The sequence below is a fragment of the Odontesthes bonariensis genome, chromosome 9 (assembly GCF_027942865.1).
Source record: "Odontesthes bonariensis isolate fOdoBon6 chromosome 9, fOdoBon6.hap1, whole genome shotgun sequence".
Lineage (NCBI taxonomy): Eukaryota > Metazoa > Chordata > Actinopteri > Atheriniformes > Atherinopsidae > Odontesthes > Odontesthes bonariensis.
This window is the reverse complement of record NC_134514.1, coordinates 27,483,992-27,614,464: the sequence shown is the minus strand read 5'-3', so window position 1 is coordinate 27,614,464 and position 130,473 is coordinate 27,483,992. Positions and strand designations below refer to the sequence as shown.

General features: G+C 42.3%; 1 protein-coding gene across 1 annotated transcript; it reads right to left on the bottom strand.

The window, feature by feature from the left end:
• Positions 1-27,402: 27,402 nt before the first annotated feature.
• igsf11 (immunoglobulin superfamily member 11) lies at positions 27,403-130,222 on the bottom strand. The gene is made up of 8 exons (XM_075474479.1): positions 129,666-130,222; positions 97,332-97,361; positions 46,142-46,305; positions 35,811-36,018; positions 35,449-35,604; positions 33,337-33,459; positions 31,903-32,050; positions 27,403-29,114 (listed from the first exon to the last, which is right to left on the bottom strand). Exons 1-8 carry the CDS (start codon positions 129,724-129,726, stop codon positions 28,529-28,531), a joined length of 1,476 nt encoding a protein of 491 aa, XP_075330594.1. The 5' UTR covers positions 129,727-130,222; the 3' UTR covers positions 27,403-28,528.
• Positions 130,223-130,473: the final 251 nt, after the last annotated feature.

Genomic DNA, 130,473 nt, shown 5'->3' with positions numbered 1-130,473 from the left:
ATCTTTGAACTAAATTTAAGTTGGTTGTTAAATTTTCTACAACACAGAACTCAACTCATCCTGGTGGGGTTTTGAGATAAATCTTGATCAATATTGTTTCTCTGATACTTTGTAAAGTCTCACTGTTAATGTGACGCGTAAAGCAGCAACTAATTAAAATCACACTGTGTCACTTGTCTTAAATAATTTAATCAAACCATACAGAAATGCACTCCAGTACCCCCATGAAGAGACAAATTTGAAAATCAAAGCATTTTATCTTGGATTCAGCTGCTGGGCAGAGGCATATTTTAAAGAGGATAAGAAAGTCATGATCATCAGTAAAGATAAAAGTTAACTGCACAAATGATACAGAATAAAAATGTAGCACCATCTGAAGTTGACCATATAAGGACAAAATAAGCTTCACCAATCTCACACAAGTTGATGATTCCGATATAAGCCATTCCTCTGAGGGAAGGAAATGAGAATACCTTCTATGATGTGAAAAATATATAATCTATCATTAAATATCACTCAACTCCATATTACATCACTGCACAGGACTTTATTGTTTTTTTTTACTCTTCAGTAGTCGTGCAAAGATGCTTAAATCGAAACCAAAACATGTTGCATTGTGGTCTTCCCCTACTCTCCCCAGTCCCTCCATTACTCCATTCTAATGGCAATAGCTGTAAGGGATGCATTGAACTTTTTAACTGACTAAAAGTCAAAAGAGATGTAGCTATTATGAACTGAACCACAAAGAGAAGCATGTTACCCCCAAGACTGTTTAATAAAAAAAAAAAGAAGGGAAAAAAAACAAGATCTTGATAGAGATATGTTAATTAGCTAAGTGTAGGTTTGGCTCGTTGCATGCTGGTGTAGGGAAAGTGACACAACCTCTTTTCTACAATTAGCTTGCTGTAAATATCAAAGTACTCCATACAACCAGCTCTTCCCAAAAAAAGCTGGACGCAAATCTGTATTTGACTGACACGAGTGAAGGTCTAAATGTCTTTAACAAAAGCTGAGAAGAGAGCAATTTAAAATGTGAAAATGATTAGGGGAAAACAAACATAAAGCTATATATTCTTGGATAGGGACTAAATTAGTAATTGATTTAAGAACTGAAATAGCCTAGTGACAATGTCACAGAAAGAACTGCAATTGCTATTAATATAATGTAATAATATATCAATATAATGTTAAATCACTCCAAAGAACTTACACCAGTAAAGATAATGTAGCAGCTGTCGCCAAGCGATTACGTTTGATTCAGGACTGCGTTTCCATTCTGCTTTCAAGTCACTGCAGCAGTTTCAGAAGTGTGAGCCAAGTCTGTGAAATGTAAGCTTAATTGAGTGAAATGTGTAAAAGTTTGTTGCTTGATAGTAACCCACACAAAATGTTCCACGTTCCACAGATGCTATTTCATTTCTCACTGGGAGTATTTCAGAGGCGCACCGTCACATGACATCAAACAAAATGAGGCGTTTAATAATTTGGTGAGGTAATAGAGATGATTGTTCCCAAAGAAAAGCAGATGTTTAATCCCAAAGTGACGACTGTAATGATATTGATCATCTTCTCATCATTCTGGATTGCTCCACTAGCACTGAGGCAGTCCTCAGACTCGATTAGACGACTGAAGTCACCTGCGAAGCTGTGGTGATTTGAAGGAACTGGGTTGGTGAACTATAGGTCACCAGTATCAAGATAGTGAGAGACTCTTTCAAGAGGAAAAGCCTGTTTTTATTTGCCGATCCTGAGCAAATCAACACTATTCACAGTATCACCGAGTTAATAAGCAAACTTGTGGTATATCTGCTCTGAGAGGAAACATCCCCCGTAGTGTTTTAAAATTCAGGACAGGCAGCAAAGCTCTACATGAGCTGAATAGGAAGGCACCGCGTGGGCAAGGAAAGGAGAGAATGGAATAGAGAGCTACAAATCAATAGTGAGTTGAAGGTGGACAATTTATCATCATCAAAAAGCAAGTAGTCTTTTTCTTAATTTCATCTTGCAACATTAATTCATGATTTTTAGTCTCTTTGTGATGTTCGCAGTGAAATGCTGCGTGTGGTAACTGGAAAAGCCTGAAGAGTATCTACTGCTTTTACCTTGTGTGAACCAATGAAACAGAAGCAAATGAGTATTCCTGCATGCACTTCATTTCAACTGCCTAATCTCATCCATTCATCGGTTTTCTCCCTTCCTTCCTCTTCCTCTGCCCCAATCCAGGACATCACGCCTCCCAGGCTGCTTGCCAGCATCTGAGCAGTGTTAAAGTGAATCCAATATGCTTGGTCAGGCCGTTCGCTTTTCTAGGTAGTGTGTTCCAGTGGGAGACAAAAAGAAGCTAATTGATTCAACTCCCGGCTCCCTGAGAGGTGCTAAATCAGCTCCATTAGTACAGTCGAGGTTGACAAGAGAGGAATCTGCGAGGTCAGATGATGTAAATGAACAGAGAAATCCAGTCTAGACTAGCCAGACTGACAGACTGAAATAGTGGGTGCGTAACTCTTTTCCAACTTCTCCACTGGTCTGTTTGGTCTTCATGAACATCTCTCTGATAAATAAAGAATAAGTTAGTAAGAAGGTTTTAATGCTTTTATGCTGTTGAACCAGACATGATTGCCCCAAACCACTAAGACCTTGCAACTGACATAATCTAACAGAGGCCACCACTACCAGTGCTGATGCAATGACCAGTTGATGGCTAATGCCTGACTAACTTATAAGGTTTTCATCATTCGCTCAAACATATGTTCATAAACCTATTTCCATAAAACTAGACACTGCAGTCTTTACAAACAGCCTCACCTGCAAGGTGTGAGCGAGGAACCTACTATACCAGCCAAGGCCATTTCATTTCCAACCGATCAAACTCACTTTAAACAGAAGAAACTGACACAAAACACTTTATCTGTGTTTGCTCTCAACTCTCACATCAGTTTATTATTTATCCACTCTAAGCGTTTGAGTGGAAGCGGCAGCCATGCACAGTCTTACTTTGCAGAGAACAGGCAGCAGCCCGGGACACTTTATAACATCAGCGTTATAAGGTGCGTCACAGGGTAATTAACACCTATCCAATCACAATGACCCGAAGCTGCGCCGTTTCTGTTTTCTTTTCTTTTCTTTTTTTTTTGTGGCAACGCATAAAGTCTAATAAGCCCTGATCATTTCTCCTTTACACTTAGTGGAAATAAATGACTGAAACCATCATCCTGCCTTGAAAGCCGAACAGCAACGCGACGCAGGGGATCCAGACGCTGTACATCCAGAAGTAACGCATGGCGTTCCGTCCTCAGGTCCAGCGGCTCAGCGACTCTCCAGAAGAAACTTGGTGTTTCTGAGTCCACAGACAAAATCTCGTCCGTGAGGGTAATGAGCTATCCTCAGGAAACAAAGCTCAAAGTGATCCAGCTCAGCAGCAGCAGCCGGGTCGAACCGCACAAGTGCTGGAGGAGCAAACACCGGACTCACGCTCAGGCTTGTCAAGCGCGCATTGCTTGGCCTGTCCTGCCATCTAGTGTTTTTAGAGAGAAGGAGATTTTTTTTTATTTTTTTTTTGCTGAGAGAGAACTGAAGTTGCTCCTTGTAAGCTGAGCTCAGTGGGCCACCACGCACAGTATCCGTCGTCCAAGTGTGGTTTGGAGGAGCATGTCCTCCAAACATGCAAGTAAATCAGGGTTACCAGAATATATTAGCTGTAGTTATCAGAGCACAAGCAGCATGTGACATAACACCTCATATAGATGACATAATTCATTCCATGTAATAATTTACATTTGTCATTTATATTTGCCTCAGATCTCTTGGCAAATTAGTGTATTTGGCATGTTTTCAGTGTAAATGTGTTGGTAATCTTTCTATTTTTGGAAAAAGCACCCAAATGTAAACTGCTAAATTATCTGTCAGCCATACATCATTAAAGTGGAAGACTTCTTTTGAGCTGTTTGCCATTATTACCATTCTGCCCCCGTCTTGGTCTCCACTTTTTCCCCAGAAAGGCACCTCTGCCACTGTCAGCAGCATCCCAAGCATGGAATGTCTAATAACCCTCAGGTGGGCAGATTTTGGTTTGATTCTGTGCGTTCAGGTCAGTTGCCCAGCAATTCCCCTGCCTTTAAGGAATGCATTAAGTTCAAAGCTTTATAAGCTATTCCTGGTGGTTTAGATATTGGTTGGAAAGTTGACTGTTCAGCTCTGCATTCACCTCCACTGTGAGACGCTCGTTAATGGAAAACTAAAAAGTCTGCCAGTGCGATTGCTTGAAAAATCATTATCTGGTTGCCATCATTTCTCTCCATTTGACATTCTTTTAACAGCGTCACCACAAAGTTTGGAGGATGTGAAGGAAAAAGCTAAAGAAGTCGTTCAATCTCCACACCTTTTTTCAGAAACTCATTGATCATCACTTGCCAAGACACATATTTCCTCATTCTGGTACAGTGTCTGACATACTATACTTCCAGCCTTAACAATATTTCAGAAAAAGGCTTTCATATGTTTTATTTTTGTTTTTTTTAAAGGCATCTCATGCTGAAAACAAAAGAAACGTTTTCTAGATCGTGTGGGGAAGGGGCAGTGGCCACTTTCAGACCGCAGGAAGTTTTTTTTATGTTCTATAACTTTTATTTTATTTAATTTTGTTGTAGTTCAGACTGCGTGAACTGAGGGTGATCCTTGTTTGAAGAACATGTAGAGAGAGACCTAGTACAGTAGCTGGTTTAAAATATGTCACCAGAACCTATCCCCACCGTCACAAAACGCCAGTATGCGTAAAATGTTTCAATGAAACGTAGGCAACACGAACAACTGCTCCAACAAAAAACACAGACCCAAACAGTGAAATCCAGGCTTTATTGTCACTTATCTACAAAGTGCTTTTACTCTCCTGATCGACTGCTCTGCCTTTATGAACCCTCTTAGGTTTCATGTTCAAAGCATTTGAATGTGATGTGAGAGTATTCTGCGGTAGCGTACGTTGTAGCTGTCTTACAATGACAGCATGAGGGCATGAGGCAGAAGCATTTCCTGTCATGTTTTAGAGGTATAGCAAACATCTTTGTACAATAGCATGAGCCCCTAAAGCATAACACACTTTGGATCAGAGATGGGAGAACCTAATGAGGAACATGTAATGCTTCCTAAGCTTAAGAGGATGGTACGTTATTTTTGTCCAAGTGTTGAACTGTGCCAGACATTTCCGATCCATTCGTTTTTAGGTCTCTGAAATCTGTATACATGCATTATTCAGAACAGACAACAGTGGGACTCTGCTCAGAGGAAGTGCATCAGACTTTTAAAAACAGCAGAGGGTGGTCCAATTAGCTGCTCTACAGTGAGGCGAAATGTTTATCAATGGGTTTTTTTCTCAAACGTCGCCCTGCGAAAGCGCAAAGAAACTTTTCATCTGACCTTTTCGCAGTCCCAGTATGCAAAAGGTCCAAAAGAGGCTACCATTTAAGGCCAAATCAGACCGTGGGATTACACCCTGGGGCAATCTGGAAAAGAGAAAGCACCCGTGTTCACACTAAAATGCAAAAACAGTGCAAAAAAACTTAAAGTGGATGAAAAGAAATGGGGGGGAACAAACAAAGTCTGGGTTGAATTAAATCACTAAATGCTTGACAACGTCACAAGCCAGTTATGTGAAAGTCAAACTGCACTTTTTCATATATTATTCATGACGCTGACCATTTTTTTTCTTTGTGTATATGTTTGTATGCGAGTGTTCATGTAATATTTATAAAGGCAGCCTCGCCAAAGCCATGGCAGTGCGCTGTAAGTGTCAGACTTGTCACATATATAATCCCACCTCTTACTCTGAACATGCTCTTACTGTTATCAATACATTTATGACTGCATAGTCAGCTCAAGTACCTATATGTATGAATATCTAGCCAACAGTGTATTTTATAAGCATCTTAATAATTAAGACGGGGGTTCACGCTGCATTTTACTCGTTTAGTTTAGCAGGCGATTCACTTTCCCTCTTGAACACACATCCAAACATTTCTACAACATCAAAGTTAGTGACGGTGAAACTACCTAATTTCATTCTCTGATTAGATTACAGATCTGAGCCTTTTCTCTGTCATTTTGTTCCATCCAAAATGAGGAAAATAGCCCCTTTTCAGTGACGTTCATTTTGCTGTATTTTGAAGTATTTTGCTGTTACATTCAGAGTCATGACACAGCAAATAAGAATCATTTCTGAGAACAACATCAGAGTCCAGAGGTACTGAGCTGAGCTGAACTGCTAATGGACCAATGATGCCCCTCATTATACACCACAGTCCTTTCTTGAACAGAGAGCAACAACTGCACACCTTTCTCCACAGGCACCATAAGCAGACACTGAGAGCCCCCCTCACAGCTGTTAAGGCATGGCTTTTGCACTCGCACTAATATCTTTTGAAATCATTATTAATGTTTCATCCATGCCGTTTTTCCTCACTCATTCTCATGCACCGCATCCTTTATCAAGCCCCCAGGATGTCTTTTTATTTGAAATGAAATGTGGCTTCCAAGAGAGAAAGGATCTGAGGCCAGACAAATTACAGTCATTTGGATTCTCTTTTTCTGGTCTCGCTTCATTTTTCTCCTTCCAGTCTATGAAAAAAAGTCTCCCCTGTTCCATGGATTGAAAAAAAAGAAAGAAACAAAAGGCGTGAGGGGGGGTGGGGGACGAATGCTGGAGACTTTGAAGTGGAATCAGAAAAGTTAAAGAGGCCTCCTCTCATTCTCACAATTTTCAATTGAGTTCTTGTGAAGATCACAAGGGATACCATATGTTAATCATTGATGGGATTGCTGTAAAGCTCAATTACGCTACTTGTTCTATATTCTTCTTACTCTTTTCTTTTTTTTTCGGGAGGGAGGGGGGTCCACTAACTAGTCATGTACTGTTCAAAGTAGAGATTCAAATGAAAAAACGACCGCCCTGTTGGTGTGACTACATCCATGACTTCTCTCAAGCAAAAATTGCTAAAATCCTAAACAATCCACAATCCATCAGCAAAAAAAGTCCCGCTTAAAAAAAAATAAACAGTCTTAGCAGTCACTGTAGAGCGTAACAATAAGAGTGGAGGAAGGAAAAAAAAGGAACTTTTAAAAAAAGGAAAATGAAAAGCAAATTTGTATTGTCTCTCTAAGCCAACGGGCATACATAAAAAAAAGTCTCAAAATGAATGTGGTTTAGAAAAAAAAGAAAAAGGGGATTAGGAGTTTGGGTTTTTCTCTAAAAAGCAGCAGTTTCAGACAAAGTCTTTATGAACTTTCACTGTAGTCGGGTAGAAAATTGCCCTTTCAACTGCAATTTTGATTCGCATCTGATGAACATTTGGATAATCAATAGCTTTTATTATCCGTGCTCCTGTTGAAACACACTTTGGATGCATTTTGATTTACTACACAGGATATTCAGCCATGTAAGATTCAGGGAGCACGAAATCTCAGTTCAAAACTGTGAACTGTTTAGGGAAGAATTGAACAAGTTCAACACTTTACAGTAAGCTGAATTGCAATACTGCCCATGAGTCACTGGAATTTATTGCTCGTATCCATTGTTATAGTGATTCAAATCGCCACTATATGTGATATGCTCTGAAACTAAATGCTCAAATAATAATTTTATATTTTTAAGAGGAAAAGCTGTTGGTGACATTAATTGCAGCTTTTTAGAATGCTAAACTAACGTTTCTTGGCTAGCGTAGCCGTGTAACTTTAACGTGAGCTGTTGGTGTTCAAACTAAATCAGCAGCAGTAACAGATGTGAACAGATCTCATGTGATTAGGTCACACGGGCAATGTATGGTGGAAGCGTTGTCTGTTGGTGAGGATGCAGGGTCTTCTGAGACATTTTTCTACTGTAAAAGCAAGTTAATTTAGCAGACATTTCATGAGCGGGGAGTTGGGGGTGCTGTTCAACTCCACACTGAAATGGAACGTAGCTTGATAGATTCAGCTTCAATTCTTTATCAGCTAACAGAAAACCAAGGGCAGGCAGTTTCAGCAGTCTCTCACACATAATCATAATGATATAAGTGAATAATTCCTCTCCTTGCTTTGAGATGACAGTTCTGTATTATTATGGTAGCAGTCCGACAGTACAGGTGGGACAGGTGACCTGCATCATATCAAACTCTGGACAAATTCTAATGGTTAATAACTCCAGCTATTCGTGCATATCATTGTTATCTGGCTCTCAGCCACCTCCTTATTTTTCCAAGCACCTCTGCCAATCTAGTGTTTTGTCAGGTCTGCTGAGCAGGTGACTGGCTGCCAGATATACCCTTCAAAAAATGGTCTCACAGTCTCGAAAGAAAGGAAGGGCTTGGCAGAGCTGACCTTACTCATTCAGGCACACACTACATTCACAAACCTCCAGGGATAGAGGAGCGCTGCATTAATGTCAGTGCTGTCTGCAACGTCTGCCTCCCACTTCCACCTTCTGCCTCTGGCTCTCACTTATAATTGTCTTGTTGTGTTTATTCACCAGGATTGTTGGTTCCAAAAAGCTCCTCACTTCTCCTCATTAGCAGATTGACTGTGTCACATGCCACGTGCCAGGACTGCTACTCTGCTTTGGTTTACAAGTGCTCTTAAATCACTGAGAGCCGTTTTGTGACACACTGGTTATTTGATTTGTCTGTGCTGTCCATTTTGCGTACAGATTTTTTTTATTAAATCTTTTTTGCTCATCTGATTTTTGCTGCCTGGGCTCGTGTAAAGCAAAATCCATATAGATTCATTTTTAGCAATCATGCTGAAAGACTGACTAATATTACATTGAATGAATATGAATTGTTGGTATCTTCTTTTAGGTGATAAGGGGGGTCGATTCACATCAAGCATATAAGGATAATAAACAGAAGATTAAAGAGAAAGGGAACAAAAGTCTCAGAGCTCCCTGCAGGTAGATGAAAGACAGAATTGGGGCTGCTTTGCTGCTAGATGAGAGCAACTGAAAGGAAATCAAGGCAAGGGAAGCTGATGGAGCCATCTTACTTAGTAGCTACTCAGCTGAAGGAAATTCAGAAAAAATGTCAGGAGCTGGGGAGTGAACACGAAGCAGTAGCCAGGAAGAGCTGATCATCGGCTTAAAAATGAACTGACGGCCATGAAAATGCATTTTGTTTGTGAATGACAGCAAAGTTAGTGAGACTAAGCAAAAGTGACAGAGAGGAAGAGAACACAAACGCTGCCTGCAAGGTAGCGGCATATGCTTAGAAGGAGTCGAGTTAAAATGTGTGGCTGGGAAAGGCCAGGACAGCAAATGATTTAAATGATCTACCTTCAGTTCACAGCAGGGCCGTTTCTTGCTGTAGGCGAACTAGGCAAATGCTTAGGGCCCCCTACCCACCAGGGGGCCCCAAAGCTGCATGTTCAGCCTCATCTGAGGAGAATTCAAATGTCCTTTATTTATCTGTAGCTATCTCATGTATTTATTACATCCCTTATGTTCTTAAAAAATAAAAGTAGGATATAAATAAGATAAACTGCAAAGATGAACTGTGGCTGGTGCTTTTTATGGCATTATTAGGTCATATAGCACGGTCGCCTCACAGCGAGAGGGTTCCGAAACCCCCTTTCGGCCTTTCTGTGTGGAGTTTGCATGTTCTCCCCGTGTATGCGTGGGTTCTCTCCGGGTACTCCGGCTTCCTCCCACTGTCCAAAAACATGCATGTTAGGTTGATTGGTGACTAAAATTGTCCTTAGGAGTGAGTGTGAGCGTGTGTGTGGTTGTTTGTCTCGTTTGTCTCTGTGTGGCCCTGTGATGGACTGGCGACTCAGGATAAAGGTAAGGCATGTGGGTGATGTGGGCTGGATAGCTGGAGGTGTAACGTTTTGTGTGTTTATTTTTCCTTCTAGCTTTAGCCTTGGATAAATGTTATGTAGCTGGCTAGGATTTGTTCGTTATAAACTCGGCTTTAGTGTTCACTTTATAAAAGTTTGCTTATATAAAAAGAATATGTCACATGTGAATGAACGGTCTGTCCTGCCATGGGAATGACTGACTGACTCCAGACCCGTTTATTCAGATTCTGGCAGGGAGGGAGGGCATGTTGTTGTCCCGCTCCGTCATTGTTCAGAGGAAGTTGTCTCTCAGATATTTGACATTACTTTAGCATTACTTAGGATTCAATTACTAAGTTTGGTGTGTTATTTATAGGCTTCTAATTAGAAGTGTTCCACTGTTTGTTTTTAAGTGATATACAAATATTAGGCATCATATTGATTATTTTAGAATATTGTGCCAGTGGATAATTTTTCTTAGTTTTATTACTTTAACTAGTACAATGTGTAAATGAATGCAGAAGCTTCTTAAAAGTGACAACTTTGTAATTAGGTACAAGCTTTATATTACAATTTTTAATATTTTTGAAAAACACTCAAAATCTGTTTATTGATTTTATTGATTGTTGTTTTTTTTGTATTACAGTTTTTTATTAGTTTAACTTGCATGAGTGGTTCAACTTATGATGTATAATTTTAACTGTAGCCTGTTTTGCTCATACGGTGCAATAGATCTTAGTGTACCATCTAAAGGGTAAGGCATCTCTTCATTGTAGTTTGACAACCTCAGGGCCCCAAACGGCATCTTGCTTAGGGCCCCCACAAAGCTAGAAACGGCTCTGGTTCACAGCCTCGGATGATGATTTTGCTTTTCAACAAATGCTCATCGACAGTAACGCCTTCATCCTGGGGCACTTTGGTCAAACTATGAAAACACAAATCATGGATAACAGCTTGATCTCATGACAGATGGTGAATACAGTCATTTGGATTCTCTTTTTCTTCATTTTTCTCCTTCCACCAGTCTATGAAAAAAAGTCTCCCCTATTCCATGGATTGAAAAAAAAGAAAGAAAGAAAAGGCGTGAGGGGGTGGGGGACGAATGCTGGAGACTTTGAAGTGGAATCAGAGAAGTTAAAGAGGCCTCCTCTCATTCTCACAATTTTCAATTGAGTTCTTGTGAAGATCACAAGGAATACTATATGTTAATCATTGATGGGATTGCTGTAAAGCTCAATTATGCTACTTGTTCTATATTCTTCTTACTCTTTTCTTTTTTTTCGGGAGGGGGGGGTCCACTAACTAGTCACGCACTGTTCAAAGTAGAGATTCAAATGATTCACAGCCTCGAATGATGATTTTGCTTTTCGACAAATGCTCATCGACAGTAACGCCTTCATCCTGGGGGACATTAGTCAAACGCCATGAAAACACAAATCATGGATAACAGCTTGATCTCATGACAGACGTTGAATATTTACATTTGTCCACAGTGAAAAATGGGTGCAATTTCACATCAGAATACATACAGAATGATACAGATTAAGTTTCTAATCGAACAGTCGTCTCTATTCGTGTTCCTTTGTGGTGACTTCCACTTTCTACATCCACTTTGTTATCGACGTTTACTTGGCCACAAACCTTCATGTGATCCCTTCGTGAGAGAAGCTGCTGGTTTGATACTCAACCTGCACAATGCTTTTTACTCTTGTTGGACACACGTTTTCAGCTTACACATTTTTCTGTTCGTGGCTCATAATTCCCCGCATGTCCCACGAGCGCTGCCCTACAGAAGACAACAGAGTAGGAATACTTCGCTGTCTCGAAATTTTACAGCCATTGATTGTGACACTACTACAGTTTGGTGAAGAAGTCGACAGATGTATGAATGACACGATTTCTGGTGAATTTAAAGTTTCTCAGGCTGATTTACATTCCGTCTCTCCGTCTTCTTGATCCATATTATCTATTGGAAAACAAAAAGAACATCAGTTGTTTGGTCTCGTTTCAAATACTGTATGCTGCTCACCACATCTCTTCCTTTGGCTCTTTTTGGACAAACATAATATATCTGGTGTCAAATAACTAAAAAAATAAATAAATAAATAAATAAACACAGACAGGAAAAGATGGAAATAAATTGAGCGCAGTCCCTCCCTGCAGCAGGGAAAGTGATTATGTTGCAGGTGGCAGGGCCTTGACACAAAGCCTAAATTTGATTCTACCATGTCGTGCAATAATTTCTCCTTCCTGTGATGCAGTACTATTTTTCTCTCTCTCTCTCAGTGTAACAGAAAGGTAACATAGAGAGGATTTGAAGTTCCAAAGATAAAAGGAAACAAGACGATTGCAAGAACTGTCCTCCATTTTCACTCAAACAGTTCTTTTAAATCCATGGGATTAGCAGGGTCTGGCTGTACCAAGGGGTGATTTTCTTTAACTCTCCTCAGCGAGGTGCATACGGTGGTAGTGGGAACAAAGATTACTGTATAAACTGGGCAATTTCCAGTTTTGATAGAGTGGGAGTACAAAAGAGGGAACAAAAAGATCAGGAGAACTTGTATGTGTCAAAAAAAGAAGGAATGGGTGAACAAAATGTTGACAGTGTTAACCTGAAGAGAGTCAATTCATTAGGGATAGATCAATTAGAAGGGTGGAACAAAATTAAATGATGTACAAGAGATTAAATTGGAGCAAATATTTTTGGTGATTAGACTTCGGTGTATTATTTTTGGTGGAGCGTTTGTATGAACAAAAGAAGGGGATAGGACCCCCTGCTGATGGTTGATGAGCCAAGTTCTGCGTGAAAGTCTGCCGGGAGGGAGAATCGCAGAGCAGAAGAGAGTTTTAAAGAACGTGGATAAGACTGCAAGGCTGGAAAAGTAGCAGGCAAGAAGGCCTCTGAACTAAAGCAATGACGACAGAGTTATGACTCAGAGGAGTTTGACAGTGTGGGAAAACAGAAGTGACAAAGCGTAGCTGAATGAAAAACCCAAACAACAGGTAATGACGGCAGACTTGGGGGAGCAAATCTTCATACTCGGGCTTTCTTGGCATGTTGGCACTCAAATCAGCAAAGTCACCACAGCTTTTAGGCCATATCACTGGACACAGAGTTTGGTGAGGTAAATAATCTATGGCTCAACACTGTAGATGACACTGTGTAACACACGATGACGTCATAATTTAACCTCATTTTCTATTATGTAAATGAACAAAATTCAATAGAACCAAAAACTCTGCAGATACTATTAGCCAGCCTTTTTTTTTAACAAAGACTTTACTTTCTCCTTTCCTACCCAGGAGGACTGTGTCATTAAAGATGACACAACACACACACAGACACACACAAACTCCCGTTAAATGCTTTCCTCCCTTCCCAGTGTGAAGTTTTGTTTGATGCCTCAAGCTAAATGAGGTAGAGCTCATCTTTAAAATGAATTTATGCATCTGTGTGAGAATATTCAGACCTGCACTCATGCAGGTCCCAGTTTACACATTTTCTTCTTTTTTTAATATATGCAAAGTCAATTCTGATGTTTCAGGGGGAAAATAACATGGACTCTTTTGGGTATTCTCTATAATATGCTAAATTATCCTGGAAGCTGTATTCAAGTGTTGACCTTAAGATGAAAATGAGTTGACTGAGCTTTGGAAAAGGCTGTGTAAAATCAATTGTGGCTTATGTTTATGTTTGAAATCAAATTTTTTGACAGTCTTATAAAAACACATTACTGGTTATTATGAGGTTAAAAAACAAAATAGGCAAGGGTCGTATGGAAACTAGGAGGGTACAGACTAGGCCACTTCAGACATGTTGATATGCTTTAGTGTATTACTCAGCCATAGGATACGAGAAATATATATTTAGATATTCCATATTATTCATATGAAACATTACATCTTTTATTGGAAAAAAAACAACAACACATGGTTTGATGCGTATGCTGCTGTGGCACCATGTCTCTTTCTGACCTTTTGTACATTTCAGGTTCTGTCTCTTTAAGACTTCCATCTCAAAAGGCCCAGTCTTCTCTGACTGGTCAGCTGCTGAGTCATGAAATCGCATAGTACAATGCAGATACTCACTGTTTGTTTGTGGTGTGACAAACAAGTCAGTAAGCAAGTATGCAGAGTTGTACATGGTAATTTTCACTAAAAGAAGAAAGCCTCATCTACTAATGAGCAATTCAGGTTGTTCCATCCCATAGTCTTTAACGGGAGACATTAACTCACATTTTTGTGTGGACTTTGTTACTTGCCAACCTTTCCCATGCAAAAAAAAAACCCCGCCTAAAAACATGAAGGAAAAGTAACATGATAACATGTAGTGAAATTTAACGAACACTCTTCTGCTATGCATAAACTCATGACATTTAAAGTCTTATTGTGTTCTCAGTTTGTTACATCACAAATAAATGTGGTGTGTGTCTCCAATATGGGTTTGTGAAACTACTGAAAAATGAGGCAGGTGTAGGTGGTGATCTTCATCTCTTTATTATCGTGGCTCTGCACACAATCAATTCACTGACCATAGTTGCTCCATAAATGTAAGTTTTCCGAGTACACACACATTACTCTGACCCCCACAGTGCAGTGTTGGCTCTTTGCAAAATTGATCTATAATGTGTAACATTACAGAATGTTATATGGCTGCAAGGTATATACTATCTGTGTGCGGAGTGGGCCAAATTTAGCGTCACGATACCTGGTGCGCTACGCTCTTTTCTGTCATTTTGGTCGGCCTCATGATGTTTTATTTTAACCTGATGAACGCTGCATAAGTGACGCATTTAGATAACAGGAGCAGCTGCAGGGAAGATTGTGCAAACAGGTCCATCTCCCCCAGCATCTGTCCAACCCATTAAAAACCCCCAACTGTCAGTGTTTTGAAAAAGAAATAAAAAAAAAATAATGGAGAAGTTAAAACTGTGTGGTAAGTTACCACACAGTTTTAACTGAAAAGGAACTTGACGCAATGTGCCCGGAGGACCTCTGCCACACTCTCACCAAACATATGTGTTCTTCCTGCTCTTCCTGTACGACTCCATCTGCGGTTAATCCTAGAAAAGCGGTGTCATGTCAACGACACCTACTAATTTAAAGACTAAAGCAAGTGCAGATCACCTCAAATGAACAGTATGAACGGTGATGGTGCTGTGCTGATATCAACTGACTCCCTCAATGACCAATGCAACAAGGATAATCCTGGTTTAATGGCGTTAAAATGAAATTAACAGATGGTAGAATTGTAACATCTCTGCAAGGATTTTAGTGTTGTGGTCAAACTAAGATTTTAGTGTTGTCAGATTGCTGGATTGTTCACACAACACAGGATCTCTCTCTTGTCATCAGGGTTTTTTAAGGTGGAGTTTGTTCACATAACACAAGTGATCTACAGTTTGCCAGACTAACCAAGGGGTTGTTTGACTGACCTCCATCAAGTAGTTTTAGCTGCCGCACAGACAAGTCTTTCTCTTATCATTATTGTTACAGTATGATCCAAGTTCCTCGTGGGGATTTTTGGCAGTTTTTTTTCCATTGCTTTTATCTCACTTGAGTCAGTTTTATTGTACATAACAAAACTCAAAGAGGTCTGGGTACTCTACTCTCCACCATGTTTGTTGTATATGTCTGTTACTTTCTTTTCCTGGGTATCCTCCTGTTGTGTCCCCTGTCTCCTCTGGTCTCATTGACTGCAGCTTCTCACTCACCAACCCTTCCCCCACCAACTGCTCCAGAATATCAAACTTGCAACGTGTTTGGTTGGAAATTTGGAGCGGTCTCTGAGCCTCTCAACTTAAGCGTCTTCGAATCATTCGCATATTGGGATTGATGACTCGCTGATTTGCCTCAGATCTGAGCCATTTCTCTGCCACACCCAAACCCAATTTTCAAGTTTTAAACACGTCTAAGATCTTGTAGTGTGAAGATTTAAAGAAGAAAAAAAACATATTTCACTGCACGCTAGTCTCTTTACCCTGACCAAAAATGCTCTTGAGAAGTTATAGCGATCCCCGGATAACTCTAGCAGAAAATTAAATGTCAAGACGTTGAAATTTATTACTTTAAGATCCATCCTTTGGGTCTTTTTCTCTGAGAATATTGCAAGGTATGTATAAGTACATGCTAATATCATTTACAGCATACCCTGATGTTGAATATGAATGTATGATGTATGCTCCTTCAACTTTGAAAAAGTTTTTTTTAATCAATTTTCACTACACAAAGTTCAAAAGTTCCACCGACTTTTGATCAAAGTCTAAATTGTTTTTGAAGGATTTCTTCTCCTCTAAACTTGTCCATCACTGTGCTGAAAGTGCCTCTGTCACCTCTCTCCAATTCTGCACCGATTCTCTCCCAGATGGAGTACTCTGACCTCAAACTCAGAGGGTTAACAACGTCTTCTGAACTGCGGTGAGACGAGGGGCCGCCAAACTGTGGTCAAACAAACTCCTGCGTTGTTTTCTCATTTTTTGTTTCTTTTTCTTCCCACCTGTGCCACTGGGTGTTACGTGTTTATTACTGTGTTTGTTGGAAAGAAAAATTCTCCTGCTTTGTGTCTGGCACAGATCATCTGTGTTTTTTCTTTAAATTGTGAAAAACTCCATGGTAATTTTAGTTTCAGTGTATCTTAATCCAAGTCTTGTTTAACACGTTTAGGTCGTGGGTGATTGGACGTAGACTATATTCAAACTAATTTTAAACTCGATGTGTGAAGCAAGTTCTCTAAGAGGTGGAATTGTGGCGTTAAAATACTGACTTTTGTTTTAATGACAATGCCAAAACATTGTGCAGAGAACAGAACATCAGACATTCAGTCAGACATTCAGTCAGACATTCAGTCAGGAGTGCTCAGAAAGCAGGAAAAGCCACTGAGGTTAACAAAGGTGCATGCTAAAACTCACTGGAAATACCAACCACAGTTAACTGTTGCTGAGGTGCGGCAAGAGTCACAAGTTCAATTGGATTTGATTCAGTTTAATGTGATCCAATTCAGTTACATCCAATTCAGTAGATACGGTCCAATTGAATCTGATTATAATTAGGGCTGGGCGAGTTAACTCGTTAATTATTTAACGCCAATAAATATTTTAGCGCGCATTAACACAGGTTTTATTTATTTATTTAATTAAAGTGATACTCCGGAGTAGATTCAACCTGGGGTCATTTGAACCGTGATATCCAGCCAAGTAGCCCACCCGCAGTTTTTTCGATATTGGCTGAACATCAGCTGAGTTACAGAGTTATCCCGAATAGCTTCGTACAAGGGTTAATGGATCCTGGTCCGTATCTCCAAAATTACCACACTAAAATCACATGCCATGACACCAAACTTCTACAGGAGTACAAATATGGTCTGTACTCACCAAACGATGCATTTGGAAGTTTGAAAATAGTCCAGGAGTTTATTATTATCAACACAAGCCTGATAGCTTCTCTGCAGCTAAAGCTGCGTCGACGTCACTTCAGAGAGCTGGGAGCTTCAAAATAAGATGAAGGTTGATCTACTACTGTAGACAACAAAGCAAGGCTGCTCAGTTTCTCCATTGATAAAATAACTTCACAACTCTACAACATAAAAATTCATAAAAAAACATGTAGAATATAGCATATACTTTGTTGTCTACAGTAGTAGATCAACCCTCATCTTACTTTGAAGCTCCCAGCTCTCTGAAGTGACGTCGACGCAGCTTTAGCTGCAGAGACGCTATCAGGCTTGTGTTGATAATAATAAACTCCTGGACTATTTTCAAACTTCCAAATGCATCGTTTTGTGAGTACAGACCATATTTGTACTACTGTAGAAGTTTGGTGTCATGGCATGTGATTTTAGTGTGGTAATTTTGGAGATACGGACCAGGATCCATTAACCCTTGTACGAAGCTATTCGGGATAACTCTGTAACTCGGCTGATGTTCAGCCAATATCGAAAAAACTGCGGGTGGGCTACTTGGCTGGATATCACGGTTCAAATGACCCCAGGTTGAATCTACTCCGGAGGATCACTTTAATTGTTTTATTATTGATTTTATTTTTATACAAGTCTGTTGCTCACAGGCTTTTATTTTGTCTGCTTGCTGTCTGCTTGCTGTCTGCTTGCTGTCTGCTTGCGGAACCGGAAAAGAAAGTAATCAGCAGATCCACCAAACATAGAGAAGGGTACAGAACTTTTACTTGGCCATTTTCATCTTAAAGTTCTTCCAGGCGGCGGAGTCGACAGAACCAAAGTCATCTGTAAACACTGCCAAGTTGAATTGTCTAATCACCGTAGTAGTTTCAGTCTAAAATATCACTTAAAGGCAAAACACACAATTGATACCAGTAAGTCATTCAACAAAACAGACAGTGGAGCGAGGCTTCCACATAAAAATGCTGATGTTAAAAGTGTGTTTGCACAGCAAATGTTATGGCACTTTCATTCATATGGCAGTACATTTAAAATAAACTAAATGCTAAAAGCCCCCCCATGAGCTGTCACCTTACCGTGGTGGGGGGGTTTGCGTGGGAGCTATGTTGCCCGGGGCTTTAAGCCCCTGGTAGGGTCACCCATGGCAAACAGATCCTAGATGAGGGACCAGACAAAGAACAGCTCACAAGACTCTCTATGATGGATGAAACTATTGGACACCGTGTTCCTTCGCCTGGGCGTGGGTTACCGGGGCCTCCCCCTGGAGCCAGGCCAAGGGGTGGAGCCCGCCGGCGAGCGCCTGGTGGCCGGGTCTGTGCCCGTGGGGCTCGGTTGGGCACAGCCCGAAGAAATTACACGGGTCCCCCTTCTGACGGGCTCACCACCCGTGGGAGGGGGCATGGGGGTCGGGCTTGTGTGAAATGGGTGGCAGCCGAAGGCGGAGACCTTGGCGGTCTGATCCTCGGCTACTGAAGCTGGCTCTTGGGACGTGGAACGTCACCTCTCTGCTGGGGAAGGAGCCTGAGCTGGTGCGCGAGGCTGAGCGGTTCCGGCTAGATATAGTCGGACTCACCTCGACGCACGGCTTGGGCTCCGGAACCAGCCTCCTCGAGAGGGGTTGGACTCTCTTCCACTCTGGAGTTGCCCGCGGTGAGAGGCGTAGAGCAGGTGTGGGCATACTTATTGCCCCCCGGCTGTGCGCCTGTACATTGGGGTTTACCCCGGTGAGCGAGAGGGTAGCCTCCCTCCGCCTTAGGGTGGGGGGACGGGTTCTGACTGTTGTTTGTGCTTATACGGGTACGCTGAACGGCAGTTCAGAGTACCCACCCTTTTTGGAGTCCCTGGAGGAGGCACTAGAGAGTGCTCCTCCGGGAGACTCCCTCGTCCTGCTGGGGGACTTCAATGCTCACGTGGGCAATGACAGTGAGACCTGGAGGGGGGTGATTGGGAGGAACGGCCCCCCCGATCTGAATCAGAGTGGTGTTTTGTTGTTGGACTTCTGTGCTCGTCACGGACTGTCCATAACGAACACCATGTTCAGGCATAAGGGTGTCCATATGTGCACTTGGCACCAGGACACCCTAGGCCGCAGCTCGATGATCGACCTTGTGGTTGTATCGTCGGACTTGCGGCCGTATGTCCTGGACACTCGGGTGAAGAGAGGGGCGGAGCTGTCAACTCCTCCGCATCGAGAGGAGTCAGATGAGGTGGCTCGGGCATCTGGTGAGAATGCCTCCTGGACGCCTCCCCGGTGAGGTGTTCCGGGCCCGTCCCACTGGGAAAAGGCCCCGGGGAAGACCCAGGACACGTTAGAGAGACTATGTCTCTCAGCTGGCCTGGGAACGCCTCGGGGTCCCCCCAGAAGAGCTGGAGGAAGTGGCCGGGGACAGGGACGTCTGGGTCTCTTTGCTCAAGCTGCTCCCCCCGCGACCCGATCCCCGGACCAGCGGAAGATAATGGATGGATGGATGGATATATGCAAAAAGCTATACACTACTTTTGAATTTATTTTTGGATTTTGCGTACAAATGCGATTAATCGTGATTAATCAGGGAAATCCTGTGATTAATTAGATTCCAAATTTTAATCGTTGCCCAGCCCTAATTATAATCCAATTCAAGTCCGTTCAGTATAACTTTATCTATTTAGTGCCGATGAAAAATTAGAAAAAGGTGCCTGCCAAAAGAAATGAGCGGATCACATCAAGTCCTCACTGACAGGACGTAGCTCCCGGGTGATGACGGATCACCAGCACCTTGAGGAGCCCTTCTCCCTGACAACATCTGCTCTCGCTGCTTTCTTTGGGCCATAGAGAATTGTTGCGTACGTTGCACATTTGAATGTGATCATAAAACCATTTTAATTAATAATTTTAATTGCTGTTTTAATTTGACACTGACACTGAATGGCATTTTGGTTCATCGACTATTACTTTCATCACTGAAATAAACGTGTTGCAATGTTATCTTGTAGGATTGACACAGCAAGTATGACCATGACTGGCTTTTAACTCAGTGAGCAGTGCTCCAAAGAGTTTGGTGTTGTTTTTTTGGAGTTACATCTGGGTAGAAAGAGTATTCAGTTCTTTCATGCAAATAGTCATGCAGAGGCTAAAAAGGAGGCAGTTGGCCTGTGCCACTGCTCGGGCATAATTATGAGATGGCTGCCTTTTAGACAACACTAGAGGAGACATTCATTTGGATGGGGCCACGTAATGAATGTCCAAAGCGATTTCTCAGAAACGGCATTGAGCATTCACCTCCAGCTCGCAGCGACTGTTCAGCTGCACAGTTGCCAACTGTCAGCCCCTCTGGCAAATGAATGTCTGCCATTTTCTCACTTTCCCTTGTTCCCACCAGGCTGTGTATTTACATTAGCCTCGGTGAATGAATTAAGGAATAATGAACAAACGGGCCATCACAATAATAAATATCTACTTGCAAATGCTGCTTTTTATATTTGAGTATCGTGTTTTTCCATCCCCCAGTGCACAATCCTGCCACAATCAATGGATGTGAATCACTCTCTCACGTTTGTTTGTCATTAAATCGTGATGATGAGTTAATCTAATTTATGGGATGTTGTTGTTCAGTATCATTAGCGCCACCCAGCATTAAATATGGGGGGAAAACATGCATCTCTTGGCAACACGAGGTTTGTAGAAAACCTGGCGATTCCATTTGCCACTCTGGTAATTTTGTTTGTTTATGCTCGAATTATAATTGTAAAATTTTCCACAGCGCCTCGAGGGTGCAATCTGTTCTTGTTAAATTGGCTTGCCTACAAAAAACGTGCAAAGCTTTCTCATGATTTGATGGATAGAATTTTCAAATCTAATTATCTCAACAAGACAAAAAGAGAGAGTGTTTGACACATGGCCCGCAAAGGTTTGGCATGATCAATATTTCTGTAAATGAATATACCTTACTTAAAGGGAATTTTATTTATAGAGTGGGAGGAAAGGGAAAGAGTAGCATGTAAACATTTGTGAAACTGAAGAGATCTGAACTCTTTCCAACTGTTTACCAACATCAGGTTTTACTTAATATCACTCCTTTACAGTACAAAACTTTATCAAAACTTTGACTCCTTAAAACCACGTTACAACAATCAGCAGCTCTTTCACGTAGTCTGAAAAGTCAAACAGTTAGTGCCCGCAAAGCTAAGGCCATAACAGTTTCTAGCATTACCTCATTAGTTTTGGAATTAAGAATTAACAGGAATCATAAAGATCAAGCTGACATCTTGAAAACCAGGAAAGTTTTTGTGAGAGAACTAGTTATAGCCAGAGCTGTAAATCAAAAACCCACATTTTACCGCAAAAGACCCTCAAGAGGCTTGAACGGACTCTGGAGTGGTGGTTCTCAATTACAACATAATGGAGGAGTTAGAAGAAAACCTCCCCTGTGTCCTCAAATGATTCAGCAGCCGGATGTGTTATAGGAGCAAGTTCTATGGGCCGATGAAGCTTAAGCAGAGCAAATTGGAACAAGAGCAGGGTAGAACTGAATGAAAACAACATCTCTGCCTCTGATAAGCTTGAAGGCGAAAGGGTGAAGGTGAATATTTCAGTGTTTGAGACACAAAATGATTCAACAAATGAGACGGTATGAGAAGAGGATTGCTTCAACAACAGAACGATGAACCAAAACAAACCAAAACAAAAAGTACAACTGACGCCTCTGGAGGTGTAAGCTGAAGGATTTAAAAAAAAATTGCCATCACTCAACCATCTTCAAAAACCTGGATTGAGTCGTGCTTCTTGCCATAGAAAGTGACTAATCTCTGACCCTGTGAAGCGCCCACTCCTTTGCTTCCAAAAGAGAGAGAAATAAAAAAGTAACCTTGCATGATAAACCGATGAAATTTGTATGTCTTTTGAAAGTAAATTTATCTTTTACTTTTACTTGGCTATTCACAGTGGCAGAAATGTTGGCCAAACTTTAGCACGACGCCCGACCCTGGTGCAGTCTGAAGCTTTTTGTTGGGTGAATGTTATTTACTCTTGGTTCAACCGTGGCAGTCTTCAAACAGCTCAATAAAGCTTAAGCTTCTCTGCCGGAGTCAGATTTGGCAGGAGTCCTACCGCCTTCACAGCAGGGTCTCTGAGTAGGTTAAATTCAAACAGAAATTAAGCACAGACTGAAACAAACTATCGCTAAAACGATTTTGTGTGCCGTTGATCAGAGCGTGTTTTCTCACACCACCTGTAGCACAGCGTAGTACATGCAGTATGAATAAAAGCAAGGGGATGAGGAGTGAAATGGTATTAAATGATTAATGAAACACAGCTCCGGGTCAAAGGAAGAAGAAATAAGGGAATAAAGCAGCGGAAGATTCCTTTGATTCATCATAATTCAGGTCTCACTAGTTGACCTCGAGGCTCCCCATGGTGTGGGCACGCTGGTGTGGTACACAAGCACAAACGCACAACCAGGGGGGATGATGCAACAGCATCCGAATAATTCTTCATCCTTTGCCCTCATTTGATGGTGTCTTTTCAGGGGTCACCATTCTTCAATCTTAAAACTGAAATGGGCTAGAGGAAGAACAAAGCAATCTTATCCGACGGGAGTTCAGAAAAGAGTAGAAACACTGAGGATTAATGGGATTCAAAAGCAGTGAATTAGACTGCATTAAGACGAGGGCTCTGCCAGCTTCTCCTTTGTTTAACTCAATTTGAATAACGCCATTAATGCCCAATCTATTACAGATCAACACCATTTGACTTCTATAATGAATGATTCTGAATTGACTAATGCGGTGACATGTTTCTGCCCACAGTGTTAGTGTATCAACACTGCCCCCTAGTGGTTTCTTGGAGACCTTCGGCTCAGCGGTGTTCCACCCCAGATGCTTCAAATGACTTTTCTGTATTCCACACAGTGCTGAGCTGGTTAAGATATCCATGGCCATGTATAAGTCAGCCCAATACGCAATGGACCCAGAAAGAGAAACAGCATCCATACAGCATCTGGTAGCATCACTGTTTGAGTGAGATTTTGTTTGTTTTTATAACTTGGAGGGTGCACCTTCTCAGTATGATGTCATTTGTCTTGAGAACAAAAAACACAAGCACCTGAAGAACCTATAATACAAAAAAAAAAGAGTTTTTATCCAGTAATTCTGCACAGCTCGTCTTCTGGGTGGATGTCTCGACAGCCTGCAGCAGCCCCAGGAGGCTCCACCTGAACACGATGTATTTTAGATTTCATGTGCAATCTGTCAAGCATCTTTCAAATTTGACACAAAATCTGCTTCTTTTGCCACATCTAAAAGGGCAAAGCAGATAGATTAACTTCACACAAACATATAAACAATAAACGTGATGCCAGCTAGAATGTATTAACAATATTTATTCACTACAAGTCCAGTGTTATTTTTCCTATTTCATTTGAATCCAACAGTAAGAACAAGATGTACGTTTTTTTTTTTGCTTTCGATTTCTTTACATATTTACAGATTGGTTTGTACTATTGGCAATATATCACATTTCTCTATATACACAACCCATACGCCACCTTATAATACCATGGGCCAACTTTATGGCCAGGGCAGAAGATGAGATGTTCGTTTAATCAGGGTTAAAGCCTCAGTAGATTTCTACTGATTGTACTCTCTTTCCTCCATTTTCTCCTGCAAACAGAGGGCAGAGTGAGAGTAAAATAATCTCAGTTTAGCTTTTCCAACCTGCCATCCTCTCTGGGAATAATAAAGCCAGAGGCCTTTCAAGGAGGGTTCTTTTTAAGCGTTGTGAGCCAGTGCTCAGGGCAGGCACACTGGGAGAGATGGTGAATGAAATCTACACACTCATAAGACTTTAATCTGAAAACACTGTCAGAGCGAAAAGGAGGGGGATGTAATTACTGATCTTTAGACCTCTTTCAGCCTCGCTGTATTTATAAATCGATGTGTGCAAGCACTGCGGCTCTCCCTCATATTACACAGTGCTGACGGTGGGGGGGGGAGAGGAGGACAGAAAGAAGAAACGTGGCATTTACGACATCAAACGGGCGTTGCTGTGGTCGGAGCTGGCTTTAAATGAGAAAACATGCCCGTGTTTTCATCTGGACAGACACGTGTTGTAAGTGCCGTATTACTGTCAGTGAAAAATATATGAATAAAACTTGAAGAAATGAGGTTTCGAGCCATTTTCATCACAACTTCAAGGCAAAAATTTGTATCTCTTAGGTTTTATAATTGGCTCTCAGTCCCAAAAAATGTCTGATTACTCGTCCTCCTCAGTCAGTGACTTAGTTTACATTCATCTCTGCGATAATTCAAATATTTGCTTGAAATAAGGAGCACTCTGTTTATTCCTTCCAGTTTCAAAAATGAAGTTAGGACCCACTCTGGACGAGATGCCAAATTCATGAAAGTAACATTCTGAAATGAAGCGCGTACTGAATCAGATAAAACAACTTTAAAAAAAAAAAAGTGCATACCATAAAGGTATTAGGCTGTATTTGTTTATGTCAGAACACTTTAAGTTTAGTTTCACTTCCATTTAAATGCTAAACAGGATATTTTATTAAAACATTTAACAAAGAGAAGATTCATATTCACACACACACACACACACACACACATTTTCCAAGAATGCATGTAACACACAAGATTGCTGTGTGAAATATTGCGTCATAGCTAAGAAAATTAATTAGAAACGATTGTGCTTTTAGGCACAGAAAGAAACGAGAATTGCTAAATTTGGGGAAAATAACAGTTCAGGCTGTTATTCCACTCGTGGCTTTTGGTTAAAGTATAAATACAGTAGGTCAGAAACACAGTCGCATCACACACAGCATAGGTGTCAGTTATTCAGAGTTAAACATATGGCTATTAACGTGAAGCAACATTGTAATGAAATGAAAAATACTGTGTAAAAATGGGAATATTACGCCATCAAACCCAGCTTGTTGTCGAATGTGACAAACTGTTTTAAAATTAAGACACGGTAGTTGTAAAATGTTTATCCAACACGAAAACCTCTTTGATTCACAATCTAGCCCACTGTTGCAGTATTTACAGTAGAAAACAGTAGGTGTTAGCCTTTGTTGAGGGAAAAATATAGAATTCTCTGGTCTCTTTATAAAGCATATGTTCAACATGACAGCCTCTCTTTGTCAAAGCAGCACTGGTGTTACATGAGCCAGACTGAACTGACAGGAAGGATGGAGACCAACTAAGACAATATCCATCAGTAGGTTCAGGTTTAGATTAGGGAGGAGGGGTGGGGTTAGCTTTCAGTTGGGAACTTTATTCTCTGAAAAATTAAACACGCGATACCAGTGTTTGTTTTTTTTTATATGCGTACAACTCCAATTCCCCAACAGTCTGGTACACAGTGTAAAAACTGTGAATGTGCAAATCTCACTAATATGTCACTGATGTGTGGTATGTTCAGCATGTGGTTTAGCATCGTCTTGCTGAAACATGCAAGGCTTTCCCTGAAAAACATGTTGTCTGGATGGGAGCACATGTTGCTTTACAACCTGTGTACCCTTCTGTGTTGATGGGGCCTTTCCAGATGTGCAAGATGCCAGTTCCACAGGCACTAATGCACACCCATACCATGAGAGATGCAGGCTTTTGAAGTGAGCGCTGACAATATGTCCCTCCTCTTTATCCTTTGGATGTGGAGATCACGATTTCTAAAAATAATTTCAATTTGTCTGACCATGCGTCAGCTTTCAATTTAGCCTCAGGCCATTTTAAATGAGCTTTGTCCAAGACAAGATGGCGGCGTTTCTTGACGAAGTTCGCATACGACTTCTTCTTTGCCTGATACAGCTTTAACCTCCATTTGTGGACGGCACGGTAAACTGTCTTTGTCTGTGACGCTGTGAGACGGCAGCATTGCAAACTTGGCTGTATTAAAAGACACACTTACACTTTACTAGTTTTGCAAAATGATGGAAATTTGGAGCATTCGAACACCTAATACTAACTGAGACGAGTTAATGTGTTGAAATGCACAGCGATTCAGTCCCCAGCTGCATGAAGCTCGATTTTCTTCGACTTCAGTCAGCATTGAAAAAAATCTGGTTTTGGTCAGACTAACACATCAACAAATTTTCTTGGCCATTTCTGGAAGTGTTCCTGAGCCCGTGCAGTAATTTCGCCCTGATTCTTTTCATCTTATGTACCATAGATGGAATATTCAAAGCCTTTTCAATTTTATGTTGAAGAACCATCCATCCATCCATTTTCTATAGCCACTGAATCCGTTGGTCGGGTTGCGGGGGGGCTGGAGCCTATCCCAGCAGTCACTGGGTGAGAGGCGGGGTACACCCTGGACAGGTTGCCAGTCCATCACAGGGCCACACAGGGACAAACAAGACGAACAACAACACACACACTGCTAGGGACAATTTTAGAGACACCAATTAACCTAACATGCATGTTTTTTACGGTGGGAGGAAGCCAGAGTACCCGGAGGCCCCAGCCGGGAGTTGAACCTGGAACCCTCTCACTGTGAGGCGACCACCACACCACCGTGCAGATGTTGAAGAACATTTTTCTGAAATTGGATTTTTTTTTTAGATTGCTGAACCTCAGCCTATCTTTACTTCTAAGAGACTCTGCCTCTCTTAGGTGCTCATTTTTAATATCAAATCATGTCACCGGTCTGCTGTCAATGAACCTAATTAGTGCAAGACCTTCTTCCAGCTAATTCCTTTGGGTATCACTTACTTTTCCAGCCTGTTGTTGCTCCGTACTCGTTGCTGCCATCGAATTCGAGATGAGCGAATATTGTTTTTTAGGAACGAGTAAAATTACTCACTTAAAGGGATAGTTCGCCTCTTTTGACATGAAGCTGTATGACATCCCATATTAGCAACATCATTCATGAACATTGACTTACCCCCTGCTGCGTCCTGTGAGCGGAGTTCCAGCCGAGTTTTGGAGTTGACGAAGGTAGTCCGGCTAGTTGGCTGGGGCCACAAAAATAAAGTGTTTTGCTTCTCAAAACAATATGCATTCAACAGAGTAATACATTTGAATCACAAAATCGTTGTCCAGGAAAAAGTCAGACCTCACATCGCTTGGCGCTATTTTTGCCTCCCTTGATATCAATGCGTCCAGCCATTGGATGCATTGATATCAAGGGAGGCAAAAATAGCGCCAAGCGATGTGAGGTCTGACTTTTTCCTGGACAACGATTTTGTGATGCAAATGTATTACTCTTTTGAACGCATATTGTTTTGTTACCTTCGTCAACTCCAAAACTCAGCTGGGACTCCGCTCACAGGACGCAGCAGGGGGTAAGTCAATGCTCATGAATGATGTTGCCAATATGGGATGTCATACAGCTTCATGTCAAAAGAGGCGAACTATCCCTTTAATACATTTCGCGTGTTTTCAGAGTTGAATGTTGAAACTGTGGATAAAATGTTGGTTTCCTGAGATTTGTAAATCACCGCAGTCAAATTTACAATGTTACAGTGACGCAGACTGTTTGGAGTTGGGGTTGTAGAGTAGTTTTAATCTATGTTTTAGGTGTAAAGCATATCATTAGTAAGACTCTTGTTCATAAGACAGCAGTTTTTTCATCAATTTGCTCTGAAAAGTGCAAAAACATAATAAAAACGTTTGTATTCAGTGAAAACAATGACTCATTGTGTTACACCCACCCACTTTAACCATCTAAGGCCATTTCAACCACCATCCTTTCACTCTTACACTTTCGTGCTTTTGGTTCCTCCGAGCATACATTTCGACATTCTCTTTTCTAAGCCTTGACATGTTTTAACATCACTGTCAATCAAAAACATGGAGCAAAAATAAACCATTCAAAAATAAAACCGACTTCATTTGTTCTCCTAAATCAAAGGACACATGCATTAAAGTGAGAATCCAAGCTTGTCTTGTGTGACCATGCCGAGATGACGATGCCTGCTGTGAGTCCAAAAAAGTAACCACAATCATCCAGCCCTGAATAGCGTCTGGGATTCCAGGTTTTTTCGCAGAGTATTTTGCTCCAGCTTTGTGAAATCATCAAAGTGGTTTGGAAAAAAAAGAAATCATTCCCACTGCACCCACCAGAGGGAAAATCCATCAAATAAAGGGATTCCGTGTAGCGCTTGTCTTTAAAAATGCAGCATCCTGTCCTTGAAGGAATTGGCATTAAATGAACTCTGCTCTGTAAAATCCCAGTTTATATAGAGATAGAAAGGTAGAGACAAACAGAAAGACACAACCGTAAAGGGGAAGCAGGCTGCTTCAGCCCATATTCTGTCTATTTTTCATTACTGGGGCTCAAACATCACAACCAAACTCTCATTTAGTCTTGTTTTCAAAGCTAACAGTCCGTTAAATCAGATTTCAAACAAGTGAGCCTGCTCTGCTCTGGGCAGGCACCATGACCGGCACCGCCCCCATCCGCTCCAGCGTCGCCTGGCTCACGGCGTAGGAGTGCGTGTGCTGCCCGTGTGTGGACGTCACCACCGGTTTGAGGCTCACAGAGCCGTTGCTGCGCACCATTACGGGAGGGGACGGGGCGGAGTTCGTGGTGACCACCAGAGTTTTGGGGGGTGGGAGAGTGTGGCTGCCGTTGGCGAACGATGTTGTTGTTGCCGTTGTGGGCGGCGCGTGGCGGGGCAGTGGGGTGGAGCCTGGCGCCGTGACTGCTGTGGTGTGGCCATGTGCAGCGTTCTGGGATTGTCCGTGTCCGTGCCCTCCATGCGGTCCGTGTCCTCCATGCGCCCCGTGAGCAGCGGCAGCAGAGAAGGTCTGGCGAGTGTCTCCATTGTAGCGTGTGTAGGAGTTGGTGTCGTAGTTGGTTTTGGGGTTGTGCCAGTAGCGACTGTTGTATGTGTTGGTAGATGTCAGCGTGTCGTTCTCTGAGGATGAGGCGTCTGCGTGGAAAGCCTTCACTGATGACGACCGCTTGGGAGGCAGATCATCTTCTCTGTTGAGGAGACATGGCAGAGAGAGCTCAGTCACTTCACTCAAGGCAAGGCAAGGCCAGTTTATTTGTACAGCACAATTCAACAACAAGGCGATTCAAAGTGCTTTACAGATACATTAAAACAGTAGAAATAAAAAGCATGATTTACATTTTAAACAAAAAAGAAAGAAATAAGAACAATAGATAAAATCAGATAAAATCAGTAGTTAAAATGTGATTAGGTTTTGAAACTCAAGCTTCAGATTTGGAGTTTTCTTCAAATGCAGCTGAAAATAGGTGTGTCTTCAACCTGGACTTAAACACACTGAGTGTTTTAGCTGATCTGAGGCTTTCTGGGAGTTTGTTCCAGACATGTGGAGCATAGAAGCTGAATGCAGCTTCTCCATGTCTGGTTCTGACAACAATCCACCGCTTTACGCCTACATCCTAAAGTAATTTACTATCAGATAAATCTGCCGTGTCCCTCGTCTCCGTAGGGAGTATTGGCATCTTTCAGACACTGTTTTGCTTTAAATGATGCCCCCTGAATTCATTCCCACGTCAATAATCAAATTATAAACAAAGCTGCAGCAGTTTAAACAGAAGGCAGAACAAATATTTTTTTTTTTAACCTGTTGAAAACAGCACTCTGCTAAACTTTGCTGCTGTGAAAAAGTAACACGAGAAATGATTGTTCATCTTCAAATATTCACTACAATTCTGCGCTGAGAATTAACTGAGCTCTTCTGTGAAGACAGCTTCTTTTGAGGATGGAAATTAAGCTTATTTATTCATTCCTATCAGAATCGACTACATTAAATTTGCATCTGAGTGCCCCCCAACCCTCTCACGACAACTAATGTTATAGCAACAAGGTGCTAATGAATATCAATAAATATTTTTTCTTTTTTTTTTTTCAAAGAAGGGGGGAGGGGTTATTTTACTGTTTACAATATTATGATCACCCCTTGTAGAGAAAATCAGTTTTACAATCCCCATTTGCAGAAAAGTTGGGATTTTGGGGGGAAAAAAGAAAGAAAAACTTAAATCTATATTTTGTTCATTTGTTCCAACCTCAAATTCAAACAAGTACTGAGCTCAACATGAATCAACATGAGCTCTGGACTGCCTTGGAAAACCGTTTTCACTCAACATGGTGTACTGCAGCCTGAAACTGAATTAGGCAAGGAGGGCGACAGTTGGCGCGCGTATCGTGGTCAGACGAGTCCATGTTTCAGGGATTATGAAAATCTGACGTCTGGTTCTACAAAGATTTGAAAGAGCATTAAAGTGGTTATCAGTGAAAGCCAGTGTCTGAGGCATGAGGGTGCGTTAGTGCCCGTGACCTGCATATGTGTGAGGGTATCATTTTCTGTAGATTGGGATTTTAGAAAGACATACTGTGTCTTCCTGAAATTGTGTGGTTCATCATGAAGAGAAGAATCACATAACAGCAACCACAGACTGTTCAGCTGCTGAAGTCTTATACTCAGTAGGGATGGGACACAGATTTCTCTCGCAGAACTGCACTAATTAGCATTCTCTGTTTCCAACAGATTAAACACAGGCCTGACGTAACACAATGGTAAACATACCTCCATCCCAATATTTTTGAGTGTGTAATTTTACTAAATGCAACAGAGTTGGTCGGTGAAAACTCTGGAAAACATTTCATTTCACAATCTGAAAAAGGTTTTTCAAAAAAGAATGATTCATTCTTTCATTATGATTATTATTAATTAATTGAATTCCAATTGGCTTGAATTGGACTTACTATCTAAGTGCCTTGAGATGACATTTGTTGTATTTGGCGCTATATAAATAAAAATTAATTGAATTGAATTGAATTCAGCTCAATCAGATCTATCTTCAGTACATTTTCTATTTTCCCAAGGATTCTGGATTTGAAGTGTATTCATTGGGACTCTTTGTGGAGGACAAACAGAGCTCCAGGGGCAGAAACTGTGAACGGAGAATTACAGTTGAACCCCGAAATGAGGCAGATGTGATCCCTGTCTGCCAAAGAATTAGATATCTGAAGTGGGATTTATCATCCAAATGAATCCGGGAATATTCACAAGGCCAAATTGCAGCCCATGTAAACAACTGACTGATGTTTACAGACTGTTCGTAATGACAAATTGGCCTGTGATGGTGAGATAAGTCGCTGCCAGGAGATGCAATTAAGCCGAGTCCTCCAAACTCTAAATCCAATTTACTGGCAAAGGTGTTCCGAGTGGAGGCTTATATAGGGAGAATATCAAGTGCATTAGCTCTTTATATTCTCCGACAGGAACCACAAAGCCAAAGCTTTTAGTTCAGTCACCCCCGTAGTGTCTGAAATAACAAGAACATAATTGTCTCAGTGAACAGTCCCTGTTTGACAACTTCAGATATGCTAAATCAAATGTGTTCAGTGGCGAGGAAGAAAAAAAACATCACTTTGCCGAAAACACAGGCTGTTTGTAAAAATGCATACATTGACGAAAGTGGAGGCAATTAGGAAATCCTCAAGCTATTTCCATCAAAGAGGATAGAAGCTCTCTTCACTTGGTGAGATGCAGTTGTGTAGTTTAAATATATTTGTGTTCACAGACATATAGCATTACTACAGCGGCTGAACATAACTGCACACAGCTTCCCAAAATATGTGAATAAATGAGCAGATAACTGAACAGATTATCAACCTTTGAATAAATGACCAATCATACGCACGTTTTTACTTTTCAGAGAACTGTTCGTTCTCAATATGCTTAGAAGTGCAACAATATTGGGTTCTAACTAAAACGATAGTCATTCCAAACCTAACCTGATCTCATTGGGGATCTCCTCCTCGTCATATTTGTTCTTGTTCCTCCAGTAGAAGAGCGTGACCACCACTAACAGCGAACAGATAATGACAGCCAGGACTCCTGTAGCAATGGTCCCTGCGATCAGACCGACACTCTGAGGCTGGGCTGCAGGGCGGAGAAACAGAAGGGGAAAGTTTGACATGTCAAGCCAATCGTTTGAAGACAGTCCAAGTTACCCAGGATCACCTGACACTGACGAGAGAGCTGAATGCAAACAAGTACAAAAAGAAAAAGGGAAAAATGAGGAATAGAGCTCCAGATGCACAGAACTGAAGACCAGTTCTCATAAGACGACAGCTCAAAACAACAAAACAGCTTTACATACAAGAAGTGCTTGCCAAAGAAATGTGTTCATGTGTAAGTGGTACATTTGTGCCTTTTTAACACCAAAAGTAGTGTGTTTAAAGAGGTTATCTTAAACACGGGGGAACCCGCTACAACAAGCCAATCAAATCCTTTCTGATAGCCATTAGTAGTGTGTTTACCCTCTCAAGGCTACAACTGTCAAAGCCTGTTACTACCACTACAGGGGGACAAGCCTGTACTGTAACTGCGACAACATGAGGGGATGGCATTCCGCCTTATCATGCAGGCTGAGTTGGACCAAAATTCCTAATAATCATGATTATCTGAGATAATTACACTACTTCATTACTTCTGACTGGGAGCCATGACAGAAGAAATGGTAAAAATCGAGCAAATCTCTTGTTGCCGTCGGTGTCGTTATGGTCTGAATGTGTGCTTCTAACAACCGACACTGACCGCAGATTCCTCAGCGAAAATTAGTGCATGCGCCTCAGTTGAATGGCATTCAAACAGTTTCACATTGCACTCAAAAGCCAACGCTTAGGAGGCCAGTGTGTGGGGTGAATGTTTTGTCTTTTTCTTCTTCTTCTTCTAAAATACTTAAATAAGAAACATTAACAGCAGAGGGCAAACTTTCCATTTCCATTCAAAAACTGAGGCCCACTAGTGGGTTTGACGGACAGACTCTGCGCTCCTGTTCCTGACACTGAGTGGTGGCCTGTCACATGCTGTCAAAAGCCAAAACAAAATCCATGTTACGCTCCTCCCTGTCAAGCTGTCCAAAGCGTCCGACCCGGCATGACCTAAACCAACCCTCTGTCTTTTGCTCTGTTGGTGTCAGATGCGAGCACTGCTGCTATGTGCAAGATGCTCAGGTCTTGTCGTCTGTTTGGTAGAATTGTTTTTCTGCTTACGTTTCTTTCTGACAAGTGTCACTCAAAGAGACATCTAACAGTATTCCCACCTGTCAGCGTGACGCTGCTGCCCCATCTTCACACGGCCTCCTTAAAACAAACACAGCCGTGCGTCGCCCCGTGCGCACATGGCAAAACTTTCTGTTTGATGGAGTGTTCGAGTTTACTTACGTGCCACAACCTGCACATTGAGTACGCATGTGCTCTTGCCGATGGCATTGCTGGAGGTGCACTGGTAGAGTCCTGAGGTGCTGGTGCTGATATTTTTCAAGGTGACAGTGCCCTGCATTTGGTCTGGAGGGACACACACACGCAGCCACAAACCAAAATAAGTGACAACACCAATAAAGTTTCACATCGACAATACAGAGAGATAATACAAGAGAAAAAAAAAACTCTTCCGACTACCAGTAGAGGGTGCTATATACATGCTAATACAAGTTATACAAGAGAGTGTGCTGTGCAGTTTAACTGATGCTGCAGATTCTTTATGACAAATGATGAATGGGTTGAGTTGTGAGATAAGAATCACAGAGCTGTACACTACTGGAATTATTTAAATGTGCTCAACATAGCCTCATATGCCAGCTGTGTAAGAAGTCAGCCAGGTCTTTGTCACTTCTCTCGACAGTGACGTGACAGATGTCATAACTATCTCTGTCACGCTCAAGCAGTGTTGGGGGTGACATCAGCAAATGCAGAATCCAATTTCAATTTGAATAAAATGCAAACGGCAGAAGAGAAACTCTTCTTGTGAAATATGAGAGTATACGCTGTTTCAATTTAATAGTTTTATATATCAGGACATGTTAAAAAAATCATCTGTTCCGTATTAGGGGTTGAAATGAGGAGTCCACAGGCCTAAGTTAGCATGCTTAACGTTCAAGTTTGTGGCAGTGAAACTGGGATGAAAAGACTGAAAAAGTATGGCTCTTTTGGAAGTGTTGCCAGAAGAAAGCTTCTTCTCTCTAAAAAGAACATGGCAGCACAGCTTAGGTTTGCAGAGCTGCATCTGAACAAACCAAAAGACTTCTGGAACAATGTCCTTTGGACAGACCAGACCAAAATGGAGATGTTTAGCCGTAATGCACAGCAGCACGAAAACCAAACACAGCAAATTAGCACAAACACCTCATACCAACTGTCAAGCACGGTGGTGGCGGGCTGATGATTTGGGCTTGTTTAGTGTCCACAGGACCTGGAGTCATTGAGTTGACCATGAGCTCCTCTGCATACCAAAGTGTTCTGGAGTCAAATGAGAGGCAAGCTTGCAACGAACCAGTTAGTACAGATCTGAACCTGATCTAAATGATGTGTTGTTGCTTGTCTCAGACTGTTTTTATCAAGATAAGACTGCATTTGACTAAGATTAATATTTTTCAATTCCAGGAAGTTAATATAGTAGAAAATAAATGTATGACTTGCATGCAAATATTTTGTGGTGGGGATTTTTTGTGTATTTTATGTCAACGACACTTCAGTTTTAGAGAGATACAGTTTGGCCTATTTGAAGTTCTTTAACCGTTATCGCTTCAAAGGGCTGGTTGCCAAGCATGCAAATTAGCATCTAACAAATGCAAATAATTGACATGTATTTATCAAACTATGCTTCACCTTTGTAGCTGAATTTGCAATTATAATTCTTACTGTACTACGCATTTACATTTGATCTACGTCTTTGTAAAGAACGAAGAGGAAGATTGGCTTTATCGTCATGGCTGCCTGCAGCTGATGAGAGCCCAGCACAGAGGGCTTCGGCACACCAGTAGTGTACAGACTGGGGATGAAGATTATTGTACTGTGCAGTTGGCACAGCTGGAAAAGAAAGGAGAGTCAACTACAACGGCGCTCTCTGATGCTGAAAGCCAAATGCAACTCCACTTACGCCTGCGTTTGCATTGTTTGGTGGCTGGAAGGATGAGGGGGAGTCCACACAGTGTGACCAAACTCATTACACCATTCCAGTTTGCACAGTTGTAAATGTTAGCAGAGTTTGGTATTCAGCATGAGGAAAGAAGGAAACTTCACATGAGCTATTTATTTATTAGCTTTCATTGACTGCAACACACACACACATAGACTCATTCACTTTGTCACTTCATATATCTATCACCCCTCAGCAGGATCAGAGGAAAGGAACCATCGGGTTGGTGGTAGTTCGTGTCTGGCACATGGTTAATGGCAGTGATGGAAGAACTGGGGTCTGAGTTCTACCATATGTGTGAGATTTACCAGCAAAGGTGGGGCAAAAAGGAACTCCGATGGCCAACTTGTTTGTTATACCTTGCATGGCGTTGTGTGGCAGCCTGGGCAGCGCGTCGAGCTTCTCCCAGGAGTAGGACGGCGTGGGAATACCTTCCTCAGAGCTGCAGAACAGCATGATGTCGCTGCCCACATCCAGCGTGCCCTGGATTCGACATGCTGGCACCGAGGGGGGCACTGGCAGATGGGAAGAGTGGGTGGTGTCGCGTTAACCACTTCACAAAGCTAAAGCAATGTTTGGCTCGTTTCATATCGAATAACGCCGAAGAATCTGCTGTTCTGGAAATATTTTGGAACAACTGCTACAGCTTTAACCCACTGTGTTCTAATACAAGACATATGAGTATTTAAAAAATGTGCTGTGGTGATGTGCGGTTAGTTACCCAACACTGTTAGCCCAATGACGCCGATGTTGCGCCCCCCTCTGTCCGGGAGGTTGTTTACCAGGCACTGGTATGTCCCAGTGTCGGACAGCTGGGTGTTGTTGATGTAGATGGAGGCACTTGTGCTTGGCATGGTGGCCACGAAGCCCATACGACCGTGGAGGTGGTTGGCGAGGCTGAACACCTGGCCGCCCTGGTAAATTATCACCTGGGTTGGGAAGTCACAGAGAGGGAATGGTGGAAAGAACAGGCAAGGGATAAAAAAAAAATAAAATTGTTAAAAGAGAAAAGTAAATAGGAAAAATAATACAAATGTCAACACATTGATGGAAAAAATGTATTACTTCTATTCAAAGAATTGTAACAGTAACAGCAATTCAATCCCAATTGGCATTTCCTTTGCTGGTCTGTTACGCAACTCTTTCACTAGAGGGAGACCTATTTCTACTGCGAGGCTTAAAATAGACAGTGAACAGAGTAACTGATGGAGTGAACTGACTTTTATTTCTCTGGTAGAAACAAACAGACAAACAAACAAACTAAAAAAAAAAAAACTTTTATTTGAGAGTGGTTCTTTTCTTACTCGGTGGGTTGATTTCAGGGTAAAGGGTACACTTTAAAAGTATGCTTTCATGGTACTGTAAGGCTCTTCGGATAAAAGCATCCCCTAAACGGAATGCATAATTGAAAGCATTTTTCACTTGGAAACATGTAAACTCCCAATCTGATGAATGCAAGAGTGGGAACGTCGGGAGAGACTCACGGGAGCAAGTCCAGAGGGAAATCATCCTTTACAATTCCGCCAGTGACCTTTGCGAATAATCACAGCGACGACACACTTGAGCAGATAAGACAACGCCTTCAGGTTGAGGTAATCTTGTCTGTGGTCCAAATTAAAGAGCAATGAAGGATCAGCTTGTTTAAGAAAAAAAAAGAAAAGAAAAAAGAAAGCTTCCCTCTGGGCTTCAAACTGTGGCTGAACAGCTCGTTTGTGAGGCCGAGCCACATGCAAAACAGCTCTCACCCCTCAGCTGGGCCCACACAAAAGATGAAGGGCCCACACAAACACATAGCCTGCGCACGCAACTGTGGCAGTCACGCACGGCGAGGCATACATACGCACACGCAGAGCACGGATGGGAATCAGAGGGGCTATTCACTTCGCTGAAAGGAGTCCTCATTGAACTGTTCAAAGACCCGAGAAGGGAAACAACCAGCACCAGTGTGTTTTAGTGTGCTTTTTTACGTGGGTGTGTGTTAACACTGGACTGATAGTTCTGATGAAAGTGTAGGGGTGCGTGTGTGTGGCTGTGTCCTCCACCGCTGCCTAACGATTGTAAATTGCGTGGCTGCAATTTCCTGAGTGCAGTACGCTCGCTTTGTCCTCTTATGTGCAGATGAATAGGCAGCTCCTCAGCTGTGATGAGAGTCTGCAACTGCATCTCTTCTGTGTGTGTGTGTGTGTGTGTGTGTGTGTGTGTGTGTGTGTGTGTGTGTGTGTGTTCAAGTCTAAATCCATTTACTAACAAGGAGCGTATCAATTTTTGAGTTGCGCGTGTGTGTGTGAGCAGTCTGCCACAGTAACTGCCGCTTCGTCTAATAATTGCGTGACGCCACTTTGATTTTCTGTCCTCTCTTTTCCTTTCAGATCTTAGCCGAGGTTTCTGTCAGCCGGCGTCTTTGTTTCCCCTCTCGAACAGACGGCACCTGTTGTTACCTGGCTCTACACTCTCGTTGACCTGACGATACAATCTACATGCACCCTGAAAGTGATCCAATGCAATCGGCCTTACACGCACCATTATGCGGCTGCATGTGTGCACGAATGAGGTGAGGATCGATGTGTAGATGTATTGTATTTCCCTTTTTGTCTCTCTTTTTGATCCATCCTTATCAAAGTGTACAGTATCAACCGCCACATCTGCCTGCATGACCTGGTTGGCTTTGTGGACGTGCACAAACAGAAAAGAGGCCATGGCTGGGACTCAGATGGCAGAGGGCCTTAAGAACTCTAGCTGGACTAGCTGGGCACTCCGCTGTTGGCCCAGCGGTAAACCTGTGCTGCATCGTTTCTCTCCTAAAATCCTACACACAGATACAGAATAAGCATCTGCGCACGTTGCCCTACATCCTAAATCTGGATACTCATGCGAAAACCTTCAGATGCTCTCCATCACTGAAACAGTTGCATGATCATATCCTACTTCTAGCTGACCCCGTAAAGGCCCCTTTGGCAGCAGACATGAGGGATACTGCCATCGCCTCAGTAAAGCCTGAATAAATCTCTAAACCCCCCACAGCTCTCTTCAATTTACTGACTGGAAGCTGCCACTGTTATCTCTTTCTATCCTTTGAGACATGTCCTGAACAATATGGACCCCTTTCACCAATATCTATCCTCATATGACTGGTTGTAACTGGCTTATTCCACAAACCACAGTGCATACATACACGTCTAAACAGATTTTGGTCATGTCAATACTTTCGGCTAACTCTGGCACATTTACAGAGGCTATCTGGCCATGAACAGCAGTATTACGGCCGCGAACCTAAAGACTGTATCGAAGATTGTGATGCAAAACACAAACCACTGATCTACCTACTCGGGTTTCTTCAACGCCTGTAAGGTGTCTTTATTTTTACTTTATTCTTCCCGTTCTGCACCGAACTTCAGAGAAGTTGGTGCTGCCAGATTTTGGGACAGAAACAAGCAGCCTCATCCATAAAAAACTGGGTTCTTTAAAAGAAAAAGGGAAAAAAAAATAACTTAAAGTTGCTTCCAGTAAGCCGTCATGGCAACTCCGGGGCCTTGAACATGTGTTGCAAAAGACGAGTCGGCATACTCCAAATATTTCAACAATTTCTTACTCTTACTATTTCTTCTTTCTTACTGAATGTGACCTCATTCAAGTGAGTTATTAACTGCCTTGATGTTGGAATGTTGCTGTGCACGTGAATGCAGCCAATGATGTTCAGGGACACTGCTTTGTGTAGCGCTTTCATTTGAATATTCACAAAATGCTCTTTAATATAAAAGCACCCGGAAAATGGAGCGAAACCTTGCCCCGTAGCTGATGGTGTAAAAGCAGGAATAAAACTGGAAAAATATGGAGAAAGTTGGGAGCATTTTGTAAAATTAAGACTTCAACGGTTCACATCTGAGGTCTTTAAGGACCCTCCACCCTTAAAAACATGCAGCAAAGAAGTATGGCCCTACCTATGTCAACACCAAACTAGATAATCAAAGTGCACTTTTGGGCAATGGTGGAGGTGATCAAGCTACGTCCTCTACATCCTCTGTAATATAGGCCAGTTAAAGTTAATATAATAGGTTCCATTGCTAAAGCATCAAACGAGTGGGGGACTGTGGGGTCCCTCATCAGATGTAACGTGAGACCTTTGAGTAGCTCGCGGAGGTAGCACAGAGATTTCCAGTCTGAATTAGAAGGCATTGAAGTGGAACTGGTCAGCCTGATTGTTTTGAGTGGAGGTGAGGGGGTCACTCTTTACACTCAACCATGTTTGCTCCCAGAGCAATGATGAAGTCATTACTTCTTCGTAAATTCAAAGGATGCAATCTCACCGAGAGGGCAAGCAATCTGGATTTACAGTGATCAGTTTAGGAAAGTCATCTATACACTCTGTAACTGGGGGTTGTGGAGTCCAGTCCTCATAAGTAGGATTTTCCCAGTTGAACTCTTTGCTTGAAACACACTTAATATCCTACGAGCCAAAATCCTGACAAGCTAGCGCTGACCCTGCACACCGATATCCCCGCTATAGCCAAGCAAATGAAAAAGAGAATACATCTGTGCTGATTACTAAAAGGTATCCAGTAATTAGCTGTAAAGAAGTATGTTAAGTATATGAGTCATGGATATGGAACGCTTCGTCCCTTTACTTCTTAAAAAGGAGGGAAGTCACAGGCTTAGACAAACAGCTTCCCATTTTTCGCTAAAAATGGTCCGACTATCAAAAATTGTTTACTAATAATTTGAGGGCAAGTGAACACTATATCTATCTGAGACATCCTGGGATCAATGTGATCATCTGAAATATCGTGGCAGACGCTCTCAATTACAGATTAACATCATTTCTGCCCCACAGATTATCTGTGACCTCAATTTAAAAAAAATAAATAAATAAAATAAAATAAATCAGAAAATCACAGCCAGATCCCCTTTTTCCAGGAACTGACGAAAAACGCTTTCTTTTCTTTTTTCCAGACAGAAAATAGCCTGAAAAATGACATGACTGCATCAGTTCTGTGGTGATAAAAAGATGCTAAAATAAACAACTAAAAACCCACCGGTTTAAATGTCGGGAAAGTAAGCTACTTTGATGACTGGAACTACAAAATGAGCTACAGAATTAGTTTCACAGGTGGTGGGAGTGGAAAGATGTTATTAGAGCATAAATAACACCAATATCCAACAAACAGTTTAAAGAGCTATAAAACATAAAGCCCTTGTCTGGGCGTGTGTGTGCTTATCTGGATTATCCCACACCTAACGGCCCAGAGGAAAGCAGCAGGACATTTGATCACAACTACAGCATGATGGACAGATTCTAAACGCATAAAACAGCACGTGAACATCCGCACTCGCGCAAACACGCGCGTAAGATTCGCTGAGCTCCGGGCCAACATGTAGTCTGAAGCTCGGCATGTCACTTAAACGGTGAAAACGAACCGGGCTCCCACCAAACCAGGTCTGAATTTAAAGGGAAAGTTCAACTCTTTTGACATGAAGCTGTATGACATCCCATACTGGCAATATCATGCATGAACATTGACTTACCCCCTACTGCAGGGATGTCCAAAGTCGGTCCTCGAGGGCCACTGTCCTGCAGGTTTTAGATGTTTCCCTGCTTCAAGACACCTGCTTCAGATTAAATGGATCTCTTCAAAAGATTGTTAAGTTCTGCACAAGCCTGCTAATGATGCATTGATCTGAATCAGGTGTGTGGAAGCAGGGAAGCATATAAAACCTGCAGGACAGCGGCCCTCGAGGACCGGATGTGGACATCCCTGTCCTACTGCGTCCTGTGAGCCGAGATCCAGCCTCGTTTTGTTGTTGACGAAGGTAGTCCGGCTAGTTGGCTGGGGCCACAAAAATAAAGCGTTTTGCTTCTCAAAACAATATGCGTTCAAAAGAGTAATACATTTGCATCATAAAATCATTCTCCAGGAAAAAGTCAGACTCACAATTGCTTGCCGCTATTTTCTCTCCCTTCGTATCACTGCGTGCTGCTGCCTGCCGCGCCTGTTTCACGGTGTAGCCCGAAGTGCAGACCGAGCAATAAACACCGTACGGGGGTAAGTCAATGTTCATGCACGATTTTGCTAGTTTGGGATGTCTTACAGCTTCATGTCAAAAGAGGCGAACTATCCCTTTAAAACAGGTTCAAGGTTTACTGTCATTTCCTTGAACATTTCAACTCAGTTCGGTTCAGTTGATACTGCCAAGTCAATTCAAGAAGACTGCGTAAGTCGAATAAATAGGTTTTGTATGAAGGTGGAGGCTTTATAAAGCTTGTCCTTAGTTTTTCTTGCTAATGCACAATTTAGTAAATGCTGTCGAGGGGAGCTGTGACCACGGGAAGATTAGCGAATGGGAAACCAGATCCGGGCTGAGGACCATCAAGGACAGGCAGTTGGTCTAATCTCAGAAATATAAAATTTCTCCCAGAAGGAGACAAGTTGGAGCCAAAATGAGATCTAAGAGTCAGAAATGAAGAGGGTGAAAACAATAATTGCAACACGCAGGACATGGCATAAAATACGTTAATCTACTCACAGATAACAGTTTGGTGAAAGTCGGCGTCCTTCGGAAGTTATTTAGATCAGTGTGTATCATATAACGGGAGTGAATGGGGCATCGGCCGATGGATATCCACGGATATACGCTCCCGTTATATGGATATAAGCGGATCTAAATATCTTCCGAAGGACGCCGACTTTCACAAAACTGTTATTGGTGACTAGATGAATGTATTTTATGCCAGAAATGCGGTCCAGGTTTAGAAAAACCGAACTTCTCCTTTAAAGACCCCCCAACTCATCATGTGACTAAAGTTTGACTCCAGTCTCTCATTTGAGTTTACTAGATTCTTTTGGTTGATATCGATCTTAAAATGGCAGCACTGTACTCTGGCATCTACACCGGAGAAAAAGCTTTATAATGCTGTAGAATATTTTTCAAAAATTCCTTAGTGTGAGAGAGAGACGTGGGGATTTGTATCATTAAGAGCACTAATTACTTCAGGAATCAAGTATCTGAGCATAGGGCCAAAGCACCAAGGCGTCCCATTTAAACTCGACTCATTAAGTGCCATACTCTGGAAAGTGGGGTCAACCGTGCAGGCTCAAGGCTGTAAAACATAAGGTGAGGCCTTATACAACATGCAGAAGAAGCTATGAAGGAAACATAACGGAGAAGAAAAAAACAAACATGTTTGCGCCACAGAGAAGCTGACAATCACATGCTTTCACCTCTACGCTGTAACGATGTATAATTTACGACAAACCCGTCGGAAAGTGGCACTCAAATTCGAGGACGGAGGGATCCGAGGGGCCAGAGTGCGCTCGCTAAAGAGCTAACGCGGGTAGTGCAAATGTTCTATTCAGTAATTGTTAATGGCTTTTAGCATCAACTGTAATCAATTATGACACTCTCCCTTTTAAATGACCTTGTACTTGTTCCGTGACACCGCGCGGCACTTTATCGCACACTTGCCAGACGGCAGAGCTGCACAGTTCGTACGGTATTTGTTTCTCCTCGTGTCTGAGAGCACAGATTGCCACCGCATGTGTAGGATTGCGCGTGTAGCAAGTGCTGCGGGTTACAGTGTTTACCTAAATGCTTGTGTGGGTGTAGTGGTCATGCCCTTGAGTATATATATATATGCATCTGTCATACAGAGCATAGTGATTGTGATGCAGCCTACTGCTTATTCCCATCATCACTTGACATCTTTCAGTTCATTTGTATTTACGTATGTGTTTTTAGTATTTGTGTGTATATGAATAAGACTTTATCGACGAGAATGGCTTAATAATGTCTGTGTATGTAGATATATGCATGCTCATATTCCTGCTCTCACCGTGCACTCAGCATGTACATTTGAAGTCAGCAAACGCACAATAAACGAGCCCCCGCGTGCATGTGTGTGAATCCGTGCTGCTTTTGGACCAGCAGTCTGTCCAAGGCCAGTCCGTGAGTGTGCGCGTGTATTTGCGTATGCCAGTGTTTCTGAGTGTGTGTGTGTGGTGAGAACAGCTGCGATGCAGAGCCTGTAGTGGGCGTGAGTTAATTAGTGCAGAAGATGATTGCGTTATTTGGACGGCCGACCAGCACTGGGGTTCAAAGTGAAGGGAGGCAGGTGAGCTTGTACGGCCTGCAGCTGCATGTTAAACAACTCAAACGGAATCACAGAAGGCCCGCAAGGGGGAGGAAAGCGGAGGGAGAGAGGGAGAGAGGGAAGGCGAGACGAATAAGAAAATAAGAGAGGGCTATCAAGAAGGAGGCCAAAGAGGCAAAATAAGCAGCAGAACATACAGTAGGCTGACTTATGTAATGTTTTTGTTCTATTTGTACAAATGTGACTACTGCCCTTGTTATCACATCAGTAAGAATAGCTTTAAGATGTTCTGGACTTTACAGTTGATGTATTGTTTGAAATCAGAACGGTGCCACCTGACAAAGCTGTCCTGCACTGGAAAAAATGCCCCTCCAAAAATAAGTAAGAAAAACAACAAATACAAGACTTTTTGCTTGAAATAAGCAAAGAAATCTGCCAGTGGAACTAGTGAAAATCGCTTGTCAAGATTTCTTGAAATAAGATGTGATATTTAGGACTTTTAAGGTTAAAGTGATCTTGAAATTAGCTTAAAAACCTCTTCAAATGTCAAAAAAAGCTTGTTTCATATGATATGTGACTCAAAACTAATTGTTTTCAAGACTTTTTCATTGAACAAGATATTCAAGATGTATTGTCTTCAAACAAGTCCCTATATCTGGCCGAAATAGTACTTGTTAGGCAGTGTCTTATATTAAGTGTAATGAGATATTTTGACGAGAAATGAGACAAATATACTTGGTGAGACTTTGATTTTTTCCAGTGTGCAGGCCTCACAATTTGTAAAGTGACAACTTTGTTTGGACTATGAGCACAGATTTAATCTTCTGATGCACAAAGATGTTTCTGTAACTCTGTAAATCTGTGTTTTCTGAAGCCTTTTGAGTTTTTAATGTTTCGGCATAAACATGGCCAAAAACATCTCAGTTATGCTCTTTAAAGCAGTTAAAGAGAACCACCCCATCGAGTCTCCTCCTCCCAAGCATTCACCCATGCCGTCCAATTCTCTTTAGTACTACCAGGTGCTTCAACTTCTCATTCAGCTGGCCATCTTACACTGTTGAGGCAAGTAAACAGCAACTTGACATTTCATTAATTGTAAAAGTCCTGCACACCGGCCTGGAGGAATCTTTACCCACTTTCTTCTTTCAGAGCAGCGTTCACACTGAGATATTCGTGGGTTTCCTCTGATGAGCTGCAGACTCTTTGGTGACTCGATCATTCCAAAGCATGAACTTTTTTTTGCTTTTTCCAACCACTTTTTGTGAGAATGACTAATTATATTAATTAGACTTCACAGCATTTATTTTTCCAGCCACTATGGATCAAAAGTTGCAAAGCAAGCTCTAATAATGATACTACCACCACCATGTTTTACAGCTGGGGTGAAGGTTATTGGTTGTACTTTGGTCCATTCTGTCCAGAAAACATTTAGAAACAGCTCCGTGGCTTGTTTTTAGCAAACTGCAGACAGTCAGCAAAGTTCATTTTGAAGAGAAGTAGCTTCCGCCCCCGCCATTGTTCAATGTTCTCTTGATGCTGAACTTACACTTATTACCATCAGACAACATAACAAAAAGGTCGTAAGTTGTTTAAAAAGTCATCCTGGATTCCTCCACTCCTCGGGAGGGTATTCATAGTTTTGAGTTTATTTCTATGTTTTAAGTCATTCATGCAAATACAGAGACAATTCTAAAAGCTTCGCCAACTTTTAAGCATCACAGTAAATCTATATTACTCTACGATAAACTCTATAATTCACATAACTGGTATTCTAAAGGTGCTGTCAGATGCACCGAAAAGAGAAATTTCTGCTCAGGTTTTCACTGTTTTACCGTAGTTGCTGTGCATGTACACTTTTGCAGAAATGCTTAATGCGCTTTCATCTTTTGTATTGTAACTTAACACATGGACTGTATTCAAAACTGCCGACCACATACTACCAACAAATGCAGCTCTACTTTCCAAAGCAGTAAGCAGGACTGAACACTGTGATAGTATGATTGGGCGGGCTCAGAAAGTCAACTAAGGGTTTTCCCCCTTCGTCGGTGCTCCATCGAGACAACACAGACACGCAAATCTGAATGTTTGGTCATTCTTCACAGTGGGATTTGTCGGCGAAACAAATCACTTTTTCCATCTAATGCAAACATTGGTTCACAAATAATAAATGGGAGCAAAGGGTTTTCTAAAGGAAATTCACGTTTCCGAGCCTGGACTTTGAGTTTTCTCAACAGTAATCCATTTGGCTCTCTGCTCTTTACTTTTTGTAAAAATTATTGAAATAAAACTTTGACTTCTCTCTGAATCTGTTGGTCCAGTCAATTGCACAACAGCTCTTCCCCATTTCAGATAAGCTTTCGAGCCAGTCAAACAGCTGGCAGCCTTTTTACCACTCAGTGGGGCGTAACGGAGCACAGTCACGTCTCTCACATGTCTGATGACATCACGTGCATACCCTTTACAATAAGCTAATGGAAGAAGTTGATATTAAGACTGAAAGGAGCCATGCTTTGAATACAGCCACGATTGTTATCGTAATCATGAGTTGTGCCTTGGATTGTGTCTCGCAAATGTCTCAATTTGAAACACTTTTACGTCAGGAAAACACGGAAGCATCTAAATTTGAACCGTTGTGGTTGTGCCTCTGTATCAATCTCTGACTTTCTATGCATCTATGAAACCTCTAGCATTCTCTTTGCGCTGTATCTGACACTTTATCTCACACACTTAAACAGCTCTAGTCTTGTGTACCTGCTTTGACTGTAACATTGGAGAAGATGCAGTATGGCCATCCACGTGATGCGTATGTAATGATATTGCATTGGAAAAGCAGTTAGGTGCATTTCAGAAGTATAGTATAAATACGCCATCTAAATATCCAGAGTACCTAGTCTATGTCTCCTAAACTTTTTTTTAATTCCGATCATTGCTGTGAGAGCAGTCAGTAAGTGGGTGTGAGTGATACATACCTGCTCTGGCAGGTTGGCATTGGAGAGCGGTATCACCATCCAGATGATGTTGAGGTTGTTGAGGGCAGCGCTGGTGGTGAAGGAGCAGGGCAGGACGGCTGCTTGGCCCCGGGCCACCTGGACGCTGCTCTGGGACACCGTTACATCCAGCGCCCGCACACTCACTGCAGGTGAAGAGAAGCAGTGATCAGCATCTCGACAAAGAAATTTGCAGAAACTCTGCAGAGCTGCATGTTGAGTCAGCTCGCCTATAATTGTGCATCCCATTTGAACTCAGATGTCAGAATCTCAGAGTTCCCCTCATGAAAAATAAACTAGAACACTCCTTTAGTTTGGATTTCCGAATAGAGAAGTTGGAGGAACCTCACGAGCCCTGAGCTTAAAATCCAGTATGGCAGCCCTGCACAAAATGTGGTGTTAGCTGCAGTGATTTTTGGTTTATTAGCATGTCTGTGAGTTTGTTTCTTGTTAGATCAGTCTCATACACAGTAATGTCAAACCTCTATCAGTGAGCACAGCACTGCAGTGTTTGAATGCACAGAATAGATAGTGTATAGCATTGTTGTATTTCTACTAATGGCTAGCACCGTCAGTTAGCACAACAAAGAGCTAATCCAAGTGGTTTTCTGACTTCTTCTTTGACTTTGTACAAAAAAGCAGCATTTTCATTCATTTCATTTTTTTTATCAACCTCCAGTTCGGGTCAGGGAACAATCTGGTCCCGCTATGCACATGTAAAGTTATTTACAAGCACATTTCAAAAAGCAACAAAGTCTTGTTTAATCTCTCAGCACATTGTTCTTGTTTTCTTTTGCTCTCTTTTAATCTTTTCAGCAAACCAAACCTCCTTTTTTTTTTTTGCTCTCAGCAATAAACAGACATCTAAACCACGCCGAGGAGGATCCCATGAAATATGCAACAGTTAAATGGAGAAACATGATAAGCTGTCTCCTGAGTTATTCATTTCATTCATCTCCTGAAACAACTTGCTTTTTATATGGGATCACAGTGAATATCAATACAGACTGAATGAACATGACAAGTGGGGGCAGTATTGGTTTTTTGACGCCATTTGCTGCTTCCTGTGGACAAACAGCTCGCATGATGATGACAAAAGCAGGTCTGTCCTCCCGCACTAAGAAACTCAGAGGCAGCTTTGCTCATCTGGACTCGGCTGTCAGCCATAACAGACCCGGGGAGACAAATATGTACATGCTGCATCTATTTCTAGACCAGCTAAAGGCATTAGTACCTAAATTAAGTTAGATCACCCCCGCAAACATGTATCCATGTCCAAAAACCCCAATGGGAAGTAATCTTATCTAAACACCGCGAGGAGGAGGATGCACTGATATGATTACGGATAATTGATCACGTCCTGTGAATCGTCCCTGTTGCTGATAATGTAAGATGATGATCCTGCCATAAGTCAATAGTAGAAACAACCAGAATGTAATGGTTTGTGGTCAGGGTTCATGCTGGATATTTACTTGGTTGTTTCTATTGCAATATTTCCAAGTCCATTTACCGGGGAATTTTGGGGTTTACGATACATTTTATGGCAAATTTGGGCTTCGAATATTATTGTGCTATCCTGAAGAAGCTGACAGACTGCCTGTTGCTCCCTGCCTGTCTGTCTGTCCGGTATCTGCTGGGCTTCCTACGCTTTCCTTCTGCTGGCAGACACCACAGGCCCTGCAGGCTCACTGCTGTGGAGATAGGCAGCACTCATCCTGCTCTGCTCAGCTATGGTTCAAAAGAGACATACACAAAAAAAAAAAAAAAAAAACTTCCCATAAATTATGGAGGCATTTTTACTTAAAGGGATTATATTCCCCTGTAACGTCAATACGTATCTTTTACAAAGGCATAATTCTCTCTCTGTAACTTAATAGCTTAAATGATAACACAGTTGTAAGCAGCGCAATCCTGTCTGTGTGTGGGTCACTGTGCAGCTAAAGAGCCCCCATTACCTCTTATAACATCTCCAATGTGAGACCATTATGATGAATGCAATAACATTAAAGTCTTAGATCACGACACTAATCTGATCTTCTTCTATTCTTTCTGTGCACAGTGTTCATTTTCCTGCACAGAATAATCTACGATCTTATTGGAAGATTAAAGATTAATGAGTTTGTACAAGGTGTTATGATCATCTAAGGATGTGTGACTGTTGGCAACATCAGCGCGAGTGTTTATTCTCAACGGGGGCACACACACTATAGGTATTAAACACGGCGGATTTATGGGTGAAAAAAAAGGAGAGGAAGACTGAAAGTAAAAGAGGAGGAAAGGAGAATCAAAAAAAGAAACAGAAATACAGAACAATCCTAGAGGAATGAAGATAGAAGGAGCATCTTATCATCTGTAAGCCTCCTCCAAGGCTGCAGTCTCTCAAGCCCACAACAGCTGGAGGGCTCATTTCAAAACACTGGATTAGAGAACCTCTGTGCTCAGAGCCTGTAAGCTCCTACGACCAAAGAACAACACACACTCAACATCACAAACAAGAACATACACAAACACACACACGCCAGCCATATGCACACATAAAGTATATACCCATCTTGACCCATTGCCATGCACACATACTCAGACTCATCAGTGCATGTCATTGTGACATGTATGGTGGCCCTTTGGGGACACATCTAAGAGATGGAGCAGCGGCATTGCCTGGCATTGCTTCATTATTGCGCAAACTGCTGCCAAAACTTCACGCCAGCTCTTCAGCTCCACTCGTGAAGCATGTCTGGTAGACAGCTGCTCCTCCAGAATACATCCTGTAAAGGGTTTGATAGGCGAGGGACGTACGGTGAGCCATTCGCTGTCAAACATGCCGTCCTTTCTAAAAAGCACATAAAAATACATTCAATAAAATATGAACAAGCTAAAAGAGGATGCTGTATTTGCCACGAGTGCCACAATGTCAAATAGCTGCATCGGTCAAGGGCGCAAAGCGTAGCAACGGCTTCACACTGAGGGCTCAAAATCTGTTAAATTACTGCCATTTCTGAGCTACAAAAACCTGCCTGTGTTTCCCTTCACAAACTGGAAACATGCTCATCATGTTTCACTCATGTGAAATGCAATATATGACAACTATTACATGTTCAAAAATGCTTATAAGGGGATGGAAGGTGTGGATGGAGCCAGTTTACCGCAAGACGACCACAATGTTTAAATTTTCTACTTCGCTGTCAGTCCCGGGTCGTTTGGTGTTAGCTTAAATGTTTCAGGTTTGCATCAAGCTGCCTGAACACTTCCCCATACAAAATAACCAGACTGGACCGGAATGGCTTTTCATCCCCACGTCATGACACTAATGCACACAGAAGCGGTGTAAATAAGCTGTCCAATTCACAGCTCGTCCCAACCGAGCCTATTCGTTATTTTATCGACAAACATCTTTTTCCCTCGTCCTCTCACATCCAGCCTTGAGCTGGCCCGAGGCCTCGCTCAGCAGGGCCCGGACCAGCCTGACTAACACAACATAGTAAACACTACTCCTTCATGCTGACCACCCACCGTTTGCAGTTATGTACGGTATTGTGATAGAGGAGAGCTGTATTGTCTGCCTTATTAGGCTCCCGTGAGTGATAAATCCTACATTAGGCCACGACTTTCACCATGTACTGCCGCCCAACAATTTGTGCAAAAACACTCATTCTCGTGATTATCGCCCAAAGGAAATGAAAAAGAAGCAACAGAGAAACATTTCCTATTAGCTTTTGTCTCAGAGAAGACATTAAAGGGATAATCTAAGTCAACTAAAAGTGTCGACTGCAGATGCTCTTTAAATATAGATCAGCAAAACTGACACTTTGCTGTTGACTCAAGTTGATCTGTAAGCGGAACACATTCGCATACGGAACGCTTCTCAGCGGCATGAAAGGGAGGGAGGAAGTAAAAAAAAGGGCAGAGTGAAATGGAGAGGTGCAGAGAACAAATCAGGAGGAAGGAAGGAAGGAAAGAAAAGGGCAGGAGTGGAACAGGGGAGGGCGAGATAAAGCAGGGAGGATCCTGCTGTTTCCAGAGAGGCCTAATTGATAAAGTCACCCGAGGCAGCGCTCACAGTGCTCGTGGAGTGAAGTAGAGAACCAACAGCGCGGCTCCGTTAAAACAGCTCTTTCTCCACTTTCCAAGTGTCAAAACTGCTGTTGATTAATGTATGAGGAAAAGCATTCACCTCGGAGAGCGGGATGTGTGTGTTTGTGTGTGTGTGTATGTGCGCGCGCTCACTCACTGACTCAAGCGAAGGTGGAGCCATGATGGGATGGAGAACAAATGCAGGGAGAGTTCAACACTTCTGCTCACACACACACATATTCCCTGCTTTGCAAGTCATTTGCATTCTGTGTTTTTATTCATGTGGCTCTTTTATTCATAGGCTTTGCTTTTATTTCTGTTTCAAACAGATGCCCCTGATGCTGTGATGTGATGTGATGAGCCTCTGGCACAGCTTCACTGGGTGGGCTTCTCTGGGGCACACAGAGGAATACACGCGCACAGAGATGCGCACGCACGAGTGAGATGATTGATGATGTTGCAAAGACAAGGACTAAAGAAAGACATCGCCTCAATACATATGTAAAAGTGAAATAAATCAAGTTCCCTCTTCTTTGAAAGCAGCAGAGAGTTGCTCTAAATTCTTGGTCTTGCGCCTCAAATTTCCACCCAGTCGACACAACTCTGAGCCGGTTTTGACCTAAAATGGAGGACCTCTTCAGAAGTGAGAGTATCGGGAAGCAGGGAGAGATCAAGCATAAAATCGTGCCGGTCTATCTTCTGTTTCAGGCGTGAAAGTTGGCAGCTCTAACTGCTTTTCCTGTTTAATCTGCATCTTTGGACAGAAGCGGCTATTTTGATTGGCCTATTTCTATAATCTCCACACTGGGAAACGCATCCCCTGCAAATATAATAACCAAAAGAGCAAAAACTATATAATTTAACATCGTCGTGAACACATCTACACGTGGATCCATGTGCAACGACACCTGTGCCCTCACACAAAACGAACCGTCCTGTTCTCTTGCAACAGGCCCAGGGGGCTTTGTGGCAACTTTTGTTGAATGTAGAAGTGAACCATGCGCTGTTGCCCCTGCCTGTGAGGCACCGGGGTGAACCAACGAGCGACCAAAGACAATCCTGTAAAACTCAGGTGGTGTAATTGTGTACCCAGCTGCACAATGGCAAAACATCAAGCACTAGGCTCAAAGCACTGCTGGGGTAAAAAATGCTGCCACAAAACCAACTGACTTCTTTCTGTACGCAGTTACGGTTCTATCTTGTTGGCTGTAATAATGTTTGAAACGATCCTTTGATGTATGGTATGGTGATTGAATTCGATGGCTTTAATGGTACCAACATTACGAGAACATTTTAAAAAACAATAGGTGTGAAGCTACTAACCTGAGTAGATAATAAGGACTGGAAACAGAGGCAAACATCTACTCTGGTTCTGTGAGGATGGAAAATTAAAAGGAAAATACAGTCCTTTGGGCATTTTCACGCTAGCAATTTCCCAATCTTTCTGAGCCAAATCATTCAAACTAAACTAACTTGCAACAAAACAATGAATATGTGTTTGTATATCGTACCCAAAGACTTCCAGCTATTGAATATTGGTTTAAATTTTAACAGCATACATACAGATTAAGATGCAAGCACACTTTTTAGGTCGTGGAGAAATACAAAATAAAAGTCCCTGCTCCATTTTCGCCCATAACATATTTGATATGTACTGAGCTAAGGCTGTAAAACAATGTTCCACCCAAAAGTAAGCAAACTGAACTTTTAGGTTGAGGTTGTTTATAACTGCGGTCCACAGAGGCCGTGTTACAAAGGGTCCTCATTCATATTTCACAAAGCAGCAAATGTTTGGCCCTGTCTAATGTGTACGGAGCACACAAAGCTCTGCTCCAAGCAAAACGGCTTCCCTTGAAACTTAAACAGCTCCGCGCTCGTCTTGCAAGACTGTTCTCGCTCAAAGGTCGATTCTTCATTTTCTATTCAGAAATACAAATAACAGCAAGTGTGATAAATAAATGCAATATTTTCCATCCCAGTCTCATTCCCTAATTTTACTCTCTTCAGCCTATCCAACAAACGCCCAATGTTAGAGCCCTTAAAACCTCTTGCTCATCCCCTGCCCCGCCCAACTCAGCTGACCTATTAGCCACAAAAGCCGACCCCTGAACACGGCCCACTGACTAGCCTACATACTGTGGCAATACTCTTCTCTGAACTGTACCGTGTCTCACTAGCACAGCTTATTGCACTTGCCTGATGCACTGCTCCTATAAACACACAGCACAAGCTTTAGCATGTAGCATTGGTCACAGGATCGGCTTATCCACGTTCACACGTCTCACAATCAGTTGAATGGAGTCAGGAGTAATCAACCTACAAATCAATGCTAAAACATGCAGGATAAATCAAAGCCTGCAGTGTCATAAATAACAAACATGACTTAGATTTTGGTTTTCACAAAAGGGGAATGTTTATTTTTACAGACTAGCAACCAAAAGAATCCCTGCGAAAGCAAATGAACCCCAGCCCTAATGAGACGGAAGTCATTGCGAACAAGACAACGGGAGATCGTCCAATTTAGAGCGCTCGCATGTGTGCGCCGAGCGAGCAGAAGGTTAAAGTAGGCCACGGCCCTCGTGCACAGATAAGCCCGGGCACTGGAAGACTACTGCTAAAGCAGCAAACAGATGGCTCTGCACATGCAGCCGCGGACACAGCCTCACTCACAGATACACACACCATGTCCGAAAAACATCAAGTACCAACTTCAGCGGAGGACACGAATCACAAATATACAGCTTTAATCTGGAATATCCTTCGCACACTCATCAACAGCGCGATGCGTATAGAAAATAAAACACTATTCTGCAAACTGCCGGCCCATGCCGCTCTCTGTGTTGTTTCAAATGACAGCTGAAGAACCAGGCATTGATTTTCCCGAACACACGGATTCCCTCCCTGGTCAACAGCCACCTCATAGGCCTTTGTACCGACTCTGTGCAGAGTAACTCCATACCCTGGCGGGCTTGTATGTTTGGCAAACCTGTCACTGGGTCTGCATGTAAATCTAACATCCTGGCAAGCATACTGATCTGCCACTAAGATGACATGATTGGCACGGGGTCTGTTTTGCTATTTCGCAGCTGTCATCCTCAAGTCCCTTTCAACTAGTTTTCAACAGTTCTGCCAAAGACATCATAAAGTGACGCAGTAAGTCACGACTTGTGTCAGGTTTCCAGGTATAGATCGTATGGAGGTGACAGCAGCATTCAGAGTGTGTCAACTCCACAGCTTCATGGGTGTTTTTTTTTTATTAACTTGGATAAGGGCATTAAGAACATAAATAACATAGAGTCTACTGCAGAAATGTTACCAGGTCTCTCACCCTTAAATAAATTCACCAGGCTTAAAAACTATTGGAAAAGCACTCCTTTAGAGAACTTTCTCCTAAAAATGCCTTAAGCGATGTTCTCGGGCCTTGGACTGTTGTGTTTTAAGCAGGTAGCACGTCATGTTTCCCTTCCCGTCCAGACTCCTGGCACCAACTGCACAACACAGGTTAACACAACCGTCTAAGCTTCTCAGTCATCAAGCCAGAGCCAACAGATAATACTAGAGGTCTATTCCTGGAACTAGCGTTTAACCTAATGTAACCTTGTCTGATGCTGTTCTGTTATTAATTGCCTTGCAGGTAGAGATTTCTCTGTCTCTAAATTCTCCAACTCTCCTTCGCTACCCCGTCTTTGTTGCCTTTGTCGCCAATTCGGCCCGAACTCTGCTTAACGCTGTGTCTGACTCTTTCTTCCTCTCAGTCAGTAGCCCTCCAAATGAGGACAGTGATTCTAAGGCCGCCTATGCCGGTGAGGCCACCTGGGAGCAGCACTTCTGCAGGTGATTTGGTCAGTGCGGTTCTCTAGCTATAAGGGCTTATAATGATTTATCGTCTGTTGGAGTCCCTGTGAGGCTCACCTTCACCGTGAACCCTAGCTCAACTCAACGCCAGTCAGGTGCATTACCAGTGGAGTGCATAGAGCAGGAGGCTGTGATGGAGCAAAATTCTGTGCTATATTTGATATACTGTACTGGGGGTAAATTTGAGGTTTTTTAGGGACATGTAGTGGAGAGAAAGTAAGGCTACTCTCCAAAACAAGGGTACTACTAAAGTCATCCTTTTTAATCTTTGTTTGACAATGGAGAGTGATGCTCTGGGTTAAAAAAAAACAAAAAAAAACCACCCTGCTTCATTTGTATCTTAGTTGCCTGGATTCAAGAGGTAACCCGCATAGTGACAGTGAATTACCTGCATTCCAAATGCAAAAAACCCACCAGGTTGTTTCTTTGGTCAAGGACACGCTGTTTATCAGATGTATGGAGCACGTTTTCATGAAATAGCACACGAACAACGTGCCAAGTCATGCTGTTTGTTATAAGTGTGAATAACTGTGAGTTGTTGACATTTTTGTATCACACTGTGTCACACTATGTACAGCCAGAGGACGACACCTTGCTCAGCACTTTACCCCAACCATTTGGCGAGTCGTTTCAACGGCGTAAAATGACCTGCTAAAAGCTTGAAATGCATCCAAATGACACGCAAAAGTGAAAAAAATAAGCAAAAAGCAAATAAATACATAAATAAATAAAAGACCCCTTTGATTGGGTGCCACATTGCTCTACTGGTTGAGCAGGCATCCTAGTTAGAGAGGCTGTAGTTCAATGATGCTGCTGGTTCAAGTCCTGACCTCAGGCCCTCTCCTGCACGTGTTCCCTGACTCTCTCTATCCCCTTTCCTGTCTACCCAATGTCAAATAAAGGCCACTCGTGCCCAAGAAGCTTTAAAAAAAAAGACCCCCGTGATGCAGCGTTAAAGGATTGTCACTTTTTTGTCCTTCCTCGTCGCATTCGACCTAAACAGTTGTCAACAACCTTCCAGGATGCAACGGAGACTGTGGTTAGGAGCCAGTTTCTTGAAAGATCTGGAGACACAGGAGACAAAGCCACACAGCAGAGAAAGCCACACAGGAGAGAAAGCCACACAGGAGACAAAGCCACACAGCAGAGAAAGCCACACAGGAGAGAAAGCCACACAGGAGAGAAAGCCACACAGGAGAGAAAGCCACACAGGGCAACGCTGCAGCACCGCATCGAGGTTAAGGTTCCGAAGGGTAAGCTGAGACAGGAAACTATAAAACACTGACATTAAGTCCTCTATTCCGAGGAAGCAGGTCACTGGGAGAATTGTTGTTGCACAGTCACAGGTCACAGGCTGTGGCCTCCAGTAATGGGAAACTACAACAGGCCCAGGTTGCAGACACCTATGGGCCTTGGGATACAGCACAATAAAGCCTCAGGGGCAGAGCTACATGTCGTGATTAGACGTGATATATTCAGGGATCAGTAATCAGTAAACTTGAATTACCTTGTCAAAGCTTAATGCTAATGTTTTATAGAGCATTTATTCAACATTCAGTACATGTACGACGTACATTGTACGTTAAATCCTGAAAAAAATCAAAAGTGAGTTGTTTGGTGCTAGTGGTTGCTTGGCATCACCTGCAGAAGTGATTTTGAAACACCGAGTTTAGACATGAAGTACTTCAAGTATCTGGTTATACCGAGGAAAACAACCAAACTTCTGTTCCTTAAGAGAGACGCACCCACAATATCAGAGTACAGCGTTTTCTCACTTCTTGCCCCGACTATAAATGACACAAAATGTTATAGAGGCACAAAAGAAACGTTCCACTGAAATACAGCACCTTTAAAAGTGTGTTAAGTGTATTTCTGTTCTCTCTCTATCTTACGATTCACTGTGAAACCAGGCCCAAAAAAAAAACAAAAAACAAAGAAGAACATATAGGAAAACTCATTAAATGCGCTTAAATGGCTGTGACAGACACACATGCTTGCACATATTTGCCCTGAACCTTTTTGCCCTCACAGAGGATGGTGATCTCCCTGTGGACAGGTGGTCTCAGTCGATTCATGCATGCTGCATGACTCGAAACCAGCTGAGTGACGTGAGAACAAGAACGACCTGTGGCACGTGTTGCGTCTAGCGGCTGTAAAGCTGCACTAAAGGGTCAGCTCGTCTGAGAATTCAGATATTCCATGAAGACGCTCTGCAACTGGCCATCGGTCAGCATTTTTCTAATAATAGCAAAGCTTAGCTTCATCCATTTTATACCATCAAAACACTGGTTTACATGCAATCATTTCACTCATCATCTCAAACGTTTTATTATAGAAGAGATAATGCAATCTTCTCAAATAAGAATACATTATACATGCTGATTCTTTTTTTTTTCTTTTTTTTTATTCATCTATTTCAAACCAGCACAGATATACTTATGGGAGGTAAATGATGAACTAAGGTACATTTAAAATGAACTGAAAAAATGAATCAATAAACCCCAAACAGTCGCGCTGGGTGGAGAGTTTGGATCCTTTTCGCCTGATCTCTCTGATGTGTGCTCGTGCCTAGGTGTTGACCAGCATGGTAATGCTTTCTAACTTATTCCACTTTTGGATGTTTGATGTCGGTCAAACGCTGGCTCAGCAAACACTTGGAAACCAGCCTGTGTTCTCATTCTGCACACTGGTCAAATTTACATCCCATTTCATTCCGAGGAAACTTTACTGTACCGACACACACACACACACACACACACACACACACACACAAAGATGCACAAACCTCCAACGCTCTTCTACGATTCAGCACAAAAAAAAAACAGCGATTAAAAAAAAAGAAGAAGAAAGCCTACACAAACACGCTGAGTGAGCAATCTTCAGGCGGAGGGGGCTTTTTTTTCTCAGGCAGCAGAAGAAGCAAGGAGGTCAAAAAGCTGTCAACTCTAATCACTGATGACAAGTTTTTCTGACAGTCCAATCAGTGGGAATCAACTTGTTGAGCAATGAGCAGCTTTATTAGTAGTTATATGACTATTTTAATATACTATTATATTCTGTTATTTAACATCCTGTCCAGGGCTGCTCTTGGATTGCATCGCAATGTCCAAAGTTGCATGTCTCCTATTTGATTGCATTCAGATACTTCCAGTTGAAATGTACACAGATGTACCTGACTGTAAAAATGCAAATTCAGTTTTTTGAGGGAGACTTATTGGCTTTTCTTTGAAGTCCCCCCCCTAAGAACTAAACGACTCCTGGGTGTCGCCTCAGTCGCTCCCTATTTAACACGCTTGTCAATCGGTGACCTCTTCCTTGGTAACGAGCCCCCGCAAAAGCCTCTTTGTGCGTATGTGTGTTTAAGCATGCATGTGCCCGACAGAGCAGAGCCCCGATGCCAGGCACATCTGCTCTGGACGCCTCTGGCGCTGCCATATGGGTGGCAAAAAAGCCTCCGACTTCTCCTCCATAGGGGAGTTTGTCATGGAAAGAGAGCGAAAATGGGTGTGCGTGCACTACGGAGAGAAAGAAGTGTGAGAAAGCACAGAGGAGGGAGGGGGGATGAGAGTAAGAGCTGATGAGTGAGCATGTGCTGCGCTGAGCGGACAGATCCGCTCCACCTTTAAACACCCTGACACGACTGCGTTCCTCCGTTCACACCAAGTCCAGGTCAAATGCTGATTACATAACAGCACTGCCATTCTCAACCCACGGGCTTAACTTGAATGGAGGTAAATGTAAGTAAAAGAAAGTCAAGCTCCTAAGCCGAAGGAAGAGAGGAAGCCAGGACGGTAGTGATATGGATGATAAATACAAAGCTGAAACAGCGAAAACGTTAGCTATTCGGACTGTTAAACTACCCTCCTTTATCTTCTCCAAACGCCCCACAAATAAATATAAATACATATTGCTGAAAGCTGAATCCTTCTGCTTTTTAACATTTCAAAGGCCACTGAGGTTTGGATAGGCTTACATCTGACATGTGCATCTTTGTGAGCGTGATGTACAGTATCAGTGACATCAAACAGTGCTCTACAACTTCTGCTGTCCTCCTACTCCTCTCCATCTCTTCTTGTCTTTGAACATTTTAAATTTACTGTAACTTGGAAAAAAAAGCACCGAATGTGGCCAGCATTTGTACGTACTGACCCAAAGTTACGGTCGAACGGAGTAAAAAGATGACAAACTGAAGTCTTTTCCGGAACTCTTTTCCGTGACCTGGTTGGAAAACATCATGGTATTAAGGAGATATGGAGACATTTGTAAGGAAAGGACAACGGCTATCGTCATGGCCGCCCTTTACAGTAGATGCTTCCGGGTCATTTCACTCAGTTTGGAACCTTCTTAAGCAAAAAAAAAAAAAAAAAGATTCAACCAGACCCCAAGCGTCTGTTTTTAGTGGTGCTGGGAATGCTGACAGTGTGCTTCCTATGTTATCCTTTTCCTGTTTCTTTTTCTGTTTGCTTTGGGATTCCTTCTTGGAGTTTCATCACTTCTTTGATGGTCTTTCTCTTTCTCTGGAACCTCCATGAAATTGAGCTTTCAGCCACGGCACATCTGGTATGATGCATGAATTGTGCATTGTCTCTGATGCATAAACAAAGCTCCTCCGGCTCCCTCCGGCTCCCTCCGGCTCCCTCCGGCTCCCTCCTTCACTCCCCATCTTCCGCTCCCCTCTTCTCCTCTGGTGCCCGGGGCCTTTCATGAAGGCTGCATTAATATGAGGAAATCAATACCTTCACAACGCCGGCTGTCAAGCGGCAGGTCAGACTTGGCGGGTGGTGATGGAGGCGATGGTGTGCTGGAGGTGTGTTCGTGTGTGTGGGAACAACTGGGAGTACGCTGCTCGATAAGTGCAAGCGCATTGATCGTTTTTGCACGTCTCTGTGCGCGATGGTCCGCCGAGGCTGCTCGCCGCCTGACTGACGGGCCACAAAGGCAAGCTGTGTGTGCGCGTGTCTACGTTTGGGCATAACAGCCATCGTGTGAGTCCTGTAAACATAACGCCTTGTCACATTACCAGCGCTGGGTTAAGTATTCTGATCACCTGTGAGGTAAATGATTTTTATCGGCTATGACACTAGATTTTTCTTTCACGGTCACTTCTGATTTGAATGAACAAACGTGCAGCGTTTTATTAGTGGAGCTTCCAGAATATAAATAAAGACACCTAAATAATACTAAAACACACTTTAGACCGATATTGCAACAATACAACGCCACCGCAGCGGAGTTGAGGAGCAAAAATGTGAAAAGAAAAGCACAAAATGGTATCAAGGCTGTTTTCTTCTTTTTTAGAAGGTTAAGCAGTGCGTACTTTAAAGAAGAGTTAAAGAAGCCATTGGAAATTTGCGCCATCAACGCACAACATCACCTTCGAGTTCAAACTCAACCAAGACTCACAGCCAAGCGTGAGACAGATGAAAAGGTCTACTGATTCGCGTCCACAGACACAACTTTTGCTGTTTCTTTCGTGCTGCATAAGGAGAGAAAAAAAAGCTTGAAAGGAACACTGCATCACAGTATTTTGTAAAAATTTCCCACAATGACTGTTTCATCACAGTTAACAGGTAAAAAAAAAAAAGGCTCCGGGGGCAGTTGGGGTATGGAGTTTGACTCCCACCCTAACCATTGTTTCACCGTTTTAATGTAAGTTCTCTGAAATGAAATTGTAGGATTCTGTCACTGCTTTGCCCCTATTTTACACACTCTACGGTATCCTGTGTGGTTAAAGCGAGGAAAACTTAAGGCTTGAGTTCAAATTGACGCTGTATACCAGCTGATGAGTGATGCCTGCCCAAACACACAAAACACGCTTCCCATTTCTCCATGAGACAGGTCTGGAAAACCACACCGCATTTTATCTTTTCATGTGACTTTCCATTTTTTTTCTTAAAATATTTTTCCTACACCAGTGGCCTTTATTGGAAAGTTGCTCGACAGGAAATGACGGCAGAGAGAATGGGAGGACGTGCAGCAAAGTGCCCCGAGACGGAACTCAAACCGGGAACAGCTGCGTATGCGTATATGGAAACGCCTGCTCAACCAGTCGAGCTAAGCCCCGCCCCTTCACGTGACTCCCTAATGAGAAAGAATGATGATTTATATGGATGATTTCATTTAAGACATAAATAAATATACCTTAATCGATAATGAAATAGTTTCAGCCTTTTGGTGGTCTAGTATATAGACGAGTCTTTAAATAGTAGGTGTAAAAGTTAGAGTTAAAAGGACAATGAATGCCATCAGTGCCTTGTACTGTTTTTTTTTTTTTTCCAGTCCCTCAACTTTTCTGTGCTGCCTTTATTTATCGTTGAGAATGTGACCAAAGCCTGCTATACGTGGGTGCTGTTGCACAATATCCTTCAGTTGTTCCACGTCTCCGCACCGTATCCCTGTCTGTGAAGGAAAATCTATATGAGCTGGACAGCAAAACCGTGGCATTATTAATGGAGCTTACCATCCGTCTGAGGGGGGATTTCAAATGTTGAAGGCTGTGTTAAACTTTTTACTCAAAGCACAGAGAATAGGTGCTGTCACAGAAAACGGCAAAGCGGCAGCTGGCTTGGTGAATACACCCCTTAAGGGAGCACGACTTTCGAGAATAATGCCAGGTTATTTTCAATGTTTTCAAAGGGTGGACTACTATGATTCACTCACTGAGGCATCAGTTAACGGGGCACACGCAATCCTCTTTCTCTGGGATTCTTTGTTTAATGCCGTCTATTCTTCTATGTGTTCCTACATACAGACCCATACAGGCTAACACAGATAGGGAGAACACACCCCTCAATAATCAGTTGAGCTATTCGCCGCTTGGGGCTACACACAGAAAGAACGCATTCATCACACAATTACTGTGGAGGCAGTCACACTCTTCATCAGTCTATTCCTGTCTCAAAGAGCCCCGGAGAGAACAGCAAGATTTCCAAAAGATATTATGAGATTCTTTTTACCTCCATCTGAGGAGAGTCAAAAGAGAGGAGCAGGATTTTCAAAGCATCAAAGTGACATCTTGACTGATTTGCGCATCTACGCCCCGGCCGCGCGGCTGAAAGGGGAGGATTCAGGAAAGGCGGATGCTCGGGTGATGGGGGGAAAAAGGCTGATAAATCTTCAAAAACCTCCGCCATTCTTAGACATTTTTTCCAAAAGACAACCGCATTATTCACGGGGGAATTTGAGCGGCAAGCCACATAGGCATCAGTCTGAGATCACAGCAGCTGAGAGAGACATAAAGGCAGATGTGTCTGTATGGGATATGATGATATAAGGCGGGGGATATAAAAGGTGAAGCGTTAATGCAGGGTGATGTACGGCGCCTTGGGTGAGCGGGCCAAAGGCTCGCACTGGGAGCACACTGGAAATCAATGATGGTGTAAAAGCCTAAGGACAGCGAATGGCATATTGGACCTCTGAATGTGAAGGGAGGTGGAGCTGCCTCATGAAATGCATTGATTAGTGGGAAAGGGGTTGAGTGCAGATGTTGGCAAATATAAATTGGGGGTCTCTTTGACTTCAAATGGTTTAAACATAGACCAAGAAGGGCAGAAATATGAGGATGTGATGTGCTCTGCAGCCTCTTCCTTTCTTCTGTCCATTAGAAGAACATGTGGTTTTTGAAATCTCATTTTTGATCCGTTTTTATTTCTACTGTGTACTTGGGAGCAACTGTGGTATTTTTCAATGGCATTTGATTAATGGATGTTCTGCGAAAAACCCGCATATCTTCGCACTGTCTCCTTATCTCTTGGCATGGTTTCAGCCTAATGCATTTTTCAGATTCCTCGTTAGATTCTTAAATAGTCAAAATGTGGGAGAATCATTCATTCTCAAAAAGGAATATTTAACACTTCAATGTAGCCTAAGAATTCAGTGAAGCTTAATATGAAGATGGTCACAAACAGTGGACAGAGATGGAACATATCAAGGTGAGAACGGAGATATTTTGTCATTACTTTGTGGTTACCCGACACGATTCCAAATCCAAATCTGACCACAACAGCCGTTAAAACTTCTACTTTCCCCCCTATTCCTTACCTGTATGTGGGTGGCAGTTTGGACATGAGGACACACTTTCATATTCTAGGCAAGTGTCGCAACCTCTAACAGTCCAGCCTCCTAGACATTGCATCCATACACTATTCATTTGTAAAACCAAATGTGTTTCAGAAGGAAAAGTAACATAAAGAGGAAATGTTCTCAATATTTGAGATATCTCAATATTTGGCAAGTTGCCAAATTGTTGATGGTGCACAGATTAGTTAAAGTGTTTATTGAGAATTTATTTATTTATCACACAGCTGCATTAACTGATAGTGATTAGAGCTTTATCACAGTTTGCCAATTAAGGTGACAGGAAAGGAAGAACGTCATAATGTGATTGAGAAAATAAAGATTTCGCAGTATATTTAGGCGGAAACGGGGTTTCCACCGAGTACTTTGTTCTTATAATCATATTTATATATGATCAATATACGTGATAAAGCCTTCATGACAAAAACATCCTAAAACCGCATTAAACAAAGGATCTAAAGCACTTTTTGTGATATATTTGATCTCTCCCCCCACTTTTCCTGAACCACGTTGTGTTTTTCCAACGTGATCAAGGACGAGTTTTAAGGAAAAGTTGGTCAACAAATCCACATCCATCTTACCCGATTAACGACTCTTTAACGGCACTTAAATCGTAACGCACACATATTAACCAGGAGCTGAACTTTTTTTCATCTGAACAATTTAAAGCTTTGTTTTTGTGCGGCTCGTTCGAAGGTTATTTTTAATGTTTACTTGCCGGCGAAGTAAATGTTTTAGAGAACGGAGTGCATCCGCTCAGCGGGCACCTAGTGCACAGTTTTGCATTCAGATGCATTCTCTTCTCGTTTAAAACACTGTGTTCGGGGACGCAAAATGTACTTAATTGTTTTAACAGATCCCTTAAGAGCCATAAGTCCTGACACAAATGGCCCCATAGGTGTAGAGTGCAAATTGCAAATTGAAATTAAGACGTGTATTGATCAATTCATTGACTAAATCCACTGAGTGACAATGTAATTTCATTATGCTCCATGGTTGTAAACGTCCTGGGAGAAAGTAATGGGTCCATAAAGTTGCGGCGTTTTGTTGTTTTCCTCTCCCTCCTCCCTCCCTGTGGACTGGCTCAGACTCCGTAGCATGGCTGGTATCGCTGGGAAACTTTGTGTTGAGGCCAAACACAGCTTTACCCATCACTGTATAATTTATATTCAAATAAATTCCATCAAAAGCAACGCAGAATATTCAGAGCCGAGAGCGGGGCTCACTGACACCACCCTCTTTTCTGATGGGAAGAGAAAAGGAACATGAAGCAGGAAGACAGTGAAAGCAAAGAAAAGTGAGGTGAGAGTTGGAGAAAAAGAAAAAAAATCATCTGACTGCAGCGTTTGAATGAATACAGAAGCTCACAAATGAACGACGACTTGTTCCTTCGGAGAGATTTTCCACTGAAAACGAAACAATGTCAAGTTTGAGCACAGTTGGGAAAAAAAAAAACAGAGCATGTCATTCATCCATCATTTAATAATGACAGTCTTCATTTAATGAAGACTGTCATTATTCCTACGCCAGCGCAATCATCACTATTGATCCGTCAAAATCAATATTACAGCTATGAACTCAAGCAGAACCACACACACACACACACACACACACACACACACACTCACACAAGCGCAAAGCTTTAGGGCAGGCCAGAGAGCGCCGAGCAGATTGCCTTCAGAGGCATAATTGCACTGCAAGTCAAAAACACTAATAAATAAATCAGTGATTACTTCTCTTTGTGAAGTGCTGCAGCACCATTATTGAATATTCATGTAGTTAAATACATCTATTCAGGGTGCCCTTCTGGGGTAGAAAGCTTTTTTTTTTGATTGTTTAGTTAGTTTTTTTCCTCACCAGACTAACTTGAATCACATGGCTGCATTCCTGTGAGGTGAAACTGGCACTAATGGACACAGTGGTTACACCTGCACGCGGCACAGAGAGGATATGTTGTATCTCATCAACACACGGAAAGACATTTCTTCAGGTTTTTAGGTTCTGAAGGTGTGTAACTCGGCGGCTGCATTCCCTCCGCTCCGATCTAACATCACAATCGCACGACAACTCTTCTCTTTCTCGCATCCGTCGTTCGCGGGCATCCGTCTGTGGGCCGCAACTTTAATGTGTGACACTTGCACATCGACGTGCGTGCGACTGACGCGCACGCAAACACAAACACGCACGCACGCCATTGATGGCAACTTAGCCCTGCATGATTACTGTGACTCTAAGCTGCTTAGGGGTTCTGTCCCATCTGGCTCTGGTGTTTGCGGCATCGTGCACCTCCCACCTCGCCCAACACACATTCGCTTCCCCATCGCCCCCCATCCTCATGCTTCATCCCGCGTCATCATCCACTCTCCCTGTGTTCTGACACACACACACACACAGAAAGAGACACAAAGAGGAAGAATAAAGGCGGAGCAAGAGGGATGATAATCCGGCGTAATCTGGGTTTACCAACTATTAGGGCTCTGCTGTGTTTTCTTACGTAATCTAATCATCCGTAGAAACGTGCAGGCATCCACCGGAGCGAGCATGGGAGTGTGTGTGTGTGTGTGTGTGAGAACACAGTGGAAGCCGGAAGGGATGCCTCCTTGTGCCACCTGGACAATGTGGGAGGAAACACACACATGCACAGGCCCGAGCTACTAACACTAACACATAAATATAGATTATGGTGTAAAGGAACACATATGGAAGTAAGTGCTGAATCCACGTGCGCATTTGCGCAGACCTGCCCAACCTTCCCTCACCACCGCCGTATCACACACATAATTACGGAAAGCGCACGTGGGCAGAAGAGTCTGTAAATGAAGGTTCGGCGCCACATCGGAGGGGGCTCATCTTCCAGCTGCTCTGCTGAAAGGAGGCTCACACACAAGTAAACGCAACTGGCAAACAAACGCTTCAGCCGCGATCATAAGTATGTCCACAGATGCAGTCGTGGTGTTGGGGGAGCATCTTGCAAATGCATTATTTCACACTGCTTTCTGTGACCTTTTTAGATTATTCATTATAGTAGATTGAAATGTTACAATATAACCCGACCTGACGGATTAGAGTCGGTTACTGGTCACATAAACTGAAATGACATACACGTACGTACAAATTATTAAAGTCAGGATATCACGCAAACGTACCCTGAAGTGAAATACTCATTACACATATAGGGAGATACAATAAATATTGCATCCGTAACCTCGTTGATATCAGTGTGAGACAGTGTTATTAAATAATGTATTCAAAAGAACATCTGAGGCAAACCAGATTGAGAGGACAGTATATGTTGCCTCGCTTTAGTTTTATAACATATGGATTAAAAGGGATTAAGACTAGCTGTATAGTCTGTCATGCAACATCGATCAAGAGCAGTGCACACGTAAGATCCAGGGATGATGCAGAGAGTGATGGGCAAATCCCTCAGAATAAGTTCAGACTGTTGTAGTGAGCATTGATGTGTGTGAGTGTGTGTGTATTCTTCTCAAGGTTAAGAGTGAGTTTGTTAGATATGGAGGTAAATGACAGCAGTGCTAGAAAACTAGAAAACAACTGTCCAGATTTCTACATTGTTACTCCCAAAACCTCCAGAGGATTTCCCAATTTATTAAAGCAGTGTGTGTGTGTGTGTGTGTGTGTGTGTGTGTGTGTGTACCGCCGCAAGTAAATGAGAGTCAGCTCTCACACACACACGTCTCTTTTTAAATTTTACACACTTAACTTCAGTGGTGGGAAAATCTTTTTTTATCTGTTTCGTTAACAATAATGACAGCACAATAAAAAATTTAAGAGTGATGGCCACTTTGCAGATGGGACCTGACTTGACACCCTGTGAGCCAGGAAAAAAGGAACAACATAGGATTTTTTTTTTTGTAGAGAACATTTAGAGAAGGTTTTGCAAAAACAACAAACCTTCCATAAAAAGTCTCATACCACAACAGAAAAAGAGTGGAGCATCCTATGCTTTATCCATATGCGGCCTCTGCGCTGAGAACACAGCCTGCCGACTGCCTGAGTGATTTCGAGACTTTCTCTATACGAATAAACTGTGAATCTAAACTTAAAATAAGATTCCCACATGCTGTCGTGTGGACGTGTGAGTGCAGACTTCAGGAAAGGGAGGTGGAGAACATGCAGGGGCATAAAAAAAAGGAGTGAATTAGTGACTGAGAGAGAAGGAGAGATGAGGCACCAATCATGCTCAGAGAGGATCACATTATGAATGATTCATGCGTTCATCTTTAACGGTATTTGGAGAACTTTAGATTTTTTCAAATGGATCGCTTCACAGCCCCCCCCCCCCTACATTTTCCCTGAACTGAAAATATCTTACAAGAAGAGAGAGAGAGAAATGTCTCTTTCATGTCAGAGACACATTTTTAATACACGTTTTTCTTTTTTTTCTTGACACACGTGAACACATCCCTGGCACTCCTAAAAGCTAATTTAATCGCTAACCTTGCACTAAATACAAAGAGGAAAAGGTCACATGAGGCTTATGATGGAAATATTTGCAGAGACTCATCTGAATAGGATCACATTAGATTACTAGGGAGTGAAGAAGAATGGAGGTGGGATTGCTGGATGAGATTTAACTGCAGTGATAATATACTGTTGGGAAACAAAGAACGGGATTCAGAGTTGGGGAGGAGACAGGCTGGCAAAAGCGCACACTATGCTGGCTATTGTACAGTTCATTAGAAGTAAGACAATGGAACTACAACCAGGATAGTACTGTATGTGATTTGATGGCCAACATTATCTCCATTTACCACTCTCAACAGAGAGAGAATAAAACATTTCTTGGCTGAGATGCTCAGCTCCGCGTGAATCTATCCACTGGGATCCTTCAGTACAACATGACGATAGCTCGAGTATACGCAGAAACTTTGGTGCTATGTCAACTGCTTTGAATGATGAAGTGAATCCCCGCCTCGCTGTTTATCCATATCTTAGCACATTAGTCCCATGTGAAGTCATGACTGCTTGTATCTATGCCAAACAATTACCAAGTAATGAGAAAACCAACCAGTCTCAGTAAATTGTGTCATCCTTCACCTGTAAAATACAGACTTGAGGGACTGAGAGTGACACAAAGGAAATCTACGAGCGTTGAGCGTGCTCCCATCGCTGCCACCACAATCAATTTAATGGGCCTTCATATGGCACGGCGGAATCAATGAAAGATCATTCCAGATTCCTCGCAGCACGTAATATCGGTGAAGAGCACGAGAGTCTAAAATTATACGGGAATGCCGCTGAGACATCTCAGAAGAGATTGTGGCTATATATGTACAATAACTTTACCCCTCAATCTCTCCTACAGCTCTTAGCGGTGGGTCATTGAGAAAAGAAAAAGAGGAGAATTGGGCTGCACTCTGAGAGATCTGACCCACATCTGTACCACAGAACTGTCACAGCCTGGAAAATTAATGGGTGACCTTGGTTAGAACTCGCACCGACATCTTGGGGATAGGCCTAGAAAGACAGCGTTAGCTTTAGGCCCGGCCAAAGAGGTGCAAGGATGGAGGGGGGCGATGCTAAAAGACAAATCCTTCTACAAACTATTGCAGTGCTTTACATGTTTGTCTAATGCAATGACTGACATTTTGTTGAAAGAAGCCATGCTAATCACAGTAAAAGCTACTCCAAACACACTCCCCCTTGGCCCTACCATTTTTCTGTGCTTGTTTTCCATTTTTGCGGGTCAAGTGGGTGCTCCCTCTCCCTTGATGATCAAAGAGCAAAGGTCATCTTCTGGTACAAATGGTCCCAAACACCCCGGTTCAAGGACGAGATGACTGAAAGGGGCACCTTACTTGGCAATGGGAAGAAATGAAATTGGTCCATCGTCAACAAAATCCGCTGAAGCACATACAGCACATTCAACGCAAGTTTCATTCTGCCATTGTGTCAGTCGCTTGAAATGAATGAGAACAAATCAATCATTTGAGGAGATTATGCAGGTCTTACAGTGAATGGAATAGTAAAGTTTGTAAATCACAACTGAGAGAGACATTGCACGAGAAGAAAATAGAAGTAGAAGAAATGAGCTCATATTAATGGTTTCATCAGTCTGTTAAACCAATGGTATTCAGTCATTGACACACTTTAATGTTACTGTTCTTCCCCCTTCATTCAGACATGCCTGTGAAAAGGATAGAGGCATGAGATTGGACATGAAGTGCAGTACACTTTGGCCATTAGGCTACAATATAATAGTCCTTCTCAGTTTTCTTACGACAACATGCATTAAAATACCAAATGTGCAGTGGTTGTGTTAATAACAGCAGCAGTGAATGGAAGCAGCTGAAAATATCATTTCCCACACGTTGAAGCTTGTTGAACAGCCCGTGTTATACTCATCACTACTGTAACAGCGTAGCTGTTGACAACTCAAGGAAAACGTGATGCTCATTTCACCTCTGCAGCATCACAACAGGTTGCCAGACGCTGTGTCATCACGACTCCACAAGTCCCTCCAGAGTCAAAGTGTTGAGTTCTCAGTTCAAAAAACACAGAGGGTTGTGTTAAAAACAGCAGTGGTTGGGAGTGGTTGAAATATTAATAGAGTCAGAGAGAAGTGACTTCAGCTGTTCCAGGATTTTTCTCTCATTCGTAAGTTAAAATATTGTAAAAATGTAACGCCCACATATTCGGTTGTTATTAATGGAAAGCATTGCATGCCTGAAAAGGGGCTTTGGTGAGTGTGTCCTCTAGGAACTCCTCACTCTTTATGGGAATGCGCTCAAACATTTTGCTTAGATCGTCAAGAAAAGAAGTTTTGTTGGTTATCCTGTATCGTTTAATAGAAATGGGGTTGCCTCAGGGGCGGACAGGCAAGTTTAGAATATCAATTAGTATCGACCAATTCTCTGAAATTCTGCTCTGGGTGATGCAGGATTTTTTTTTCTCTATCTTCTTCATACAAAGAACCAGCTGAACTGAAGATGAAAGGCAGCAGTGGGGGCTGGGAAGCACATCCGGATAGCAGGCCTTATCTCTGTGTTATTTAACTTTGCCTTATCTGCAAAAGGTGTCTGAATGCTACGTTGTTGTTTTTTTTTTATAGAAAAGATAAATGACAAGATCCAGACCTTTTTTAGTTGGCACTAAGGTTAAAGCTTCTTAAAATGAAAAGGTGACACGTCGGGAACTTCCGGCGTTACAAAGTAGGTAGGAAGGATAGATTAGATGCAATTTTTAAGGGATATCTTGACTTTTAATACGCACTTATATGCTCGGGAATTAAGATGAGAAAAACCTGGATTCTTTCCCTTGACAAAAAAAAAAACAAATCAATAAAAAAAAAGCTTGTGCCAGTGCAAACTTGGGAAAACATGTGGTCGTTTTTTTTCCACAGAGGCAGAAATGTGCAGGACACAATCAAGCCAAAGTGATCACTGAGACTTGTAACCTCTCCACCATAGCCAACATTTAATCCCCTCTCTTATGCAGTGCATTAGTGCAGCCATAGCATCAGTGGGAACTGATCCTACAGGGTCTTACATGGTTTGAGAGATCCAAAGACAGCCAACCTAACCCAATTAACAGTGAAGACAGAGAGGCCTTACAAAGTGCCAAAGAGAGGAGACATTTGTTCCGGGGACAGACGGTGGGGGATGATCAGCGCATGATGCAGCCCTATTTGACAAGGCTACGCCTTATAAAATCATCCGCTCTCACAGTAACATGCACTCATCCAAGCACCGACATACACAGATGGGGAGGTAACCTCATGAGCAAACAAACATATAAAGACAACATTTCTGGCTCGACAGCTGGGTAATATTTCATGTCTAGACAACAACTTTGCAGTCAAGTAAAGTGTACAGCTTAGATAAAGAGTAGAATTATTTATACACTCTTTGATGTGACAACACCGCTCTCCGACGCAGATGCCACTATATACTTCATATCATACCGTTATGATTTATTTAGCTAAAACTACAGCAATATGCAGAAGCAGTGTGTGAAAAACTAAGTAAAGCCTGGTTTATAGTCGGTAACGCAAGACGCAACGCAAGACGCAAGCCGCAACGCAAGCCGCAACGCAAGCCATTGCGCGGTTGCAAGCCCCCCCTTGCGTGCTTGCGTGTGTCACATCAATTTTCTAAACTTCACGCAAGACGCAAGCGCAAGCCACTGGCTGTGGTCGAAACCGCCTACTACTTGATCGATCTGACAGTATGCAGAGCGTTTACACACAGTGCACTTCACTCCTGCCCGAGCCGAAATCAGCCGGCCTGAAAAGCTGATTTCCCTTAAGCTATAGGCTAAACTCTGTAAATATATAACTTTAGCAACATTTGAAACATTTTCAGGCGAGAAAGTAGTCGTTTAGACCCCCAAGGTGTTGAAAATCTGACAAAATACCGGCTATTTACAAGAAGAAGAAGAAGCATGAACCCAGTCGAAGAGATCTATGGAAGAGAGACTTGCTGAAGAGGTCCTGCTACTCCACCTACTGTCCTGGTGGTGAATCGCCACGCAGCACACACAACCGCCGACAAAGCAAAATGAAGTATAAACGTCTCGAGCCATTAACATACGCGCAAGATGCAAGCGCAAGGGCAGTTAAAAGAAGTATAACTCAGCCTTAAGAGGACAAGTTGCAGCCAGGAGTTGCTAATCACGTGCGCTTGATTAACTGATCGTCAGCAGGTGTGAACACCTCTATAAAAGCATGTTAGTTTCGTCAGTTTGCCGGAGCTGAAATGGCAGATAGAATGGCTAAACAGAGTGTAAAACGAGTATTGATTGATATTAATGTAAGACTGAGTGTAAAAGAGGTAAAGGGTATTACAAAACAAAAAATGGAAGAGAGATGGCAAAAGTTAAGGGAGGAAGAAAAAAAGGACGTTGGTTGTATAAAATACAAAGGAAAATAGGGAAAATGAGAATATCAGAAAGAAGTAGGAGAGAAGAGACGATTATAACAAGACTTAGAATTGGACATAATGGATTGAATAAAAACCTATATAGGAAAACATCAGTCAGGGAAATGTGAGTGTGGGGAAGATGAGACAATTGAACATGTTATTTTATATTGTAGAAATTATCAGGCTCAGAGAAAAAAATTTAGTTACAAATCTTAGTAGGATGAAAATGAAATTGAATATAGTAGATTTATTGCAAAAAATAATCAGGAAACAGAGGATATCAGGTTATTTTTTATTATTTAAAACTGTAGGTTGTATAATAGAATTTAGTATATATAAGAATATATAAATGAGTATATATTAGTAGGTGCTATGTAAATGTGTAGGCATATGTAGATATAAGGGTGTATATGTGGATGTGTGTGTGTGTGTGTGTGTGTGTGTGTGTGTATGTGTATATATATATATATATATATATATATATACACATATATAAAGAATTGTCATGTGATCCACACTCCTTACCAGTTGGTGGCGGTAATGCTTCCTTAAGTTGTTTGCCAACCGCCATTAAAAAAAAACGAAATAGAGAGAGAGTTTGCCGGAGCGTTCGGGTGTGTGTTGACGCTATGCTAAGGAGGAAAGACATCAGCAACGATTTTAGAGAAGCAGCTGTTGCTGCCCATCGATGCTGTTGTTAGCATTGTTGTTAGCATTGTTAAAGTTCATGTCAGGACGATCACAAACCAGACGTCAAGAATGTTAGTCTGACCAAAATCCTACTTACACGCCCCAAATAATGAGGTTGGAGTTTGAATCCCTCCTGTATGTGTACAGGACACAAATGAGCCTGGATGCTTTGAACAAGCTCCAAAGTCCCACCTTTGCTCTCATTCACATTTTTTTGATACTTATGTCAGACAACTAAACTGTGAATGAAAATCAGCCCACTAGGACTACGTTTAAATTCGTGGATGCTTAAAGCATTTGCAGCCTGCTTTTTTTTTTTTTACTTTTTTTTTTCATATGACCGTACATTCTCGCCTTGTTATAGAAAAAGACGAAGCTTCTTGCTAATTCAAGCTGTCTACAAATTTTCCTGCCTTTGTTTTGGGTAACTATGACTATAGATGCTGCAAAGCGCAGAAAGGCAAGACATAGCGTGTGGGACAAAAATACAGGCATCTATTTGTTATCTAATGTCTCTGGGACATTAAGACTGCAAATCGGTGAAACCAGATAGGGCTGAGTGACAGACACAGAGGGGAGGCTGTTAACAAATTTTCCATCTAAAAATACAAACCGAGAGTCAGCTCCACTTTGCAGTTATACTTCCATCAGACACTCCGTTTCACACATGAATTCCAGGGAGGCTGCGGTTCAGCCATAAGCCTTTCCAAAGATGGTTTTCAACCCAGTGGAGATTTAAATCATACACAGCTTCAAAAACATCCCTCGTGAGCTCCCAGGAGGAATCATAAACACCTAGATTTGATAACACAAGGTCAGATTTAAGGCTAAGTATGGACACATGTAGACATTAGCCATCTGCCCAGAGACAAGCTCTTAGATACGATGACAGAAATAGGGAGGGGGGGGATTCTTGCACAAATACTAGCGTGTATATATGCTGAGTTATTCTTTTTTCTTTCTCTTTTTGACTCATGGAAATCCACTTTCAAAAGGCATTTGACTCCTTTCCCATGGCAAATGGATGAGTTCAGGCACTCCCTGCTGCCAAGCCTGCCCGGGCACAGAGGCCCACAACTGAAAAGAATCATCTCCTAAACTTTTTTTTTGGCACCCATTTCCAGAACAATCAGTCACCTCTCATGAAAAGCTAACAGCATCTTTGAGTTTTCATACTTCTATCCAGGGATGAGATCTCAGGTGAGATGTTCGTGACAGCCTTGTCACAAACATCTGTTTTAATTGCAAGGTGCTAAAGTCTCCGAGAGGTAGGCAACTAAGTGCTCAACAGACGAAAAAACATAAAACTGCATGTTTGGCCTCTCTGGGTGCTTTATTATGCCTCTTGGTGAAAAAAAAACAAACATTCGTGTGCGTTCTCCTGAGTCATTTAGAAAGATATTGTACATCCTCAAGGCTGGAAATGCTGAGGTCCAACCTTGGGATTTCTTTGATAATTGAATGACACCATTTGTAAAACAAGACTTAATTTACTCCCAAAGCACACAGTGCTGAGTAAATGGGCGAGAAAAACATAAATGCATAAATACACACACGTGGTGGAGATTGTTGTAGGTCCCATTTTGGAATTTTCACCATGCCATAAACCATTTTGAACATGAAGAGTGTCTCTGCGCTGCATGTCGCTTGATTCAGGACCCCTGCATCTTGCTGCTGGTCTCATTGTAGAATGAATGTGTCCATTTTAACTTAAAACAGAGTTGTAGAGTTGCTCTTTGAGGAATTCACTTACTGCGATCAAATAAAAGACAAAAGCCCTCGTCAATGTGGCAATCACAAGAAAGCGTAACTCTATGGTGGAAGTGCGAAGGCGCGTCTGTCTATAGCACAAAGTGATCGGGACGTGGTGGAGAAATTGCGCTGAAACCACGCGTACGCAGGCAGTAAATGCCTCCGAGATTTCATTGGGGGCCTGGGTTCAAAATCTCTGTAGAAAGTCCGGAATGAATGCTGTCGACATTTGAGTGCACGCATGGCACTGGAACATCTTATTATTACATTACAGAACCCCAGTTCATAACATGCCCAATAATTAAGTTTGAAGAATATGGGACACCTAATGGTTGAGAGAGCAACTGTATGTGAAAGGTAAAAAATGGTGCCTATGAAGGTAAGGTCGTACTGTAAAAATGTCCTCTAGCACTAACCATGACTACTTTCTACATCTACCCGAGTAGCTTTGAATTCTAACCCTTAGCGAAGTAATGTTATTTTCTAAAGCGATCAAGAAAGTGACAATTTTTGGGGGGTGGTCAGTGGCATAGTGGGTTAAGCAGGTGCCCCATGTACAGAGGCTACAGTCCTCACTGCAGCTGGCCCCGGTTCAAGTCCCGTATCGGACGGCCCTTTGCTGCATGTCGTTCCCCCTCTCTCTGCCCCCTGCTTCCTGTCTCTCTTCAACTGTCCTGTCCATTAAAGGCATAAAAGCCCCAAAAAAATAAAAAAAATAAAGTGACAGTTATGCCATATAAAGTTCTGTTTGCACGTAACCAAGGCAACCGGCAAAATGGCGTCCATGAGAGTGACGGTCATGTTGTAAGAAGAATGTATTTTGAACTCAACTATGAACCTTTTCTGACCCTAACGAGCTAAAATTAAAGCTGAAACTGAACCAAGGGAGTGATTAAGAGTTTGTCTTGATCTCACTTCTCCTGAAGGCCCATATATGATAGCGAAGCGCTTCACTGCTCCATCCACCCCAGCCTCACCCGACTCTCCTTCCTCCTCATGGGGGCTTTATTGCTTCTTGAATATAAAGACTTGAGAATGACGCCTGCTCCAATGTGGTAACGCTCGTATGAGTTGTCTTCTACTTTTAGCAGCTTGTCGAGGCTGTAATTTACAGGATGCCGCTAGGAGTCATAGTGAGAGGTACAAAGCTTCTCACAATAAAAACAGGAAACAACTGACAATCCCAAACTGTGACAAAGACTCTCAGAGGTCACATATGGATGCAGTAATCCTTCATTTCCTCCATGATAGCTATTACTGACAGTAGTATTGCACCAGAAAAGGGGCAAAAATTACACCTGGGTGGATGCATGGATGTTACTGGAAAAGTCCCAGACTCTGAAGGTGATCCGAGCAATTTAATATCAATGCATCAGTAATGTGTCTTCACACCTGTGCCGAAAGCTGTCCGTGTGATTGGATCAACGAACAACTGGGCCACAGTCTGACTTTTCTTTTTTTTTGTTTTTTTTCTTCTGGTGTGCGCAGTGTTAAACCTTCTCTAAAGAAGCAGGTTTAACATGAAAGGAGCTGGAAGGTTCGTTGGTGTAATTTCCATCCAATCCTCGAGATTTCACACTCTCTCCTGTGAAAAATCACACTTTAAGAGACTCCAATAAGCAGGGTCTTAATTGGCTGTGACGTGACATGCATAATATCATCTAACTCTCTCTTTGAAATACTCAACGCACACAGACACAAACAGGTAGCCACATACCAAAAGTACACAATCGTCACTTGTGCACATAATTTGGAGGTGGGGGGGTCAGATCTGATCTATGCATCTATATGCAGTGAGAAAGGGAAGAGGAATCAGCAAATTATGCAAATAAGTTAGTTCACACCAATCACAGCCTGGGAGTGGGAGAAAAATGGAGAAAGACAGGTCTTGTGTGTGTGTGTGTTAACTCGGTTGGAATGAAGGAGTAATGAGCAGATCAAACTCTGTCATAAATCACAAAATAAACAGCTTTAGCCCACAACAATACATTATGAACACTATTATCCCCGTTTACAATGTGAGTATTCCTTTTCTCTAAACTTTTGTGGATTTTAGTATTTTTACATATATAAATGCTTAACCTGTGAGACATGAACTCTGTACAGCGAAGGACTCACTCATCAGTACCCCGACTGCTTGTTAAACTGTCTGAAGCTTGATTAACACTGATGAATTTCATTTCTCTTTAACTGTATTCAAGCCTACTCATGCGTTGGCATAAGCGCTGAACGACTTAAATGGAAAGAGATCTGCCTCACGGTGTGGTTACCAATGAATGAAGACTAACATATTTGCTGTAACACGGCTGGTAATTACATACTTGTAATGTTCTATGGCTTTAGGACTAGGATGAAAGCTATTTATCCATTCACAGTTGACTCTAAGCTGATTAACCAGTATGGTGATCAGTAGTGAAGAATATTTATTTAGTTCCCCCCCAGCTTGCGAGGTATGATCACGAGGAATTTGTCCTCTGGTGTTGGTGCTTTGCATATTAAAGAACATTTAGAAGAGATGTTTACTTCATTACTGAAAAAAATGGGAGGTCCTTAAATTGTGTTTGGCTTTATTTGATTATCTTCAGCATGTCTGACAAAACTGGTATTCACAGAAGCCTTGAGCGTGCAATTAGTAAATCGCACAGCATGGTATGCCAGTGGAAATGCTGTTTAAAGGGAAGATAAGATAAGCATAAGAAGGAATGCATTGTGTGGTACTGACTCTTAACGGATAATAGGTACTGTAACGAGCATGTCTCCTGCTATTTGAAGCGAATTACAGCAGTACCGCCTGAGCTGCTAAACTTGTAATTTTGGCAATCATAAGACAAACCAAATGCACGATAGAGATCGACTTTGTAACATAATGGCTGACACGAGTGCAGTTTCCTGGTAAAGCAGATCTGCGCATCACTCGGTCTCACAAACAAACACTTCCACCGGTCTCTCCACACCTCTGAGACTTCTTGACGTAGGAATCCCAGGGAATGCAGAGGCGTCTAGAAGACAGTTCGGAATTAGCACATAGCCTTTGAAAGACAGACAGACCCAAGCCCTGAGACCGGCGTTTCAACATGACAAAGATGAAACCGTACACCCCCTCTTGGAATAGCCATCTCGCTTAGTGTGACCGGCAACTTGATCTTCTCCTCACTTTCGCTGGAGTCAAAGAAGACTCTCGCACTTTCTTCTTCTTTCCATTGAACCTCCTTCTAACACACACACACACACACACACACACACACACACATAAGGTGGTTTGCCTGGTTGTGTAAACTCTCAAAATAACCACGGACACAATCTCCTCCACCATTTACATGCCACAGCTGCTGTTGTGTAAAAATAACACCATCATCTTGAAGTGCCTTGGAAGAAATCATTAAGTCAGATGCAAAGTGTTGATATGCGATAAGACTCGATGCCATTGGAAAATGTATGGTGAATTACACACTGCTGACTAGCGAAGACTAATCCTTGCTAAGTAGGTGCCATTCGGGACTTTTTACCTAAATGTCAAGTCGAGCTTATTTATGAACTTTGGCTATCTTTTATATACCTCGGTATGTCTACCTTCACACGCCGACTCTTCTCTCTTCATCTCTAGTTGGGTCATATGCTCCAGTGAGCCAACCCAACTGCTGAGATCCCTGATATGTGCCATAACTGACCGTAAAAATGACCGTAATGTAACTGCACCCTTGCGCTCAGAGAGGTGCATCTAATCTACGCAAAGAAACAACAGTTAGGGCTCCACACACTGTGTGAACAGGCCTCAGTGTTTGCATGCGACAGGAGAAGTTGCACTGAATTGCATGTTTACCCCCGTCTGGATGGGTAAAAACAGACTGCTTTTTTAAATGGTTTTATATCATCACTTTAACTGTCTGGTGGCAGTTTCTTTAATCGGACATTTCCGGATTTAAACCAAAACTATGCGAAATTTAGAAATCTTTTTCAATATCATTCTGCAAAGTGAAGCTGCTCGTGTTTGAGCAAGATTTAGTTATTTTGTTAAAGTGGAGCTACAGCATTGTAGCATTACACTTCAACTTATGTTCTCCTAAGTCAGGATCTAAAAAGTGTTGTATCCTACATTTCCCATGATGCAACTCAGTGCAATCTCTTGGAATCTCTCTGGCCAGTAAATCCCTTGTATTAAAGCACCACGTGCAGCATTTGTAATAAAGCTTTCTGTTACAAAGAAAAAGAAAAAGAAAAAATCTATCAAACAAGCTCACCCTCAATAAGACCAAATAAAATGAGTTTTGTTTTACACACTGTGTCGGCCGTTAGAGAGAAGACAAATAGGGATTGAAGCGAGATGAAAAGAGACAATCCACAAATATGTACATGCTCCTCTGTTGTGATGAGGAGACAGCAGGGGTTGTTTTGAGGCATGAGGAGACAGAAGTGAGGCGGTCAGGTGTGATTTGAGCTGATCGATGAGGCAAAAGACTCACCATTAGCTGAGCATCACACTGTGCACGACAGAGGCTAAAATAGCAGGCTGCCTTGCCAGGTCTCCACACACACACACACACTAACACACACTGCAGAGCCAGTGAACAGCTGGATAAGGTCATAACCTGTAAAGCCTACAGAAAATCACAGGACAGTAAAAACAATGTAGACAAGAGTACTACAGTTAGATTGTAGGACAGTCAGGTGATCTGCTGTTCAGGATGAGCCAGGCCTCAGTCAGCTGGGCATCTCATTTTTTTCCCATGGTGCCGTGCTACGTGATGCAAACTAAGTTAAATATAAATCAAAACGTTCGGTTCATTTTGACCTCGTCGTTTAAGGTATTGTGTGTGAATTTGTATCACAAATGATGTTGGAATACGTGGAAAAATACACCTACTGACATCTGGGTAAATCGACTTCAGCCGAGCTAAACTTTTATTTCTCTTTGAACATAAACTGCTCTGACAAAAGTCACCGTGCGTTGTTCAGTTCAAACGTCTCCACAAACGACACATGCTCACCCAGTCTTTTTGTCAGTGTACAATTATGTAAAATAGAAGACGACCTCTCTTAAATTTTGAATCCCATTACAAACGTGCCTGATGAGTTAACTAATTACTCAAGACAGCTCTAGGTCGACTCTGCTTCCACCAACATGCTAAACAATGAATATTTCATGCAGTTTAGTAGAATCCTTCCAGGCTACAGTAAAAAACCTAAATAACAACACGAATGTTTGTGGAAAAGCTGAAAATATTCCCTCAACCCGTTTCTCTTCATTGTTAATCGAACGCGAGGGGCCTGCCTTTTGAGTTTGATACTTGAATATAATCTTTCGTACACTTTCTGTGAGTGTGTTACGCCCCCAGAATATACATTCCCACTGAAGTTTAGTTTGAAAGCTGAATCCAAGCATTAACTGCGCTGTGTTGGGAGACCCAGAGACTGTTTGGAAATAGACTCCAGCATCTGCTAGCTGTGGGTATAAAACTAAGCACATATAAAGGGATGACAACTCGCAGCTTCAAGTGAAAACTTGTAATTCTACTGCTGGGTTATTCGCAGTCTGATCTTAGGATATATGGATCCAATATAAACCCGAGAACGTTCAGCATAACCCCAAGATGCAGACTATGCTGCTGAGGAAATATTAAGCTTCATCAACTGACCTCCGATTAAATATACTGAAATATACTACTTCACAATGGTTAACAGGGATGTCTTTTTACTTGGCTTTAGAAAAGATAAGCTACACCACGAAAGCTTGACAAGTTTTGGAAAATCTGGAAGGTTTTCTGTAATTTCCTTGTGAAAAATGATATTGAAGTAGATGGCTGGAATGAAGAGCTGAACTGAAGATTTATCCATCTTTTCATACTATCTTGATTTAGTATACACATTTAGACCTTTACATAAATGTATGTGTGTGTATATGTAGATATACGCATTTATTTATTCACATTTTTTATTTATTTATTTATCTCTCTACCACCATGATTCTTACACAAGCAATGATATTTTGTTTCGTGGTTAAAAACGTCCCCCTTTTTTTTTTTCTTCTTCTTCCAGTTATTTATTAATTTTATTTTTATAATTATTATTGCTATTATTATCGGGTTTTTTTTCTTGTATGTACCTTCTTGTTCTATGTTTTTCACCGTTTGTAAATCAACAAAATGTGCAATAAACATATGTTTAAAAAAGATTAAAATAATAATATACTGAAATATATACATGAAAAACTAAACGTGGGTTGTTAGTTAAAGCTGGAATTTACAGTCATCATGTGTTGTAGGTGTGATGCAACTGGAGATAAGCCTGAGAGAAGGGTGCCGGGTGGATATTATAAAGAGCTGAAAAATATCTGATGACTGGGGGGGACAGTTAAGTGTTACTATCATAGAATGAACTGGAGTGGCTACCCTGAGCCATTTAGCCAACAAGAGGACAAGCACAGCAAACCAGGCAGAAGAACTGCCTGCAGCAAGTAAGAAGACACTGTGTGTGTGCGTGTGTGTGTGCGTGTGTTTATGCATGCGTGTGTGTGTGTGTGTGTGTGTGTGTGTGTGTGTGTGTGTGGTAGCCCACTGACACCACAGTTTGTCTGTATCTAACAAGAGTTTTGTGAGTGAGCAAACACACCATGAAAAGCCTGTTAAGAAGCACACAACCTCATGCAAAATAGAAAAGAAGTCTAGAATATATAATGTTATATATTTGCATCTGTCCACATTCATCAATCTACTATCTATTTGTTTTGTTTTGGGTTTTTTTTCATCAAAATGAAGAAAGTCAAGACACACCTATTGAGCAATTACTCTGTGGCCTCAAATCTGTTCATTTTGTTTCAGTGAGTCTGCACTTTTTTTTTTTTTTCCCCCTTCCAGTATCACCATTAGTCTGTCGTGGCACAGGCCATCTGTGGCTGACATCAGGAAATCACTGCTCACATGCCGTCTGTATGTCTGTGTTAGTCTGTGCCACAGAAGCGCTGGAGGGTGGGAGGGAGGGGGGGGTGCGCAACAGCAGTGGCTCACTTTCTCTCTTCCCTCAATCGAGAAAAAATTGCCAATCAGTTCAGAGTCATTTGCATTTGAATTAAGAGAAGTATTCTGGTCAGACTTCTGCATATAAAGCACTTCAATGGCGGGGAGTTGGAACCAATCGTCACCCCAGCTTCAGCCGGGAATATGTCCGAAAATTAGAAGACATACTGCATGATCTAAATGAAGAGAAAAAGTTCATGGCACTGAGTCATCAAATCAAAGTGCTTTGTTCAAGGAAGCCACCTCGACTTAAAAACAATGAAAAGCCTATACAGCCTCTGTATTTAGTGACTTTATATGGCTGCTTTATAATTAGCAATAGGAAATCATTACCGCTACAAATACTGATCCTAGCCAGGTTTAGATTCAGCAGCGAATCTGAATCCACAAATTTCCTTCGGGATCAATAAAGTATATATCTATCTATCTCTATCTCTCTTTCGGAAAGGATCTATTGATTCGCAAAAATGAAATGCGATTCAGTTAATTTGTCTGGTTTGGAGCTAATAAACTGGGCCACGTAGTGTCTATGTTGCTAGTGGCTGTAATTCAGTGGAAGAAGTAGTTGTCCTAACTAAAAACAAACCTTGAGGTGGAAAACAACGCCTGTGGGTCACCTGAGTTTACCGTCAGACCAGATGTGAATTACAAATTTGCTTCCATTTTCTAATGCAAATCGAAACAGCAACGGAAACCCAGTTATTGTGTCTCGTTTATTACCAATATACCTATCAGTATTGCACCATGCAATGAACACCTGCAGCAAACTGTCAATGGGAAACTATACTGACACTCTTGCACCTCAGTCAGCCACACAGACTTCTTAAAGCATAGTTGGGATCCTGAGACCCTGCAGCATCCGCATGCCGTCACTGCTGTAAATAACAGAAGCAACGACAATGGAAGAACAGCCTGTAATGCCATTATTTTCTCTCTCCTGCTGCGTCTCTCGCAACATCCGGGGCTGATAAAACGCCTGTCCTCGGCTTCCTCGTCTCCTCCTTCATACACGAGCAATTTAAAACTGGGTGGTACTTTATGCAAAGCCTGCTGGGTCAACCTCATAACAATACATCCAGCCTTGCCCGCTTCATTTCATCTGACAAACGATGAACACGAGATTGTAAATTGTTTGATATTTGCTTGACTGAGACAATGTGATGTAAGCATTAATCCGCAATCTGACTGACCAAGCAGGGCAGCATCGGGGGTTTCTGCGCTCAGGATACACATGGGTCACCACACCACAGCTGGTCATTAATTAGATACAGTTTGATTTTCTGTCCACACATTGCATGAAATAAGAGCCACTGCAATCCAGGTTAAGTGAGCCAACTCTCCCTGTTAAGCTGCTATCACAACCTTCTGCTCACATTTGAATGAGCTCATTATATCTGAGAGATGATTAATGAAGGCAGAATGAATTATTGAGATTGTTTGCGGGCAAATAAAGAGCTTCTACTCCCATGGGACCATGTTGAAAATCAAAAACAAAATCTCTCCCTCATAAAGCTCAATATTTGTAAACCTACAGTTCAATTGGCGACAGTGAAAGACTTGATTTAAAGCACAGAAAAGCACTCTTCACACCGTGGTGGCTCGGAGTTAAACCTATAGACCTTCTGTGTAATTGCTCATAACACTGCACAAACTGCTAATGGGGAGCAGAGACACTAGCTCTGTGACTCCTTCTCTTTTCCCTTGTTTGTTTTTTCTCCCTCTTTTTCCTAAACCTCCTCGCGTACGTATGAAAAAGAAGAATTCTGAGGTTCTTTTTGTTGACCCCATTGAGATTAAGCGAGAAAGCGTTTCTTTCTTGTTGAGGTCACATCGTATCGGGGAGCGAAAAGCAAGATACAGACAGTTGCTTTGGAGTCCTTTATAATGTAGAAAGATATTACAATGATTTTATTTGAATGAGACAGAATGACGGATAAAATTCCAACTTTTTTCAATGCCAATGGCTGGCGGTGAGTTCCGTTAAAATTCAGAAGTTGAGGCTTTTTTAATGAAGCTGAGAAACAAAACATGTTTACTTTATTTAGCCTAAGGAAGACACGCAGCAGTTGTCTGTTTTCTTTTCTTTTTGTATTCCTTCCTTTAGCTTTGGACTGAGCCGGGCTACGTTGTTGCTGTTACTTCTTTAATCCAAGCAAAGCTGATGCTGATGTAGGATGATGCTAGCCTACAAAGTGCTTAATGGAACGGCTCCCATCTACTCGAATGATTTTGCAAAGGCTGACACCACGAGTCGGTCACTCCCGTCGTCAAAGGGCTGTCGTCTAACGGTGCCTATGCCACGCACAAGACAATTCAGACTCTTTTTCATGTGTCGTTCCACGATGGTGGAAAGACCTACCTAGCGCTACAAGAACAGGGGCGTCCCTTTCTATCTTCAAGAAACTCTTAAAGACCCAGCTCTTCAGAGAGCATCCCTAGACCTACCCTAGCATTTATCCTGTACTTCCCTCTATACCTGCACTCTATTTCTACAATGTCACCCCTGTCACCTCTGACATTGGTTTTCCTTCTATGTAGCTTATTGTTAGCTTAATGTAAGCTGCACTGTTATATCCTCATATGTAAGTCTGCCAAATGCATAAACATAAACAAAGCTAACAACCGGCTGTCTCTTGCATTCAGTCAGGAGTTTGTCATCAATTTTGTCGTCCAAGTCTTAGCGGTGCACGACAACTCTGCCTTTGAATGGCCTAATGCCTCGACAAAGCCAACTAATCCAGTGGCGATAACAAATAATAGCCAGTCAGACACAGAAGTGTGGGCAATACCTTCGCCATCCTAAGGACAGCGGACGGATACTCTTTACCTCCACCCTGTACTACATCACTGCAATCTCAAAGATGTTGAGCTGTTTATTGAATCTTTTGGATTGTTTCTCAAAAACAATCAAAATAAATTTGATGTAATCGCAGAGGTAGAAAACATGTTTGCTGCACTCTTTCAGCATTGCAAATCACTGATTTGAAAATGTGCAACAGCTTTCTGTTCTTTTCGTACATTTAGATTGCGTTGCACTGTTTACTGCCATCTTCCCTCAATGTTTGCTTTCTGTTTTCAGTTTTTCCAGTTATAGTATGGTTAAGATTTAGAGAAAAAAAAAATTGGGTTTGGGTTCAAAAGACCCTTTCACAGCCTTCCCTTATTTCCAATTTTCCTACATCCCATCCAATTATATGCTCAAACGTACAACGGCTGCCACACAATTTCACAGCCTTTATTGTAAAACTACAGCATTTTGCACCGTGGACCAAAATGATTGTTCCACATTTTGATGTGAGACTGGGCTGATAACTCCATTAAAGCAAAAATATTGCTTCCAGTAGCGAAAGTGGTTCATCCCCATATCACCACATCAGGGACTAAAATTAAGGTGAGAATGCTTTGAAAAATAATGACACAATATACAGCATTTCATTCATCGACTGAATTCATACAAGTTGCATCCCATTCGGCAGAAGCTTTTATCCAAAGCCCCGTTATGCCAAAGAATGCCTAAAACATTTGCAAGAAGCCAAGCATGTGCACATCACAGAGTAGTTTGGTATCGTTGTGCCTGGATGTCCGGCCTGGATTGAATCCTTCCGAGGTGCTGTGAGGATACCTGGATTTCAAGTCTGAGCGGTGTCTCGACATGTCAAATACTAATAGAGTTAACATCAAAGATTTCCCTCCCGCTGTGATAGCTCACTATAAGGATGCACTCACACTCTGTCTCCATCTTGCCTTCCTGTTCTGAAAGTATTGCCCTTCCCTCCCTCCTTCACTCCTTCCCTGCTATTACACTCCCTCTACTTCCCACCTCCAGTAGTGTTAAAGCACAGTGGAGTGTCACCTTGCTCCGTGCCCAGCGGCCTGTGGCTAGATGATGATTTATGGCAGAAGAGAGAGGGGAGCCGGTGGATGGCCAGGTTTAAAATCACTTGTGGCGGCGTATGAAAGTGCAGTGGTATGATGGATGAATGTGGTCTATGCATGCCAATCAAGACGATCTTCCTCCCACATGAAAAAGGCTCGAGATCTATCCACTGGCTGCAGGCGGCTTCGCCTTCCAACTTTCCTTTCTCCGTTCCCCACCCCTGTGTATTAAAAGAACAAATGGTTGTAGAGTGTAGACAATACGAGATGGAAAAAACCTTGAGGACCCCCGGAAGAATGTTGATCGAATACATTTTGCGCAGCACAGAGCTGCAGTATTTTTTCAAAAGTTATGTTTGGCTTGCTTTGGAGTAAAAAAGGAGGCCGTTTTAGAATTGTTAACAGAACAGGGCATGAGCAAACGTGCGTGTATCTTTGTTTTAACGCCTCCGCGGATATACGGTAGCTCGAGGAAGAAAGCCTCAGTGATTTAAAAACAAGGTCCGTTCTAATTGTTCTTCCTGAGACGTTTGTCGGTAAGGATCAGTGCGCAAAGAGTCATGCTCATTTGGAAAAATGATTACTCAAGTTACAATAAATATAGGTATTCCACCATATAGGCTTGTGGCTACTAACTACTTATTCAAATGTATGTCTTCACTGATACCCTGAAGACCAGGTTCCCGTTTAATGTGCTAATATTATTCACACTAGTCTATTTCACATGTTTACAATTATACATGCTGTATCTATCAAAGTGGGAACTCCTGTGATGTTTGGCTCCCCAGAGAGCAGCATTTACAGCAATAGAGAAGATGCTCTTCAGTTTGTCTTTGCATGGTCTGTAAGAAATGTGTCCCAGAGCGTTTTTCTTACACATACAATTAGTGGTTGTTTTTTTTTTTTAAATGTGCTATTAGTTGTTCTATGATTTCATGTTACTCTTATTTTTAGTTTGAGTGTGTGACTTGTATCGGCCAAAACCACCCAATGACTATCTGTCCCTACTGTAAGCATACGCCATGAGTCACACAACAGCAAGTAACACAGACAGATTGGGCTTAGCTCTCCATCTGAGTCCATTCATATGTCAGCGATATCGCAGCCACATATTGTTACTCTGTTTGGTCATCTCCCAGTCAACATATTGTCTGTCACGCAACAAAAAAAAAATGGAAATCTGTCGACTGAAGTTCCAAAACAAGATTGATTTACTGTCAGTGCAGCGCGTTAAACCGGTAAAATGAGAAATATTCTGCAAATGTCGACTTTTTCTAAAACTGTTTCCTGTAATTGCTGTTTTAATATGAGAGTAAATATCTACTGATAACACTCATCTGATAACATTATTCCATACCAACTAAAACTACATAAACATGGCATTTGCGCCCGTTAATCGGAACATTCGGACCATCTGCTTAATGTTGTTTAAGCCCCCTCGTGCAGCCAAAACACACCCAAAATTTCAGGGGTAAAGGAAAAGGGACCTTTAGAGTTGATTCAGAAGAAGCTGCACTTGGCAGGTTTGTCCACGTGTCACAAGAAAATGTTGAGATGGTAATGTTTCACATGGCCTGATGTTGTGCACAGGGACATGTTCAGGTGATGCGATGGTGAGCCTGTTAGCTTGTATTCATTCACATCTGCATGTGTCGTGTGTTTTCTGCCTGATCCAAACCAGTCGTGATGGAGAATGGAGGTGAGAGGCACGCTGTAAACACCACCTTTTACCTTCTACCTCCTCGTAAGTTACTTTGAACATGTAATAGCTGTAGTATGTCACATTTGGGGCAATTTCACCTGATTATGCAAAACACAAGATGCATTTTGTTAAGAAAAGATGCATTTTGATAGAAAATTATAGGTGTTTGTGACATTTCTGGTGCCATGAAATGTAGTAGTTTTACCATTTTTTCACGTCTTGTGTAAAAAACGCAGGTGTGATACAACTGTAATAGGCAGACATTAACATATAATAATTTGTAGCTCATGAACACGTAGCGATTTCACTGTCATCCACATATCTAAGGAGATATTCTCTCAGGTCTCTGTGTAAGTGTCCTTCAGTGTGTTTGTTATGGAGAAATGTGTTTGACATGCAGAATAAAAAAGCTCTTTATGAGCGGGTGAGTATGGTTTCTCGAGTGCCTTTACCAATTTTTTCACAAGGCTTTGTAGCGGGTCATGTTCCTATAAGGACGAAGCCATGCTGTTTTAAAGAGGCGCCGCACCACATCTGACTATAGCAACCACATCAGGTTCTCCATGCTGAGCCCTATTTGCTGAAAATAAACTTTTACAAACCTTTTTGGGTTGGAACAAATCGGTACAAATATTTTGTTTTGACAATCTGCTCTCACAACTGCCAAACAAATGTGGTGAGAAATTGCGGTAAAAGCCTGTTTTTCGGTTCAGACTGGGGCCTGGAAAGAGCTGCCCCACTTGGGCTTGATTCAATATTTTATCACACTGTTTTGGTGGAACTGCCCTCTGTCAGAATATTTCAAAGCCCCGCGACTGGCCCAGTTCCTTGCATGTGGCGACAAAAGCGTCACCACGCAGTAATGAATCAAATTAAGTGGAATGTCAGCTAGCCTAACAGAGCTCTCCTTCTACCCTCAGCATGAAAAGGAATAGTTTCATGGCTCCAATTTGTCTCTCTCTGCCCTCACTGGCACATATTTTTGCGTTTCATCTGAAAAATGAAAAAAAGAAAACTATGCTACCGGCAAAGGCACGAGGAGTTGAAGAGAGGGGGGAAAAAAAAAATCAATTGGGAATGTGGAATATGCATTCATTTTCGAGTTCTAGGTAGATTGGTTGACTACAGAGCAAGGCCTTACCTTTGGGTTTGATGTAAATATATGCAATAACATGAATTATATCCCAAGGGTGCACCTGCACCTGTGCCTCTCTCTTGCTTCCCCTCTCTCACTCCTTCTCCCTCCCTCTGTTCTGTGAGGATTAAAGTGAAGGCGATGTGAAGGAAAAGTGATACTTTACGGTGACAGAGCAGGAAGTGCAACGCAGCAGTATGCTTATGATTTGTGATTATAAAGACATATGAAAGTGTAGAAGACGGAAGAAAGAAGAAGACGGGGCAACAATGGATAAATATTCACCGGGGCTTGTGTTCAGCTGTGTAGGTGACGGCTCTTATATGCCTCAGGTGAGCTGAAAACATGTGAAGAACGGTTTTTACATTCAAAGAAGCCTACTAAGGCCTCTGGGTACAAGAAGTAAACAAACCCATTAGTTAGTTTGTCTGTTTAACCTCTATTCAGCTTCTTTTTATACATCGAGTGTACCAAATAGGGCTTAATGCTATTATGCTATTCTACTTCCAGGTCGTAATGTTTCAGAGCGTCACGGTTCAATGGCTTGTAAATTTTGGCAGTTTTTTTCACTCTTATTTCTAATAAATGTGTCACGCTAGCTGACCTGCTGGACAAATTTACCCACTCTTACTCCTAAAGCATATCTTTAGAATACACATGTAGAGGATAAACCTGCCCAACATGTAGTTAAACATCAGCACGACCGTATATGGGATGAGAAATCTTGTTCAGGAACATTTTTGAATGCTTTCCGGCTCATTTTATTAACATATTTATTAATTTAACATTGATTAAAATGGGATTCCGCATACTTGTGAGTGAATTAATGCGTTTCCCTATTCAAATGTTAAGGGTCTTGCAGCATCTTCCAACGAAAGCAGAGGGAGGCGGCAGAGTGCAAAAGAGCGAGAATGACAGAACGAAAGCAAGACAGTGAGATTATCAGAGGCCTTTCACTGCTGTACTAATCCATATTTTACAATGTGATCGCCCAGAGCCAAGAGGTCCTAAGTCTGCTGTATGGTATTCAGACCACTTAGACAAATGGACAGTATAGAGCAGAGGATATTACACTGCGGGTCATGTTAATCTGTCTCTTTCTAAAGTCATGCAGTAAGTATGTTCGGTTACTTTGAGTCTATGGGGTGATACACGTGACAAACATGCATCAGAACAATTTTCGCACACTTAATCGTGTGTGACAATGCAACGCAGTCCAAGCTCAAAGTGTTTTCATTTCACTGGTTGACCTGATGAGATGTGCGCCATATATTCATCAAACGGAGAGGAGGTTATCGCCACAATGACCATCCCCATTCACAGAAAAGCAACCTGCGAAACAGTCTCACTGAGATTCTGTTATGAGCTGATATTCCTGATGCCATTTTCTCCCCATGAGGTCCAGTCCCATTTACAAAAATGATGCGACTGCAGCAGTGGGGGAGAAAGTCTATTTGCATTGCTAGTTGGAAACCAAAAGGTGTATCCACTGTCTTCAGGGTGCAGTGAGAAGATGAATAAGGGAGCCGACACAAGGCTGGCTCTATAAATAGCAAGTAATCTGTCATCTCATTTTTGTCGTCTCCCTTTCCCTCGTTTTTGGCTTTGAAGAATGAGGGATTGATGTTCAGAAGATCAGAGAAAGTGAAGGGGGGTATCATGAAGGCTTGGTGAGAGGAGAATAAGTAAGGCCAGGGTGTGTGAGTGTGTGTGAGTGTGTGTGCGTTGAGGAGAGGAGGGAGGGATCTTAGCTGAGCGATCGATGGCTGCTGTTGTTTGAGACCCAGTTACAGCTGGCCCGAGTCCAAACCAAGGAGTCCAATTCTCACAAATACAAGAAAAAAAAAGTTAAACCCGACATATCTGACAGTTTGGTTTCAAAAGATTTCCGCTGAATCTCATCCTACGCTGCAAAAGTTCAATTTCCTCTCAATCTGCAACGCTGCTGAAGCCTAGAGTCAGATATTTCTAAAGTGGATCTGGTTTGAAAGTCCTGTCAGCTGTGACAGGTCAGATTCCCTGGTAGAGATCTCTCGACCGGTTAGAGACAAATATGTCTTGCTCACAAGCGCGCGCGCACTCGCACGCATACACAACAAACACTCAAGAACACACTCTTGGGAAAAAGCTGAGGGGCCTCGCGAAGCTTCTTTTTGAAAAGGTTCACCCTGTGGTCACTTCAAAGCACAGATGAAGGAGTGGATGAAGTGGGAACACAAGGGGATGGAGGGAGGAACAGCGAGAAGGGGGCGGGAGGGTGAGGAATGAGGCAAGGGGTGGATAAAAAGATGAAGAGCAAACGGCGGTAGAATCAAACAGGGTGGAGCTTGGTTCAGATGAAAGAAACGTAGGGAGGGATACTCTGCAAAGGAAAGATGCAGGCAGGTTTGCAGGAGGAGAATCAGCTGGTCACATAAAGATATATGTGCAAATACAAGTTGTAAACATGCACGCACACACACACACACACACACACACACACTGCACTACCACACGCATTAGAGAGAGCTTTGAGAGCCCACATCTTACCCCTCTGTGTTAGCACCGACTGAAGGAGCAACTTTCTGCTGAGAGAGAGAATCTTCACTCTTGAGGAGAAACTCTCTGATGGGTAGCTAGCTACAGTGAAGCCTCCAGGCGAGTGCTAATACATGCGGGAGAGAGTGGGATCATTAGACTGGCTCAACCACACATCGGTGCTGCAGCTACCTAGCTAGCTCCATCTAGAAACACTTTCTGTGAATAATTCAGAGAGGTGTAAATAAAATATATCAAGTGAACTTCACCTTAAAAAACTGAAACCAGATAGCTGCCATGCTGAGCACCGAGTTCTTCTGTGGTAGATGAGTTCAGATATGACAGGCGAGCAGGATGCACGCATATTAAAAAAAAAAAAAGAAAAAGAACAGCCCCACCTCGAAATTATTCACATTGATATTCAAGAAGGAGGGAGTGCTGCTTTATTTAAAACAGAATATTTCATCTATATGTCTGCCTTTTGATAATGAGACTGAAACATGGCATCTCTCCAAATCTGCAAGAAAGTCATAACAGGAGTGATTCCAAAGATGACTAAAAGGGATACCACCAAGAAACAATAACTTGGAAACGATATTATCCATCCAGCAAGTGCATTACTATCCTTTAATTTGCCCAGTATAACAGATGATAGCAAGACATTTATTGCTTTTCCCCAGCAGCGAAGAATGCAATATTTTCTGCATAATGAAAGGCCGCTGCAAAGTGGCTACGACGTGGCTCAAAGTGTCCCCTGAACAACCGGAGGGACAACGAACCACTGGTGCACGCTAGACTTCAGACATATATGTCACAGAGGCAGATGGAGAGTGGCAAGGACAAGAAATCAGGGCAGCAGTAACAAGTCAGGAGAAGATGAATGGGCCACAGGGCGCTACAGTGTTAACACACTGCGGTGATGTAGTCGTCACCCCGTGTGCCCAAGCTACAATCGAGGCTGAGCAGAAATCAATACGCGCTGCAGTCGTGGCGCCTCTGATTATGACAATCACTCCAGGTGGCTGGAGTGTGGATCATATTTCCATGCAGGCTCAAGGGTACTGCTTCTGACACACATCCTTTTTTTCTTTTTCTCCAAAAGGTCAGTCAATAATAAAGCTCTCTCGTTTCCCCAGGTCACCTGTGTATTCCTCAAATTATGCAGTAATTGGTTTTAAATTGGTCCCGCGGGACGTGAGACTCCCTCGGCACACGTAGTACACTATCGGGCCAAGTAATTATGCAATTTTAAACATAGTTTCAGGAAATGCTGATTTCGAAATCCCAGATCCACAAATTTCAATCTGGACTATGAATCTTGCATTTGAAGATATTATTTATGAGCGAGAAAGATTCCAGAGAACATTCTCCATCCGAGTGCCATACGGTTTTATTTCTGGGCGCTGCTTTCATATCTTTGCACTCCTCTTGGTGTCCAAATGCCAAGGTTGAGAAACTTGAAAGATGTCTCCTGGTTGAGCCCTCAGAGACTGACATCTGAGGACAGCTGCACTTCCTCTCTTACACTCTGTCGATCGCAAACTTTTTAACTCCCCTCCTCCTGCCCTACCTCTCCAACCGGATTTCCCTTTCATCTGCTGTCTGTCCTTATAAAGCACCTTTTACTCGACTTTTTTCCGCTGACATATTTTTTAGTGTTCATTGACTTACCGTGATTCATTGTTCCATTGAGAAAAACGTATGGTGCCAGTATCAGTCGGTCAGACAGACAGGCAGGCAGTGTGTGTGTGTGTGTGTGTGTGTGATTTGTATCTGGAACTTCCTCTCAGCTCCTTTTTCTCTGACACAACACTTTCTAAATTAGCCGCCTAGCACTAAGCACTGCCTGAGCATCAGGGCTTGACCTCATGCTTACCAAGAATGTCTCCTTTACTTCACAGACCCCAAACTGGGACTTCAAACATGAGAGCAAATGCTAATCGGAGCAAAGTGATTCAGATTTTTAAGCTTCTTATTTGTACAGAAGAAACGCAAAAAAATTGAAATGGCTCATTCAAACGTGCAAACTGTGCAACTGAAACCATGTTGACTTCGAGGCTGTGACAAAATGATCGACCTTGTTAGAAGGCACAAACGCGGCAAACTGCCGCCACCTTTAGAACCCGACTCTGTTACTGGCCTGCAGGCCCCAGATACTTTAAAGGTGCGATGATTAATGTTGGTGTTGTTAATGAGCACGATCCTCTTTCTTCCATTCCCGTGGCTGGCATCTGCTCACCTTACACAGGCAGAGAGAAAGCAATCCCGTGTCTGGCTGGAGGGCAGAGCAGAGACAGCGAACATAGATTAAGTGGAGTAACAGCATGTTGAGAGCTGCCTCCAACTTATTCAGCTCGGTGTTACACCGGATTCAGCTGTGGGGTTACAGAAATACCTGACGTTCAGCCGCAACAGATAGTTGATTGATACTAGTTACTCAAAGCAGTCACACTCCAAGACAAATAATAGCTGCATCGTTCTGCAGTGCAAAATGTTGCAGCTTCACAACAAAGACTCAAAATTTGTTCAATTATGACACTTTATGGGATTCAAAACTGCTAGGTGCTCACATTTGTCAGGTTTACATCTTGCATTATATGAAGCTGTCACTGGTGCTAAAAAACTTGAACATTTCTGCATTTTCAAGCCTTAAAAAAACGTCACATGTACACACTGTTATCTATCATGGAAAGTGTCACAAGTGGGATATTGTGCAGCTATTACGTGACAAAAAGCTTAAAGGAGAGGCGGGTGGTGGCTTTACCCGATAGTGTCACGCAGTACCGCTCGATGCTATACTGTGTAACAGTTTTACACATTTAAACTTCACCATCAAAGCAGTTGGTTAGGGTTAGGGACAAAAGACACACGGGCTTTCATATCGACGTCACACATTTTCTTGTGAGACTGAACTGAGTCATGACTTGCACTCAGGGGTGTCGTTTTCGATTTATCCTTTTTATCACAAACGTATCTCTGAACAATTTTCTTTTATTGTACAGCTATCAAAGCTGATGGGTGAAGACCTTACCTGAGAGGAACCCAGTTAAAACTCTGACAAGTGCCTCTTAAGTTTCATCATTCTTCAACCAAATGACAAAATCACAAGTTGTAGAGTTATTGCATAACTCTACAGAGTTATGCAATAACTGAGTGACAGAGTGACAGCAATGTGCCATTTCATTTTTTGTGACATACATAACCAGAATTTTGTGCTAAGCTAAGCTAAGCGGCTGCTACCGGGACCTTGTATTAATAGAGAAATATGAGAAGGGTATTGATCTCTTCAAGCTCTCAACAGGAAAGTGATAGAATTTCCCAAAATGTCAAATTAAATTTAGGCTCCTGTGATTATAATCTCACGGCAATCTTGAGATTTTCTTATTAGGGAAATGGTCTCACCTTTCAGGATAGAGAATATATGTCTACAACAGCAAGAGTCAAGACTTTGAGAACAATGTTATTAGAGGCTTCCCTGTGGTGCCAACTATGAGAAAGTGCAAGGGCAAGTTACTCTACAGTGGACATCTGATCACAGAGAAGCCCCTCGATAACAAAGTGGCATGTGCTGTTCATGCGAAGCAGTGTTTGTTTCAATTTTAATAGGATTATAAATGGCATTCTTTGGAATGGCCAAATGAAAGGTAAGAAGACTGAGTTATCTGGGACTCAAAGGTAAGATTTCAAGTCACCCTGTGGTAGCGGCCCTCGTTTAGTACAGAAGTGAGCTGCGTGAAAAGGTACAAGTGCACTCTTTGTCATTTCAGTTCTGACCTGCGTCTGTCCTGTAAATAGGGGCTTTTTTTTAGACTTTTTTGTTTTTGTTCAGCTTGAAGTTTCAAATGATATAAGTTTGTTCTCCAAACTGAAATTCACATATTAATCACTGCATTTGTTTGTGCTTCAGACATGAAACCTGCTTTCCTTTCAAACTAGCTTATCTTCAATGGAACTGTGCCATGTGCTGCGATTTCTGACCAGACCACGTGGCATTAGAAATCAACTTAGAAAAGTAGCCATGAGTCCGTTTTCAAAGCAAAGTGTTGTAAAACAGGGAATTTTCCATCATAATCCAATGCACACGATGAGGTGATGCATTTTAAACAGCCTTTTCCTCAACCTAACCACGCACGTAGTTTTTATTGCTTAAATCTTTCAATTAAAGAAAATTGTGACGCGTAAACTTCAGCAAGCATAGTGTGACCTCGAAAGTAGATTTTTTCTTCTGCACAAATACGTCTGTGTGGCATTTCTTCTTGCAGGGCGACATGGCCTAAAACGACGTTAGCCTCTCTTGGCCGTAAGAGCAACTGCAAGTGAGTGGACTCCGTGATGGTAACGGTCACATTCTAAAAAATAATGTATTTCCATCTAAACCTGATGTTTTTTAAACCCAAGAAGAAGTTTTGAGAACCAATATATCTAAGACATTGCAAATATGGACAATGTAACTGGCAACAAACCTTTCCTGTTGTTTAAATACATGTTGAACTTGTCATTACTTTTAATGTGATAAAGTGAACCTGCTTGAAATGTTGCCCACATGCACATCTAGCAGTTTCAGGAGAGAACACACACATCCAAACTTCACTCTATTCTAACACTGCTTTTGTCTCAGCTAATAAAAGCACCTTGATTTCAACAAGCTAAATGCTCCACTACATTTACCATCTGGTTGTTAACTGTTACGTAACTGCCGTGTTCCTACACTGCATCTGTTTACCTTGTTACCTCCCTCACATCCGTGTAATCTCCATTTATAATCCATTTCACAAGCTTGCATTTGCTCAGTGCTCTTCCTTTTTAACCTTATCATTGAAGAAACTAAGTCACTTCATCATCCACCTGCCAGCCTCTACCTCTCTAAGCCTCCCACTCTAACCAAACTTCCCCATCCCTCCTTTGTTCCCAGATGATATTATACGAACTCTCATTACAGGGGTGTAATAGACTCCTCAGCACAAAAATCCTCTTTATTATCTGTCAGCTGTGGACTACATCTCTAAGCTGATTAGCCGGAGCTGTCTTTTCAGAGTTTCAATTAGGACTATTTTGAGTAGTCAAGCAGATTGCATGCCTTATATTCATTACTGACATTCCTCGAGCTCTACACAATGTTAAAATAGAGTAATCCAAGAAGCTCATTACAGCAGTGTGGATAAAAGAGCAAGAGAGGGATGACATCATGGCATATGTTAATACTGATCTCAGAGGGAAATGGTTAAAGTAGCTATTAACAGCAATCCAAAGCAATTTACAGCAGCAGAGAGACATGCAGTTTTAGCATAAACGCCCCAGCTGGCAATCATACTACTGTCTCACACACACACACACACACACACTGTTTGTAAAAAAAAAAAATGTGCAGAAGAGACCAACAGTATCACCTTTACCTTTTAAGTAATTCTGTGATCTGCAAAATGATATGATAGCACATCAAATCCGAGGCGATCTGTGTGGCATGAGTATAGGAGGGCTGATTTAGAAAACTGGCCCCAAGAGCCTAAAGACAGCAGACACCTCCAGTGTGTGCTTAATTTCCCTCTGTCTGTGTTCATTTGGACGAGCTTTCACAGGAACCGTCGCTCACAGGGGGATGGGAGGCCCGGGGAAGAACAACAGACGAGGAGGCTAAAGGGGATAAAACTGAGAGAGATGAGCAGGAGGTTGTGACTCCTATGTGCTAATGGATTTAGGTCAAATGGTGATATGATTTGCTCAGTGTACGTGTGTGTGAGCTCATGTGTGCATAAGTGCATGGTTCTGTCATTAGCATTAGAGCCAAAATATGATGATCTGGAGGTATTATCGGTATCTGTTTAAGGTATCCGGCTTTGTAAAATACCCACTTGACACAGGAGTCACCACCATGTTTTCTCTTTCAGTCTGAGCATGACTCCATCAGTTTTGCACACACACACATACACACACCACACCACATTTACCCACTAATCCACCCAGTCATTGTTAATCCAGCTGTGTGCCAGAGCAGAGATGTGCTGTACATGGCTGACAACAACAAAGTCACCAGTACTGATGTCACACCTGTCGGTTTTTTTCGTGTCTGTGACTGCTGTTTCTGCAAACTCTACATCTGAGTCGATCTCTGAGAATAAACCTTCCACCCTGTGCTGCATATAGCACACAGAATTTACCTCGACGGGGATCATCAGTGCCGCGAACGCACGGGTGTGCGCACGGAGTGAAATGTTGTCATGTTCTCAGCAGTGCTAATTTGACAAACACCTCAGTCTCACTTAAAGCATCAGTCTGAGAGAACAGGGAAGAGACGAAAAAAGGATACAAGCACACACATAAGAATTTCTGCAGCAGTCTTGAACAATTTATCACAGAACAGCGACAGCGGAGCAGGTGAGAGGTGCGCTTTTCCTACCTGTAGACGAGAGCCTTATTCTTTCTTTTTTTTTCTCTCTGAGTAACTAGACATTAAAAATGTGTATTTGTGCCTCTAAAAAATATAGTCAGAATTGTGTCTCTGAGCAAAAAGTGTTTAATTGTGATATCCTGCGAACTCCATTTAAAAAAATCTCGAATTGTAAAGCAGTGGGAGTCTGTAATCCATCTGTAAGACTGAAATCAACATGAGTCAGCTGATCATCAGCCTGAAAACTAGCTGGAATTACACATGGCTGGATCATCCTGTGACGCAGCTTTGCTGCAATAATGCAGGTATAAACTGGAACTCTTTACAATCCCAACAGCGGCAATTTTTAGGACTTTTCGATTTGAAACCAGAGGGAGTGGTTTGTGATCATGGAAGCCCAGATTACAATCCGACTGCCTGAGTGGTTGGCATCGAGCATGAGTTTGGGGGGAGGGATAAATTAGGCAGGAGTGCGCATAGGCATCCAGAGATTTAGAGGAAGCATGAGAAGGAGATCACAGAAAAGAGGATGGAAAGAAAGAGGAAAAAGAGAGAAAATTAAAACCCATGATAGAGAAGAATCGGTGAGATTAGGATTGAGCGGAGTGAGAAGTGGGAACATGGCAGAGATTGGAGGCCAGAATGGGAGAGGAAGAGGAGCATTGTAGTAATGATAATTCTGATAAAAAAAATACAGCTGATAGAAATCACAGAAAAATATGGAGGGAAAAAAAAAAAGGAAATAGAAATAAACCGGAGTGACGGATTGATTGAGAGATGCTGAGCGCTAAAATGTAGTAGAGGAGACAGCAGATGGTGGGGATTATTCTAGACTAAAATACTTGGGGATCTACAGAGAGAAGGCCGCTGACATAAACCGTTATAGGCTCCATCTGCCAGAAATAGACCTAAAATAGTTGTGGGCCCACCATCGACATGGTGATCAACGCTGCCTGGACAGCAAAAAGAACTAAAACAGCTACCCTTGTCATCACAAACAGAGCAAATGCTAACTGCTGTGTGAGCATAAATATGTGTGAAGGTGTGACAAAAACGAGGAGATGGTCCACAGATCTGTTCCATAATGCCACTTGGTCCTTTAACACACACATGCAGACACACCTCCTCATCATTCTGCTTCTCCTTCAGTGAAATGAGCAAAGTAAGGGCTGGGAAAGAGATTTGGAGGTGAAAATCGAGTTCGTTTGTTTTTTTTACCTTTCCCTGTGTGCAGATCAAACCTGGAGCCTGCGGAAAAAAAAAGAAAGAGAAAACAGAAGGAAAACATAATTATTGCTGTTGGAGAGCAGATGCATTAATATTCTGATGGAGCAATTTAGATAAAAAAAATCTGCAACATTTGTGTCTCTCTGCGGGCAGACAGAGCCCACCTCGTGCCCTTACCTCACTTCAACACCCCTCTGTAATTGCCTATTGAGCCACGTCACTCAAGGCTTTTACATTATGTTCCTGCAACAGCAACTAAATCAGTATATTCTTGTTTCAGCATTAGTGTTACATATTGACCTAATCTACGTGTGCATATGAGTGAGTGTGAGTGTGTGTGCTATTGACTAATTATCTGCCTGACAGAGGACGGTTAATTAAATCCTCCCCTGGCAGTAGGCATAAAGTAATTATTGTGCATGGTTGCATGTACACCAAAAATAAGTCATCAACCACATGTGCTAAAGATATGTCACGTGTGCACCGCTCCAACACGCACGCATCACAAAGAACTTCCCTTAGAAGACGATACACAAACTCAACGTACTTCCACCAACAGTCAATCCCATTTTTTGCATCATCAGCCTGTCGTGTTAGCCTTTACATAAAAAGGATCATAAATCAGGCATGCTTCCATCACCACGAGTTGCTTTTCAGCAGCATGTGTGCCCAAATTAACTTTTTTTGTTTTGTTTTTTTTTGTTCGATGTTCGCCAGGCTAACTAAAAACAGATGGCAACTGAATGTGACTGCATTGACTTGCATGTGACAAGCTGCCAATAACAAGTTTGCAGCTGCCGTCACCCCGGTTGGCAGGAACCACCGAATCTGACTTCCGCTCAGAGCTGAACACGCCGGCGTGGAGGCAGCAGAAACAATACGTCCTCGTTTTGACTCGCAGAGCAGAGAGGAACAAAAGTCTGTTACTGATGAGCTGACAGGCGAGGGCGCACAAGATGCCGACAGAAGATTTGTTGTCTCAGAGAGGCGCTGTAAAGTTCACGAGAAGAGAAAACACTCTGATCATCCTTTTTTCTGTATTCATTTTGAAACATATCAAATAAGGGAATGTAAATAATAATAATATCCGGTGCCAAATTGGCCTTTCCAGCACAGCCAGTATTTTCTGTGCAATTCCCAAAATCTCAATTAGCACTTTCCAGTCTGAAGCTGCCGTGCTGGGACAAAGTAGTTGATCTGTGTACATCTGCAAACATCTGCTGTGTGATAACTGGATCCGCTCAGTGGGAAGGCCCCAGCGCTGGATTCATCAGTCGCAGTCAGTGTTTGAGACTCTCCACCTTCATCTTTGCTTTGCAGGTTACAATACTCTCTAATAAAATAAGGACACTTTCTCAAGACTTATCATACGTGAGAGAAATAGATGAGACAGATTTAGATACGTTTCATTTTTTAAAAAGTTCCCCCTTTTTATCTTTTGGTGCAAAACACTGCTTCGTTGTCCGACACCGTGGCTCCATTTGCTGCATTTTCAAAAGAGGAGACACTGACAGTTACAGTCTATCTTCTCCTGAAAAGCCTTTGATTCTCTCGGGCCGAACAGACATTGACCACCCAGGCTGCAAAAAGGCCAGGTCCACAAAAGCAGCTTCTCTGGCATACAAATAAGTCTTTCTATTTGCTACCGACACACATACACACACACACACACACACACACACACACACAAATTAAATCACTGTGCTTTTCAAGAGCAGCTTTATGGCCTCAACTGCATACCACGAAACTACAGCCCCAATTCCAAAAAATGTTGAATTTGAAATGTTCTAAATAAAAACAGGCCACGTTTTGCAAAATCTCATGAGCCAATATTTTATTCATAACAAAACTCAGAAAACATCAACTGTTGAAAGTTAGTCATTTTACAACACGGCAGCAACATCTCAGAAAAGTTGGAACAGGGCCATTTAACTACCGTGCAGCATCCCCTCTTCTTCTAACAACAGTCTGTGAACATCTGCGCACTGAGAGAAGCCATTTGCTGGAACTTTGGCTGAGGAATGTTGTCCCATTCTTGTCCAATATAGGATTCCAGCTGCTCAACAGTCCTGAGTCTTCTTTGTCATATTCAGCGTTTAATGATGTGCCAAATAGCTTGAACTGGTGACAGTTGTGGCCTGCAGGCAGGTCTTTGTCTTTCTGAAATGCGCAAGGCCTTCCCTGAAAAAGACTCCGTCTGGATGGGGGCATATTGTTGCTCTTTAGCCAGTATATAACGTTCAGCACAGGCGGCGCCTATCCAGATGAACAAGCTTCCAGTTCCAGACGCACTAATGCATCACATTCCATCAGCGCTGAATGCTGTATTTTGTCCGCTGAACTTCTACCCGTCTTTACTTCTCAGAGACTCTGCCTCTCTGACGTGCTATTCTCGTACCGCACCATGTCCCTGACCTGTTGATAATCACTCTAATTGTTCCTTCAGACATTTCTCTTTTGTACCACTAACTTTTCCAGCTTTTTGTTGCCCACGTCCCAAATTTTTTTTGAGTTGTGTTGTTGCCATCAAATTCGAGATGAGTCAATATCTTACATTTAAAAAAGTGAAATGCTTTCTATGTTCCGTCATTATTCTAAATATCTCCTTATTTCTTTGTATAGCTGTTTTACACTTACAACAAAAATTATATTTTGCTGAAATCTGAGTGCTTTAATCTTGAAAAAAAAATTCACGCCTGTCATGTGCGACAAGATGAAGGAAACGAGACACACAACAATGGAAAAAAAAACAAGCACGCAGTGATAACACACGGTATTTTCTGCTTGAGCTGGCGGCTCGGGCAGAGGTGTGGGGCTGACACTTTGCCTGGCTGATCCTTCTCAGCTGCTGCCGCTCACAGGACGATAAGCAGCAAGTCTTCACGCTACCTGCCACATACGGCTAAAGTGTTCTGCGCACGGAGAGGCGGGGGGCGCAATCATTTCATCGGCTGTTAGGCAGCTGTCCCCGACCACTTCTGTCAAGACGGAGCAAAGGCTCATGGAAAAGATGGAGGGGGATGCAAAGTAGTAAAAGGGGGGGTGCTGCACAAGCCGATGTTATAAACAGCAAACGTAGCTCGCGTAATAAAAATATCTTTGTGGCTGAAGAGAAATGACGCACATTTTGTGCAAAGGCCTGGATGTGACGGCAGTGCAGGTCTGAATGGGAACATTTAAACGTTGGTTGGGTCCGCCTCTCGCCAAGAATATCTTTTGAGTGCAAGAAGTGGCTTTTTAATGGGATGTTTCATTGAGTGACTGGCAGCCAAACAAGAAAGATGAAAACTGGATGATGTGAGCGAGAGGTTATGAAGCGATTTCCCTTTCAGAATGCCATTAAGCTCTGTTAAACTGTGTGATTAGCCGCTGCCTGAGTCCACCTCCAGCAGGCTGGATTCAATTTCAACTGCTGAAGCACTTTTTCTGAGAATTTCAAACCATTACCCAAGCTCAACAATTGGTAGTGGCTGCCAAGCACCTTCAAGGGAATGTCAGTTTCCATGGAGACCTTGCCACCCCCAACTGTGGTCCCTGCTATCCCCCTCACCATGAGTAGAAAAACACTTTGAAGGCCACATATCACCAACCTCTCTGCAGTTCTGTCTTGCCTACTTTTCGTCTCTGTTTCCAGAACTGACGCCACTGTTTGTGCGGATCTACTTCTGTGGGTTCCGAGAGGCTGTTATGGGAGTTAATGATCTGCCGTATAAAATTTACATACAGTTCAGAATTTAGAAATTAAGCCACAAGCATGAATGCTCATACAGCGTAAGGAGGTGGACTCGAATTTAAGACCTTGGCTTTTAAAGCTTCTCTAATGAACATTTTGGACATGAACAATAGAATAACTTGCAATGTGGCTGCAGGTGACAACAAACACCCGAATTAAATTATCATCAGATTTGTCCCTCTTGAACATTTTACCAACTTTCAGTCAAGTTAGGGTGTTTCTGGCTGGTTTCCGAATCTGTCTGGTTCTCATTTGTGCACCTAAAGTTGTTTTAGGCTAAAGGAATACTGATTAATACATATTCTATATATAACGGTGCAAAGATACTCAGTGCATCTGTTTGAGTGATTTATTTTTGTACAATCTTACTTCAAAGACCAACTTCGCTACATTTCAAAGCTAAATTTTGTACATCCACATTCTCATAATGACACAATTAAATAATTGTACCTATATGTATCAGCTTAACTTGACTTAAATAAAGATCCGGATTTGAACAAAAAAAGTTCAGCCCCCAAAACAGGTAAAATGGGAGGGGGGAGGTGGAAGGAAAAAAAATGCATTCAGTATGCCAAAGACTAAAATTTCTAACAGTTACTATATCTATCCGGTCCATTTAAAAAAAGAATTGACAGGACTATATCTCACATTTTGTTTCACTAGATTGTATTGTCACTGAAGCGCTTCAGGGCAGCAGTGGCCCAGAAGCTAAAGTCGTCATCTTAAATTTGGAATGTTTTTGGTTCGATCTCCAACTTTCCAAATTCACATGCCAACATGTCTTTGGGCGATACACTAAATCAATCATTCCCCCTGATACATTCCTCATTGGTATGTTGCTTTGGATCAAAGCATCTGCTAAATTAATGTAATCTAATCTCATTACTTTGTGCCAGTCCAGTCTGCTGTGACATATGGTGAGAATGCACACATTCCAGGAGGGCCTCTATCTAATTAGATCCAGAAAGGATTTTAATTTGATTTGATACTCAAAGTGCAGAGTGTGTAGATTTAACTTTGTTAACCTTGTTAGCTCATTAGCCACTTGTTTTCTACGACTTCCAAGCACACGGTCTCTTTACAAATATTCTAAAAATCCAAATATTTGGAATTTGCCACATCTGTGAGAGATTTTGAGGATGGAGAGTTTACTGAATGGATAATTAAGCTATGCTAAACAAGAAACCACTGGTTTCCAGCCTTTTTGGTATCTGATGTCTTTCAAAAAGCAGTATGTGTGTGTGTGTGTGTGTGTGTGGTTGGATTCATATTTCAGATCTTTGAGGTTGCTGACGGCCAAAACAAAAGATAACTTTTCCAATTAAATCTCTCACGTTACATCTCACCGAAAGTAAACAGTATTGGGGTTTTCATAAATGATTTATAAACCCCTTCAGATGTATCTGGTGTCTCTGTAAACTGTTGTACAGAGCAGCTACATCAGTAGCATGGTGCTTACACAGAGATGATCAATGATCTAAGGATGTCGGATAAAATGAAACATCATCCAGAGGGACCAACACAAGTACTGAAGTTTGTACTTGGGTAAAGCTTTCTAAACAATTCGACCCCCATAAACACTCAATCAGTACCACTGCATGGTTTGCATTGGACTGTTAGTCCTTATCCCGTGAGTGCATACAAAGAAATGGCAAACACACACATTTCTATTGTGACTGAAAAGATTGAGGAACTGCTCAGAAACAGTTCATTAGCGCCAATGAAAGGGACCACGTGCACATATATTAGAGGTGGGGAAGATCTTATCACATGAATACAAAGCCTACAAAGATCTTTTATGGTGTGTCTGGAGGTAAAACGCATTGTGATTCTGTTGCTCATTTCTTTAGTAACTCGCAGTTTAGACTTTTGTCTGCAACCCAATGATATAAATTCTCCTTCGCCTGTTTATTCCACCACAAAGAGCAAACCAGCACCGATAAAAACAAATCACTGCTGGGTGCCTTTGGCTTTGCCCGCATCCCATAAATATTGATTCAAAGCGGTGTCTGAACACTGAAAACAAGAGTTGAGAAAAGGGGGGATATCACTGCCTTTATGCAGAGCTGAAAGTCCGATCGAATCAGATTGCCACGTTCAATCAAAGTGTGTTGCCTGTTCTGGTGGAAAGGTGAGACTCAGCCTCAGCTCATCTGAGGGATTATATCCAATTAGAAGTGCAGCACACACAGCTACTCTTTTTGGTGATGAGAAAAAGGAAAATAAAAGCACTGCTCAGTGGACACTGAAGAGATGCAGCATCAAGCAAAGCAGAGACGTGAAGCCCCCCCGCAGGCAGACCTTCACCAGGTAGGGAGGAGGAGCGTTGGACGCAACATTCTCAGACTAAGTCCCACCGGAGCCGATGTTCTACACAAACCGCTTCCTTAAAAGCACATCCCTGGCAGGCGTTCACACATAATTTCATGACCCACGGTGCTCACACCTGATTCTCGCCCCTCCTGGGTGTTAATCAAGTTGTTTGTTTCCGAAAGACTTCATTAGTTTGTTCCTTTGATTGTGTAAGTGCGAATGCCTCCGAGTGAGCGTGCGAGACCGCTCACGCAGATGTTTATTTAGCATCAAATGCACCCACCTACAGTCCTTGAGACTGCCGCAGACAAAGTTTTAACGCAGTAACGACCACATTGATCTCGGGTTTTTTTTCTCCCCCCTCTCTTTGTTCCTGGGAATGCAGGTCATCACGATGCAGGCTGAAGAGGAGGAGGTGTTAAAGATGTTTTCCTTTACGGACAGTGATTTGTTTGTTTTACATAGCAGCTCGCGAGCCTCCCGGGCCCTAACCTACATTACAGCACAACGACTATTAATCATTGATGATCAGACCTTTTAATATTGCTCATATAAAATTTATATGCACGTGAGTAAAACAAATGAAGCGTTCTGTTCTAAAACACTGGATCTGATTTGGGTTGGGGTTTTTTTTTGTGGCGAGGAGGGATTTTTAACCCAACAATGAGTAACTGTTTGGTCTGTCAACGTCGTTCAAGCTGATTTTCACATTGTGCAATCATTTGATTAAGTCTGACGTGATTGGATCTTTTCAAAGTGTCACAGTTTGTTTGAAAACGTTTTCCTTTTCATGCTCCAAAATCACGCTGGCCTTAATTTAACTCTCCGTCTCACGTTGGTATCAGTGAAACATTAAACATTTGATATTTAGTGGGTTCGTGTGTCTCATTTAGAGAAATAATGAGCCAACTGAAAACTCAAAGCCCGTACAAATCTCACATCTAAGGCAAATGCAGAGAAACGATTTAATCCAAACATTCATTATAACTTAGAAACGTCTCCAGAGGTCAATTAGCTCGCTGTGTGCACTAAGAACTCTTGGCGCACAGAGACGCATGATGTACACATGCACATACAAAGGCATGGCACAGCAAAGGTAATCCACACCAACGAGCCAAGGTAATGAGGACATAAAAAGAAGCCCTTGCTCAAACCTAACACATCGCACACTCTGACTGTACAAATCATCAAGCAGACTGCTGTCCTTTATTCGCAAGTCGGGTTTGAATCGGAGTAAGCGAGAAGGAAACGGAAAGCCGCCAGGGTGGCCCAGTCTGGCACAAATGTAGCAGGGCGGGAGACTCTCGGAGCCAGCTTTGTGGATTCGCATATGCTTTTATCATAACAGTCAGGCAGACGTGGGGGCAGCCAAAATTATTTTCGTATTCTCTCTCAATCAGCCTTCCATGCCAGGAACCAAAGTGATTTAACTCCTGGCCTAAAATAAAACACTCGAAGTAAGCAAACAATCTGTTTTGCTCACTTTGATTGCTCCCCTGCAACAATCCAACTCATGGTGTAGATATTTTCATATCTACACCATATTCCCAGGTATTTTACATCATATTTGGTTTCAGATGGCCTAAAGGTTGAGTTCGAAAGAAAGCCTGGGATGTTGCAACTAATTAAGGTAACTGGCAACGGGTCAGTAACATGACTGGATATTAAATGAGCACCTTAAGAGAGTCTCAGCAATCTCCAAAAAGCTGCTTCTACGAATTGCAAAGCATTTTCAAAATAATTTTTCTCAACCTAAAATTGCAAAGACTTTCAATATTCAATCATCCACAGTACATAATATCATCAAAAGATTCAGAGAATCTGTAGACATCTCCGTCCATAAATCAGTACTGGATGCAGGAACAGGCATAATTCTGTACTCACTGCATGGGCTCAGGAACACGTTAAGAAATCCTTATATGCTAACACAGTTTGTCATACCATCCACAAATGCAGGTTAAAGCTCTATCATGCCAAGAAGAAGCCATATGTGAACATGATCCAGAAACAACGCAGTCTTCTCTGGGTCAAAGCTCATTTTAAGTGGTCTGGGGCAAAGTGGGAAACTGTTCTGTGGTCAGAAGCATTCAAATCTGAAATTCCTTTTGAAAAGTGCTGCATCCGCCAGACTAAAGAGGAGAGGGACCATGCAGTTGGTTACCAGTGCACAGTTAAAAGCCTGCATTTTGGATGGTATGGCGGTGCATTAGTGCCTACGGAACCTGCAACTTGCACATCTGGAAAGGTGCCATCAGTGCTGAAAGATAAATGCATGGCTCTGTCCCAACTTTTCTGAGACATGTTGCCAACATCCAATTCCAGACGAGCAAAATATATTTTTCATGAAACAGGAAAAAAGTGCCCCTTTCAGCATTTGATTGCTTTCGTTCCACTGTGAATGAAATGTCGGTTCATCAGATTTGCAAGTAATTCAAAGCATTCTGTTTTTATTCAGATTTTACAGCGTCCACAAGTTTCTGGGACTTGGTTGCATTGTAACATTTTTGTCACCTTTTGCTTTTCTTGTAACTTGCTGTCATCTGTCAAAGAGACGAGTCGGGTTAGGATAAAACTAAACTACTTTCTAAATGGACCAACCTATGATCTCCAGGCTAACACTGTGTTTTATTCCTTGTTCCTTCCTTCAGGGATTTAGCTCCTAAAAGCTCACTTCATACACTGTTCATCTGCACCTGAGTTCTGACCACAGACGGTTATATTGGGGTCTTCATAATACATGAAGCCTCAGCCACACTGGAGTCGTTTTCTGCGTAACCGCATCTGTCGAGTATGTGCTCATTCACAGTGTCTACTCAGGAGTCCTTCAACTACACATCGATACGATGAGAGTGTGTGAGCAGCTCACATATACAAGTCAGGAGCCTCTCAAAGTTGCTTGTACAAGCACTTTCGGAACAGTTAATACACATGCCTATTAAAAATCCACACATAAGACACGCACGTATATATCTGCACCACACGCAGACGCAACTAAATAACAACTTAGGTTTGCGTGAACACACGGGGGGGTCGGGCTGTTAGGACCTCCAGCTACTCAGGCCTTTAAATTGGTCCCAGTGAGATGTGCTCAGAGCTCAGGCCACAGGGCCGACCTCTAACTCTACTCCTGTAAATCAAAGAATTAAGACTGTCAGCCTGATTGATTGCCCGACCACAGCTAAAGGCCCAGCTCTGATGTAAGGAGACCGCGTTACATGATGGTGATGGCAAAGGCCACCTGCTCGGTGGTTCTCCTTTAAGAGTCGGTTAGATTTTAACAGATCAGGCGTCAAAGTTTCCAGATGGCTACAGTGTTTTTAACTTCGACGCCACGAGACTTACTCAAAATCTTAACTATGTTAATCATAGTGTCATACGCCAAAAACAAAAAAGAAGAAGGGATTTCAACTGTATGTTTCAAGCCTCATCCACAACTACTAAGGCAAAGGACCAGACAATCTAGAAGTAGGGCTGCAAAGGGGCTGTAACTGTAGCCATTTACCATCTGTTTTTTTTCCCCAACCTTTGTTTCCAGTCACTTTTCAAGCTGTCTTTGATATAAGTTGCAATATTTCTATTATTTTTGGCCTACGGGCAGGACCAGCATTTCAAGGTGCATTGTACTGCTCTCAGTTTCTTCTTCTTGCTCACAAGCACAAGCACAATAGCGGAAGTATACACGCTACAATACATTCGCTGCCTGATGCATACAACCTAAAACATGATTTCTTTGATTTTAAACCTCAGAAATACCTACAAAGAATGGATAAATAGAAGCTGAAACCAAGGTAATTTAACAGAGAACATCGTCTTGGGCTGCATTAGATGTGGACCTTACAGTTCTACCTGAAAGGCCCCAGCCAGGATTCAAACCAGTAACCCTGTTGCTGTAAGGCATCTATGCTAACCACCACACCCCTTTGCAGCCTCATGAAATGAAATAGAATGTTAAATGTTGTTTTGATGTCAGCTTACCTTGCACTTAGACTTGCCCCTTTCTTACTGATTACTGTCATTGCTTGAATTTGTTTCTAATTGTGGCTTCTTGCTACTGAATGTTAGGGTGTCAGTAGACTTAATTATGTTGACATGGAAAGCACTCCTTAGCTCTCCTTAGCTGCTGCGTTTTGTTGCTATAAAAAAAACAGTGCATTCATTAGCTGATTCACACAAGTGGGCACCACTGGATTGGGACACGATATAGGAATTGGCTTATAGGAGCTGATGGTAATGGTCAGAAATCCAGTGGTGACAAGATTGAAAAAAGACAGAAAAAGTCCCATGCAGGGCTCTAGTTGGGGGTGTTTCTACTAATTTGTATGTGTCCTTGATATACAGGAGTGCTCTGTTGGAAAGCCTTTCTGTCTGAGAATACATCATGAAAGGGGACTGATGGCGGACTCCATACCAAGGGTCCGCACCTGACTGCTTTGCATACAGACATAAACAGAGGACGTCATGTCCACCTCACAGATAAGATGAGCTCCATCTCCTGCCAATTGGCTGAGCTGGCTGATTCCCCCTGCTGTCGGCCGAGGGTGCAGGAGAGATGTTGGGCCTCAAGTCTCTGCATAACTGAGCATGACATTGATCATTATCATCTATGAGAATCATACCAAGTAGAAACAAACTTTTTGGTAAATTTATCATCCAAGTGATTCATTTAGGTAACAACCTAAAAACCATCACTACTCTCTGGCTTCTCTTCTCTGCGATTTAGAGCAAAAGTGGACCCTTGCCATCACAAGGCCATAAACATGGATTTTTGCTCAGTAATTCTGTAGACTACAGCCTTAAAATGTGCTAATATCTCTAAGCTCAAACGGGTGATAAATGCAGAGCAGCTCACTGTGCTGTAAGGCATTTCTGTCTAATTTCACAGCTCTTATGATTGAAAGTAGAACGCTTATCTGCATAGTACATCTGAATATAAGTTTGTCAAACATGTATCTAAATCTAACGTAGGAAGGCGTCTGTTGGTGGTTAAATGTTTCTGAGTGGAGCCCTCTCGTCTCGTTCCTGCGGACCGTTTGCTTGCCGGCTGCCGAGACGCCCATACAGATGGACTAAGTGGAGATGAGGCCAGCAGCCGTGTCTGTGGAGCTAAACTCCTGGTGAATTGTGCCAGCGAAGAACCTCACCCTGTTGGGGCCTGGCTGACGCAGCGCTTGAGCCCTGGCAGAGAGAACAGGGAGCCCCTTGTTTGGCGGAGGCATGTTGACAGGAAACATAATGCATTCGCATGATAACGAGCAAGAGAATACATCTCCCTCGTACTGCCCTGCTTTTTTCTCTCCCTTAGATACAGTATGCATCTTTCCAGAGACAGGAGGCAAAACACACACACAAACACACTTTACAAAGACACAAACACACACACGGTCGTACACACATGCACACTCCATCAAAAACCCCTCAGTGTCTGGTGCAGAACGGCCTGATTGCTGGTCTCATCACCAAGGAGACCAGCATTAAGCGGGCGCCTGGCAGAGACAGACTGGCATTTAGCATTGAGGACCCCAGAAAGCTTTCAGGCAGAGTATGCAGGCCTTTTCAATGAACACAGAGTCACGTGCTTCCCATGCAGAGAGAAAGAGAAAAGAGGGACATTGAAATGGTGTTTGACAATCACATTAAAAAAGCAGAATGATTTAGAGAAGTGAAAGAGAGAAAGAGCGAAGCAGAGAGCAGGTTAGAAACCAAAAAAAGAAGAGGGACAAACACTACTCCAGAGGGATAAACAAGGTAGAAAAGGCATGGAAATGAATGAGCCATTGTGGATAAGTGGCAGAAAGAGATGCTGGAGGAGATCAAATATTCTTTTTCTCCATTTCATATTGAGTGCTTTGCAGCTCTGACTAAATAACCACAGTGATGTGCCGAACTAACATAAAACACCATCTGAGTGTTAAGAGGCGCATGTGTGAATTCAGCTGACGTCACCAACGAGGGAAGCTATTAATACTCATGCCCACCTGAGTCTCCGCCTTGCTAAGGCGAGATATGCTGTGCAAATTAACTATGGATATAGAGATTTTTTATTTTTTTTAATCACAATTTCCATTCACAACTCCCCAGGCTGTGAAGAAATACAGGAAATAAAAGGGGGAATCAAACGTGTGGGTTTCCTAAAGAACTCTGCGCCCTTTGCACAGAAAGTGGATGATTGAGTGACGGAATGAAGCAAAGACATGTTAAAAGGTTAAAGTGAGAGGGATTTGGGTTGTGGCGAGCTCCAGATGTTTTTGAGCCGAAGGGAATACAGTGGAATAGAGAAAAGAAGAGGATGAAACGGATAACAGTAAGAGGTCACCATTTCTGCCAGCTTTCAAACGCATATTTCCCTTTTTTTCTACCTCTTAACTCGACACAAGTCAGCTTTTATCTATCCCTGAATAGGCTTTATAGAATGCACAAGAATCAATACGTTTCACAGGCAAAACGTCGTAATCAAACAAATAAATATGCAATTTCACCACGTTGGACAACATGACTGGTGCGTGCCTGTCAAACTGCTACCAAAAACTGTTACCGTCCTTTTTACTGCGTGGCAATAAGTTAGGTTTGGTTACATTTACAATGACCTCCTGATTTTTGTAGGTCCTGAGAAATGACTGCTCTGCTTTCAAAACAATAAAGTTACTTTAAAATGTGCCCCCAAACTATTATTTTAAAGCCTGATGTTTTAATAACCCATTCATCTGCCCCCGCCGTCTCCCCACATGAGCTCTCAGGCTTTATGGCTGCTGCTCTTATAGTTACTGCAGTCATTAGAGGCTTTCTCACTCAAACAAAAAGCATGACAAGTCATAATAGGGCATTGACTTGGACCACATATGATGTAGTGGCAGTCTTACTCAAATATCTACCCAGCCAATCCCCCCGAAATGATATCTCCACTCAACTAAAACACGCAAAAAAAATCATTTTGAAGGAACATAAAAGTGGCTACACTACATTATAGATCATGTGTTGAAGAAACTTTGTTAAACAGCATATCAGCCACAACTACTCTAACCACAACAGTCTATATTTGGCGGGATGGATTTGACATCATTACATAGTGAGATGTCACGTATGGGCAATGATGAGGGACGAAGTGAGACATCAAACATAGACATTATGATATCAGTAGGTAACTGAGACAGTGATCGTTATCAGCCACTATTCATCATGAATAATTTGATCCGTGGTCACAAAAGAGCACAACAGAGGTCCTTGTCCTCGTGTTGCCATATGTTCAATAAACATCTCCAAACCAGTGTTAATATATCTCAAATGAGTGAGACGTGGAGTCTACACTATTTAAACTCTCAACCTGAGCTTTAATGTAAAGTGAGAGACAGCATTACCGAAGCTATTTCTCAACCGCTGCAGCTATTTATGTGTCATTGATATGAAACACAAAGCTTTTTTTTTCCCCTCATATGAATAAAACAGGTCCAGGTCGCCAGAATCACGGAATCAGCGGCACGTGGTAACTTAATGGGATAAGGGGAAACAGCGTCGCAGTAAAATGCTCCAGTGAAATCACAGACACTAGTCCAAATGCTGCTGCGTTCATAGTCACTACAGCACAAAATACTGCACTCAATGTCAATACAGAACAATTACCATTTGGTATCATATGTGTAGCAGACCCTGTCATATTAGGCTGCCAGGTCAGCTCATTGAGGCTTGCCTGTTCGCATAACCTGCCTCCTCAAAAGGACTAGTTAGCTCTAGCTAACTACAGCTACTAGCCCCACAGCTGGCATGGATATCTTCCAGGTATTGAAAAAGCATTGGTGTGATCGGCGGCCATAGCTCTTGGTTAGTGTCGACAGGCAAACGACAGTTTGCTTGAACAGGACTCGGCATGTAAATGTTGGTCCATCGTATTTTTTACTTTTGAAACTATATTAGTAGGGCTTTTTTTGGTTTAAACTTCTAGTTCTCAATGCTTTTATCCCTGGTTTTAACTAACTCTGTACAAGTGATGACTAAGTAATCATGTTTTTAAACAGAAGTGGAAGGAGAGCGATGTCACTACCTTTCACTGTTCATGCCACTTTGGTCAATCTGATTGGAATTAGCTAACATTTTTTCTTGTTCTGGTTCGTTTTAAGGATAGTCTGCTACTGTTTTATCTATTCATTTTAGTTAAGAAACATAGTTAGATCTACACTGTTCCCTAAGTGATTTACTTTATTACTTAGGGAACAGCGTGTGTAATGTGTAAGGGGGGCACGGTGGTGGTTATCATAGTGCTAGTATCCCCGCAGTGGGTCTGTTTTGACTACTTCACTAATCTTTTTCTTTTACCCACAGCCAGCACACTTCATAATTTCATTGGGTTTTCTCCTCTTAAGGTTGCAATTTCTTTTAAAGGAGTAAATTCATTAAAATGTGGAATGAAAAGCAACATCTGTTCTTCCTTCTGTTCTTTTACCCCACAGGGAAAGGCTTTACACAGCCTCAAACAATTCATTGTTAACTTGGTGTGCTGTTCTAATTGAGATTTTATACAAACTTGTATTTCATGAAAAGTGTCTCATTGTATATCAAAAGATAACTATATATAGTTTAAGCTCCAATCTGTTTCCCAATAACTAAGAACAGGCTGCTGTGCTGATCTGCTCCAAAGATTCCGATGGGAGCACACCTAAAGAAAACGTGGAAAACACTGTCGCTTTTGAAAGTTCATCATAAAACTTCAACATTGGGGACTCTGGACCAACATAGCTGTTGAGGATTTCATGTCGGCACATGTTGCATTCAGTCAGTGCAAGATCACGGTCTCGGTTAAACGTTGGAAAAAGCCAACACTCTTCTTGAATAGAAGTCTTGTTACTGCCACATCTGAATCACGTGTCACATTTGGGATGAAAACCTCAGCCTCGAGTTTTAAAGCCCTGCACCCTGGAGACCAGACGAGTCACCCCCCTCAGCGAGTTCTCCCTCACTGTCAGGTTCAGCCTCCGACCGACCGTTAAACCAGGTGTGAAATCTGCCTGCGCTGCTGATTTGCTCTCTCAGCTTCACTTTCACCTCCCCATCTCAGTAAACTGGTCCCCAGTTATTCCTTCACTGACACTCTAGAAGAATGGAGCTCTTAACCCACCACCCCGTTTCCTCCAAGTGCCTGTGATGGTTTGATAACCAGCTATTAAACACTGTATCATGTACGCCTCATCTCATCTGCAAAGCTAACTCACAATATTCATTTTTCATCTTAATCGAAAGAAGGAGTCATTATAATTGGAGTCATTTTTCCCTCCCTGCTGTGAACGCTGGTTGTGTAATCTGTTACTGCTTTGGCTCTGCCATGCAACCTGCATTCATCAGCTTTTATCTAAGCACTGTTTTGTTGTAACAATGGTGAATAGCCTCTCGTGTGGCTGTGCAGGCCCACTGATGGCAGTCTCAATGGGCCCTGCTATTCTACATTATCCTCACTTAAACAAAGAGTAATTTTTTTCCATTGTGCTCTAATATGCAGCACACATCTCCACACCGTTCTCATCACCCGGTGTTACAGCAGCGAAGTCAAGCTATATATTCCTGCCTCTCTGTCTGTCCCTTTCACTCCCCAAGCATTACGCTGCTCTATTCTGCTTATTTACAAAGCTCAAGTGAGGAGGAGCCACACATTCAACACGGGGCTATTGGAGACCCAAATTCCAATGGGGAAATCGTCCTGTAAATACGGACCTATCCTTCTGAATGGGACAATGCCCCGTGTTAATAAGGCACCCTCCAGCTGAGCACAAAGGAGTCATTGATCATCTCGTGTCATCGTTAAAATCCCGCGTTTCATCTCGCAGCTTTAATAAAGGGAAAATGTCAACCGTTTACAGGCCACAGAAGATGGATCACTTGATATTCTGCCATTGATTATGAGATATGTTTATGAAGAGTCAGACTGCAGCTCACGGGTCCCTGTGAGGATACTCTGTCCTGCTTCCTCTGACTCAGCTCCTCATTGTTCCATGGTGCCGTTTCCAACTTCTAATGGCGTATAGAGCGATTTTTCTATCATCTCAACACTCCGTCTGTCATCCTTACTGACAGAACGGTGACAGTGAGCTGTAACTGCACATCACTGTTGCTTTGGTATAATTACAGCTGTGATAGTGCGCAGGCACAAAACAACTTAATAGCCTTTGGGTAATTACCCCAATTGACTGCATGGTGGCTAATTGGGTTGTTTGACAATGTGTGGATGTGTACATGGTTGCATGTGCGTGTGTGTCTGTTTGTTTGTGTGGGTGTGTGTGTGTGTGTGTGTGTGTGTGGAAAGCCCTTGGCAATAGAAAAATAACCACAGGAGACTCCATTTGTAGGAACGGCACGACATGACCATCGCTTCCCCAAACCAGTGTGATGGCAGTGAATTGTCATTGTCATCTTCAAGGTTGATTCTCTAGGAATGTCTAGCTCTCTTTGCTTAAGAATCAACTTTAAATTGACAGTGACAAACTCTAGAAGATCATCTCCAACAATGTGAATTTCTGGATAGAACAGTAACTCTTTGAGAGAAGATAGTTTCAGGAATTTCAATTTCAATTTTCACAGTTCAAAGATCGTTCTAACAAAGACAGAAAGCGCATTAAAGCTTTCTTAAGGTTATCAGTTAGCTTAATTTGTACTCTTTTTTCCCCCCCCTAACTGATCACTAATCAGTGCCGCTAACAGACTAACTATTTTCTATTCATGTTTTCCATTGTTGGTTTTATTGTGTCATATTCAGAAAATACCCTCAGTCACAGCTTGCCATAATTTACGAAATGAACATGATGTTTTTCAATCTGCCATTTACACAGGCCAGAGAAAGGCTGTTATTAAAGCTTTAATTTATCTGAGCAAAGAATCGCTTACATTGGAGGCTGGGGGAGGGGTTACAGAGACCAACCAGATCAACTAAAGTATTTGGACCTTCATGTTAAAAGATAAGAAGGTTCCAGGTTCAACTCCCGACTGGGGCCTTTCTGTGTGGAGTTTGCATGTTCTCCCCATGTATGCGTGGGTTCTCTCTGGGTACTCCGGCTTCCTCCCACTGTCCAAAAACATGCATGTCAGGTTAATTGGCATCTCTAAGTTGTCCTTAGGAGTGACTGTGAGCGTGCATGGTTGTTTGTCTCGTTTGTTTCTATGTGGCCCTGTGATGGACTGGCAGCCTGTCCAGGGTGTACCCCGCCTCTCGCCCATCGACTGCTGGGATAGGCTCCAGCCCCCCCGCGACCCGACCGACGGATTCAGCGGTATAGAAAATGGATGGATGGATGTTAAAAGATCCAGAGTCAGTAAAAGACGGTTTAATTCGAGAGAGAAAAATGAAAAAATAACCTTCGACACGGGTGCGACGTCTAACCTGGACTGGAAGGACATGGGCTTCACTAATGTTAGCTCTTTTCTTTTTACTGCTGTTTAATGTTTTACTACCCCCAGTCGTGTTTGTGGACACTTACAAATGTGCCCCATAGGGCGGCATTCACAGTCGCCATTTTTAGCTGAATTTATGAACTGCTTTTGCAACTACATTTCCAAAAAGCCACCCAGGGTTTTTCATTCAACTTCACCGGGAAGTGTTAAGAAATCCCGCTCTAAACAGCAGAAACATTCATAAATGCTGGTCTGCATTTGGAAACGTCAGCGAAGTAATGACGTGTCTCTGTGGTTGCCTTCTGGCCGTGGAAAATCAAACTGGTTCTCAGCTGGTTCTTTATAGAACCAACAAAGAACTGGCTGTAACACCACCCCTTAAACGAGACCAACCTTGTTGGAAAGGGGGTATAACTGTGCTTAAAAACTCTTAAAATCCTTAAAAACATATCTATGTTCTTCCAAATTGGGCATTTCCAATTTCTGCTCAAAACATTGAACAATAATTATGCTTTATCAACAATCATGTGCCTTCATGCCATGATTGCCTTACCGCGAATCATCACTTAAGTTGCTCCTCACCCAAAATTCAGCTTCTCTGTAGTTTGATCACATCCTGACCCCTTCACTGTCTCCTAGTTTGCACAAGATCTGATTTTTAATAGCCTCTGCAAGGACAGAAATAGCAAACAAGCTCACACAATCATATTTATCGGATCTCATCATCCGTTATGCATCCTGTCACAATTTATAATCATAGGGAGCCGGCCGGCAGACCGTCACCGACAATCAGGAGGGAATTAGCGGGCAGCAGAGCACACATATCTTTTGGGAGCCATATGGAAGATGAACCTGTGATATCTTCAAATTCAATCCACTGTTTTATCACACAATCTCTTGTTATACTTTGAGGAGTACTGCCGCACACAGACAGAGCTGCCTCTGAGCTGCTTCCCTGCTATGGTCAGTTGTTGTCTGCTTTCTGTCTGATGAAACGTGTCAAGGCGCATTTATATACTTTTTAACAAGGACTGCTGACATGTTCAAATTTGTCATTTATTATTATTAGTAGTAGTAGTAGTAGTATTTTTATTAGTCTTATTATTAGTAGTAGTATTGTTAAAATACAATCATTGTAAATATTTATAATTGTTTTGAGCTACTTGACTATTTGAATTTCCCCCATTGGGGGATGAATAAAGTATTTTTCTATTCTATTCTATATACTGGACTGTACATTCATATACTATACCTTATCTGACTGAGAGAAAGAAATCTGCAGAGGCCTGCCTGAGGAGAACGGCTGCAGAAATAAAGTGACTTCATCCTCACCAATATATCTCGCAACACACTGTGCGAAGATTTGTGTGCAGAAACTTAAACGGCTGTCGTCTCAGTTTATTTTTGAGCATTTTGTGACAAAGCTTCGTTAAACGTTTTTTTTTTTAAAAAGCAGATAAGCAAATAAAGATGAAAAAAAATAGTAATATTTAGCAAGTATTAAAAAAACAGTAGTACGGTATTATATAAGTGTGTCAGCGTGTGCTGTTGTGTTTCATTTGTGAGGTTGTGCTCCTCTGCTACTCAACTGATCAAATAAAGCCAAATCTATCTATAATCTATAAAAACAGGGTCACAAAGCAATAGTAAATCTAATCTGTAGCTATGCCTGTTTTGGGAGAAGATTTGGGTTTTTGCTCAATGGGTTACATTTTAGTCCATATTAATAAAGTATCTCCTGGCAGTCGTGCTGGGCATGGATCAGCAGCTTCTCTGTCTCGCTGGGAGAGTCACAGCCTCTTTGGTCAAATACAAGAAAGAAGGAGGGTCTATTTCAGTGTTACAACAGAGAAAATTAGATTAGCTTCTTTTTTTAAAATTCCTTATTGATGTGAATCATTGAGATTTCTTTGTATCCTTCGTGCAATCACCAAATATTTTTATTTCACATCATGTGCGAGGATCGCATCCAATTCCATCAAGGCACTCAACTTATCTCTTCATCTTAATTGCAAGATGTTTTAGATAGCGTGTAATCCAAATTGAAATCATTTTCTGTGTACAGGGAGAGACGGAGAAGGCTTTACCTCTCAGAGCAACTTTGGCAACAAATATCAGTAAATGTTTAATGTGACACGCCATCGGCCTTGAGGCGACGAAGGCAGCTTCTGAGAAAGAGGAAGGCAATTCCGTGTTCATCAGAGGTGATTTTAGAACTGCTGCGTTAGTGGTAATGGACACTGTTGTCCCCTGTTGAAGCCATTTTAACACACCAACGCTGTAGATTTCCAGGAGAAAGTGCGGACTGTCTGGTTGGGACTTTTTCTGCAGTGAGTGTTCACACATGCACATCACAGCGGGAGGCTTTGTGCTGGAGATGCCCTCTCTCGGCTAAAGATGCGGCTTTCCGGAGCCCGCGCATGAGGCAGCATGTTATGCAGAAATAATTATCTGGAAATAGCTGTTTTTCTTTGCAACGCATTGAGAGTAGCAGATGAGGCTCCTTGTGTTGATAGAAGTATTGCATGAGTCTTTATCTACAACAGCGGGGAGAAAGAGGAAAGGTCTGCAGAAATAAACTCCGACACGCTCGCTCACACAGCGGCAGCAAATGCTCCGGAATATTTGCTGACATATTCGCACATTGTGACGCCCTTCCGATGTTCCACAGAGTTTACTTGGAGGCTTGGTTGGAAAATCTCTGCAAGACATTAGGAGCAAATGTTGCAGACATTTGAGTTTGCACATCCCACTGCTCCAGAGCACCTTCAGAACATTTCAGGACTCCAGTGCATGTGTGAAAACGGTAGAAGTGCGCTCATTAGCACTCTGTCATTGATCAGAATGAGTCTTTGAGTGGGTTTCTTTAATCGCAGAGCTATTATCCTATTTTTAAGGGTGCCAAGATCAATGTCTTGGAGTTGCTCCATAGTTGTCAGGTTTTTCTGTTTCTAGCCTGCTCGCAGAGTAAAGTGGGACAACAAACCATTATCGTAGTTTGCTAATTGAAAGCTCTTCCAATAGCTGGGATCTACTTGAAAGGCTTTTAAGGGACAAATAGGGCAAAAACAAAAAACACAAACGCACACAAAAGTGACAAGTTGAGTCCCAACAGGAAAATGAACAAGCCTGACAGAAAAGAGTCTTGTGATTCCTTTAAAGAAAGCTTGGTTTACACAGTATACAAAGTGTCTGAACAAAGAAACAGCACCACAGTTGGAGGAACTGTCATTGTTAGCTCTTGTAGGTGGTGTTTTAGAGAATGAAAACCTTCAACTTTTGTAGATGTCACGTGATTTAGTAACTCTGACGCATTTTAATATCTGCCTGCAACACAACATTTTTAAAAGAACAAACCATCAAAGGCAACCTGGCAGTCTCAGGTCAGTTCACTTTTTTCTTTGCCGGAGGCTGGTAGTCAGAACCAGCAACGCCTGGATGTCAGAATCACAAAATCTTATATCGTTGACACATATTTTCCTTCCAACTTTGCATATTTCTGAGAATTTGTTTCAATTGGTTTGTTCATTGCCCTCTGTGTAGTTTCCAGCACAGAAAAAAATTTAATTAGAGCACATTTTTTAACCTGTGTTTTTTCTCAGTAGGTAAAATCTACTCAAAGGCCTTCAGAAGTACAATTTGTGGTTAAAAAAACAGGGAATGACGGTTAGCGAAGCAAAGTAGCTAGCAAGAAACTGCTCCATGTAACATGCTAGCTAGAATTATAGCATTTTGGTTCTTATACTTTTACTTAGCCTTACTGGTTTTCAATGAGGGATGGCTGAAGGAGGAGTAGAAAAGGATTTTATCCTGAATTCACTGCTTAAGACCTTTTCAGGAGGGACAATTCCAGAGAAAATGGACACTGTGAGGAAGGCTTGGCCAACACTGTAACTAGGAGCCCCAGCCAGGGAAAACATCTGCCTCAATGCATCAATGACACTCTGTTTATTGTACCACTGGGAATGTTTATTTCTTTGATAGATGAGGTTTTTCGAGCTACGGCAGATTATTATCACTACTACTTGGTTTGGATCATTGCTAGTGACGTCAACAATGTTGAGATCCAATGACCTGGCTGTGCCATTAAGTGTCTCTGATAGCATGCGTGTTTAGACCCTGGAGGTTGACTAGAATCTGAAATGAAGTCTGCTGATTCCTGATTGCATTGGTCGTATTTCATAGCAGTTTTGATTGCTTGGTGGTTCCAGTGAATCAGATGTTTTCCTTCTTTGAAAATTATATTGATATCAAATATTTACTATTTCTAATGGAACATCTTGTCTAAATGCATACTAGAGGTAGAACTCTTCATGCGTTCAGTGAGGTAGTCATGTTCTCCAATTGGTGTCGTATAGCATCTCAGCCTACACTGTAGCTGTTTGTCCCCAAAGTACGGCGCACATCGAGACAGCGATGCAGAGTTAAATGTGAAAAGATTTTGTAACACAGAAACTGGGAGTAATACTGTATGAAGTTGTTTTAGGCCTCAGGTGTCTCTGTGTGCATGAGCACGGCCACGCTTGTAAGCACACACACATCATCAACTGTTTCAGTGTGTGTTTGTGTAGGCATGTGCATGCAATGTTAGCGTATGTCTGTGAAGTGTATTTGATTGTGTGCAAGTATGCCCAGATAAGCAACGCAAGCACGTGTTCACCACTTAGTCAAAAGTCCCACCTGGTGCGCCCCCCCCCCACCCCCCCTGTTCTATTGGATCCAACAGAGACAATGCCACGGTGAAGTCTGCTGTAACAGTGCACAGATGGGATCTCCCTGACTTTCACTCTCACTGTGTGCCTACAGTGATGCACCATTCTTCCTGGCTGCTCACACGCATCAGATTTGACAGGCTCATTCCTCGTCTGCGGGGACAGTACGACCGAGGACCACTTTTCAGTCCCATCCTCATCCCTGGAAAGTCGTTTGTGCACCACAAAGTGGTGGGTGGACAGAGCAATAGAGGCAGGGCGAGATATTTTGACTGTGTGAAAGAGAGGCGCAGAGTGAAATCGAGGGTGAAAGACAAAGACAGTGAAATTGGAAAACGTGGTGATGTAAGGCAAAAGAGCAGAGGCACACCAAAGGGAACGAGGCATTTAGAGAGGCACACAAGGAGGAAGGTTGTGACAAAGACACAAAGAGAAGTTGGTCCCCGTATTTTGGTAGAATGTCATCTAAAAGAGAGATGAACAATAACAACTGAGTGAAGCTCAAGAGCACAATATAAGAGAGGGGCTTAAAATTAAACTACAGAGAGCTGCGGCACAACCTCTCCAACAGGGAGCAATTCAGAAACTTAACACATTTTCTGTGTCGCACTGACTGCTCACCTTTCACTTCTGCAGCTTGGCCTCATTATGGTGTTTTGTTTTTTTAAGATTAGAATAAAGATCTTTGACATAATACTGATGTTTTTGTAGGAATTTCTTTTGCTTTCCTGTTCCAAACAGCTCGGTTTATCACCACTTAGCGCCTCTCTTTTAATGCTTGTTTTCTCTTTTTAATTCCCAAAACAAATCAACACTGGCGCATCGAGCATGATGAGGTAAAACCGCAAGAATCTAGAAAGTGAGGCAAGAAGTCTTTATGAAATAAACTCATACAGACAAAGATGATCAATCATCTCGTGGGGTGACTTTGTGGTAATTAATCAGAACAGTATGGTATGACTCTCTGCAGCCTTTCCCAACCAGGTGCTGGTATGTGAGTGAAGTCTGTGCTGACCAGCTGGACTTGAATGGCTGTGATCAGCCACTGTGTGGCGACTGGGACACTTATGTGTCCTTGGTGGGGACAATGAAACCCAAATTGCTCCTAAGGGTCATAAAAGCGCTACATAAATGCAGCCAGTGGTTAATTTCCTCGAGGAAATGCTGAAAGCTGAATCATGAAGTCAGTCTGTAATTTATCACTCATTTATGTGTTTTAAGCATGCTGTACACCTGACTCAATAGATGAACTGATTTCTTTTATGTTATCAATCATTACTTTGTTGCATATATATTTTTTTTTTCCTGAAACTGTCCCCGATGCATTTTCAAGGTGGAGGATTGAACTAAAGACTTGATGCCGTCACATCTATAGGAAGCTTTTTATGAACTGGCATTACATAAATACACCTAAAATGAATCGGATTGATTAGGATTTTAACTCACTGTATCTAACTGCACTTGTGCTGAACTTGTTAACTTTCTGTGTTTTTTTGTGAAAGGGCACTCTACAAACAAACTGAATTAAAACTGAACTGAATAGAATTTAGTAGAACTGAATTGAACTGGACAGAACTGGACTGAATCTGAATTCATTTTGGGTGTGACTTGTATTGTGGCGTGTTCCTACATCTTACCAGTTCATTGCAGGACCATATAAGAATCTAAACGTTCTCCTCAGCAGTCTGCTGCCTTTGATCATGTCTTTCCTCGTGATTCTGGTTACATAGTTAATACCAATACAAAGAGCGGCGGCACTGAGATAGAGAAGAGGAAATGAAACAGCCAAGTTTCACCTCAAACAGTCACTTTATGAATTACCAATGGCAGCGAAAAGCCCTGAGCATATTTAATGCAAGAGAATCTGTCCTTTTTTTCACTTTGTTCTCTTCTGCCTCAGCCGTGGCAAGGAGGTGGACTGCCACCCCTCCAGCTGTCGGTCCATCAATCTATTTTTGAGCGCCGAGAGTGGGAATCGAACCACTGACCTTTTGGTTTTTGGATGACCCACTGAGCCCTTCAAGAATCCATTAATAAAGGACCTATTCTTTGAACACAAAAAAAGAAAAGCTTCCCACTGCTTCTTATTTTTCCATCCTTTTTGACACTCACCTCTGACCCTCAGAGGCTTTTAAAAACTCAAAGGTCTTTTCTGTCGGAGTTCTCAGCTGAATCCTCAACAGCCATCACAGGCGACCATGAACAACCCATCAAGTGTAAGATCGTGCGATTTACAAAATCTATGAATCAGAAATATGAAATGTTCCCCTGCGTGTTTTCATCATTCAGTCCGCTCATGGTCACCGTGCACTTAAAACAGGTCACAGGATCTGTTTACCTCTACGAGTGACACCAGCTCAGCCCCCCTGGGTTCATCAAGCGCTGTAAGGTCGTTTAGTCATTGTGTGAGTCGATTACCAATCAATTTCAAATTAGTGGTGCGAGGCCACTGTACTCCAGAGAGTGCAGTTGAAAATACCAATAAACAGTCCTTGCTTCAGGACGAACCCGTGTCCTAAAAGCATCCCCACAGCTGAATCTGCATCTTCAGTAAACACAGCTCCTAAGTAACTGTCTGTCAAAGTGGACTGCCCGCTTCCCCCAAAGGAGCACCGTGCTGTTGGTTTTTGCTTTGTGCTTATCGTTGGTGCAGTAAAATCTCCTCATGTAAGATATCACATGCTCGCCACATCAGCCCCATTGTATTTCCTGATCTCATCCTACAGTATTTCCCTGGGTCTGATGGGTGTCAAAGGGGAAATATTCCTCAAATTAGTCACACAAACCAAACAAAAGGCTCATGTCACAACGACTGATAGGCAGAATGAACATGAAATGTTTACGTGGTTTAATGATGTGGGGAAAAAAGGTCTTGGTAGCAGCTAATTCACCGAAAAACTTCAGAATATCATATCGACTGTTAAACAATAAGGTATGGCAGCACTGAGAATTAGAGAAGGATGCTGATCCCGCAGGAGATGTGAAACATCTGAGTTACCTCCTCTTGGAGGGAGCGTTACTTGCTCGAGTCTCACATGTCTTAAAGAGGAAATGGGCTGATTCAATAAAACATGCAGCAACTGGATAATTCATGTTTTGTGCATCTAATAGTACACCTAGGTTCAGCTATTTGAGTCTTCAGTGCTAGATGAGACAAATGACTGATTTAGGGACTTAGGAATATCATATTTGACCTGCACACCCACGGGTTCTTTTCCTAAACATGGATGACGTACCATACTGTCCTCCTGTTGTGGATGTAAAATGATGCTTAAAATATCCTGGAAGTCCCAATTGTTTTTCAGGGACGGTCACGACATCCACTCTTAAACACCTGGCTGAATGTGGAATGATGTAAGTGGTTAGCTGGCAGTTGAACAGACAACGCCTTAAAGGGATTTTTTTGCTTTTCTTTTCTTAGGTCGGGAGTGTGAGAATACAGAAAAGTGCAGTCAGAGCACTCTCAGTTCGGAGAATCGGGGAGAACTTCTGATGGGGGATCTTGGTTAAAAGCTACTTGAAACAGGGACAGGAGAAGAATCTTAAAACTACTTCATAAACTTATAGCAGTTTGGGCAAACGCAGCATTGTGGATTGTTACACCAGTACACTATTGCATCAGACGACTGTTTTTCTTTGTCACTATATTTTCTCATCTGAATAACATTAGTGTGGCACGAGTAGTGGGCCAACGTGATGTGGTGTGTAAAAATTCATAGTATAAGGTTTGCCAAGTTTGTGATGTTTGAATTGTTTTCGATGGTGAAAATTCACTCTTTTCTGTCCCTGTTTCCAGCAACGTCGGCTTGGCTCGTCTGTCAGCTCCCCTCCCAGCTTCTCCAAACTGAGAGCGCTCTGATCGCCGTGCGCAGCAGGTCAAACACTTTCACACTTAACACTTTAAATTCAGAGTATTATTTTCTGGTGCAAACCAGTTACACTTTGATCGTTGACTGGTATATGTTATGTGTTTTAAAAGCTTCGTTGAGATTGCATCAGTGTGATGAATTAATCATACAGAGTGAAAAGCCATGTCACAGGTGAGGGTTGAATTGCAAAGATTAGCCATTGTCACTTTCAAATTATTGGATCAATGTTTAGTGATAGGGAGGAGGAATATAGTCTAAGGGGAGACCTAAATTTAAAAAAAAACAAAGGTCCGAACAAATATGAAAAGCATGTGTGTATCGAGCTGTGGAGTGACTTTGTGGAACAGTCTGGAGACAGAAATAAAACAAAGTCCAAATATAATTCTGTTTAAAAAAATGTACAAAAAAATATTTTTAAACAAGTACATGGAAGAGGAAGTATATTAACGGAGGACGATGAGGGATAAATATATGAATAGAATCGGGTTAATTGTTATATTGTAATTTAAGTAGTATATGGTATATATGGTATATATTTATTTATGGGGATAGTTATATATTCATATTTACAAAGATATTTACAAAGATATGTGTGTAGTATATATTTATTTTGTGATTATATATTTATCTAGATATTTAGGAAGTGTAGGCATATATTTATATAGGTGTATTGTAGTTAGGATATTTGCAAACTGAAGAGTAGTTCAAAAGGGGTGGGAAACTAAAAAAAGTATTGTACTTCTTCCCATTCCTTTTTTCGAACAATGTGTGGTGTTTTGTTATGTATGAGCACTTTATGTGATTTAATTTTTTATTATTATTTTTTTTTATTTCTCTTTTTCTTTCTTTTGTATGTACAAATACTTACATACAGTTTCTTTTTTATACATGTTCGAAAAATAAAAATCTATCATCATCATCATCATCATCATCATCATCATCATTATTTTGCCGCTGACAGGATACCTTGGTGTTTTATCTGCTTTTTGCCCCCAATTCATTTAAATAAGATGCAAGATATCATGTCACACACTCAAATAAAACAAAAGAAAAGGGTGGCTGAACAGATGAGACTGAACCTGCTTAATGAACCTACAAGACAACCCGACTGCCTGAGATCTGGAGATTTGTGAGAGGTGGATCGAACTGATGAAGTCATCACAGTCTCGAAGAAACCGTGATCCTTTGAGGGTGGACTGCAATTTATTTGCCAGGGGAATAAAAGGGCCCCCAGCACAAACACCTGCGGGAATAATGTGTGCACAGGAGCATCTTTTTCGCCATTGATCTGAGCTCATAAAGGCTTCCAATGATAAACACAGCAACCATTCTCAGTAACACCAGAGAACAACTTAATGACCCTCTGGCAATCACTGACTGAGAGCCACAATATATCACACGCACAAGGAAGTGAATGGTGTGGGAGGGCTTTTTGTGAATTATAAGTCAATTAACATTGGATTGTTACGGACATGAAAATGTCGATGCCCTGAAGAAAAATCACATTATTTTTGACAGGTTTTCCACGACAAATAAGATTAGGAAAGCCCTTAACTAAAGTGCTATATGTATCCTTTAATGCTGCTGCTACTAACTTGGCTGTGGCTGCTTTTTGAAAGAAAGAATTACATGAATTGGCTCACCGTTATGAAACAGACTTTAAATGGCACTGTGTGATACTGACAGTACAGAGAAACAAAAGTAACTCTGTTCAATAGTCAGACTGCTGACTCAATGTTATGACGTTGCACAGATTTACACCATCAGGGTACTTTTTTTCCCACTGTATTCGTTCAAGCAGATCTTATGGGACAATCACAGACTAGCTAAACTTCTATCTGATAAAAATGGCTGATTATGTGATCGTAAAGGAGCCTGTTTGATGCTTTTCAAGACAGAGCTCTCTACAACTTAATGTTGTTTCAGTATGAAGCAACAACCCCTGAGTAACTGATGTCATATGCAAGTGCTGACAGCAAAAAAAAACCCTATCAAACCTCTGCAGCCAGCAAAGCAAAACCGCTCATTTCAAGGGTGGGATCTTCAGGGTGCCATGATGAGTGGAAGACATGCGCTTTAAATATGTAAAAGCCCAGGCCTCATGTGCACGCTCGAAAGGAGAATGAAGCAAAAAAGTGACTCTCGTTTAAAAACTACAACGTGTCCCAGCATGCTATGAAGCTTAAATCAAAGATACGACAACATACGGTCAGATTTGAGGATTTTTTCTCTAATGACATCATGTGCCTGTAACCAAACACTGTCTTCCATCCCCGAGTTACTGTGTGAAGTTGCATTTAACAGATTCTTAACTAACAGCAGCTCTCATATTTGTGCCATTATCGCACTTAATCCACAGAGGAAATTATCTTGCTCCTCAAAGCAATGATTATGTGGCTCTAGCAAACCGAGATATAACCTGCCCACCGTACTGCAGCAGGACAGATTTTCCCAGCAGCTTTGTCTTTAATGTCCCTGAATGTCAAACAATAAAAGCTACTCCACTCACGTAACTCCTTATCTGAAATGACCAAGCTTGCAGCAGAAAGGGAAGTGTGTGGCATATTTTAAACGACGGAAGCTCAGTCTAAAGCGTGTCTGACAAGTGCACTGACTGAGCCTCTGTTTTGATAAGTGACACCCTAATTCCCCAGCACTTCGCCTCATGGTCTGACCCAAATGCAGTTAAAAACAGGGCTAATGACAGTGCTGCATCAACATCGGACTGCTCCCTACATGATATCACAACTCACTCATGTTTTCCTCATTTTGCCACTCTGATTAAAAGGTACAACTCCACAAAACCTCATAGCCCCAAAACCTCCGTGAACTGACCACATCAGATGTTTGGCCCAGATGCTCGGCTGAGCAGCCCGTGGACTCCAGGGGGCCTGGTTTAATGTGTGCTTAAGAGACCGGGGGACCGGAGAAAATGCTGCGCTCTCTCCTTCCAAATATCTGCCCATCATTTATTCATTTACCCTCCCAGGATGGCGGCTGCTGCCATCATCCAGAGGGCCGCGTCGTCTGAAGTTCTCCGCGCCTCTGTCGCTCAAACGTGCACTTTGTGAGCGGTCCCAGAGGTCCTTTAATTTTTTGAGAGGCTATTTTTAGTGGGGCAAAATAACCGAGGTGGAAAGTTCCATCTGTCCGACACTCTTGTTCCAGCTGCTCCTTTTTAGCAGCGTGCAGAAAGAGGAGGGGAAAACACACTACTTATCATGTGAACATTAGGCCACAGACGGGTTTTTTTGTTGTTGTATTAACTCATATTCTGCTTCAGCAGGAAGAGACGAATTCTAAGGTTTTACTTATAATTGACATAATAAAAATGACGTGGTCCTTACCGGTTCTTAAAATCAGGTAAATACAACCACATGGACTCCATACTGTTTGGAAATGACCATATAACCCTTCCCAGACTGATGGCAGCAGTAATTTCTTCTCAAAGATCATTGCTGATGTCTTTCCTCCTTGGCAAACTGTCAAAACCTCTGCCTTCATAGAGGTTCTCACGCTTGCTGATTATCAGTGAATCAGGTGCATTTGACAAGCAGCATCTACACACAAACACACAAACAATGTTTGAAACCCCCTTGTCTTTTTTTTTTAAAGCTCTTTTCAGTCAAACACTCAAACACAATTCTAACTGAACAAAACAAAGCAGATTTTAGCTGCCAACTACTACTAGTGGATTGCAGCAGTAATGATATTTTAGCGGCCTACTGTCTGAGGAATTCAATCGGCCAACAGAAGCAGATTGTAAAATAACAGACAATCCAAGCTTGCTCTGCAATTTCATGCCACGACTTTAAGCAGACCCTCAAAGGTTAACAAGCTTACAGTGAGAGTGGAGAGGAGATTTGGTCTGAGTTCCGCTTTGATGCAGACACGAATGTCCTGAATGTCAATGAGCCTGAGAAACACTCCATGTTATCGCTTCTTTGCTCCCTTTTTGTCACTGGGCTCTTCATTCAAAATTAATCTGAACCTTCCTGTGAACCTGAATGTAAATATGAAATACTCTACAACTCTATGAGCTACGCACTCAATCAAAACAAGACAAAAGGAAGAAGAAAAGCGGTTGAAAAGTTCAGAGCCAACAACCTCAGATTGGTTTTAATTTGCTGAATTGACTGAACCTCCGGATCGGTCCCTGCCACAGCCTCAAGGGGTGTTCTGGGTGGGTCGTAAAATCCCGCTAACGCCGGGGGCGAATCAATCCGTTCATCAGCACACAGCCTCTGCTGTTTATTCTTCTAACTTTTAGAAACTTTCCTATGACGCTTTAAGAACTGCAGATCCAGACAACCCAACTTGTATCCACTGTAACCAACTCAGAGATGAGGATGCAATATGTATGTGTAAGTGAGTGTGCACGCCCTGACATGAACCAGGCCGAGACTGACTCCAGTCCAGATCACTTGTGAGTTCTGCTCTCAGGTTTTTTGCTTTCCGGAACTTTTCAAAAACTTGTTGCTTTTTCTTTTTTTTTTTTTTTTTTTAAACGTTCACAGAGCTGAAGCATTGTGCTCGCGTAGATCAAAACCAAGCAGTAAACTGTAGGGCGCGAGGAACCATGTCAGTGTTAGTGAATTACCTCAGGTCGCTCAGTAAAGAATCCCGTTTCTGCTTACAATGATCAGAACTGATCAGATCGTTGTGGTGACAATGTCTGACATGACAGAAGGTGGAGGTCAGCACGTGCGTCTTCATGAACAAGTTTCTCTTGTTGAGAACTGCTGGACTCACACCGGTGCTGATGTCATGGCGACTTAATTCGGTGCACTCAGTCGTGTGCAGTGAGCAGACATGTGGATGCTGATCTCTTTAGGGGGACAGAATCAAATGAAATAGACAACCACAATCCAACGTTTGCATCTGAAAATCTGGACAAAGCTGATCAGGAAAATCAAATCATGCTGCAGTTACACATGTGTATACGTGCGTGTAAAGATGATGAGACATCATACATCCACTGCAGAGGTATAGGGCAAAATGAGCGAGGGGCCGAGTAAAAGCACCTGGCCAATCAGGATCAGGGTTGGATTCAATCCAATCTTCCACAATTGCTCTGTCTCAAACTGAAATTTCAGACCAGTCACTGTGTGTGTGTGTGTGTGTGTGTGTGTGTGTGTGTGTGTGTGTGTGTGTGTGTGTGTGTGTGTGTGTGTGTGTGTGTGTGTGTGTGTGTGTGTGTGTGCGTAGTTGAAAGAGAGCAGTCTTTTCACTCTGAAATGAGACTCTGAGGGATCTCGGTCTTCATTCAAGTCTTTCTCCGCTCTACTGTGACTCTTTCATTTTAAACTTACAGCCACTGTTGCAACCATCATTCATAACAGAAATTCAGCCAACAGAAGAGGCTCATTGGGGACCTTCCTCGGTGTTGTCTTCTTCTAGCTTTACCTTTTTATTCCATAAATGCTTTCTCTGAGTTGAAGCTTTGATAAGATCACAGAATGTCATTTTCTGAAGGACAAAAACATAAACATAGGCTATGGCAGCCTCGCTTAACTAGCATGCACTTTCAATAAGAACATTGTTGGAGAGCTGCAGGGAAAGCTGCACCGAACCAAGAAGTAAGGGAAGGTTAGGAAACGATTTATACGCGCACACAGTGTAATTCCCACTGGAGAAGTGGAGGAATACACGGTGATTTTTTTTTTCTCTCTCTCTCCTCCCTTTGGGGTTGGCGCGCTCTCCTGCGCCGCTGCTCACCATAGCCTACTTCTCGTTAATCGGACGGATTACCAGCGCAACCCTCCGCCGTCTGCTCCGTTTCTATTTCAAAACACGGACACTCCCACTATACTGTACCACGTTTTTATACGTGTCTATCAGTGGCGGTAGCGTGCTTTTTTTTTAAATAAATAAAAAAGAAAGAAAGAAAAGTCCTCGAGTTGTGTAAGCGGAAAGAAACACCAGGCACGGCAGAAGAGCGCATTAGGGATAAGATGCGCACAATCAAAAGTGCTTTGGAAAGAGCCGACGTGACGATCATGTGGGGGGGGGGGGGGGGGGGGGGTCTTTAAAACGGGTCCTTTAGTTTTTGTGGGACTGCCGGGGATTTGGCAGCCACAAACACAGTATTAAGGAAGGGTGGGATCAAACAGGCCGTGGCACGCGCTCTTGGAGAGGTTGAACCGGTGGCACGATTTAGTTCCAGGTGCATCCGTTTTATCAGGGCTGGAGCAGACACTTTAAAATTGAAGTAAGCCATCTGATGTACTACAATGGGGCCCATTATATTTATCATCATCACAGTGGGTGGCCCCGGGGCGCTGCTTTGCCTGTTCTTAGAGATACACAACTTTCCAAGTGTCACACAACTTACCCTCCATGCAGAAAATGACCATCCAGGCTATCCATAGGTCTGAGTTCTGAAACTTCAACATGGTTCCGAAGTGTTCGGTGGGCTGGCTTTCACTTCAAGTCCAGTGCTTCTCTCTTTGAAAACCTCAGCTCTGCTCACAGATTCCTTAAAGAAAAGTAAGTCTTGCTTGCAGTGACACGAGACATGTAAGAAAATCGAAGGTTTTACGCAGCGCACATTTGCGATATTTTCCCCAAACTGCGTGAGATGCCCAAAATGTGAGGGGAAAAGTAGGCAAGCACAGGGTATTGCTTTATCCACAGAGCTCTCGTCTCCACTTCGGCCGCTTTTTATCGCTCCTCTCGTCCCGTTCGTTGGTAGCCGCCAGTGACTCCAAGACTATTTTCATTCCCACACCTCAGTTTGGGTAAAAGTCAGCGTCCACCTGCGAGCCTTTAAAAAAAAAATGGGCCCACTGTCGCCGAAAAAGACTTACAAACCGCGCTGAAACTGGCTCTTCTCCCGTCCGCTTGGCGAGTCTCTCCAACGCGTCTTGTTGCGCTCCATGGTTTCTCGTCTTCTCCGCTGCTGCCAAGCGGAGCCGAGAGCAGGTCAGAGCTGAGAAGTGCGCGCGAGGCACTGCCACTTCCGGCCGAGATTGGTCAAAATAAGATACATCTCGGAGCATCAGACGCTGAAATTACGGTTTTGACTTCACAACAGTCATTAGGCCAGGATTGAACGACTACTTTCGTCTTCTGTACCAAGACGCCACTCTATAAATTTCTGCTCAAGATGTCCCGTTTCCAACGAACTTGTTTATTTCTAC

Coding starts and splice junctions, on each gene's coding strand:
- igsf11 (XM_075474479.1), bottom strand. CDS start 129,726: ATGTTGAAGTTTCAGAACTCAGACCTATGGATAGCCTGGATGGTCATT. Junction 36,019..46,141: donor ATGCCAACCTGCCAGAGCAG/GTATGTATCACT, acceptor TTCCCAACCCAG/GTGATAATTTACCAGGGCGG. Junction 35,605..35,810: donor CATTGGGCTAACAGTGTTGG/GTAACTAACCGC, acceptor CCCATCTGCCAG/TGCCCCCCTCGGTGCCAGCA.